Source organism: Sceloporus occidentalis, unplaced genomic scaffold, assembly GCF_023333645.1.
Source record: "Sceloporus occidentalis isolate IW3139 unplaced genomic scaffold, rSceOcc1.0.p SCAF_8, whole genome shotgun sequence".
NCBI classification, from domain to species: domain Eukaryota; kingdom Metazoa; phylum Chordata; class Lepidosauria; order Squamata; family Phrynosomatidae; genus Sceloporus; species Sceloporus occidentalis.
In genome coordinates this window covers 23,564,802-23,669,658 of record NW_028316988.1, presented here as the reverse complement: position 1 = coordinate 23,669,658, position 104,857 = coordinate 23,564,802, and the positions used below count along the sequence as shown (strand labels likewise).

Sequence of the window (104,857 nt, the reverse complement as noted above, 5' to 3'; positions counted from 1 at the left end):
ACGTATTGTAATATAAACATTGCATAGATCTCTTAATATGTGTATTTTATGCAGCTTAATATGTGTATTTTACATAACAATTGTGTTTTAACTATGTTGTAACATGCCTCGAGTTGTGAGGAGAGGCAGGTAAGAAATAAAATTATTATTATTATTATTATTATTGAGATGTTTTATAAAAAGCTTCCTGTGGAACTCTTTGCCACTGGATGGGGGAAATAGCGCAACAAAATGGATGCCTGTGTTGCGTCCTGCGTCTTTGGGCCCACTTTTGTTGATCTCTTTCTGGGGCTGAGAGAGTGTGGGTTTCCATGGTCCAGCCGGAAGTCGAACCCTCTTCTCCGAGACTCAAAGCACGGCACCAGGATGGCTCCCCTATTGACTAGTACTGCTCCACAATATTGTGTTTATGATAAGCAGAATATGAATGTTGGCAAATTTAAAAAACCCGCCGTGTCCCTGACAGGCTCTTGGCTCGAACTCAAAACCTGTCTCCGAGAGAGAAGGGCGGACACCCGCTTTGCAGCGGACGATGACAAGGCATGACGATGAGGCACACCTTCATTCGGAAGCAGGTCCTCCTCAGTTCATGGAGGCCTCTGATGCCGGAGTTGAGCAACCCAAGGAACACATTAAGTGCTATGCCTTTACACTGAAGGAGATCCAAGACACACAGATGGGCTCAGCAAGGATTCGAACCTGGGTCTCCTCCATTCCCAACGTCATCCATTTTGCTGAACAGCCAAATTGAGCCTCCAGTGGCCGCAGCAGTCTATCTACAAACAGAGCAAGACCTGTTTCGAGGGGCCTTTGAGGACAGATCCTTCAGGCAGGACGGGCCTAGCATGGTGCAATGGGTTTCCTATGTATTTTTGTTGGGCTGCTGTAGATTTTATCAATTATAATTTAACTTTTGTATTTTGTCAATTTTAACAGTGTAATTTTTAAAAATCTGTTGCCAGCTGCCTTGAATTGCCCCAAAACATATATAGTGGTCCCTCCACATTTGCTGGGGTTCGGGATGAAAGACCCTCATGAATGTGGATAACCACAAATACAAAACCACTATTCTTTTTACCTGAGAGAACACCTCTCTAGGGATCTCCAGGTGCTCCAGTGCAACTCTGTGGTCAGCATCTGTCAGAGGTTGCTCACTGAACCACACTGGAGGACCTACAAATGCGTAGAGAAGTGTTTTCTCTAGGAATCTCTAAGTTCTCCAGCACAACTCTATGGTCAATGTCCAGCAGAATTACGTTGGAGGACTGAGAGATTCCTAGAGAGGACACATTAATCAAATCTGTAAAAGACAAAGCCGCAAATGCGGAGGGCCAACTACGTTCAGTGATTCCCAAACTCTGGTTCTCCAAATGTTTTTGGACTTCAGCTCCCAGAGTCCTCAATCATCTTGGCTAATGCTCTGGGATTCTGGGAGCTGAAGTCCAAAACACCTGGAAGGCCAGAGTTTGGGAATCCTATACGCAAAATAGTGACTGTTTTGTGGGGTGGGAATTAGGGCAAGAGTGGCAGGGCTGACTCCATGGGTCCAAAGCTCAGGGACTCCTCCTTTGCCTCCAGCAAGGCTTGTGGGTCGGATTGGGAGGCCTTCCAGCCCCAGGCCCCTGCGGCCTCCAACCTCCCAAGAGAAAACAGCCACCAAACAAACCATCCTCTTGTGACTCTCGCACCTTTATTTCAATTTTTTTCTGTTTTTTCTTTTCCCTATAAAACTCCTCCATAAATCTCACAAGTTTTTAACAAAAAGAAGAAGTAGAAGAAGAGGTTTTAAGTCAGGACAAAAAAAGGCAAAAACAATCCCATAACTTATTACAAACACTTCCCCCACCGCCACCCTCCACAACACCGTCCCCAACACCCCCCTTTTTCTCCTTTTCAGGTTTGGTTTCGGGATCCCAGGCTGGGCCAGCTCCTTGCAAAAAACCCAATGGTCCCATCCCGAAAAGAGAAAGAAAGAAACCCCCTCCCCATGTACAACGTATACTGTATATTTTTTTCATATCCTCTCATCCATGGTATTTAATACCTTTGTTTCTGGCAGGAAAAAAGTACAAGCAGGCAAGAGGATTCTAAGTACTTGTTCGCTTCCTTCCAAGAGTGCAAACTCTTTTTGTTCTCAAGGCCCGACATGCGCAGGAACGCACACGCACCCTCGCACTCGCGCCCTCAAGGGCTGCCAATTAAGTGTCATGACCATTTTCAGGAGTATGATGGTGTCATGAACACTCAGCATTTTCAAACAAGGACAAGAAAAAGAGGGCCTGAACACTGTAACTTATATAGATCTGCATTTCCAACCAGGGCGACCCTCCCCAAAAGCGTCCCCAAATTTCCAATATTGCAGAGAGTGAGATACCACAGACGGTTCGCACCCACAACGCTCCTGTGTTTGCCATTTTCTTCGTCACTTTGCTGTCCCCTTTTCTTTGGATGCCTGAGCTGTACAACTAACAGAGCTCCTGGCAAAGAAGCCCCTTCCTATAAAGTCTTGTTATGCCCACCCAGCCCTGTTTCTTCCTCGTCCTCCATTTAGCTGCAGGCTTTTATGTTTCAGCAGCATCAGCACTGGGAGGAGGGCAAAGGAGGAGAGCTGGAGAAACACAGAGTTTGGGCGTCAGGTTGCAGCAAACCCTGCAAGTTCCAGATACTTCTCTTAAATCATGAGCAGCAAACGGTTGGCTCTGGGGAAAGACCCACCAGACCTTGCAAAACTTCCCTGTCTGAAAGCCTTTTGGACGAGGCAAGCCCCCTGTTTTGGCACCTGGCTCAGGACCTTGCAAAGCTGCTCCTAACACTGAGAATGTCTGACCAGATCCTTGGAATACAAAATGGAAAGACTGCACAATTATACCAAGCTGTACTATGCTGGGCGCCAAAGGGTGCACCAAGCTTCGCTTTCTTCAAGGGGCATTATTGCATTTGCATAAATATATATATATCCCCCCACAACAGCTCACCTCAGATTTTACCCTAAGAACACATTTCAAAAATACCAAACCCAACCCCCCCTCAACATAAAAACACTGCTTTTGCCTCCTCCCTTCAAAGAAGCTTTAAAGCTTCAAAGCTTTTGCTTACTACAAGATGAGGAGGGCGTGCCGATATCTTTTCTCAGTTTTGCATGAAGACTGGCCCAAACAGAACACTGTCCATCTCAGCATGGCCCAAATGGGCCTTTTTAAATACCGAACGGAAAGAGAAGAGAGTCAAGATCCAAACGGGTCCCAGGAAGAAAAGAGGAAGGAGGGAGGTTGCAGAAAAGGCATCTGCTGGGAAGAACAACTCCGTTCCCTGAAACCTGCAGCAGGATCCTTAAAGACGGATCCTTTCCATGGAAAGAGGCCTAGCGCTATCCATTGTCTCATCTGTTTTACAGAGGTGCTCTGGTTCAAGGAAAGACACAAAGATCAACACAATGGACTCACAAAGCATACTGTCTGGCATTAAGGAAGAAACCACGGAAAGGAGGCGAAAGGAGGGCTGGAGTGGGGAAGTGGAGAGGGTGGCCCCCAGCCAGGATTCCTCCCAACTTGACAGCCTTAAAGGCATTCTTTGCAAAACGGAAAGGCGAAAGAGGACAGAAAAGGACCAGAGCCCCAATGAGGCAACCCAAACACAGCGATGGGGAAAAGCGGCAGCCAAAGCAACAACTGTGCTCAGAATAGGATTGAGAGACAGGATGACAGCGGAAGGCTGCTGGGAGTTTTGAAAAGGACATGGTCTAGATAATGCCTTTTCCAAATTAAAGCTGAAGCTGAACCGCTTTCACAGTTCGTTCTTCCCACCACCTTCCTTGCAGTACCAGAAATACAAATCTAAAATTACACTGGTGCAAGAAGGGACGATCCAGCTGTGCCTCTTGTCTCTCCTCCCAATACTGGGGGAACAACACTCCTCAAAACGGGGCAGTGACAAAACCGTTTCTTCCGCTCCAGGGCTTCCTTTGCAAAGGTGTTTGTGGGGCCAGGAGCCCACTGAGCAGATATAAGAGCTGGGCATCATTACAGTATACAGACACAAGCCAGAGACAAAAAGTGGGGAAGGGGAGATTCAGACAGGGCTGATGACCCCAGCGCAAACGTCCGCCACTCAGTGAGAACAGACGGAGGCAATCTAGAGAATAAGAAGGGCAAAGGTTTCTTTCCGGAAATCAGAGTTGGAAGAGGCCACAAGGGCCACTCAGTCCAATCCCATTCTGCCACACAGGAATAGACCCCCTCCCCAAGGATGACCCAATAGGAGATAGGAATCCCTCTCCTCTTGCCCAAGCACCCATTGCAGGACTCTTAAGGAAGTTCATGGATTTCCTGCCACATCAAGCCACAGCCCACCCACCACCTGGATCAGCAGCCCTGAGACATTTGGCAAAAAGGGGGAGGCTGCATATCCCTATCCAACTCACTTCCCATGGGACTTACTTTCCTCCAAATAGATATGTAGAAGGATTGCACTGTAAGGAAACCTCCCCAGAAAATGCTCAGGGGCAGGTGTTTCTGCATATTTTCAAAAGCAGCCCACACCCGCTTTGATATGCCCATGATACTGAGACTGGCCAAGGTTGGAATACTGGCAAATATTCCAATTAGTGTTGTCTGGAAGAGTTTTAAAACTCTTGAGAATTTACATGGGTTATTTATTTTATTTTCTTAAAGGAGAAAGTTAGGAGCCCCGAGAGAAATGCTCTCTGGATGCAGCTCACCTTTCTCTCATGCCTAAGGAAGGAAAGGTCTTTCTCGCTTCAAACAACACAAGACAGCAAAAGGGAAGAGGCCGTTTTGGCAAAAACGTTGAGTTATCTGAACACTGACAGCAAAGTGGAAATTTTTTACAACAACAAAAAAAAAAATGCCCGAGACAGAGCTGTCCGTTTCAGAGCATAGTACGAAAGGCGTGGTTGGACTTCCAAACACTAGTGCCTTCCAAACACTTCAGAAAATGAAATCCTGAACAACTGAACCACCAACCAACTGGTCAGCCTTGTCCTTCCAACTTGTTACGCTTTTTTAAAAAAGATGGTTATCAAGGCCCCTCCCGCCCCCAGCCATCCCTCTGAGACCTCAAGACCCAATTAGGCCTTTTTTACACCATATATATATATATATATATATATATATATATATATATATATATAATAGACAGCATACAATAATGTAGTCCTTACAATTAAAGCAGATCAAAATGAAAAAAAGAGGGGGGAGGACAAGGAGGGCGGCTTTCAGGACCTGAATCCAGAGCCGTCTTGAAAGCCTCAAGTGCGAGATGGCTGCAGGTGCGCCTGTGGGAGTGCGAGGCGCCTGCAGAAATTGAGCCCATGTGCCTGCCATCCTGTGCTCCAAGCATGGACCATCCTTGCCCTGGGAAGATTTTTGGACAAGAAAGCAGCTGCTGAATAATGTCGGCCCCATGGATATGTCCCCCTGCTCCTAGCATTCAGGACGAACGTCTCTGCCCAATCACGTGGTTCAGTCTCACCAACGGTAGGTAGCGGAATACCCCTCTGCGAAGCTTTGGGGGGGTGAAAGAAGCACAGACAGTGGAGGAGGCCCACACCTTACAGACAGGCTGATCACATCCATCAGAACGTCTGCGTGGATCCTCTGCTGAAGGGAAGGCCTCGGCATCATGTGCTTAGAAAGACAGACATGTACACACACTTGTGGAGAGTCCTCTTCTAAAACCAGAAAGCTGAGACTTGTCGTTTGTTTAAAAGCATGAGCAGACTGAACTGAGAAGAACCTGGGAGTGCAACCAGGACCAGACTCGACCAGTCTCCAAGAAAGGGAAGAGTGGATCTCCCAGTCAAGCGACTGGCTGGAGCCCAAAAGGAGAAGCTGGCAGCATCAGTGTGTGGCGAGAGCGTGGCTGGCCCCTACGGCAGTGCTTTGGGTGGATCAGGAGAGTAAGGTGGTGCCCAAGGCCCATGGGTCTATTTTCTGGTGCCAAAGGGATGGGAATCCTGGCGGGTGTGTGGTGTGGCTGTTGCGTTTTTGTCTCATTTTTTAAAAAAAAGAAGGTCCCACATCCAAGACTGACGGTCACGTGGCCACCGCTTCCAGGTAACTCTGCAGCTTGCGGACGGTGGTCTCATCCAAGGAGAACAAGTCAAAGTCGAAGGTAGTGTTGGTGACGTTGAAATGCCCTGTCTCCTCAATGAGGTTGACAATCTGGAGCAAGGAAAAGAGTCAATGTTAAGATATGGAGACTAGGCTGCCGAATCAGCAGCAGGCACCTTCAGGGGTGTAGTTTGGGTGGGCTGGGAGGGAAGGAGAGCTTTGGACATTCAGGATGACACCATCATCCTGGCAATATCAGGGTTCTCTGTGTTGCCGTTCACCTTATAACTGCCGCTGCCTGGTATTTTCTGTGTGCTGTGTTATTTCCAACCAGACAGACTGTCCAGCTGGTCCCAAATCTCTAAGATTATATTCCCTAACTTTACAGTAGTGGATTGTGCTCTAAGAAAACCTTACACTTTTAATACGTCTTTTCGGGGGTGTAGCTATGGCAAAATGAAGGCCCTGCTCTCCAAACAATCCTGATTTCCCCCAAATGAAAAGTTCCTTTCAGTTCCCACCATTTTGAGCATTGCAGTAATCTTCAAATAACTTGAAGGCAAACGCAATGACAACAATCACCCACTCTTAATTAGTTTGTAATGATGTTGATTGTTTTTAGTGGAAAAACAGGATACAGATTTAAGAAACGACCCAAACAGGATTAACAAGAAGATGCCCTGTAGCAGCACAGAACTGTTTGACTGAGAAAACCAAACTGTCACTCTGCCCCGCCTTCTGCCCCCCAGTGAAGCCCAACTGGTGCCCACTCTCCAGCTGAAGCTTTTACCTGCTGAAGAACGTTCCGCTCCCGTAAGGCCATCAGTCTTCGGTGGAGCTCCACCAGCTCATCTGTGTAGGCCTGGGTGGGGAAGGAAGGCAGTTGGTGAGGAGAACTCTAGAGCCATCTAAAAGGCTGGGTGGGGTAGGACCAACATTATGGGGTCCCTCTGAAAAAAGACCCAGTCATGTTGGCTGTGCTGGGAGAGGGCCAACGGGTGCTTCAGAAGCCGAGACATCCCGAGGACCACTGCAGGAGCCAAAAACACCAGAAGGGCAGGATGGGTGGCATGACAATTCAGGTGGGCAAGCAAGAGAACTGGGACTTCTTAGATGTTTTGTTCTGATTGCTGGGACAGCAGAGGAGACAAGACTTGGCTAGAGAGTCTCCTGGTCTGTATCTTCAGAAGGCAGCTTCTCCTAAGCAGCCAAGGGCTCCTCCTGGAGACAGCCTCCCTCCTCCAATGGGTCACAAATTCCCCACTGACAGCAGCTTGTGTGTTTTACCTTGTCATAGGTTCCTTTCTTCAACATCTTCTCCGGCTTGCTGCAAGACTCTGGACTCTTTCTTCCAGATACCTGGAAGTGGTTAGAATGGGGAGACACAGACAAATCAGTTCAGAAGATGAAGAAAACAAATAAAATACAGACAGAGAAAAAGAAAGCCAGACAACTTTTGGGCGTATGTCACTCAACAGAGAGAGAGAGTTCTGTTCTGAATATAGAACAATGAGGTAGGAACAATAAATGGGTGAGCTGGAACCGTACTCCCAGTACTTATATTTTTTGTGTCCATTAAGGGGGGGGGGGGGATATTCTTAGAAACCGCCAAGAAATGCTATGCACATTTGAAAATAATATGTCTTCCAACCTTGTTTCCTTGAAAAAACTATGTTGTTTTTTTTTAAAAGGAAGCAGGATTCCTAGGGATGGGAGGAAAATATGAGGCTGATGTCAACCACATCTTTTACCAAGCTTTGCTGTGGTCCATCATGCAAAAAAGGATTTAAAATTATAGTGGTCTTTCTGGAATTACTGAGTTATGTTGTTGTTTCCAACTTATGGAGATCCTTAGGAAGGATTTTTTTAGCAAGATTTGTTCAGAGGGGGGGCCTTTGCCTCCGAGGCTGAGACAATGTGTCTTGAGCCTTGTTACCTTGTTATTGGAAGGGGGCAGTTTCTGGCTGGGAGGTGTCTCTCGACTCGGAAGGCATGAGTCTGCACTGTTGTCACTGTCGCTGTCACTGTGGCTGAGTCTGGAGAGCAAAGAGAAGACATTAGGGAGGCCAAAGAAGGCTCAGATTCTCATTTTCAGGGAACGTCCGTCTTGAAGAACCATCTCTCCCCCCCAGAGAAAATGCAAAGGAGCCCCCCCCCCCTCAGCAGAGGAGACCCCTCACCGAGCATCCCGGCTGACGGGGGTGGCTTTGACAGCCATCTCCTCCCCAGAAGAGCTGTCGTCATCATCGGACTCCTCTGACTGTAGGTCCTCAACCATGGAGCGGAGTGGCCCTGGAGAAGAGGGTTTAAACCGGCACATGAGAAAAAAGCCACCGCCAGCTGTGGCAGAGTTGTGTTTTTGGGGTGTTTGCCTCTGGGGCTGGGTTCAGCCCCAGTCCCCTTGCCAAAAATACCTGTATCAATAACAAGAGGTCTACAACCAGAAGCTCGCCAGGCTGGACATGGCCCAATGGACAGGCTGCAGGCAGGCAGGGCGACTTTCCCATCCCCACTCCCTTCCCATCCTCCCAGGACACCCTCTCCAGTCCGTTTCAAGACAACACCTTTATGGTAACTCATTTCAAAGAAAGAAAACATTCTAAGCATTTCAGAAGAAGAAAAAGCGCATTCCAAGAGGATTCTTTCTTACCCCAACTGGCCCTTTTGCCCCATCAAACTGGACTGACTAAAATGTTTCACCCCTGTGTTTCCCATTCTCTTGTGGGAGAATCCCCTAGTAACGTCACAGACTCAGAAGGGGGATTTCAGTGCCTGTTCTATTATAGTACTGCAGCCAAGACAGAGCTGTGAACACAGTCTGTCTAGTCTCTGCCATTAACTTGTAAGATGGCCGCTTTGTAATAGTAATATTTGTAATAATAGTCCCACTCTTCTAGCCATTCCACAAATCTCTCCATTTCCCAGAAATGGGAGCTTTTGGCCTACACTGCAAGGCCAGGCAAGGGCTAGCCAAGAGGTAACCTGCCAAAGGCTTTAAGAAGGGCCTTGTTGTTTTGTGCCATCAAGTCACTTCCAACTTATGGCAACCCTATCACAGGGTTTCCTTGACAAGATTTCTTCACAGGAGGTCTGCCATCACGGCCGTCCTCGGCAACAGAGAGTGTGTGACTTGTGGCCAAGATCCCTGAGTAGATTTACATAGCTGAGCAGGGATTTGAATCCTGGCCTCCCACTCCTAGGCCATCACTCCAGCCACAACACTGGCTCCATAAAGGGCTACAGAGAAATATGCATGTTAGCCTCCTCCGAATATTCAGAACCTTCTCACTCTCACTAGCAACTGGCAAGGAGATAAATTCTGCCAAGTGGAAATGTGGCCTGTGCAGATCTGCAGCTCCTAAGGAGCAAGCTTAAAAGTCACATCCTGCTGGACCAACTACAGGCAAACCTTTCCCCCTGGCACTTGGTTGGCTCATCTGCGACACAGGGACAGCAATGCTGGGCAGCCTACCTCCCAGGATTGTGGAGAGGGCTGTCGACAACACAGGAGCACTTCTGAGCGCCCACAAGAGCAACGCAAAGAGTTCAACTTAGCAGTCATTATTACGACTATCAATGAGGTCATACTCAGACACAGTTATGCTTAATGGACATCAAGACTCACGTGGGATTTCCAAACAGCAACGCACCTTGGCTGTGGTTCTGAGAGGGCTCGAAATCAGAGTCTGAGCTGGAGTCCGAGCTGGAACTGGAGTTGGAAGGACTAGATGGGGCAGACTTCAGATTCCACAGGGAAAAGGGAACAAGTAGAGGGGGAGAAAGAGAGAAAGAAAGGTAGAGAAAAATCTTAGCCTCATTGGTTCATGTGTCAGAGAGAAAGATAGGGTGCTGCCCACTTCCCTCCTATCCTCCTCTCTATATTCCTCAGTGTGAAACTTTGTTATTTTTGCATGTCTTCAAGTCATTTCTGACTTATGATCAACCCTATCAAGAGGTTTTCCTGGTAAGATTTGTGCAAAGGAGATTTGCCATAGCCTTCCTCTGAGGCTGAGAGAGTGGGACTTGACCATGGTTCACCCAGTGGGTTTTCATGGCGGAGAACAAGGATTTGCATCCTGGTTTCCCAAAGCCCTAGTCCAACACTCAGATGATATAGAGACCCCAAACAGTCTCCATTAACAAATAAAATTAGAACCGACAACTTCACCCCTGAGTAGAGAAGCTCAGGTTCTCTCAGATTATCCCTCTCCCCAAGGGAAGCAGGGTCTGATGCTGGCTGCTGGGTGGGGTAAGTGAGGAGACCCTCACCTCTGATTTCAGAGAGGCATCCTCTTCTGAATTGGACTCCTCCACCACCTCAGGAGGCTTCTTGAGGGCTTTAGACTCAGTCTCTGGCTTGGCCTTCTCCACTTTAGCTCCGGGCTTCTCCTTGCCTGGCTTCTTCTCAGCGTACGAGGCTCGAGGAGAGGTGGCAGGGACAGTCTTGGCGGCTTTGGAGCTGCTCTTCTTGGGCTTTTTGGCACTGGGCTTGGGAGACTCCACTGTGGGGGGCCTCTTGCTAGGGGGCTTGACATCTGGCTGCTGGGGCCCCCCTACTCCACCGCCACCACTGCCTTTGGGGGAGGCATTCTCCAGCTTGGGTTCCTTCAGGGCCAGCTTGGGTTCCTTGAAGGCCGCTTTCGGGAGAGGCTTCTCCTCCTTGGGGGCTTTGTTCTCGGAGGGCTTCCTGGAGGCATCCTTGGGTGGCTTGCCCGGTTCCCTCTCCAAGTCCCGAGAAGAGTTCTTACCCTCCATCTCTTTCCTGGGCCTCTCACGATGTTCCCGGGTGACCTTGTGGGGCTTGGAAGCCTTGCCGCCATCTCGGTTCGCTTTCTGAATGTCAGTAAAAGGGAGAGATGGAAGCGGTCAAGTCCAAAACTCAGAGCCAAGAAAGAAAAAGGTTGCAGCACAAATATGGGAGTGATTACTGATAAAAAATATCCCCAGCTTGTTTTAGTTAAAGAAAATGCACCCTTGAAGCCCCTTTCCCCCCTTCTCTCTTCTGCTACAGATTCCCCTAATCCAACCTGCCTGGGGAGGACTGCAATTGTTATTCAACACACCAGGAGAACAATAATTTGGGGAAGGCTACATTAATCCAAACTGTGTGTATCTGCATTCAGTGCTTTATTTATGCTTAAACCATTTCTCTTTCCATGTTATTTCTGCTACTGGATTGAAATTTTCTGCTGCAGAAATAACATCTACTCTGTTACGTTTTAAAATACATCTCCCCAAATAACTCACCTTTGACCCATGGGATGGTTTGGTCTTCTTAGGATCAGAAAAGGCAGAGAGAGGGATTGTGGGTAACATGGGGTAGTCAGGACTGGGCCGGGACACCGTTTCTGCACCTTCTGGCATCACCATCACCTGAGAGAGAGAAGGAAGGTCAGTTGTGAAGACCAGGAGCTCTGAATCTGGAAGGGACAGTTCTTATCAAAAGCTGTAAAAAGAACTTGTTCAAAACTCTCTCACTGCAGTTGGAGCAGATGGACTAAGGATTTGAATGAAATGGCCTTCAACAGGAATTCAAGAGGAATTTTAAGTGTCTGAAATGCTAGAAATGGGGACTGAAGTAACATTTCATGGAGGGGGGAGAACTCTTATTTGGGAGGGGGCAATGGGGCCAATTTGAGGGGACCCCCCATAATTAACCCCCTTGTACCGACATCTGGAGGACCACAGCTTTCCCCTGCATGGCTCCACAGTCTTGGGCACTTTAATCAACTCCCCAGTCTTAGACTCAAAACAAATAAAAGCCAAGCTGAATTCATCAGAAACATCACTAAAAAGTGTTAACAGCACTTTGCAAAGCCCCACGTCAGCCCAAATCTCAGAATGCTGTTGCCTGTCTTCCCATGGATGGCCCCCTCAGACCCAAAATGTCTGGGGCACTCACCCCTCCAGCCTTGATGAGTTTGCGTTGGAAATCCTTGGTGGGATTGTTGAAGGTGAGCTTTTCACAGCGCAAGTGGTTGACGGGTGGGTTTCCCTCCAGGTTCAGGAAAAGGTCGTAGGTGAAACAGACCTTCTTCGGCTCCTCCTGAAAAGCCAAAAGGGCAAAAGGCTTCACAAAGAGGTTTGTGCAACACTAAACCACCACCATTACCATTCTTACCTTTAACCACAACCTATGTTGGCTTTCAATCAATCCTATTTTTCAAAATCTTAGCATCAGTGCCAGAGAACAGAAGACAGCGGAGAAAGAAATGAAGCAGTGAAGACTCCAAAACTTTAAGGACTGCTAGGAGTCAGCCAGAAAACCAGCAGACAACAAACAGGGAGGCAGCCTGGGTGCCACCTCCAAGCAGACCCTGTCCTTGTTATGTATTTATCTCCAAATATTTCCCCTCTGTCCTCCATTCCATGGTGCCAGGCCAGCTTAGAAAACATACTAAACAACTAGCAGCCGACCCAGTAATAGTAACAACAACAAACCACAAACCATAACTACATCAGATGACAGCAAATTTGACAGGAAACCTACAATTAGACAGCTGAAAACATTAGGTTACGCAAAGCAACATGAAATGACTAAGCCAACAAATCCTTTTTGACCTGGCCCTCAGAAGATAAAAGCAGTCTGCCTCACCTGAGACTAACCTTCAAGCAGGTTCATACAGACGCAACTGAGTCTTTTGACCAACCTGGATTCGGACAATTATGGGTTTCAGAGGCTACAAGAGGCACCTGGAAGTGCTTCCACAAACCAAGAGGGAAGATCGGGAAAGACTGGCAAGGACGTTACACGCTCCACTGATTCCTGTTGGCAGTTTGGCTGCTGCGGCACCAACCAACTGAATTTTGGTAGGGTTTTTAAGAGGCAGACACATGTTCAATGCCAGGAATGAGCGTACATGTGTGTTTGTGCCTCCAGGTTCACCAAAGCGACCCCATGGGGTTTTCCCCTTAGGCAAGGAATCTTAAGAAGTGGCTTGCCATGGTGTGCCTCTTAGGTTTAGCCTACAGCCCCTGCTAATCTCACCCATCCAAGTGTTAACCAGGGCTGACCCTGCTTAAGTTCCAAGATCAGATGAGATCTGGTGCCTTCAGGGTATTTAAGCCTTTCTAAAGCAGCAAAGAGTGCAAATAAAATGGAACAAGAGGTTATAATGTTAAAAGGCAGCTCCACAGCTAGCCGAGTTATGTCTGCAAGTTGGTTCTGTTCAAATGGGAGGGCTGGGGACAGAGCTTTTTAAATACGGTTACACACTGCTATTCTCTTACTTTTAAAACAAGGTTAAGGACTGCTGCTGTCACACTGCATGCCCTTCCGGCCTCTAGGCATTGGCCCAAGGATCAGCCCCACCCAGCTACCCTTTCGCTCCAATTGTGGATGATGAACACAGAGTGGGATGAGAATGGAAAATGCATTTGGAAAAATACTACAGCTAACATTTGGCTTTCCACAATGTCCACATTAACATTTTGCACAATGCCTACACAAGGCATTCACATTCTACACTACGTGTGGTCAGAGCCGGTGGTTTTAGAAGCACGTTTTTTCAAAACCTGAGCAAATTAGAGATCCAAGGATCGGCTGAGGTTGCTTCTAAGGCAACCGCTGAAAGTGCCTTGAGAACGGAAAGGGGTTGGGGGCAAGAAGGAAACAGTACCTTGTTTATGAAGTAGACCTCAATGGGCATAATGAAGCCAGCGTAGCCGGACTCCTCCACCTTGTAAGGCGGTTCTTTGCAGACTTGGAGGGGAAAAGAGAGACAGAAACACATGAAAGCCATAAATGAATAATAGATTTCTCTCTCTCCTCTGTACTGTTTACCCCACTGTGCTCAAGCCCTGCTTCTGGCCGTGGGAAACAGCATCCCGGGCTGCACACACACCCAGGCTGCCAGCGACAAGACCTTTGTGCACTCACCTCGCTTTGGCTTTGGGAAGCTCTGGTGCAGCCGGAAGACTACCTTCTCCACAAAGTGCTGGATCTCAAACTGCTCCGGCCCGCGCACAAAGACCATCCAGTCGTGGGTGAACCCTTCGGTGGTTGGCTTCTTGCGCAGCTGGGCACGGTGCCCCAGCTCCAGCTTCACTTGGACAGTGCACTGGAGGGAAAGCAGGGGCAGCGGGGTTAGAGGCCCAAGGGCCAACGGACGGACTCAACCAACGCAGCCAGGACCACTCTCCTCATCAACGATACACAACATTTCAAGTATGCAAAGCACTTTGTCTATGTCCTAAACCTTTTACACCAGGTCGATACTGGTTTACAGCTGCATGTAGCTATTTCATATCTTGTTACACAGACATCACTGCCTGTCATTACTAGACACACTGCTTCCACGAATAAGTACAGACACGACACATGAATAAAAAGGCATGAAGTGGAACCCAGCACAACCTCTGAAACTAACAGGGGAAGAGACATCTCTGTGCTCCTTCAGGAGAGTTATGCCATTGTCTTCCTCTGGAGCAAAGCATGACTTGTCGAGGTTCATGCAGTGGCTTTCCAGGGCTGGTCAGGATTTGAACCCCGGCCTCCCTGGGTCCAAACCACGACACGACGCTGGCTTTCAGCCATATTGCTATTATGGATATCGGGACACAGACGCTTCTGCAACATTCAAAGCAGAGAGGCAGGCGAGCCCACCAGTGCCTTCCTTGCCCTCTCTGGGACTACAACTCCCATACTCCCCAAAGGTCACAAAGGGTCCGAAACCCCCAGAGGACCCCAAGCTGCCTGTTCTCAAGCCATAGGTAGATGGCAGAAGCAGCCCTGACTCCCCAACATTGACAGAAGCCCCTCCCACTCCACTTAAGCCCCTCCCCTCCCAGTTTCTCCTGAGGCTGAAAGTGGCTCCTGCAAACCTCCCCACCCCTTGGCCCCGCCCCAAACCCAACCCAGGCCCCGCCCACTCCCCACATGCCAAATCTGGGAGATGGGAAGGGGGTGGGTCCATTGGAGGAGGGAAAGAACCAGGCCCCGCCCCTAGTAGGACTGGGGGCGTGGCCTGGCAGCATTCCCACATAGCAGAGCCACGCCCCCTTTGCGCGTGAGAGGGGTTAAAGGGGCGTGGCCTGTCTATCCGTCCAATCGGTTTAGGGCCAGCAGGAAGGCCACGCCCACTCGCCGTGCGCGGGAAGGGGCGTGGCCCCAGGAACCCTCCTGTTTGGTAAAAGCCCCGCCCCGACCTGGTAGTGGGCGTGGCGTGGGCAGAGGTCCAATAGGCGGCCCTGTCCTCGGAGGGCAGCGAGGCCTCACCTGGTTGTCCATGGCTGGGCCAGGCCCGCCCCGCCGCCGCTCCTGCCCGTCCCGCTCCGGGGCTCCTGGGGCCTAGCGAGGCCGCTGCAGCCGCGCCTGCCCTGGCCCTGGCTCCCGCTCAGGGCCGCGGCTCCTCCGGCTGCCCCTCGCCCTCGCGCCGCCACCGCCTCCCCATGGCTCAGGCCCGACTGGATGGCGCCCCTCACGGATAGGCAGACTGGCAGGCTCCCTTCTCCTCCTCCTCCTCCTCCTCTTCCACACCGGAACCGGAAGTGACTCCTGCGCCTCCCCCTCCTCCTCGTCCCGACTGCTGCGACGAAAGGAGGGAGAGAAGACAAGCGGCCGCCGCAAGCCAATAGGAGCCCGCTAGTGCCGCCAATGGAGGCGCGCGCTGAAGGGAATGGGGCGGGACCAACTGCCGCCGGTCGGGCCAGCCAATGGGTGGGGCGGGAGGAGGAGAGGGGCGGGGCTTCGGGAGCGTTGCCAGGGAGACGGGGAGGGAGCGGATGGGAGGCGGGGAGCGCGTAGTGCGCACGCGCAGAGACGGCTGCCTTCTGAGTTCTAACGGCTGCTGCTTCTGGCGGAAGAAGAGTTCGAGAATCGAAGGCGCCAGTCCTCAGTGAGGCAGCGCTCAGAGAGAGAGAGAGAGAGAGATCTGTGTGATTTGTGGGTGTATTTATGCACACTGCTCCCTCCCTATTGGCTGGGGTTAGGGCACAGAAGCCCCCTCGATGTGGAAAAACATCCCACAATAACAAAAACGCCACGTTTTCACCAGAGAGAGAGAGAGAACGCCTCTCTAGGAATCTCTAGGTCCTCCAGCGCAACTCTGTGGCCAGCACTGCCAGACATTGACCATAGAGTTGCACTGGAGGAGCTATAGATGCCCAGAGGAAAGTTCTGTCTGGGAATCTCTGGGTCCTTCAGTGACGCTTTGGGTTAAAGTTGGCCACAGAGTTGCACTGGAGGACCTAGAGATTCCTAGAGAGGACATATTAGTCAAATCCATGAATAATCAAAGCCGCAAATATGAGGGATGAGTGTATATATTTACCTCATATGTATGCCTCATACACACACACACACACACACACACACATCTTTATACACCATTGTGTGTGCGTGTCTCTGTGTCATGTATGCCTCATATATATATATATATATATATAACATACATGTATACATCTCATTTTTATACACTTCATGTGTGTCTTTGTGTGTGTGTGTATATATATATATATATATATATATAAATACACTTCACATGGGTGTGTGCATATATATATATATATATACACACACACACACACACACACACACACAGAGACACGTATATATATATATACCTACAGATGCCTATGTTCTCTCTGTCTCTTAGGTCTGGGTGATTTCAGAAGGGAAAGGCAAAAGGGAAGCATGTCCTTGGGTTCCCTCCATGAGGAAAGAACCCCTCTTCCGTTGTTGGGGCGAAGAGATGTACTCTTTACATGCCACCCAGTAAATGGACTTTGGGGAAAAGAAAGGGGGTCTCTCGGATGATAAAAGGTCACTCTGACGTGTGTCTGTCCAGCCCTTCCTCCTCTTTATCCCTCACAACCACAACAACAGCCCTGTGAGGGAGGGCACTTGGACGGAGAGGCCCTGGACTCTGCTGCAGTCAGAAAATGGGTCTCCTGAGGCGTTTCCAGCCTGGTCTCCCCAGCCATGGGCACCCTGGATTTCTAGATGCGGGGAGCTGCTTTTGCCTCTTGGAAGAAGCTGCTGGAGAAGGAGCTCACGGACCCTTTTTTCTGATGATTTCTCTTTTGCTCTTGAGGAATTCTCCTGGACTGGAGAGAAGAAACAACCTGACAGCAGACCTTCTCTTGCATCCAACAAGACAAAGACACAAGCGCACAAACACACATTCCCTGCACCTTTTATCCAGACATCACATGTTTTGATATTTGCCACCGTCTGGCTCTTGCACATTTTAACCTGCATGTTCACTAGTGCCTCTTGGTTGCACTTCTGCCTCAGTTTGGATGTCACACATTGCATCCACATATCCACCGGTTTTTGGGACCTTTCCGTTTCCAACCGCAAGTTTCCCGGTGTCTGGACGTTGTACCTCTTGAGTGTGTGTCCACCAATGTCCATATTGTGACCAGAAGCTTACCAGTCTCTCTAGACCTTGCTGGTTTTAACCACACGTTTCCCTGTGTCTGGACGTTGCATGTTGTAACAAGACATGCGCCAGTGCCTGGACATTGCCCATTTTGAGTGCATGTTAACCAGTGCATGGATGCTGAATACTTTGACTATTCACCATTGCCTGGGCTTTGCATGCTTTTCAACTCCAAGTACAAATCAAGGCCGATTCTGCTCAGCTTTCAAGATCAAATGGGACCTGGTGCCTCTGGGCTATTTAGGCAGAGGAGATTTGGAGTGCCATGTACCACACTTCAAGATATTCGCAAGCTGGAAGTGTGTCCAGAGGAGGACAACCGAAATGGCGGAAGGTCTGGAAACCCCCAAGTCCTATGAAAGGTGGGTTAGGTTTAGCCTGGAGAAGAGAAGGTTAAGAGATGATATGATGCCCTGTTTAAATATTTGAAGGGATGTCATATTGAGGAGGGAGAAAGCTTGTTTCCTGCTGCCCCAGAGAATAAGGACATAGAGCAATGGATTCAAACTACAGCAAAAGGGATCCTCCTAAACATTAGGAAGACCTTCCTGAGGGTAAGAGCTGCTCTACAGAGGAAGACACTTCCTTGGAGCATGGTTGAGATTCCTTCTTTGGAGGCTTTCAAACAGAGGCTGGATGGCTTGCTCTGGCAATGCCGCATGGCAGAAGTGTGTCTTCCTGCATGGCAGAAGTGGGTTGGGCTGGATTGCCCTTTGGGGTCCCTTCCAACTCCAGGATCCTGTGACTGAAACCGGGAACCGCTTCACCTCCACCACCCCATATAGACAAAAGCAATCGCTGTCTGTGGGGTCAGAGTTTGCTTCAGATTTACACCTGGAAGAATTAATCCAGATGTTCCTCCCAAGGAAAGAGAGGAGGATGTGGGCAGAACTATCCACAAAGACAAAGAAGGAGGACAGAGAGGAGAAGAGGGGTGACTGTCCCGCCTTGCAGGGCCGTCTGGCCTGAATGGAGGGATTGTCTTCCCCAAACTGTGACCCTCTTTCAGCGTGTGAGAAACAGCCTCTGCTGATGGGCCTCTGATGGTCTGAGAAGTCCCTGTGCATGAAAATGTGCATTTTTTTCCAAAACATATGACGAAGCTCTGCAAAAAGAGGAAAGAAGGGCCTTTCTTTTTGCGGCCAACCCGCTGGACGCTTCTCTCTCGGCCCAAAATGTCAAAGGGTGACATCCATGGTGGAGAGGATAAGAGAACCATGGCTTTTCTCTTCCCCTGAAGGCAAGTCTCCCTCCAATCTAATCTGCTATTGGGAGTAAAGGGAAGAGCGTGGGAAGCTGCAAAAAGCAGGATGGGCTTCCTTCCCTCAGTCAAACTTCAGCTGGGTCTTCAGGTTTCTTCACAAGAGGTTTGCCCTTGCCATCCTCTGAGGCTGAGAGGATTCGAACCCTGGTCTCTCCAGGTCCTAGTCCGACACTCAGACCATGATACCCCACTTATCTCCATGGGTTGGCTGTGCCTTAGGGTTTTCTTGGCCAGACTTCTTGGCACCCTTCTTCCTCTGAGGCTGAGAGAGTGGGACTTGCCCAAGGCCTCCCAGTGAATTTCCATGGCTGATCAGCGACTTGAACCCAGGCCTCCTGGATCGCCCTGCAGCACTCCCAGCACTTCTGGCCTTCCAAAGCAACAGACAGGCGCAGGCACACACCTTTCCAGCAGGGAAATGCAAGTTCCAGCTGGATTTGCACTGGAATTGGGGAAGGGGGGCGTCTAGTACTCCCAGAGCCCCTCCCCTTCCCAAATTCCTCCCATTAAGCTCCTCCCCTCCCTTGTCAATCGCCCAGATGTTCTCCAAGGCTGTCTCTTGAATCCGGAGTCACTCCGGATACTGCAGGAAAGAAAGAAAAGGAAAAGAGAAAGAAAGGAAAGGGAGGAAGGAGAGGGTCTCCATTTGCAGCCCTAAAATTTGAGGTCTGTATTGGGGTTTTTTGGGGGGTGGATGGGTTGGTTACTCTCCTCCAGAATAGACCCATTGCCCCTGCTGTCAGTCCCCCCTGGATCAAATGGGTCTCCTCTACTGGCAAAGATGGGGGGCTTCCCAGCCCCTTCCTCTCCTAGCAAGACCGGGTGCATCTACACTGTGGGAATATTGCGTTTTGGCTTCATTAGAAGATTCCTGGCCCCCTCCTGCAGAAATCCTGGGATGTGTAGTTTTGGGGGGCTTCTCTTGTAGTCCCCTTCCTCTAAAAGAATCCTTTCAGGATGTGTTGCTCTAAAGCTTTTGCAATGTTTTGTATTTTAAAGTGCATTTGGTTCTAGGTCATCTTGTGAGCTGCCCTGGATGGGAATAAGGCAGGTGGCTGAGCAGGGATTCGAACCCTGGCCTTCTAGAATCCTAGCCCAGCACTGTAACCACTACAACACTCTGGCTCTTGGGTGCTGGACTGCAGCTGCCATCATCCCCAGCTGAGGGATTCTGGAACTGTAGAGCCCCAAGGTCTGGAGTCAGTTGCCTTTTCCCCCAGGATCCTTCTCCACCCTTTTCTCTTCTTTCTGACTCATGGGGAAAGGGAAACAGGGGCTTCCTTTCAGACCCCATCCCTCAAAGCTGATAGGAATCAGAGTTTATTGCTCAGGGAAAGGAATGAAGTCATGGAATCAGAAGATAAATCTGCCTTTGTCAAGAGAGAGCCCCCCTCCTTCTTTGAACTTGGGTTTCCCACACTCCCAGATTGGCACCAAAAGGACTCCGCTTCCCATCAGCAATCCATTTTTGAAAAATAAAATAAAAAGAACATTTCATCCCTCTAGCATTTCTCATTCCAGAATAGTTTCCAGCACAAAGGCTAATCTGTACCAACTCTGAATGTACAATGAATCCTCAATGAGCTCGAAGGAACACCAGAGGTCACCTAGACCAACCCAGCTACTACACTACTCTTCAGAGTCCATCATCCCCGACAGGCAGCAGTCTAATAGCCAGTACAGCAATCCTCAGAGTGCATTATCCCTGACAGGCAGCTGTCTAGTGGTCAGTATAGCACTCTTCAGGGTCCATTATCCCCGACAGGCACCTGCTGTAGTCATCGATTGCTCAGTTCAGGTCTTGCAAAGTCAAGACAGCAGCCAAGGCTTCTTGGACAGTGTCTATCCCCCTGTTCTGGGGTCTCCCTCTTTTCCTGCTGCTTTCCACTTCGTTGTTGTTGTGTGCCTCCATTTGCACTTTGCAGCAACTGAGGCCAAAGGGGGAACTGGGACCTTTTAAAAGCAGCTGAGACAGTGGGAAGGCAGAGGATGGATGGGGACGGTCCTTGCCCAACCTGGACAGTGGGAGGTATGTGTTCTATATGGCAGCCTTCCAAGCAGGTCTCCATGCCTTATGGCCAATCTGTCCCACTGATGATAAAGGCGTGTGTCCCTTCGGCCAGCCGTTTCCTTCCCTTTCCAGGAAGCCAGGCGGCTGCTTTTGGCCCTTGGCCCGCTGAGTCTGAACAATGGCTTTTTCTCTCCAGCCGGATGGGCCTCCGTGGTCATTTCCTTCCCCTCCGAGGGGGAAGTGTGGCCCACTCCTCATCACCTTGGTGCATGGCTTCCTAATCCAGCCATGTCAGAATGACATTCAAGGGGAAATCTTCCCATTCCACCTATTCTGGGGGTTGCAATTCAACTCAGCAGGAACAGGAGGTGGCACATGGATGTTGCAATCCTCACTCATAAAAAAAGATATGGGGCTACAGCCCTGCTAGGCTTTACTACACCACCAAGAGTGGAACTGATGGTCTGGCTGCTTTGGACTGTAGCTCCCATCAGCCAGTGGTGCAGGCCGACGGGCCTTGCAGTTGCAAGCCTTGGGTGCATGCCCATTGGCTCCTCTTATTTGAAGAGCCAATGCTGGAAGGAATGCTTCATCTTTTGGATGTTTGTTTTGGCTTCTTTGCAGGAAGCACAGAAGAGGAGGGGAAATGATAAGACAATGGGAGTTTGCTTTGGTGCATTTCCACTTGTAAATTCCCATTTTTCCTTGGCTTCTAGCCCAAGGGAGAGTCTTTCCCCTTTCCCACCCTCAGTGCTTTGCCTTAGGAAGGGCTAAGTCAGGGATGGGACTCCAATGCCCAGCAGCCCCAGCCAGTGGAGGAGGAAAGGAATGGATTACTTTCCTTATTATTCACACCCAGGTCAACCAAAAAAGGGATTCAACTAGCAAGAAGTTGGCGCAATTTTGTCTTGATATTCAAGAGACAGAGCCTTCTCGGTGCCAGTCTGACAATGGTTCCCAAGCTTTGGTCTTCCAGATGTTATGGACTTCAGCTCCCAGAATTCCTCACTGTTAGTCAAACAGACTGAGGCTTCTGGGAGTTGAAATCCAAAGCACCTGGAGGATCAAAGTTTGGGAATCATTGATGGATCTCCGTGGGTCTGTCAGATATAATAAGGGCAGCTGCCTTATATCCCTATGCTGAGGATCCCAGGTTCAACTAGGGAAAATTGGGAAGGAATCGCACCTGAAACTCTGGAGAGGGGATGCTGCTGCCAGTCAGAGTGGACAATGCCAGGCTAATAGTCCGGCCCAGTATATAAGGAGCTTCCTTTGCCTCTGTTTCTTGGATGGGATCCCAGCTTGGACTGGGAAGCCTGAAGCCCAAGAGAGGCACAGCTGCCAGTCAGAGTGGACAGTATTGATCTAGATGGAGGCCTCCCTACTCCATGTCAACACTGGAGGAGAATATCTACTCCTTGCCTGTTCTTCCTTGGGGCCAGGCTGGTCAAGAGGGAGGATGGAGACAAACAGCTCTGTTTCTGGACCTCCTGTTTTGCTTGGCTGCCCAGACGACTGTCACGAGGCACCCGATAAGGTGGGAATGTTTCTCACATCTGGTTTCTCTCCATTTCTTGTCATTGGGTGCCTTCTAGTCGCTCCTGACTTATGGCGAACCTAAGGAAAACTTATCACGGGGTTTTCTTGGCAAGGTTTGTTTAGAGGGGATTCCTCTGAGGCTGAGAGAGTGTGACTTGCCCCAATCCATTCCATGGGTTTATATGGCTGAACAATAGTAATTATTGGTGTGTGCCTTCGAGTCTTGTCTGACTTACGGCAGCCTTCTGGCAAACCTATCACAGGGTTTTCTTGGCAAAGTTTGTCCAGAATTGGGTTTGCCCTTGCCTTCTTAGGAGGCTGAGTGGGTTTCTGGGACTGAGGAGGGATTTGAATCCGACACTCAAAATACTGCACCATTTTGGCTGCCTAAAAGATGGACTCCAATAGAGTTGCCACCAGTGCCCTCTGAGCGGGTGCAACTTGCCCAACGCCAACCAGTGGGTTTTCATGGCCAAGTGGGGATTCAAACCTTGGTCTCAGTGCAATTTTTCTCCATAGGAATCTGCATTCCACCCCCCAATGACTTTTCCTTCTCCACTCGTGAGGCTGGAGAGGGTGGCTCCTTTTTCTCACACTCGCCTCTGTGGGAAAACGTGCCCCGGGTCAGAGGTCCGGCAGATGCGCCACCTGTTTGGCCAGCCCCAGACAATGGCCTCTTGAGCGAAGCCTCCCTTGGGGCCCATGGAGTCATTGCCTGGCCCCCTTCCAAGCCTGGGGTCCAGATCCCGACCATTTCCTCTGCTTCCTGAACCCTGGAGCCCCACTGAGTCTTTCCAGTCTGGAAAGGAGAACGTGGGATGAAATAGTTTAAAACACAATTCTGGATTTTGTACCTAAGAGAGAGCTCTGTCTGCAACGTTTCAGTCTAAAAACCAAATCCGGTCCTCTTTGGACATAGGACTCTAGGGCTAGGTATTTAATATATTTTTGTGTTGTGTTGTGTGACTTGCTGCTTCTGACTTATGGCAACTCTAAAGCAAACCGATAATGGGAGAGAGAGCCAGTGCGGCCCAGAGGTTTGAGCTTTGGACTCTTCGGTTCCCATCTTGGCCATGAGTTACACTCTCTCAGCCTCAGGGGAGGATGATGGCAAACCTCCTCTGAACAAATCTTGGTATGACAGGTTCGCCTTCGGGTTGCTATAAGTCAGAAACGACTTGACATGCAGTAAGAACAACAAAAGCAGACCTATAATGGGTTTTTATTGGGAAACAGGAAAAAGAGGACAATGAGGAAGAATTCTTCCTGGAAGTGTGTCAGAGGAGTCTCCTCCTTTGGAGGTTTTTAAGTGGAGGCTGGATGGCCATCCATCAGAAGGCTTTGATGGTGAGTTCCTGCATGGCAGAAGGGGGTTGGGCTGAATGGCTGCTTGGCATCCCTCCCAACTCTAGGGTTCTATGAGATCCTCTGGATCTGGATCTCAGTCTAGACATGCTCCATGGGAAGCCAGGAAGGTCATAGCCAACACTTTGAGCTGTGCCTTGGGACAAACCTGATGATTTTGTCCAGGGGAGCCAGGGGTTAACCAGCTCCTCTCCTTCCCTTCCTTTGCTGCGTTTGGGCCTCATTTCAAAACATTTCATTCCCATTCAAGGGGAAAGAAGAGCTGGCCAGGAGGAGGAGAAGGCGGGCAGGTCGGCCCTTTCCTCTTAGCTAATTTTGGAAGGTGCCATTGACAGGTCTCACCTCCTCCTTGGCCAAAACAGCCTCTCCGACGTATCCGGAAAACGGTCCTAGAAGTTGCCTAGGAAGACATAGAGCGCCGTCTCCTTTTTTGCGCCAGTGTCCCAGGCATGTCTGTCCGCCTGATTCATGTTTTTTTTCTGTGTCATGAAAATAAAAATCCTCATCCATTGCCTCTGCACCAAAAAGGCCTCCACCCTTCGGCCACATTCACATTCTTAAGCTCTGATTTGTCCTCAGGCGCATGGAGTGCGCTTTTTTCTTCCCCCCACAAAAGGAAAACCACTGAAATGGCATATTTATAGCTTCCAAGACAAAGGCAGAGTTTGGTAAAGCTGAGGCATAAAGATTTGGAGGAGCTGGGGAGAACCCCCAAACTGCTTGGCAGAGGAGCGAAAGAACCAATTCTTTAATAATTGGAGCCAATTCAGAGACGCTTCCCAGAGGAATTAAATGAAAAGTGAGTTACTCTTGCGCGGACAAGTCAAGACCGGTGGGATTTTGCCATGTCTTAAAGGTGGGATGTTCCTGAGAATTGCCCATGTGAAGAAGGTAAAGCTTTTAGTCAGAAGAGAGAAGGCACTCTGTACATGCGCAAAAGCACCGCTGTTGTTGCTCACTGTCTTTAACATTTCTCTTTTCTCTGCCCAATAGGTGTGCGCTGTCCCTGTCAGCCGTTCTGGAAAGAGACAGCTGAAGAAAATGGCCCAACCGGCCTCCCTTGATCGAAATCTCCCAGGTGAGCACCATTCTGCAGGTGGCCTCCTGCAAGATCCATCCTGAAAGAAGGGAAGGTTGTTCATGGTTTTTCTCCTCCTCCTCCTCCCACTTTCCCCCTTTTGCCCCCAGTTGTCCAAGATTAAAAGTGCAAAAGTGGTTTGCACTCAGCTAACTACGCAGCGGGAGAAGCAGCAGTTAGAGGCTTTCCTTTCCTAAATTTAGGACGACATAAATGCCAGGCTTTCTCTGCGTAAAACAGTTTCGTTGCTCTTCCTTATTAATAATTTTGGCCCCTTCTTGCCACTTGTTGGTGCAGCTCAGCCACACATGTCCTGTGAAACACTGAAGGGTGTGCAAGACACTCTTGAACATTTCCAGTTATATATTGTGAAATAAATCTTCATTCATCTATATTTAATTATTCCATTTTTTGTGCTGCTTGCTTTTCAGACTTGGGGGGTCCCTTCTTGTACCGCAACCAGGATCGGGACAGAGAGAAGGCCCCCTACTCTTTAGAGACTCCCTACGGCTTCCTCTTGGATCTGGATTTCCTCAAGTACGTGGACGACATCGAGAGGGGCCAAACCCTCCGGAAGCTTCCGCTGCAGCGCAAGACCAAAGGATCCAAGCCGGGACTGAGCTCATCCCACGGCCGAACCGGTGGCTGGACCTCCACAGAGTCTCTTTCATCGATGACCAGCGAGGACGGAAAACCCGCCTTCTCTCCCCGGACCAAACTGTGGGCCAGTTCCTCTGAAATCAGGGAGCCCACAAGCAAACAAGCCTCCCTCCCACTGTCCCCCGTCCTTCAGCTACTTCCTCCTCCGTCACCCAAATCACGGGTAGAGAAGACTTTGTTGGAGACAAGCAAAAGACTGGAAGAAGAGCAGCGAAGTGTCACAGCGAGAGGGACCCCGTCTGCCTTTGAGACCCCCTCCAGCCCTTCCAAAGTCAATGCAAGCTGGACTTATGCTTCAGGGGAGAGTCACATTGACCCCAGCGTCCCCATAAAAATGAGTCCCTCCAATTCAGGTAGAAGCACGCCAGCTGCGGCTGTCAGTCCCGCGCACCTCCACCACGTCCGCGAGCAAATGGCGGCCGCCCTCAAACAACTGAAGGAGTTGGAAGAGCAAGTGAAGGTCATCCCTGTCTTGGAGCTACAGATTTGCAAACTGAAGAAGGAGAAGGAAGAGCTGGTGTCTGGCACATGGGGTAAACGGGAGTCCGATGTGGGTGAAGGTCAGATCTTCTGCTTCCCTCCAAGATCGCCCAAAGGAGGCACCATTGGCATGGATGGAGGAGGATGCCAGGACATCCATGAGGAGCACGCTGAGGCAGAAAACATGGATGGACCTCCAAAGCCAAGGACGAGCAAAATTGCGGGGTTAAAGAAACTGACTGAGAAATTGTCCGGTTCGGAGAGAGCCGGGAAAATGGGCAGAGGATCAACCCGTCCTTCAAAAGCCGAAGAGTCTTTGCACAAATCTGTTGCCGTTGGAGAAGAGGTGGACATGAACGAGGCCGTCTTCTATTACCGGTGCCAAAGGTCACGGCGAGAGGTGGCTGTTGGCCGAGAGCTGGAGACCCAAGACGCAGAGGTGTGGGTGATGGAGTCCTTGCTTGGGGTCTCGTCTGAGGCAGAGAAGGAGCTCCAACTCCTTCAGCAGACTGTCCAGCACCAAAAGGAGGTCATTGCCATGCTGGAGGGACACTTGAAGGAAGCCACAGATGAACTGGAAGAGCTGAGGATAGAGGTTTGTGCCAGGATGCCAAGGAACCAGCTCAACAAGGAGACCATGGCGCGGCCGGAGACGGTGGAGGCATGCGTGGATGCCGTTCCGGTCATGCAATGCCAAGCTGTGGGCAGACACACGGAAATGGTGGACAAAGGTGTCCACTGTTCCCCACACGTTGCTTGTGTTGGCGTGGGCTGTGACTTGCAACAGGAATGTCTCACATCTCTCGGTTGCTGCGATAAAGCAACGCAGATGGAAACAGAGAGGGAACATGGAGCTTCAGGAGGTCACATTAGTTGTCAAGAACCAGGTATGCACATGGAAGCTCCAGAAGATGGAAAACTCAGAAAGCCATCCCAGTCTCTTGAGAGGGAATCTGCCAAACAGACTCTGCAGATGGAGATTTCAGGACTGGATCAGGAACTGTGTTTGGTCTCAGGGCCCTCAGGAAAGGATGAAGAGACTATGCTTGTCATACAAAGAAAGACAGAAAAGAGTTCGGAACACATTACAGGAGTGGGTGAGCTACCGATTGCAAGTATAGTTTCTGAGGCCACGTTGCTATCCACTAAAAGCAGAATGGTCCCATTATAATATAAAACATATTATTATTATTATAGCGAAGGCTTAAAGTTGAGTTTGGGCACCCATGGCTTAGTTCCTGGATCTGTTTTCGGTGCCCTCTGTGCATGGGCAGTGAGCGCTTCCTTCCCCACTGGGAAAGAATATACCATTGAGTTTCGGAACTGTTTGTTAAGTATGTGAGGGGAAGGTCTCAAGCAAAGAAACTGACGCTAACTTTTGAGAGAGAAACCAGGACATTTGAAAAACAGCTGCGATAGTGGAGTGGCAGGGGATTAATGGGGACTGTCCCTGTCAAAAGCATAGTTGAGGGGTATGGAAGGGATTTCCTCACATCTTGTGCCACTCATTGTTCCTGTTTCCTTTCCAGGAGGCCTCAGATCGATCATGAAGAAGCAGGACAGCCTGGCCAAGATGGAAGCGGGAACCGGGCGGAAGACCCTGCAGTTTGTGGGAGTACTGAATGGCGAGTACGAAGCCTTCCATTTTCTCCTCTTCGGTGTCTGGGAGGTGGGGAAGGTTGATGGAGTGCCTCCAACGCCAGTGGGAGTGCTGAATCCACTCTGTGTTATTAGTACGAACTTTACAAGGGTTTTTATTTGAGGGGCTGAACTTCCCCCTCCAAAAAGAAAAAGAAAAAAAGATAGGTTTAGTAGATTTCAAAAATTTTCCCAACAAAAACCTTAATTTATTGAATTACTGCAGAAATGCTGTTGCAAAACCCTTCTGGTCCTAAGCATTTTGGATAAGGGACACTCCACCTGCAGCTGTATTTAAATAACAATTATTACTATTAATTATTGAACCATACTGAATAATATCAGGGACTGATCTGGTTGCAGTCGAACTGTAGGGCAGAGTTGTAAGACATAAATATTAGCTCTGAAAAAGGGGAGAAAAACGAAGGAGTATGGCAAGCCTAGATAAGTCCTTAATTGTGATTTCTTTTATTTCACTGGCTTGTTCAATGTGTTTTTAGACTGGGGTGGGATTCACATATGTCTCTAGATCAGGAATGGTCTGGGGGGGGGCACATGTGGCCCCTGGACCACAATTTTGAAGGCCCTAAAGCCCCCCACCAGTCCTCCCCCAACCCGTTCCTGCAACCTAAATTAAATTGCAGTGGGACCAAATGTGCAGCTGCCCTGTAGAAATAATGCAGTTTGATACTGCTTTAACTGCCATGGTTCCATCCTACAGAACTGTGGGATTGGTAGTTTGAAGAGGCACTAGAGCTCTTGGGCAGAGAAGGCTAAAGACCTTGTAAAACTGCAAATCCCAGGGTTATGTAGGATGTAGCCAATGCACTTAACAGTGGTGTCAAACTGTCTTATTGCTACAGTGTGGATGCACCCTAGACCTGAGTTCAAGGCTGTGGCAATAATGATGATGATGATGATGATGATGTTTTATTTATAGCCCACCCAATCACAAGGAATCGGGGCGGGTTACAGCAATCAAAATACAGAGAATACAACAAAATAAAATACAATAAAACAAGATAAAAGAGAGCAACGTTAGTCACAGAATTCACAGCTAGATCTGATGGATTTGGGCCTGTCTTTTTCACTTCTTCCTAGGTCTGATGATGACAGTTGGCATGGAGGGAGGGCTCTTCTTCTTGAGGCAGGAATTTAATTTTAATTAATTTTAATTTAATTCTTCTCATTAAATTTAAGAGACTTGGTGGACAGAGTGACGTGAGTCACAGTAAACGGGGAGGGGAACTAGGTAGGGAAGGCCTGCCGGAAGAGATCCATCTTAAGAGCCTTCTTAAAGGCTGTAAGAGTAGAATCGTGGCGGATCTCCTTTGGCAGGTCATTCCATAGCTTCGGAGCAGCAGTGGAGAAGGCCCTCTGGGTAACTGAGGTGAGTCTAGATTTTTTTGGCTGAAGTAGATTCTTCTCCGAGGACCTTAGAGTGCAGAATGCAGACAGTACAGAAGAAGGCATTCCCTTAAGTATTCTGGCAAGGGATAAGAGCGCCGCTGAGTCTGCTCCGGGGTCTGCCTGACCTCCCCCAATCTCTCATGGCAGGTATGAAAGCACCTCAAGTGAGGAAGAGGAGGAGGAGGAGGAAGAGGAGGATGTGGAAACGAAGAAGCGGTCCCCTCTCAGCTCTGAGACAGACACGGATGGAAGCACTGACTCCTCTGATGGAGATTTTGCCACCTGCACAGATGGCCCCAGCAATTGTGACCCAGGCAGCACCTTTCTGGATCAGGGAAAGCCGGGCTGCGATCCGGAGGAAGCAGCAGAAGGTGGAAAGAACCCTGTTGGAGTGGCCGACCCCACCGTGAAAGAGAAGTAAGTCTGGCAGTTTGTGTTCTTTGCCATTGGGGCCATTCCAGTCAAAACACCTGAACTGAATTGCTGTTAAGGAGGTAGGATCACAACACACAGTTACACAAAGCGATGCTCCTTGGAGCATGCCGCCTTGTCTGATGGGACTTCGCTGGGGCCTAGATGCTTGCAAAGAATCAAAATCAACAAGGGAGGAAAACTCCAGTCCATCAGATTCACAGTAGAATGTAAAATGGAGGAGGAAGGGAATAATTATATTATTATCATATTAACATATGATATGATATGATAGTCTTCTCTTCAACAAACTAAACTTTCCCAGCTCTCCAAATTGTTCTTCGCAGGTCTCAGTTTCCTATTGTGTATGCATTTGTACAATATATCCCTACTGCTGCACACAAAATTCATTCGTATGTCTGACTCTGGGCTGCTCTCCTCTGACAGATTTGAACTCAGTCCCCGGATGAGAGAAGCCTGTCTCCTATTGAGGAGCCATCTTAGTCGTGGCGGAGCTGCCCCCAAGAGCAAAGAGATGGTGAGTAAATGGGGCAGAGAGGGGAAGGAGACTGAGGTACCCCAGGCATGGGGCATAGAAATTGCAGAGTGGGACCAGCTCTGTCCAGCAGTCTATGGGGCATTCCAAACTTGAGCTTGACAAAGCTCCTTTTTTAGACTACAACTTCTGGAATCCAAATAGTGGTTTGAGTGGCAGATTAGGACTCCGGGAGACCAGGGTTAAAATCCCTGCTCATCTCCCACCCTGAGTGATCTTGGGCAAGCCACACTCTCTCAGCCTCAGAGGAAAGCAATGGCAAACCCCTCTAAAGAAATCTGGCCACGACAGCTCTAGGAGGGGAATGCCATAAGTCAGAGCCAACTGGAAGGAACATCACAATGGAGACAGTGTGGTGTCATGCTTTGAGTGTTGGTCTAGGACTCCAGGGGACCAAGGTTTGAATCCCTGCTCAGTCATGGGTATCCCCTGGGTGATATTGGGCAAGTTCCCTCATGCAATTTGCGGGAAAGCTTTCAGGAGGGGATTATAAAATCTTGAGTGTTGCATGGTTTCTCCAGTTGAATCTATGGAGGCTCATGGTTTTTGGGTTCCGTTTTCGGTCTCCAGCTCTCTGCCACAGGCCTTGTACTTCAGGAGTGGTTCCGGGTCTCCAGCCAGAAGGCCTCACTGGTGGATGAGGTTGCCGACCACCTCCTGGCTTTTGCCGAAATCTCGCCGGTCCTGCTGTCCCACGTGATCAACCTCTCCGACGGGAACGGGAACACAGCCCTCCATTACAGCGTCTCCCACTCCAACTTTGACATTGTTCAGCTTCTACTGGACACTGGTAAGCGGCTGGTCTTGGAAAGAACGGGTTAAATATGATGCCATTACAAGCTTGGATGTAATGCCAGACAAAAATACTGCATTGCCTCTTCTCAGGGATGAGTCCATAACAAGGCCACATTCCCAAAATGACATAATTAGCCGTTATAACGCTACCTTCTTTGCGTTAAATAATTGTATTTATTAACTTTTCTTTATTGAAATAGTTATATGTGTCTGTGCTTTCAAGTCACTTCTTGACTCATGGCAACCCCATGAAATTCAGAGGGTTTTCTTAGTCAAGGAATTCTCACAGGTGGGTTTTGCCAGTTCCTTCCTCTGAAAGGCTCCAGCATCTAGTGTCTCTCGTCCAAGTACTAGCCAGGGCAGAACCTGTTTAGCTTCCAAGATCAGAAAGGATCTGATGCCTTGAGGATATTTGAAAAAGTACCTAGCACTGCAGTATTTACCCCACATTGGAAATAAAGGAAGCCCCTCCCCATTACGTGGCTGGTTTGGGAAATCAGAGGAACGCACTTGACTGAATTTCTGCCTTTGTCCCAACCTTTCAGGAGTGTGTAATGTCAACCATCAGAACAAAGCTGGCTATACTGCCCTGATGTTGGCCGCCTTGGCATCAGTGGAGCAAGAAGCCGACATGGCCATCGTCCAGAGACTTTTCAGCATGGGCAACGTCAATGCCAAAGCCAGTCAAGTGAGATATGTCTGGGGCTGGAGCGAGGGAATAAACTTGCCCTTATAACAACCAGTAGCTCTGCTTTGCTGGGAGAGCATCCTGCCATATGGAGGGGGGAGAAAAACAGTACTGAAGCTGGGAAACTGACCCATGAGGAGGGCCAGATTTGGCACCACTTCTAGAAATCTTAAATTTGGACCCCAGTTTTTCTTTCACTTTGTGGTGCATGTTTTCCAGGCCGGCCAAACAGCCCTGATGCTCGCTGTGAGCCATGGGCGGCAGGAGATGGTGGAGGTCCTCTTGGCGTGTGGGGCGGACACCAACCTCCAGGACGAGGAGGGCTCCACTGCGCTCATGTGCGCCTGCGAACACGGGAGGGCAGGAACGGTTCGGCTGCTTTTGTCCCAGCCGGCTTGTGACGTCTCCATCGTGGATCATGTAAGCCAGGGGTGGGCAAAGTATGACCATGGGGAATGTTTTTGCAGGCCTTGGAACCCCACAAGCCTTAATTTTCAACTCATCTTTGCCCCAAAACATTCTTGCTCCCTTTCACTCCAGGACGGCAACGATGCGGTTTCCATTGCTCTGGAGGCTGGTCACCGGGACATAGCCGCTCTGATCTCCACCCGCCTCACGCACTCTCTTGCACCGACCCTGGTGAGTCAATCCCATTCCCCCAGGAATTCTGGTTTTACTGGGAATTGCTTGGCTGAATTTTATCAGCAGCAAAACCTTGGCTGCGGAGACTTCAATAAGTGTCTAGATCTGATTTAATTTATATACTAGACCCAAGTTATCTCACTACACAATTAGAACAAGGTGCAGCTTTAAAAAAACTAGTTATATTTTAAACCTTTATAAGGTATTTGCTAAAAACAAGGTCTGTTTAAGTGTAAGGCTTGACACATTTCAAAAAAGGCCATACATATTTACACATTTTAGTTGAATACAGTCAGTGTACTGATTCAAGCACTGGAGTAGGACTCTAGGAGATCAGGGTTCGAATCCCCTCGGCCATGGAAATCGACTGGATCACCCACAAGTCCATCTGGGCAACACACCTTGCCCAGAAAACCCCATGGCAGGTTCTCCTTAGGGTTGCCAGCTGTCCAAGTGTGTTCTTTCCACATTGCAAATTTTGAACACATTTCTATGTTGGTTGGCCAATGGCCATACATATGTCAGTTTTCATCTACAGAATGCCAGAGGGTATGCAGTGTTCTAAAATAAGTACTTATTTCCCTCCCTCTGCTTGCAGGATGACAGCGGGAAGAGTCCTTGCAGTGACAACAGACCGCTTTAAAGCCTGGGCCAGAAAGTGATTTGAACGACGGATACTCACGTCAGAATTTTATATTTCACTATACTTCCTTGGACTCTCAGCATTAATGGATCTCTTTACTAGTCCTTCTCTATGGAGGACAAGGGAGGCAGCTATATTTCTCCTTACTCCTCTACAACCCCAGAAGCTACACTTTCCACTAAGTCCTCATTGAGGTCCATCAACATTACCGATTCAGACTGGACAGGAAGGCCTCTCCTCCTGCTGTTTTGCCACCAAAAACACCTTGTGTTGCAAACTAGAGTTGGTGGGAGATCAGAGACGTTGGTAGGAACAGCGAAAAGAGTAAGGATGCAACCCTACAGAACCCAAAAGAACAGCGATACAACATGTTTTAGCAAACTTTTATTCAAAACTAAGATGATGACCATGTGAAATGAAGCAACCAGGTCAAGTAAGCCTTGCAGAAGTAAACAAAGGCATGTCGAACCCTCCTTTAGACCTCCTGAAGGCTTCTTCCAAAATGGATCCAGGGATGCTTTTTCCTTCCCCCATTCTCTACTTTTCTTTCTATTTCAATTATAGTTAATAGAACTATGCTTTTTTTAAAGGGGGGGGGGCTGGTGAGGCAGACTAATTTGCTTCTCTCTTTTCTCTGTTTAGATGTTCACAAATGTCAAGGAGAACTCTGGTTAAAAAGAGGTTACACAAAGAAACCAAGCACAAGGGATCAGGCACGATGCCGGTTTTTGTATTTATATATAAATTGACTCAATTCATTATTTCACAGAATAAAAAGCTCTAACACTTGAAATGTTTCTTGTGAAATTCCAACTTTAAGGGGACAGGGAGACAACTTTGTCCCTTAGTCCCTCCACTTAGTTGGGGGAGAGGCCAAGGAGGGTATATGAATCTTAATTATTTGGTTTATCCCCTCCTGCCTTTCTCCCAAGGTGTGATCCAAGGCAAGCTGCTGCAGCCTCTCCTGGCTTGTGTGTCCTTTCTCATTCCCACCTTTTGCCATTCAGAGGCTGGCCACAAATCTTAGGTCCAAAACACACTGCAGAAATAATCCAGTTTGATATTATTGTAGTTTATTGTGACACCAGAGCTCTCTGACAGGTGGCCAGATGTCTCAGGAAACTACAGTTCCCATAATCCCCTAGCATTGAGCCAGGGCAATTAAAGCGAACGATGGGAATTGCAGTTTTCTGAGATATTTAGCCTTCTCTATCAGACTGTTCTGGTACCACAATAAACTACAATTTCCAGGATTCCCTAGCACTGATCCAGGGCAATTGAAGCGGTCTCAAACTGGATTGTTTCTGCTGTGTGTTTTGGACCTAAATTGGCCTGATAGCAATTTAGGCAGAATTATAGGATGAGAAACACTGATGACATTCATGCAGAACAGATCCAGGGGTCCCAGTAGATCACAAACCCAACACAAATCAACAGTCAAATAGGAAAAATTCTTCCATCACAAGAGCTGGACAGTGGTAGAATACACTGCCTTGGAGGGCAGTAAACTCTCCTCCTTTGGGGGTTGTTAAACAGTGGTTGGGTGGCCTGCATTACCTGTATACTCCTCCCTGGCAGGGGTTAGACTATATAGCCTTTGCGGTCCCTTCAAACTGTAGGATCCTACAACTAAAGCCTGACACATCACTCCACTGACACAAAATCCACCAGCTCTTTCCAAGTACGACTCTGGAATACTCCAACCAGCACCACCACCGAAACCATCGTAAAACATGGGTGACTGGGACTATGTAAATCATCCCCAAATGGCTCTGTCTTGGCAAATCACGCACCACACACCAGAATTGTGTTAAGAGAGCCAAACCAACTTTATTTCAGTCACATCCAGCTTTCAACATCGCAACCCAGACTTCACAAGCAGGTCACCCAGGACAGTTCTGAATCCATCTAAGGAAAGGGAGGAAAAACAAAGGAAGAAAAAGAATTAAACCAGTTTTAGTTCCATGGTCCATTCACCGCCTGTGTGCTTTCAAGCCGCTTGCCAACTTAATAATAATAATAATAATAATAATAATGTTTTATTTGTATTTCCCGCTTCTCCTGGTGGATCGAAGCGCGATTACAACAGAGTATAAAACAACAAGACAATATACAATTACAGTTAAAAATACAATTTGCCATAATATCAACAATAATTAATCAAAACAATTTATAAAATAATATCTATCTGCAAAACATGCAATGTGCCAGTCCTAATTAGGATATTGATTTAATTTCTATAGAGGGGTAGACTTTAAAAAGGGTTGGGAGGATATGCTAATTGGAAGTTTTTAATGCCTTCTTGAAGGTTTCCAATGTAGGGATGCAGCGTATCTCTTCTGAGAGATTATTCCAATGTCTGGGAGCCATGGCCAAGAATGTTCTATGATGGGTAAATGTTAATCTTACCCTGGGATGTTCAAGTAGATACTTCCCAGTTGTTCAGCCAGAGTGTGAGGCGGATTATGTATGGAGAGGCGTTCCCTCAAGTAACTCGGGCCCAAGCCATGTAGGGCTTTAAAGGTAATAACCAACACTTTGTATTGGGACCGGAAGCTAATTGGCAGCCAGTGTAAGGATTTTAGTACCAGTGTTATATGGCCTTGCCTTGAGGATCCAGTGACCAATCTGGCTGCAGCATTTTGAACTAGCTGAAGCTTCCAAACTTGGTACAAAGGTAGCCCCATGTAGAGCGCATTACTGAAATCCAAGCAAGTGGTTACCAGTGCATGTACTACAGTTTCAAGGTCCTTTCGGTCCAGACAGGGGCGCAGTTGGCGTATCAGCCGAAGCTGGTACCAAGCACTCCTGGCCATCGCATCTACTTGAGATGATAACTGTAGGGATGAGCCCAGGAGTACTCCCAAACTGCGAACTTTATCCTTTAGGGGAAGTGTGACCCCCATCCAGGACTGGGTGGCAAATTTCCCTGTCTGGACTTGGGGTGCCTATCACAAGTACCTCCGTTTTCTCTGGATTCAGCTTGAGTTTGTTTTCCCTCATCCAGCCCATTACTGACTCCAGACAGGCATCCAGAGGAGAGGTGCCTTCCCTAGTCACTGTATCAATCGGAAGCATAGAGAGATAGATCTGGGTGTCATCAGCATACTGATAACACAGTGCTCCTTGTTTCCGGATGATCTGTCCCAGGGGCGTCATGTAAATGTTAAACAGCATGGGGGACAGAATGGCGCCCTGAGGGACGCCAGATGTCAGCTCTCTTCTACGAGAGCGACTGTCCCCCAGCCTCACCATCTGGAACCTTCCCGAGAGATAGGATCGGAACCACTGGAGCACAGTGCTGCCGATACCCAACTCTCTCAGGCGTTCCAGATGGATACCATGGTCGATGGTATTGAAGGCCGCTGAGATGTCCAAGAGCATCAACAGGGCCACACTACCCCTGTCAATGCCCAGATGAAGATCATCTACTTAGGGTGAAACCATGACAGGCAGAAATCAGATGTGTCTGACTTCAACTGCCATGAGCCCAAGCCAAGCAAGACGACCAGGGATGATGGGACACACAGTGCCAGAGACCCCCTGGAAAGCGCTATGAGGCTAAAGGAGGAAGCCGTGGGCTATACTCACTGGGGCGGCTTTGCAAGCGTCGCTCAGCGCAACCTCCGGGCTTCGCGCTCCGACTCCAGAAGCGTCAAGACGTCTCCTTCCCGGACGGGGCCCTTGACGTTGCGGATGATGGAGCGGCTGGTGTCGTCCATGAACTCCACGCGGACCTGAGCCGATGAGGGGGAAAAAGGTCAGGGGGCGAAAAGGTTTAATTTGGCACCGCTTTAACTCTTTGTCTGCCTCTCTGCTATGGAATTCTGGGAGTTGGAGTTTGTTGTGGGGCCCAGAGCGGAGCAGAGCTCCGCTCTGAGCCCCACAACAAACTCCAGCTCCTAGAATTCCATAGCCTTGAGCTAGATAGTTAAAGCTCTGCTCTGGGCCCCACAAGAAACTCCAACTCCCAGAATTCCATAGCAGAGAGGCAGACAGAGTTAAAGCGGTGCCAAACTGGGTTATTTCTCCAGTGTGGATGCAGCCTCCTACTGCCCCTGAGCATGTGCAGAGTGCAACCCCAGTGAACCCTTCCCTGCGTACCTGGGTGCACTGTCCCTGGGAGCCCGTCCGCCCCAGCACTTTGGTGACTCGGGCCAGTTTAATGGGCTGCACGCGGCTCGTGTCCATGGCGCACGCAGAGAGACAGGCAGCGAGAGAAAGGGTCACGTGGCCAGGCCCTGGCTCTTATATCACCTCGGGAGGCCACGCCCACTCCCGCTGACATGTCGCGAGGCTTTGGCCCTGCCCGCCTCGTACCTCCCGTTCGTTCGCACGCTATGCACTTCAGCTCCCAGAGTTCCTGTCTGTTGGATAAGATGGATGAGGCTTCTGGGAATCGAAGTCCAAAAGGAGGACCAAAGTTTCCGCCTATCGCGAGATTTCATTGGTGTTCTCCTCATGACATCTCCCAGAATGCACCGCGCGCAGCAGGTTTCCCCCTTCTAGTCCCCGAAAGGTCTTTTTCCCGGCATGCCGCGCGGCGGCAACGCTTATCCAAGAGCCCGACCTCCCTCCCAGGAGTCCTTTCGCCGTGACGCGGCTGCCCGCTTCCCTCCTTCCCGGCAGGCCCCGCGGCCCCCTCGCCCTTGACAACAACAGAGGCCAAGATGGCGTCGGCCACCAGCCTCATCCGGAGGATTCGCAACTGGGCGTCCGGGGTGAGGAGGGAGCCGGGGGCGCCGCGCGGACGAAAAGACTCCGCTGTCATTAAGGCAGCCGCTGCGAAAGGCCGGGTTAAGGAGACGCTGCAGCCCCCTCTTGGCGCGTCGGCAAATAGAAAGCGAGGCCACGCCCCTTGTGGGCGGGGCTTCTCAATACCTTAGTTCCTTACCTGGACGACCGCAAAGGGTTCTGGGAATCGTAGTTCCCTCACAGATCTGGCTGATTTTGCCCTTAAAGTAACCTTTCCAAACCTAAAAAAGCAGAACTCCCAACATTAGATGATTCCTTCGAGAAAAGGCGGGCTATAAATAAACTATATTATTATTATTATTATTATAACAATATTATTTTTCTTTGTTTCAACAGCGAGATCTCCAGGCTAAGCTGCAGCTGCGCTATACGGAGATCGCCAAGAGGTAATTAATCATTAGGGAAATGGAGTATCTGTTAGTGGTTAGACTGGGGATGCATCCACAATGGAGAGAGAACCCAGTTTGGCACTGCTTCTACTTTTTGTGGCTCAAGGCTATGGAATTCTGGGAATTGGAGTTTGTTGTGGGCCCAGAGCGGAGCGGGAGCTCCGCTCTGGGCCCCACAACATACTCCAATTCCCAGAATTCCATAGCCTTGAGCCACAAAAAGTAAAAGTGGGGTTATTTCTCTGTTAGTGCATTGGCCTGGCACTTGAAAGAACCGAGTCAATGGGGATGCTTTGACTGAGAGTTCCTGCATGGCAGAATGGGGTTGGACTGGGTGGCCATTCTTGGGGTCTCTTCCAAGTCCAGGACTCTATGATTCTAGAGCACCGCGGAATTGGAGGATCTGACCATCTTTAAACCCCTTCTTTCCTTCCTTCCTTCCTTCCTTCAGGACTCAGCCCCCTCCGCGCCTCCCTCTCGGCCCAAGCCACAAGTTTGCCGGCAATTACTACTGCACCCGGGACGGCCGAAGAGAGACTTTCCCTCCTATCGTCCTTGTCTCCTCGCAGAAGACTCTGGCCCCGGGAATGCCAGCTTCCAGGTCTGTGCCCCGTTTTGCCTCTCTCCTGTTAGGTCTCTAGTCCTTCTGGGAGCTAAAATGAGCCCAGTTTGGTGGTTGCTTAGAATCATAGAGTTGGAAGAGACCACAATCCGGTCCAAGGAACCACATTGAGGAACCAGCCAGAAAAGTCTACATGTAGGAAGAAATGTTGGGGTTGGGAGAAGGCATATGTGATCCTCCACATCTTCTTGGAATTGTACTTTCCGTCGGCTGGGACTGCTGGGAGTTGCAGTCCCAGCAATAGCTGAAGGGCCATCAGATGCTGCCTTTGATCAGGGCAGGCTAAACTGTGAAAGGCGTCTGTCATGGCTTATGTAAGAGAGTGGAAAGTGTACTGGATTTGCTCTTAATTTCGGGGGAGAAAAGGGGGTATCGAAAAAGAGAATTTAGATTTTAGCATGAGGTTTGGCGTACACTCATCTCTCCATATTTTCAGCTTTGATTATGCACGGATTTGATTAATATGTTCTCTAGGAATCTATAGGTCCTCCAGTGCAACTGTATGGTTAATGTTAACTTTAACTAAACGTTGCACTGAAGGACCTAGAGATTCCTAGAGAGAATACTCTACTAGGCCTTTGTAGCTCCTCCAATGCAGTTCTATGGTCAGGGTCTGTCGGATGTTGATGACAGAGTTGCACTGAAATGCCTAGAGATTTCTAGATAGAATACTCTACTAGGCCTTTGTAGCTCCTCCAGTGCAGTCCAGTATGGTTGGTGTCTGTCAGATTTTGACCACAGAGTTGCACTGGAGGACCTAGAGATTCCTAGAGAGGTCTCCTCTCAGGTTAAAAACATAGCGTTTTTGTTATTTACATTTTTTCCATATTCACAGGGGTCTTGTACCCCTAACCCTAGTGAATATGGAGGGACAAATGTATATCACTCCACTTCCTCAGACGCAACGAGAGAGCGATATTAAAGCCTCAGGTTTTTAACCTGCGCAGCCTGTAGCAGAGCGATGGGAGTTCTAGTCCAGCATTGGGCCCCTTGTACTCGGACCGTGTGAGATTTATCCCTTTCTCAAACCTTCCATTTCTCTCTCTCATTCTCTGCCGCAGCCCAGAGTCTTCCATAGCGACAGCGGAGAAGAAACCGGTCACACCGGGCCTTCAGCCTCAGAAGTGGGAACTGTCGAAAGATGAGCCGTATTTGTGAGCCGGCCGTGAGGCAGACGTTTCCGCAGGCAGCGTGGCTGGAGCAACGCTCTCAGCGGAAGAGATGGCGGCGCAGTCTGACAGGACGCTCTTCCCGGCCCCTAAAGACTCTGGTTCTGATTCGATAAATTCAGGCTGCATCCACACAGGAGAGATAACCCGGTTTGGCACCGCTTTAACTCTTTCTTGGCTCAAGGCTATAGAATTCCATAGCCTTGAGCCAGAAAGCGGTGCCAAACCAGGTTATCTCTCCTGTGTGGATGCAGCCTGAGTCCCTAAATTAATCCAGTTGTTAATCTCTTCCTAGGGATCAGCAGAAAACGTCAGGAGAAGCTGCTGTCATGCTGCTCAATTAAACTGTATTTAAATTCTGAGAGACAGTGTGGTGTCATGATTTGAACGTCGCATTATGACTCTGGAGGCCAGGGTTCGAATCCTGGCTCTGCCATGGAGCCTAGCTCTGGGCAAAGGCAAACCCCTTTCTGAGGAAACTTGCCAAGAAAACCCTGCCTTGCGGCCCTCAAAAACCACTTGGAAGGCACACACACAACCAATGAATAAATATAAATGTGCTGCAGTGAAATGTGTTACTATATAAAACATAGTATCAGCACGAGGAGAAAGGAGTCCCTGGCTTCCATTTTGGGGCAAAAGGGGCAGCAAGGTGTATTTGTTTCTATTACAACAAATTCAGTCAATATAGGACACTTGAGTGAGGGAGAAAGGTCTGCGCATGCGTCTTTGCCAGCTTCTCTAGATGTGCGCGGGATAACAACTGCGCATGCGTCTCACCAGGCCAATGAGGGCGTGGCCTGCCCTCCGCACCTGCGCACAGAAGCCCTTCTCGCGGCGCACGCGCAGTCTTCCTCCGGCTTAATTCCATGCCCGCTGAGGGGTCACTCCGAGAGGCGCTGCCGACGGAGCCGACATGGAGCGGCTGCTTTCCTTCTTGGTGCTCCTGACCGCGGTAGTAGAGCTCCGGGCCAGGAAGAGCGGTGAGCTCCGGGGATGGAAGCGGGGAGCCGGGCTGAGGCAATAAGCACACCATGTGCCTTCGTTCAAACTCCACGTTCCTTGTGGGGCGCTGATTGGTCGGTTGCTTTGTAAGCACCGCCCCCAGAGAGCGGTTATTGGTCGCCCACTCTGCGCGGCCGTACCAGTCCCCGCCCCTCCTGTCCTAGCGCTGCCTCCTATTGGCCGCCGCGGCACCCCTCTTTTTTGACCCCGCCCATTCGGCTAATAGGAGCGAGGGGTCTCCCTTCTTGGTTGCCATGGCGACGAGGCCTAGTGCTACTGTAGGAGCCTTTTTCTCAGTGAGGATTTCAGCTCCCAGAAGCCCCCAGCCAACATGGCCACAGTGAGGGATTCTGGGAATTTTAGTCCAAAAACCTCTGGAGGACCTAAAAGTCTTGGAAATGAATGGAGAAAAGGGGGGCGAAAGAGGAATAATTTGTTAAGTTTCTATTTATCAAATATACTATTTAAGAATTAAGCACATTTGTTTCATCATGTAAGTTAATAACTAATCATCTTAAATTTGCATGAAGGATGTTTTGAGACCTAACATCTAAAAGCAAAATGTACAACTTGTTTTCCAGGTTGACGAAAGAGAGCTGAGTTCGAATTCCGACTCAGCCGTGGAAAGCCACTGGGTGAAAGTCAGAACAAGACTTGAAGGCATACAACGATGAGCAACAAAAGAGAATTCGCTTTGGCTGCATCCACACTGGAGAAATAAACTGGTTTGGCGCTGCTTTAACTCCGCTCTGGGCCCACAACAAACTCCAACTCCCAGAATTCCATAGCCTTGAGCCAGGGCAGTTAAAGCAGTGCCAAACTGGGTTATTTCTCCAGTGTGGATGCAGCCTTAGACGTTATATAGAGCAGTGTTTTCCAAACTTTGGTTTTCCTTGGACTTCAGCTCCCAGAATTCCTAGTTTGCTGAGGCTTCTGGGAGCTGAAGTCCAAAACAACTGTAGGACCAACATTTTGGAACCACTGAACAGAGGGACCCTTCCTCAGTCTCCAGTTAATGGGGGGCAATACGAAATGGCAGGATTTGAAGCGGTCTTCTTGGTTGTGGTGCCCTGGCTGAAGAATTCCTTCCCTTTATAGGTCTGACTGGCCCCAACCTTCATTTCTTTCCAGTGATGAGCCAAAATGCACTTATTTCAAAGCATTGTGTTTTTTAACATGTAAAAGCAATAGGCTTTGTTGGTTTTTTTTTTAATCTTGTTTAACGTGGAAGTGTTTAAAGTTGTTTATCTTGTGCGTCCCGTGATGAAGGGCGAGGAAGGCTTTTATCCGACCTCCCGGCTCTCCCTTGGATTATTTATATAGGAACAAGACTGTCCAAACATTCCTACATTCTTCAGAACAGCCTCCTGAAGTTCCTTTTCCTGCAGAGAAGTATTTTGCCTTTGCCCATAATCCGGGATTAACAGTTTTCCTCTGACATTTCAAAGCTTATTTTGGTCTTTGTACAGCCGTTTGTTAGACTCAGAATCCAAGACAAAAACAACAACGAACACTCACACCCCAAACTCACCCCTTTAAATCTCATTATAGTTATTGGAAAATGCCACAGAAAGATACTTCCCTCTGCAGAAAAAGGAGGAAAAATTGGAAAATCCTCATGAGAATTAGCCTAAAAAATCACAGCGGAATTGTGATTATGGATCACTCCCAGTAAAACAATGGTTATCAATGTCCATAAAAGTGAGTTAACTGCTAGTTAACCATTAATACACTTGTAAGCTTTACTAGAGCAAGGGGTGACCGCTTTCTTTACAGTCTCCCTTCAGACTGTGATAATAATTTCTTTGTCCACTTATATCCCATCTCCTTTGGGGGGAAAAAAGCCTGGAAATCAAGATGGCTTGTAATAATTAAAACAAATGCAGAGAGAAAGGCACAAAATGAAGAGCGAATCAATTCAACACTGTGTTTATTATTGATTTATCTATTTATTTTTGTCCAGCTTTTCTTTCATCTGAGGCCCAGAACAGCTTATACTGTTAAAAATTGTTAAAATACCTAAAACGGTTTGAATACAACAACTTTTAAAAAATATTGAACAACAATCCACTTTCAGATGTTACTTTGGAACTGTTTTTAAGCTCGAGAGCAATCTGTCAAACTGCATCTCCCATCTCTCACCCTTGACAAGGCAGATGGGCGTTGTGATCCAAACCTATTGGGAGAGCCACAGGTTCCTCTCCTGGCAGTTCATCCTTCTAAATCCCCCAAAAGCCCATTCATTCTGAGCGTGGCATAGGATCCTTCCTATCTCCCTGACCCCCTCAGCAGCCATAGCTCCCAAGCATCTTTTCATGATCCTGCCTTTCTCTTGCTCCCTCGATGCAGAATCGTTCCAGTGTACCCTTGGGGACTTCTGGTGTGAGGACGGTGGGCATGTGCCTCTGTGCAAGAGATGCGACAGGGTCTCTGATTGTGGTGATAACAGCGATGAAGAGGGCTGTGAGGCCGGAAACATTCAGTGTGGACCTCGCGGAAGACTGTGTGGCCCCGAAGGCCCTTGCCTGCCCTTGGAGCGGTTCTGTGATGGCCACAAGGATTGTCTGGACGGTTCTGACGAAGCCGGGAAGGCCTGTGGGGACAGCCACACCAAACCTTTGGTAAAATGCCGGAAGAATGAATTCCGGTGTACACCAGATGCAGACTGTTATCCCCTGGCTTTTATATGTGACAGACACAGCGACTGTCCAGACAAACGGGACGAAGTGGGCTGTGTTTTTGAGGTGCCAAGTTCTCCAGAGACCCCAGAAACAACCCAACCAGGTGGAGTTTGCCTTTATTTTGGTCTTGGGGAATCTCTTGATCTCAATTGTTGCAATGCTTCCTGTCTTATCACAGCACCGTTCTTTAATCAACCCCGTGTACCTTTTCGTCATTCTTTTTCTGTCTTCAAATGGAGATAGGAACGAATAGAGTACCTCCGTGGAGGGCATGGCTACCTAGTCTGCTGAACTCCTCACATCCATGTTTTCTTGGAGGTGCCACTTGGCCTTGTTTTAAAGTGGGCGAGCCATAGTTGTAAAACGCTTATCAAGGGTGCAGTTCTGGAACTGTGTGAATTTGGTATTGATCTGGCTGCCAATATTGCCAAGCTTTGATGACCTGTGTTGTTATTGTCAGTGGTATGATTGCCTTTCCTGGGCAGTTTCCATTCTCTAACTGCTAAAAGAGGCTCTTGTGTTTAGGGCATCTCTCTTTGGACGTAATTTGTCTCACAATGTTCTGCAGGAAGGAAGTGGGCAGAAGGTTCCAAAATGGAGGAACTGGCTTTGCTTTTTTGCCCTTCTCAACTCCTGGGCATTCCAAAATATAGCAGGTGAAACTGATTTAATTTATATCCAACCTTTCTCTCTATATGGAACACAATCAGCTTACAATGTGAGATAAAATGTAGCAAAAATAATGTTTGGATGTGCATGTGTAAAACATACATTTTCTTCTTTTTCTTTTCACTAGGTAGCACAGCTGCCCCTGAAATTAAGACGGCTGAACATTGGGTGGTCCTTGCCATTGTCGGTGAGTAGTGGTGGCAAAACTGACCAGTCCTGATCTGAAAAGAAAGTAGGGAATATGCCAGTCTAATTTTTTCTGAGAAGGGAGTTCTGGACCCTGGGGACAACTGTCAAGAAGGCTTTGTCCCCAGTTCCCACTAGATGTACCTGAGAAGGTATTTGGACAGAGAGAAGAGCCACCTCAGAAGGTAGATTCTGGGTAGATTTGTAAGGGAGAATATGATCTGTCAAATAATAAGGGCCTGAGCTTTATAGGTCAAAACCATGACTTTGAATTGGGTCCAGAAACTCTAACAATGGCATCAGAGCCAGAAATAGTTACCGATTTCCTTTCTTTCAATCTCTCTTTCTACTCTCTAGCACTTCTGGTCATCGTGACAGCAGTCGTTTGGGTTGCTGTGTGGGTCAGCCGGAAAGCGAAACCTCTCCTTATGAGCTTCAGTCTCGATAAGGCATCAGAGCAGCTGATGAGGAAAGAGCAGCCTTGAAGTTCTCTTTCCTGCGAGGTATGCCTGGGTTTGATTCAACGTGATTCGAATTCTTCCCCTTCTCATTTTTGGATGTGTAGAACATGTGCCTTGCTACCTCTCTCTCATCCTCTGCTCCTTCCTCTGCCAGTATTGACACTCAGCCTGTAAACTCTTTGGAACAAGGAACTGGTATTACTATTATTTAAATAATAGAGATATTATAATAAATTATTATTATTATTATTATTATTATTATTATCTAAACTGCACTGAGCTGTGTACAGGCGTGCATATCTATATCTTAATTAAATGTGTGCCTTAATAAAATGCCACCCAGAATCCCCAGTTGATGCAGATTTCCAGTATGGATGCAGACAGATTGACTGATGGGATGGGGCTGAATCTGGAAGTATGGACACAGTCAAACAAAGAGTCAGCCTGTTATAGTGGTTTGACTGTAGGACTATGACTAGGGTTGCCATAATTGTCCACTATTACCAGGGACAAAATGTGGAACAAATTCTAGACCAAACCGTAGGACAACTGCAGGGCAAAACTCAGCCCAAAATGTAGGACATTTAAGAAAAATGGAGGACCTTAAATAAATAGTGGGCAATTATGGCAACCCTAACTATGACTGGAGACCAGAGTTTGCATCCCTGCTCAGTCATGGAAACCCATGGGGTGACTTTGGACAACTCACACTTTCTCAGCCTCTGAGGAAGGCAAAAGCAAACCCTGAGCAAATCTTGCCAAGAAAACCTGTGATAGGGTTGCCTTAGGGTCACCATAAATTAGAAATAAGAAATCAAAATAGCAAAAGCTATTCCTTTCCTGTCTGTACTTCATCACATTCCTCTTCTGCCTTTGCAGAGCTCTGGCTTCTATCTCATTCTGTTGCAGCAGGCAAAGGATTCTAGGATGGAAGGGTTACAGATATCATAATTGCTTTGTCAATATCCCAGTTTTTCTACTGTTTGCTTCCCTGAAGTTCTTCCCTGAGATGCCAATTCTGGCATTCTTACAAGGATAAACCTCCAAACCCCATATGCAAACATACCCAGTGGCACTGCTGCAACCTGGCTCACTGCTGTGTAGGGCAAAAAGAGGCAGATAGCTGTGGCTCATCTTCTTCCTTTTATTTCAGGAAGCTGCTACTTGCAACCCGATCACGCCCCGGACTGCCTCACACTCCCAGGGATGTTTGCACAGGGCTGATGGGCCTCTGTTGGGTGCCAGGAATCATGGACTGATCTGAAAATGGGGAAAAGGCTTTCCCTTCCCTCTGAATTGTGGATATAACTATGCAAATGGACTTGGAATCAGCCAATTCTTTAGAAGAAAAGTCTTTCAAGTTGGCCTGGCTCCTGAAGATTATCCTTCCTGTAAGTCAGGAACTGGGAAGGTGTAGCGTTGTTGAACTGCAGCTCCCCAAATCCCTCATTATAGACAAGGATGGGTAGGGATGATGGGAGTTGTAGCCTGAAAACAACAATAGCAGGGCCACATATTCCTTCACACATCTGCACAAAGGTGAAGAAACCATTTTTTTCCTGCCAGCATCAACCAGTTCTCTCATCAATATATCTCCCCACCATCTCCCACCTCTTCCATTTTGGAATCCTTCCTCCATTGACACCTTCAGCCAAGAAGCGAAGATTTGCTTCAGGGTTAAAGACGCCATCTTTCTCAGTTAAGAGAGGTCTGTTCAGAAGCTGTACTAAAATCTTATGGGGCAGCTGGAAGGAGGGCAGGTTGGTGCTTCTGGCCTCTCTTTTGCAGTTGGGCCCTCAGTTTGCAGCTCATCTCTCATCTTAATGTCCCATTTTCATTTCAACTCTGGGGTCTCAACATTTCAAATAAGGCTTTCCCTTGTGGTGATCAGCACCTGCAGTCTTCTCTTTTGTATTCCCTCCCCCTCCATTTTATCATTTTCTTAATTGAAACATCAGCTCTGCTGTTTTTCAGTACCAGATAAAACTCATTCTCCATCTTCTTAATCTCCTGTGTATTTATTTTCTCTCCATTTCTTAGTTTCTTAGTTCACAGAAACTTTTAGCAGTTGGCTGATAACACCCCCCCCCCCCCAAAATAACATATAACAAATCAGGATTCAAAGGAAGCGTGCAGTTTAAAAACTCAATATAATAGAGAGAAATATGGCAAGGTTATCATTAAGATGTGCTTAAACTCTCAATAACAGTAAAAATGGTTTAAAGAGAGGTTAAAAAATACAAAAAAGTTTAAAACTATAAAAATTGTATAAGGATCTGGCTAATTTAGAAAGTAAGAAACCAAACTTAAAATGGTATGAATGTATTTAAAAATAGTATTTTACTCCTTTCTGACTATCTTGGTCTGTTCTAGCAAGACATGAGGAAGGAACATGATTCAAACCAGCCCAAAGTTTTAGCTTCTTTTCCAAAGAAACATCATGCTGTGTTACCTGAAAGGCTAATTATGCATTTAACAAAAATGAGGAGCTGTCATGAACTAGAAATGTTCTAAAGAAATACTTGCTACTTCTAAGCTTTCGTCCTGAGGTTGGGAAAGGGGTGGATCAACTGAGCGGGTTTCAGGAAGATAAACCAAATGGAGTCCCAACCACCCAGAATAGCTTTCTTAACTTGAAAGGTTAACCTCGTAATCTTATTAGTGTGTTAAGAAGCTTGAGCATAACGGCTTGCAGAGATGTCCAGTGCCACAGTCTGAGACACGGTCAGCTTGGACAAGGCTCAAGAGACTGACCGCACACGAGATTGTGTGAGCTTGGTTGCTCTTTGCAAGCGACCAGTTTGTTCCTTCTGCAGAGGCTGCTCACTTCGCAGGAACAAAATCCCAAATTCATTCCCCAACCACACAAACCACCAGCTGTAGCAACCAGGTGTGGGGGCCTTTGTGGTGTATGAGCACTCCACGAAACAAGACAATGAGACGGTCCATGAGGAGACGGTCCAGCCTCTCGGCTAACTTGAAAATCGGGGACTATCAGAAGTGCTGTTTGACTCCACAAGAGGAGGAGGTCTACATTCCCTTTGCTCAGGAAAACCTGGTCAAGCAATGGAATTCCATGCACAACGTCTCTGACTGGAGCCAGGAGCACTGCAGTGGTCCATCCCGGAGGAACCGGTACTTCTTGAACCTCAATGTCGGAGGCAAGTGTTTCCAGATCGCGTGCAAAGTGGCCGCTAAGTATCCTGTCACCCGGATCGGGCAGCTGGCCCTCTCCACTGACCCCATGAAGAAGCTGACACTCTGTGACGATTACTCAGTGCCAAAGAATGAGTATTTCTTTGACCGGGATCCACTCATCTTCCACTATGTCTACCACTTCTACCGCAGTGGCGTGATGTGGGTCATGGAAGAGATGTGTCCCTCCAACTTTGTGGAGGAGATTGAGTATTGGGGCATCCACATGAAGTATGCCCAGCGGTGCTGCCGGATCCTCTTTGAGGAGAAGCAGGACGAACTGGCTGAGTACCTGAAGGTCCAGAGAGAGCTGGAGGCAGAACTGGAGCCAGTTGAAAGAGAGGAGCACTTTGAGGGTAAATTTCTCGGTGGGTTCCGGAAGGCCGTCTGGAACTTGATCGAGAACCCATATTCCTCCATCCCTGCAAAGGTGATTGCCATCATGTCCAGCATCTTTGTCCTGATCTCCATCGTGGGGATGACCCTCAGCACAGTGGAGGAGATGCAGCACAAAGCCAGCAAGAAGTGCATGCAGCGCCTGGAGACCATTTGTGCCATCTTCTTCACCCTGGAGTACCTCATGCGCCTCATCTCCACCTCCACCTTCCGGCAGTTCCTGCGGGCAGCCTTCAGCGCCATTGACCTGGTGGCCATCATGCCCTTCTATATCCAGCTCCTCTTCGAGAACCTGGGTGAAGTGGAGAGTGACTACCATGAAGAACTACACAGGATGCGCAGCGTCGGGAAGCTGGGTAAAGTGCTCAAGCTGATCAAACTGATGCGCATCTTCCGCATTCTCAAGCTGGCCCGCCACTCCACAGGCCTGCGGGCCTTTGGGTTCACCATCCGGCAGTGTTACCAGCAGGTCTGCTGCCTCCTCCTCTTCATCGCCATGGGCGTTTTCACCTTCTCCGCCCTGATGCACTCTGTGGAGCACGACATCCCTGGCACTAACTTCACCAGCATCCCGGACGCTTGGTGGTGGGCAGCTGTAAGTCATCTCCCCTTCCCACCCCCTCCTTTTACCCACACTTTAACATGTAGGACCCTTTCATATCATGCCAGCATTGTACTGTGATTCTACTTTACCTGCCATGGCTGCACTCTCTGAAATGCTTGGGTTTGTAGTGTGGGAAGGAACTAGAGCCTCCTGGCTGATAATTCTAAATGCCTCTCCCCAAATCCCAAGTTTCCACAGGAGGGAACCCTTACAATTCAAGTGGAATCATAGTGTTATGATTATACAGTGTGACAAGTCCTGTAACTTCTAAATCTCAATGGTTCATCTGCTCTAGATTCAAGCCAAAAGGGTCTAGTCAAAAGCTAAGTCCACCCTGTGATATGGTGGCCAAAAAAGCCAATGCAATTCTAGCCTGTACTACCAATAGTGCCCAGATTGAGGGAAGTAGTGGTGCACCCCACATGAAATATTATGTCCAGTTTGCACAGCAGTACATGTGACAAGAACTGAGAGTGTTAGTAGACTATACACTAAACATCAGTCAAGAGTGTGTTGACTATCCGAAGCAGGCCATCGCACTGTGGAACAGCAGAAATTCTTCCTAATATTTAGGAAGAAACTTCTTTCTTGTTTTTTGAATCTACCAGAGCAGCTGAGAATAGCCACTGATTTCATGAGGATATATTTACTGTGCTGTTTCATATGTAAACACAGAATAATAGTGTTGGAAGGGGACCCCAGGGCCATCCACTCCAACCCCCTGCCCAACTAAAGCACTCCTAAGAGATGGCCACTCATCTTCAGTCTAGAGTAGTCGTAGGTAGTATTAGGTTCATCTCATGCCCCCATCTCTCTCTCTCTCTCTTTTTTTTTTTCCCCTGCCCCATTCCTCTTGCTCCTCCTCTCAGGTCAGCCTCTCTACTGTGGGCTATGGGGACACTGTCCCAGACACCTTTCTAGGCCGGGTGGTGGCCTTCGGCTGTATCTCCTTTGGCATCATCCTCAATGGGATGCCCATCTCCATCCTCTACAACAAGTTCTCCGACTACTACGCCAAGCTCAAATCCCATGAGGTCCAGGCCACCAGCTCCCTCAAGCTCTCCCGCAAGCTCAACCTCAAGGAGAGGGCCTGGAGGAAATTCACCGACACCTGCTGCGCCGAGTATGCCATGCCTGGAAGGGCCGACCCACACCTAGGGGGCTCCACTCGCCATCCGGCCCCTAGCCAGCTCTTCTCCCACCAGGGCTACCAGCCCATCCACCAAGGAGGCCACCCTGTCACCCACCAACCGAGCCACTCCATCCCCCATTCGCCCCGGGTTTCTCTGGGCCACAGATTGGACCACCACGACCATCATGACCATCACGACCACCCCCACATTCATCTCACAACCCTCTCGGGCTACTCTCCGTCATCTCCATATGTTTTTCCTACTCACTCCCTCCAGTCTTTTAAAAAGACAGAGAGTGTTTCCCACTCATCCTAAAGCAAGACCCAGTAATGCAGAGGGTTGGCACTGGTTTAGGATCGGCCCAGGCCTTGAGGTTTATGGACCCAAGCCTGAGACCTTGGGGTGGCCCCCTGGGAATGTCATTAAGTGATAAGTGTGAAGTACCAAAGAGGCAGTAAAGTGTAGTGGTTTTATTGTTGGCCTACAACTCTGGAGATCAGGGTTCAAATCTCCACTTGGCCATGGAAGCCCACAGGATGAGCATGGGCAAGTCATATTCTCTGCCTCAGAGGAAGGCAAACCCCCTCTGAAGAAATCTTGCCAAGGTTGCCATAAGTCAGAAATTACTTGAAGGCATACAAGTACCAACTACAGTTGCTCACAGCTTGTCATTCAGACACCCACATGCACAGGAAATACATATTCCTATTTGGAAATTAAGAGAGAAACCTTAGCTATGGGGGTTATTCCCAGATCAAGGTGAAATGAGGGGACTTTTCCTTGTCACCTATTTAGGGAGATGGAGTAAGGTCCATTTAATCTAGCCCAAAACCTTCTAGCCAGAAGGTGGATGCAGAGTAGAGCGAAGGGTGAGACCTGGCACCACAGTGACTGGGAGGGAAGGAGGAAACTTAGCTAAGGAACTATATAGTCTTCCGGGCAAGTCTTTGGACCTGCAGCAAAAAAGCCGTCCTTGGAAATTGTAGCCAGTTGCATCTCTCCCAGTTGAACTGAGATTCGCATCCAGCCCTTTCCTCTTGCCTGGAGCTGAGCCTCTCCCCTGAAAACTGGAAAATCTGCACCTATGGGTAGGTGTCTCCTACCTATAGATCACCCCTCTCCAATATGTGTGTGTCTGAATGTGAGTAAATGTGTTTGGTACTTAATACATAATGCTTAATGGCATTGCAAGGGCCATTTCAGGGTCTCAGGTTTTGACCCAAAAACCTCTGGGCCTAGGATGACCCTGAACTGGGAACCCTACTCCCCATCATGAAAGGATGTCATATTGAGGAGGGAGCAAGCTTGCTTTCTGCTGCTCCAGAGAACAGGACCCAGAAGAGTGGACGCAAGCTCCAGGAAAAGAGATTCCACCTTAACATTAGGAAGAACTTCCTGACAGTAAGGGCTGTTCGACAGTGGAACACACTCCCTCGGATTGTAGTGGAGTCTCCTTCCTTAGAGATCTTTAAGCAGAGGTTGGATGGCCAACTGTCAGGCATGGTTTGATTGAGAGTTCCTGCATGGCAGGATGGGGTTGGACTGGGTGGCCCTTCTTGGGGTCTCTTCCAACTCTATGATTCTATGATTCATCAGCTCTGCTGGTTAGGGCTGCTAGACATTGCAGTCCCATAGCGCCAGTCCTTGAGAGACCCAGGTCCTTGAGAAACGCCGTCCGCTTTAGATGTGGAAGAGCTTCAGCTGCCTTTCCGTCTGGGTTGAATCACTGCCGCCCAGCCGTCCTGTTCAGAAATGGCTTCTCTTGGAAATGAAATCCCTGAACTCTCGCAACGTTGACCATGTTAGGATCGGAGGAGAAAGATGCCAGACTCTGGGACGGGGGGGGGGGGGGGGAATGTATCCTTTCTCTTCTAGTCCTCTCTGGCTTTGTTGGCCCAGGACAGCAAAGGGCAAGACTGTAACTCCCATCAGCCCTGACAACTTGGATGTATTGGGATTTGGAAGCTCAGTAATACACAGCAGGACATTATCATTCCTACCGCCCTCAATGGTTGGGGCTCCTTGAATTTATATCTATGGAGGTAAATTCATTATGTCTGCTAATGAAAGCCAGTAGGATTTTGGAGACTTTGGAAATGGGTGTGTTGGGGATGATGGGAAGGGAGGTAGTAGGTTTAGTCCATGCTCATTGTCCGTTTCCCTCTATGACACCAGACAATCTGGCGTCAGTGCTTTTAAGTCTATTGGTTTTACTGGTGAGAAAACACTTTTTTTCTTTGTGTGAATTATTCCTTTTTTTGCTGAAGAGCAAACTCATTCTCTGAGTCTTAAGCAGCCAAACCCATACCTGCTCTGTAAAAGCAGAGTCCTTAACGTTTGGAAGGGACCTTAGGGGTCATCCAGTTCAACCCCCGGCCACATGGAAGGGAGCAGGTTGTGAGAAGTTGTCTCTGGCTGGAGGGCTACCTGATGACAACAGTCACAACAAAAGCCTCCAGGTTAGACTCTTGTGTTTTGCACATGTGCCACATATTTTTAAAAGGACCTCTCCAAGTAATGGCAAACGTTGACACAATGGAAGTGTGGAGGGAGGCACATCATGGATGCAAAAGCACGCACACACACACAAAACAAATGAATAAATTCTAAATTCTCTCATAGGAGGCTATGAGTTTATTTTACTTATTAGTATGTTTGGACACCCTTAGGGACTAGGAACATGAGGCTTGGCTCACAGAGAGGAAGAGTGGTATGCAACACAGAGGAAGAGATGCATATGGGCATTGCAGTGGGAGAAAAGGAAGAGGGGTGTGTGTGTGTGTGTGTGTATAGGGAGGAGGGAATTGGATTAACTTGGCAAGACTGAAATGCTTTGCCCTGAAGATGTCAGGAGCATAGTAAGCAATAGTTGCAAGGGACTGCAAGGGCTAACTATTTCAATCCCAGATATGAAGGGATGCAAATAAACTTCTTGTGACTTGAGAGACCTCCAAAAGTCCTGGTTAACTGGAACTAGGTTCAGGTCTTGCAAAGCTGCAACCTCCTTGCATCTGTGGTCTCCCTCTTTTCCTATTGCCCTTCACATTGCCCAAGCATTGTCATCTTCTCTGGTGAATCTTCCTATTATACGTCCCAAGTATGATAGCCTCAGTTGAGCAATTGTAGCTTCTAGGGAGAGTTTGTTGATTTTCTCCAGCAACTTATTGTTAGGTGGCTATAAGTTATTACTGATTTATGGCAACCCTAAGGCAATCTTATAATGGGTTCAGTTTACAAGATTTATTTGGATGGGGGTTGCCACCATGGCCTTCCTCTAAGGTTGAGAGAGTATGACTTGCCCAAGGTCACCCAGTGAGTTTCCATGGCCGAGCAGGGATTCGAACCCTGGCTCTATCAATGTTTGTGTATATATGCCTTCAAGTTGCCTATAGACCTGTGGCAATGTCATGAATTTCATGCAACTTTCTTAGGTGATTTTGCCAGTTCCTTCCTCTGAAATACAGCTTGGTATTAGCTGGTAGTCTCCCTTCCAAGTACTAACCAGGGCTGACTCTGCTTAGCTTCCAAGACAAGAGTCTGATGCCTTTAGGCCCTTAGGTGCAGTATTGCTCTCGTACTTCAAAATCCCCTGAGGCCCAAAAGTAATTTAAATCAAAAATAATTCTGGGTTTAGATAGGACCAAGATTGTCCTTTCCAATTTTCTCTTTTAAGAACAGAAATGCCTTTTGACAATAAAGAGAAACCCAGTAAGGGTGCTTTTAATATAAATGCAGCATTCATGTTCAAGATGGTACACAGCAACCATGATTACAGCAACACAATATTGCAAAAATGCCCAGTAACCAATATTTGCTGAATGGTGCACAACTCCTTAAATACATTAAAATGCCCAAATATAATAAAACTAGAAGGAGCAGACTACAGGACCAAGGTTTAAAACAGCAGGAACCCATTTACAAATACTGTATTTACAGGTGAGACTGTACAATGAGTGACCAATACATGAGAGTATATACACATATAAATATTAATGCTTTGGATATGTACATTATGGTACAGAGAAAGGGCCCTGATTTGTGAATGTTTCGTGCAGCTCACTTTGCGGAGAGAGTGGGATTGCCAAACAGTTAAAGGGGATGGAATTAGTCCAAAAACGATTTTCTTTTGGTGGATTTGGGATGTGGAGAAGGGGACCCAAACCACCATGTTTGAGTGTGTTTAGCCTGATTTTCAGCCCCAAAGGAAGGAGCTCTTTTGGTCCTAAAAGCTGGTCCACTGTTGGGTTTGCTGATCTCAAATTCCTTTCCATTGACCCCAAGCCCCTCCCCAAAATTCTGTCTGGTTTTAGCCAACTCACACTAGGGATTTTTTAAAAATGTAGATGTTTCTCTTGATCAAAAGTTTTGGGAACAAACAGCTTTGCTATCCTTCTTCTGTGGACCAGACCCTCAGAGGGACTCAGTGGCACCCGCAGCTGCCGGCCACCATGTTGTCGTACTGCTTGAGGACCACGTTTGCATCTTCATCGAAATAGAGCAGGCTGATGGAGTAGAGTTGGTCCGGGACGCAGCAGGGCCCTTGGACGTCCTGCCTGAGCTTCAAAGCGTGGACGATGGACTGGACAGTGGCATGGGTGGTGGGGCGCATGTTTGCCCCCAGCGGGAAGGAGCAGGCACCCTGGCAGTGGAAAGCGTTGTAGCCCCGGGGGGAGATGATCCAGCTGGACCAGCCGATTTCCTCAAAGTCCACCAGAAGAGGGAGGCGCTGGCAGGGCATCGGGGCCTCAGCCGAACGTGCCATCCGTGACCCATTGCCTCTGGGCACCAGGAGGGCCTCCGCCATGTTCGGATGGGACTCCTCTGAGAGGCGGGGGGAGGGGGAGAAAAGAAACACGCGTTAAAAAACCACTACTCCCTGCTCTGATGGAGAAGACCTCAGAATAGGTGGGAGCACTCTGGACATGCTCAGAGGCATTGCACTGGAGCCCAGAGGTGGAACAGAATAGCTGTAAACCTGGGCATTGTACCTGGTCCTTAAGATGGAGTCACCCAAGACTTGAAAACCCTCTGCACATGCTTAGAGACCTAACTTGGAATCCCAGAGTAATTTGAAAGCCCTCTACACGAAGAAGCCAGTGGAGCTTCAAAGGCTTGCATCATGTATTTTATGCATTTTGGTATGTGGATTTTGGATGTTATTCTAGAGTATTTTGAAAGTACTCTGTGTATGCTCAGAGGTATTGCCCCACGAAGCTCCCCGGCCAACAAGAGGAGGGATATCTTACCTACAAAGGGGACGGAGGGCAGAAGTGCCCCTTGCCGCCCATCATCTGTGAACACAACCAACATGGGCTTCTTGCTCTCGTGGTGGTCCCTGCCAGAAGCAAAGCGTACAGGGCAGAAGGTGCGCTTCTTCAGGGGATCCTCATTCATCTCGCCCACCGTCACCAGCAGGCCCTGGTTACTGCTCTCATCCTCTGTCCACTCACGAACCTGCAAAAGGCACCACAAAGGTTGGGTTTAATGATAGGGTTCTTGTCCCAAAATGGGGGGATTGAGCCATCAAGCCACGATGCAGTCGTCAGGAAAAACAAGGCCATAAAACAAACATGTGAGACATAGAAAATATAACAATGCTTGGTAAGGTGGCAGGCAATAGGAAAAGAGGGAGACCCCCTTCCAGGTGGAGAGATTCAGTCGAGGAAGCCACCTGCGTTTGCAAGAGCTGAGCAGGCCAGAGGGTTGCCATGAGCCAAAGGTGACTTGATAGCAATGAACAGCAGCACCAACAAGCCCCCAAACTGCATCTCTGGACAAGAACCAACTCACCGCTTGCGTGATGTGAATAATCTCCCAGCCGGATCCTTGGACGGCCAACTTTCTGGAGCAGAGGTGCCTTTTTCCAACGGGGGAATCCATATTCTCTTTGTCCAGGACTTGAAAGATGTCCACCTTGGAGAGGGGGATACAAAAGTTGAGATGGCATCAATTAAGAGCCCAAATTCAATGCTACCTGGATTGGAAGGAGACTCCAAGGGCCCCCGAAGAAGGAGAGTCAGCCCTTCCACCCTCCTTTATATATGTATAAAGTACATATAACATACATGCACTTTAAGTTTCAATTCCATGGCTGCATCTGCGCTGCAGAAATAACAGTCTTGATATCACTTTAACTGCCATGGCTCAATAATGCTGTGGAATCCTGGGATTTGTAGTTTGTGGTACCACCAGAGCACTCTGGCAGAGAAGGCTAAATATCTCACAAAACTAGAATCCCATAGCCATGGCAATTGATGCCAAACTGTATTAATTCTTTGGTGTAGATGCAGCCCAAGAGATTGCATTAAGTTGATGCAAATACTCCCAATTCTGGGGGAAAAAATCCCAAAGTCTTCTGGCCCCAAGCATTTTGGAAAAAGGAAACTCAACCTCTACTACATTTAAAAGTTAAAACTTTGCCCCCCGAGTTACTACAGTTCTTGCAGACTGTATTTGGAGGAAAGGGGGGTTGCTTCCCACCTCTGTCCTAGGAATCCTTAAGGAAGGACAAGAGTGCTTCTGAGCATAAATGAGTGCCCAGGGAAATGCTTTGGCACTGGGCTGACTTACCTGGCAGAAGTGTGGCGCGCTGGGATTAATCTGGTCAGACAGCTTTGGCCGGAGTTTAAACAGATGAAATTCAGTGGACAAAATCTTCTCGTTTTTGGCCACGTTGGACAGGTCAAAGTGGAGATGCATCTGGACGCTGTGGGCTGCAATGCAAAAGGACAGGGGAGTTAGTGGCATCCATTCACATTTGTTTCCTCCATAATAAACAGATTTATTTTGCCTCCCAACAGCCCTGTGAGGTAGGACAAGGAGGGCAAGAGGAGGGCTTGGTGGCCCATGTTTGAAGCCATAAAAGTCCTCTTTCTCAGCCTACCTCGCAGGGCTGCTGTTAAATGAGAATGAGAAGATTGTGGACTTTTTAAAAAGGGGGTTTATGGAATTAATTCTTCCCCCAAAGGGTGGGTTAATAACAACTTTAGCTGCACAGATTGATTATGTCTGAATTTTTAATCCTCTTCAGAGAAGCAAGAGTCTAATCCATAAAATCTTCAACTGCAATAAACCTTAGTTTTCATGTCCCCCATTAGAGAGGAAGAAAACCCCAATGACAAGTCATACCATTGTAGTCCAAAAAAAATTATTTTTTGGACTACAATGCCCCAAATCCCCCAGCCTATAGTCTAAAAAAGTAATGTTCCATGTTCCTGTCTTGAGCAGGATAGAAATTGAATGGTTCCCTATTGCTTTTTATTCACAAGTTGGGGTGGAAGTGCATTAAATCCAGCAGCCTCTTGGAAAGGACACCTGAATTACCAGCTGATAAATGGCAAATTGAAAATCAGATGTAATCCTATTCTAACCCTGCACTGAAAAGGTAAAATTTGGGGTGGGGGGATTTCCTGACTCCCATTTCAATCCAGCTAAAAGGGATCCACAACCCTGCAGGGCATCCTCTAACCAGTGAAGCAGTTGAGGAGAGGCATTTGCATCAGGCCAAAGTGCTGAAAAACCAGACAAAATAAATTAAAGAAATACATATTTGGTCTCAGCCTCAGAAGAAGATAATGGCAAACATCTCATAACCCTTTTTATTTCAGTTAATCTGGTGCAGGGGTCCAAATGTCATACTAGGACTATGAGAGACCAAGGTTCGAATCCCTACTTGGCCATGGAAACCCAGTGGGTGAGCCACACTCTCTCAGCCTCAGAGGGAGGCAAAGGCAATGCCCCCTCTGAACAAATCTTACCAAGAAAACCCTTTGAATAGGGTCGCCTTAGGCTTGCCATAAATTGGAAAGGACCTGAAGTTACATAACAACCCTGAGAGAAATGCAAAATGAATAGAGAGGACAATCCAACTGCAGATGATAGATCAATAATGACAAAATGAGAGGGGGAGGGAAAATGCAGCCGAGAAGGAAAGAAAGAGGGGAGAAAGAAGGATGCCAAATGCAGGTAGGAGAGAGAAAGAGGATGTGGGTGAAGATTTGGGGTTGTTTTGGTGTGCCCAAGTCGTTTCTGGTTTATGGAGATCATAAGGCAAAACTTAGTCTGGCCTAAATACCCCTAAAAGGCCGGGGGGGTGGGGTTAAAGTAGGTTCAGCCATGATTAGTCCTTGGATGGGAGAGCACCAGGGAATCCCAAGCGCTGTAGGCACTCATGTCAGAGGAAGGGTCTGGCAAACGTCCTCTGAGGATCCCTTGCCTAAGAAAACCCTCTGCAGCCTTTTAGGAGCAACACTCCTGCTCTCTGGCCCAGGCAGGGATGCCCACCTCCCACCTGCCCTGCTTACTTTTGTCCAAGAAGCTGCGCACTGTGTTGCCCATCAAGATGTCCGGGTTCTTGATGATCCCATCATCCCCAGCCACGGCGTTGTACAAGTCCACCATGTACTGGGGCGGCTCTTTTGGGTGCTGGAGCAGCTGCGGTGGGTCTTCCATGCCAAAGACCTCCAGGAGTTTCTTCAGGGCTTGGGCCTGGGTCTGGTCTGGGTGTCCTTCTCCTTCTGCTCCACTTACCTGGGAGGGTTTGCCAAGGCAGGTTGGTACCCAGGTGAAGAGGATCAAGAGCCAAAATTGGGAGCAAGGCATGGCTGTCATCTCAAAAAGTCTCCCTCCAGAGAACTAGTAGCCCCCTTCTCCAGCCCATGGGGCTTATAAACCCACCTGATCCCCAAATCCCTTGGCTGCTGCTAATGAGCCGCCAGGAAGGGCCAAGGGGGGGTTAATTGCCACTGTGAAAAGGTGCAAAGCCTGCCTTGGCATCGGGGCCAATACACACCATTGGGGAGCCCACCTGGGCCAGAGGTTTGCTCTCCTTGGGGGGCTAAGAGGTGCTTAATGGGGAAAATCGGAGGCCATTAGCAGGTAGGTTTTAAACATGGAGGAGGGGAGAATAGACAGAAAGAGAATAGACAATTACAGGGAGAGAATAATCCAAGTGCCCAATCCACAAGGGAGAGGAAGGGATGGGCTCAGGTGAGAAGAAGGGAACGTGACAAGCCCCCTTCCCACCCACAACACTCCAGGCTTAGACATGAGTTGTAGTCCTTTTTTGCTGGGGGGGGGTCTACAATTTCCAGCCCACTGGGTGACCTTCTGCAAGTCACACTCTCTCAGCCTCAGAGGATGGAGAAATCTTGCCAAGAAAACCCCATGATAGGTTCACCTTAGGGTTGCCATAAGTCAGAAACAACTTGAAGGCATACAGTAACAGAACCATAGAGAAAGACGGTCTGGTGCAGTGGTTTGCATGTTGGACTACAACTCTGGAAACCAGGGTTCGAATGTCTGCTCAGCCATGGAAGCCCATTGGGTTGCAAACCCTTCCCTGAAGGAAGAAAGTTTTTGGAGTCCTCATGATTCTGAAGAGAGGTCTGGTTTTAGTAGCATCTTAAGTCACTTCTTTCTGTGAAGTCTAGTCCTCACGATTTTGAACGGAGGGCTGGCTCACATAGGGAGCTCCTTTCTATGGGTTCGGACCATCTATTAAATGCTTAACCTTCCTGGTTCTAAACAGAGGGATTGTTTAAAACAGAAAGTTGCTTTCTGTGGGTTTGGGCTGTAAGTAAAATTTCTAGTCCTCATGATTCTGAATAGATGGCTGTCCAAATCAGGTGCTTTGTTCTATGAATTTGGGGCATCCCTGATATTTCTAGTCCTCATGGTTCTGAACAGAGAGCTGGCTTAAATAGGGAGAGTCTTCCTACAGCTATGGCCATCCATTGCTCAGTGTTTTCTGTGGACAACCCTCCCTGGACACACACTGTTTGCAAACAGGGATGCTCCCGGGAATGAGATTGTGGGCTCAAATGCATTTACTGTATACTCAGGTTTCCCACCTCTTGATGAATGGCCCTCTGGCTTCTAAGGTTTGTGCAGCCTTGCCCATAAAATGCTTTGCCCAAAGAGTTTCCTGCATGGCGTCCCTGATCCTTCCCTGTCACAGAACTCTCTTGTTTTTTGGAAGCAGCAGAGGATGGCACCCAAGGGGAGGCCAAGGGGCTCAGCAGGGAAGGCCAAGGCCAACCGCCTGCTTCCTCCAGATTTCAGGATGTTTAATTTCACAGCAGCTCAGCATGGGCTGGATTAAGGAATAATTTGTCATGTAAACAGGCTAGGTTTAAGTGTTTGTTTGCCTGTTTGGAGCTTCTTGCGGGAGGAAATGAATCTTTCCCAAGAAAATCACCTGGAACATTTTCAGAGCTTGGAAACATTACTTCTCTTGTGACAGTTTCTAGGACCCCCTTGCCGGTTTAGCCAGCATCTCCCAGAATCCCCAACCAAAGTTTGGCCAGCAGAATGCATTTCCCAGGAAACTCCAGCTAGCTTGGCCAGTGGGCTGCATCTCCCAGAATCCCTTTACTGAGCTTTGTGTAGCAGATTGCATCTCCCAGAGTCCCCTGGCCAGCAGACTGAAAAATCTGAAACGAGGTGCTGTCCTTTCTTTCAAAATAATTTTTATTTACACATCTGCCCATTTCTCACAAATGGATCACATTCTTTGTTCAGAGATGGTGAACGCAGACTCTTCTTTCACCCTTGCTCCGCAGCGTCATTCCTCTTAATCTTAGGAGCACCAGTTTGGGCTGCCATCCTTCAGACCTCGCATCTGCACCTCTGGACGGCCAAAACGGTGCGGAGGGTCCCCATCCGGCTCTGGAAAGTGTGGGTCTCATATTGTTGGGGGACGCAGCGGCCGGGGACGCCTTCTGCCCTAAGGAGACACTGCGCTTCGCTCTGGGGGCCTCTGCTGGGAAGAAAGCTGAGGTAAGAGCTGGTACCGGATTCAAAACACTGGCAAGAGGCAGTCTGGTATAGTGGCTACAGCACCAGACCAGACCCAGAAGATTCTAGTCCCTGTCATAAGCCTTGGAGCTCACTCAGTGAACTTAAAATGAGGACGTTGTCCCCCTCCCAAAATACTCTCCCCCTATGAATTTCTAACTTTGTTTAAAGTTAAAACTTCAGTTGATCATTTAAGAGACAAAGAGTTCAGGCGTCCAAAGAAAAAGAGGACAGGCCAAGAGACCCAGGGAAAGCCAACACAGGATATTTACTGTCTCATTCTTTGCAATGCTAGAAGTTTGAGGACTGAAGGAAAATTTAATGAGGGGGGACAGCCTCATTTTGTCTCCTGCCCATAAATACACCCCTGCCACTCTCAAAAGGAAAGAAATCATAGGATCTCAAGAATTTGAAGTCCAACCCTCAGCCATAAAGAAAGACACATGTAACACACTCTCAAAAGATAGCCAGCCTCAGTTTAAATATGTCTGAAGAAAGAGAGTCCACCACCCTTCAAGGCAGCCCTACTCTCTTACAGGGTTGTTTTTGGGTATAGGGAACCCATGAAAAATGCCATATAAATGTGGCTGGTGGTGAGAGCCAGCAAGGGGTAATGGTTTGAGTGTCAAGGACACAGGGACACCAGGGTTCAAATCCCTGCTCTGCCATGAACTTTGGGGAAGCCACACAGACTCAGAAGAAGACAGTGGCAATCTCTTCTCCAACAAATCTGGCCATGAAAACCTTGCAGTAGGGTCGCCTTAAGTCAGATTTGACTTGAAGGCACACAACAATAACAACAGCAGCAGCCTCTTTCCTGTTCTACTCAATGATCCTCAGGAGCAATTGTGGATTGGGAGTGGATTTCCCCATCCTCTGGCTGGCTAGAGAAGGGATATTCCTCCCATGCTCCCAAATTGCCCTTTTGTGTATGGGGAGGGTTCGTCTGGCAGTCAGGGGGGAAAGCACATCCCCCCATTTCACTTGGCCTTGTCTTGGAGGGCCTTTGTGTGTGTATATGTGACTTAAAGCCACCTCACAGTGACCCCATGGATTTCATAAGCAAGGAATACCCAAAGGTGGTTTTGCCAGTTCCTTCCTATAAAATGCAACCTTGCTATAAAATGCAGTCTGGTCTTCATTGGCTGTCTCCCATCCAAGCACTAACCAGAGCTGACTCTTCTTAGTGTCTAGGATCAGAGGGTGCCTTTAGGGTGTTTAGGCCTCTGAAAGGGCTCTAGGGAAAACTAAGACATATTCTTTTAAAAGTAACCCTCATTAGTTTTATTCTCCTTTCTGTCTTGCTTGGCGTAGTGAGCCAGGCCTCTATCTCTGGGCTGAGAGTGTGTGACTCACCCAGTGATGTCTCCCAGTGAGTATCCATAGCCTTGCAGGGATTCAAACCCTGGTCTCCAGAGCATTATTCCTCTAATAAAACATATAATTAAGCCTTGCCATGAACCATTTTATTTTAATATAAAAAGATGGGAGGAATTGAGGGCAGGGGGTTGGATGCAAACTGATTTATTTGTGCGATTCCACAGCAGGGCATTTTTCTTTGAATGTGTATGATGCCATGTACTTCAGTGTCACTAGAATAATATGACAGTACTGATGATGAAGATGACTAATAATAATAATAATAATAATAATAATAATAATAATAAGCAATAGGATATCATTCCAAAATGGAATGACAGAAGTTCTGAATTAAATTGCCAGAGGTAGGATCACAAGAGCACTGTCCGTTACAAAAACTGACACTAATTGGAACAGGACACATTATCTGATAAGACCTCACTGAGGCCTAGCTTCTTGGATAGAATCCAGAAGTACATTTGGTAATGCCTGGGAGACTGTGAATCCAATTGCTAGTATAAGAAGAGGCAGCATTATATCCCTATATGTTATTGTAGGAAAAGGCAATAGTCTTGGACAGTCCAGAACTCCATTTGGTAATGCCTGGAGATTGAGAATAATCATTGTAGTTATAGGAAGAGACAATATTATCTGATGAGACCTCATTAATTACTAGATTCTTGGATGGAACATGAATCGGTGGTGGTGGTGGTGGTGGTGGTGTGTGTGTGTGTGTGTGTGTGTGTGTATTTAATAGGGACAGTTTTGGATGGTCCAAAACACCAATTGGTAACACTTGGGAGGCTGTGAAACCAATAATGAGGATGATGATGATGATGATGATGATGATGAGGAGGAGGAGGAGGAGGAGGAGGAGGAAGAGATGACAACTAAGGTTTTACTATTTGATTAGTGGTATATAGATTCATGGCAAAGTGCTGTTTTTATGTTGTTGTGTGATAGAAACCTGACACACTGGGTGGGTGCATATTTGCATCTCCCCCCTGCTCACACACACACACCTTTCCTTCCCAAGAAGGGCTACCTGGCCCAACCCCAAGGTCTCCCCAAAGAGCTGTGCTCACCTTAGCAAGCACCGACTTCCAGCTGCACAATGCCCCAAGCACCTTCCCACGTCGATTTCCTGGAAAGATTTGCAACACAAAGAACAGGAGGCAATCACTCAGGGCCTGTTTCCTACCTGGCTTGGCAGGTGGGCAAAGGGTTCACAGGGTCAGAGAAGCCAGCTCTGGCCTTCCCCTTCCCCTTGAAACCTCCCAAGGGCCATCTAGTCCAACCGCTAGCAGTGAGGATCTGTGTGCAACCTCCGAAAGAATAGTGGCCCAGTGGCATGCAAAAGGGTGACTGGGACACAAACATACCTTGATTCGCTCTTGCTTTTCCCCGGCAGCATTGATGACAATTTCAAAGTAGTACTCCAGGTGGGAGACCCGGTAGCAAGCCTCCCTCAGCTCACAACGCTCCAGGATCCGGACCGCCTGGTTCCCATTGGGACTTTTCAGGAGAACCGAGTCAGAGATCGTGGGGACGCAGAAGAGCCCCTCTGAAAAGAGAAACGGGGCCTGTTTCAACATAAAGGGCTTTGTTTGCCAGCAAAAAGAGAGCAAAGAGGGGCACACAACGTCCTCTGGGGGGAAAGTCCAAAGCCTGTGAGCAGCCACCAAGAAGGCCTTGTCTCCCAGCTGAGTCTGGGAAGGTGTTGGGACAGAGAGAAAGCTCTCTTCGTAAGACTTGGGCAGGCTCTTATAGGGAGATGTGAGCTCCCACAACAATGTGGATGTGGCTGTGCTACACCTCCCATTATTCCTCACCCAGCAGCTATGCTGATGGGAGCTGCAATCCAAAAACATTTGGAGGGCTGCACCATTCCCCCCTAGATGGACCAGGAATCTGACCTAGTTAAAATTTCTACTCCCTATCGTACAAATCGCCTCTTTCTTCCCTGTTGAACAGTGAGGACTAGAAATGTTCTTTATTTTGGAGAACCACAGGTCAAATGCTGGAGCCCAAGCATTTAGGAGGTCCCAGTATCTGCATATATTCCAGTTGGGGAAGGTGAGAAACTGGTGGGAGAGCGGCTGCCTGTCAGTGTGCGGAGGGACACTTGGTATAAAAACCAAGGGAACTATAGCCTTTCCCCTTTCCTTGTGTGGTTTTGGAGAATGATCGTAGATCTGTGCAAGGGCACTATGAATCTGGTGTGCAAAGACATGAAGGTCTATTCTCTCTGAAGGAATCACAGGCCTAGGAAGACCTCCCTGCTAGAAAACCTGTAGAGTTTCTGCCAGTCAGTGGGGGCATTACTGGGTTGGACAGTGAAACCTATTGAGCCAGTGCCTCTCTTCCTCAGAAACAGGACACAGTAGGCCTTCCTTTGGATTAGCACCCTCCCCATGTCTACATCTGGGAAATGTTGCCTTTTTAAAAATTATGACACCCCCCCTCCAGAATCTCCTTTTAATCTGAGTACATCTGAGGCTCCTGAGACCATGCCCTTGCCTCTCCTACCTTCAAGACGAGGTGGACTGGAGCACTTTCCAACATCCACGGTCCGTTCCAGGGGGGAGTCCGGGAAGAAGGTTTTCAGGGCTGGCGACCGGAGACACTCATAAGGGTGGGTGGCGCATTGGCAGTTCTCAATCACCTCCACCTCATGGGGGCCATCGAGGAGGAGCAGCTCTTCCACCCGGACACGGCTGGACTCGCACTGGTAGCCCAGTGGGCAGGAACGTTCCGATCCTACGCCACTGGGTTCGGATCCAGCTGGGGACCAGGAGAGCCTATTCTGTGGATGCACAAGAGAAGGAAAAAGAAATCATTCGCTTCCCAAGCATGCTCCCATCTGGTCTTTAAACCATTCTGCCTCCAAAAATGCCCCATTTGCAAATCAGGTCTGTTTTCCCATTCTGTCTGCAACTGGATGTGTTTCCTTCTAGGTCCTCTAGCACAACTCTATGGTCCACCTCTGCCAGAAGTGGAGCATAGAATCACATTAGAGGACCTACAAATGCTTAAAGAAGTGTTTTCTTGAGCAATTTCTAAGTCCTTTAGCACAACTCTGTGGTCAACTTCCAGCAGAGTTGTGCTGGAGGAGTTAGACTTGAGACTCCCAGACAGAACATATTCATCAAATCTGAAAATGTGAAGGGCTGACTATAGATCTATTCTGTTTAGTTGCAATATTTCTTACTAGCCAATTCGTAACCCTACGAGGTAGGCCAGGTTGCAAGTCCATTCAGAACAAACCAGTGGTTCCTTACCCTCTTGCTTCGAATGAAGTCCAGCATGGAGGACTGTCTGGGGAGTTCTGGGAGCCCAGAAGTGTGGGGCTTTGTGTGCTGGCTCCCCATGCAGTGTGTCCTGCAGACCCCCACGTCAACGCTGACCGGGCTGCCAGAGAGATCTGAGCGAGAGAAAAACGGAAAAGGCTTGGTCTGGGATCCCCAAACTACAACTAGAAAATATCATGGTTCCTTTTAAGGCTTTTGCAGAGAGAACGTGGGGTGATTGCCTCTGCCCATAATTTGCCCTTCCAGATGAATGCCAGGCACACAACGCAGCATTCCCAACACCATTTCTTATACCATTAAGCTTACTAGTAGAAATTGAAATATACAAAATAAAGCCACGGGGCAGTAAGACTGCAGACTTTTGGGAATGCCTCAAAATAGGCTTTAGCTAATGCCATTAAGAAAGTTGCAGCTCTTCTAGCAATTGTTGTTGGGTGCCTTCAAGTCTTTTCCGACTCATGGCAACCCTAATGTCATATCATGGGATCTTCTTGGCCAGATTTGTTGCAATAGCCTTCCCCTGAGGCTGAGAGAGTGTGACTTGCCCAGTGGGTTTCATGGCAAAGTCAGGAATTGAACCCTGGTCTCCAGAATCCCAGTCCAAGACTCTGCCAGAGGCTTTATTAGAAAGCAAAAAATCTGATTTTGGGGAGTGGGACCAATTGTTTTTAATATTAAGCAAACCCACAAGGTATTTTGTGCAGGTAAAGAAATAAAGACTTTCCTCCAAGCCACAGCAAAGGTGGCATCTGGAAAAAGATTTGCCTTTCAGTGGAGAAACATGTGAAAGGAAGTAATTAATTCAGGAGGTATCTTACAAGGGCCATTTTATTTTTTAAAGCAAGGCGTGAGACCACCTTATTGGGAAGGATCCCTGGCTCTTAGCTCAGCAAACCATCAGGAGAGGAAAGACAGGATTGTCTGCAAAAAGTCCAATACACAAACTGTCTGGCTGGTTTCAGCCTCCAAACCAATAGTAGCTGTGGATTTTAGCCCGAACTTTTAAGGAACTTTCCAAAGTGGTAAACCTATTTGGGGTAATCTGTTGCCGTGACTTGTTTGCGTTTTAAAAGTGGTTTGTGGAAGTGATTTGCAACCATTTCCCCCCAAAAAGTTTAATTCCTTGATGTCATTTGCTACAGTCTGAAAACAAACGTCATATTGCATTGCTTCTTGGGCGAATTGGTTACTTTCCTTCTGTTTTTATGTGTTATTGGCAGGGAGGGTTGAGTTTAAGAAATAATTTTACTTTTAAAATGGCATGAAATATACCCAATGCCATGGAAAATGTTTGAAAGCTTGGCCTACCTCACAGGGCTGCTCTTGAGGATAAAGAGGAAGGGAGAGGATCTTTTTTAAAAAATGGAATTAACTTTAAAAATTAACTTTAAAAAGGAGTAGGAAACGGTACTTATTACAAGGAGAAGAAAAGGAACATTGTTCCCACTTGTGTGCCTTGGTTTTTCAAATAATAATGTCACTTCTGTGACGCTTTACCCTAAACTTCAACGCACTGGACCAAAACATGCTCTTGAACGTCTTTCTCTTACCATTATTATTATATTGGTTTCACAATCTGACAGGTGGATAGTTAAAAAACCTTATACTATAAATTGCATTGGGAAAAAGTGCTGGAGATATATCAAATAATTGAATGAACAATCAATATATAATAACCAATATATTGTTTTATGGGAATTTACGACCATCATTGATTAAGAATATTAATTTCTTTAATCATCCTCATCATCTGTTATTAGAAAGGCTGAGACTCTGGAGACCGGGGTTCAAATCCCCACTGGGCCATGGAAATGCGCTGGGTGATATTGGTTGAGTCACATTCTCTCAGCCCCAGAAAACCCCATGAAAGGGCCACTATATGTCAGAATAAGGGAGTTGTATTTGTATTCCCCAGAGGCTGAGAGAATGTGATTTGCCCAAGGTCCCCAGTGGGTTTCTATGGCTGAGCATGGATTCAAACCCTGGTCTCCAGAGTCATAGTCCAACACTCAAACTACTACCCCACACTCTGGCTTAACACTGTAAATGCTCTGGGGTTTGTAGTAGTTGGCTGAGAGGAGCCTTCCGTGAATGATCCACATGGATGCAGACCTTTATGAACACCCTAACCGCCCATCCCATTTTAATTTAAATGTTTTAATAGCTTTAATTGTTGATTGTTTTAATAATATTTTAGTGTGGTACGGTTGGGCAGAGGGAAGGAGGGAATTAACGAGATGTATTTTAACCATATGTTGTGTTTTATCTGATGTTGTGAGCCGCCTTGATCCTATGGGAAAGACGACATATAAATAAAACATTATTATTATATTATAATATTATACTCTGCTGATTCCCTGGATGATAGCCCTACTGTCTGGGAGGCATGGGAGTTGTAGTCCAACCCAGGGCAAAGTCTTTTCTGACATCCCAAATGGTCACTGAGCCCCTGCTGGCCCCCATACCCATTCCTGATTCCTAGCCTTGTAGTGAATGCCATCCTTTGGGAAAGTTCATCTTGTTTATGGACTACAGCTCCCAGTATCCTCCAACCAGCATGGCAACTAACATGGCAAGCCTAGTCCAAAAAACCCACAGCAAAGGAGGAATTTTCCCAAAGGCTGAGTTGGTTGAGGGATGCTGAGAGTTACAGGAAAAGGAACATTTCCAAGGTCTGGAGAAATGACTGGCCATAGCACCTCTGAAATTGAGATAACAGCTTTTTAAATCACCCTCTAAGTCTTAAGAGCTGCCAATTGGCACCTGATTCTTAATAGGCCCTTTTGCATTTCCTGTGTCTGCAATGCAAATGTGGAGGCAAAAACTTTGGAATGGTCCCCAGACAATGCATTGGAAAATGGCACAGATTTCATCTTAATCTTTCATAGGTTTTAACTGTATTGTATTTATTGTAGTTTGGAAGGTACCTTGGGTCCCAAGTTTTGGGGAAAACAGGGTAAAAATTAGGGTGATGTTGATAGTTGAGAATAAGAATAGTAATAATAACCACCTACTAGGAAAATAAACATTCAACTGACAATATGCGGGGTTGGTCCTTGTCTGTGTTATTTTTATCTATTTATACATTTTCTACTTTTGAGTGTAGGTGAAAAATGAAATGGGAGGAAATCTTCATTTCTCTCCTTTATTAGTTTCTTCATTTCTGCTTCATTTTCTTTTAATGCAGAGACCTGGGATGCAAATTTTTAAAATCAAGTTGGAAGGTGTCCCTGAAGGTCATTTAGTCCAACCCACAGTGAATGTTTTTCCCCCCTGATAGGCAGCCATTTAACCTGAGAAGGAGCAACAAGGGAAAAGGGACAGAGGCCTGGCTTTGCGCTCCACTCACCGTGTCCGACGTAAATGTAGCGCGTCTGGCGCTTACAACATCCCAGCTTGGCAAAAGGGTTGCCTCCTTCGGGCGGCAGGCTGGCGGATCCCGAACCTGGAGTCATGGATCAGAGGGTCAGACAAACCTAAGATTGGCTCAATGAAGTTATCAAGGCAAGAAAAGTGAAAGAGCTAGAGATGAAAAATACAGTCCCCTGGCTTTTTTATCTGCACAACAGCCTCACAAGGTAGGTCATTCGGAAAGGGAAGGGCTCAAAATGAACCAGTCATTTTCACATCTGAGTAGAAGATTTTGAACCCAATGCCTTAATGCTCTAACCAGGGATGGGAAGCAGTTGTGGGTCTTTTTAATGTTGGAGAGTGGAGGGAGGGATGCAATTTGTTTAAAAGGTCCTGGGCTGTATCTGTACTGTACAATTAGAGCAGTTTGATGCCACTTCAGTAGCCTTGCCTCTGTCCTAGAGAATCCTGGGATTTTTCACTTGGAGAGTCACTTACAATCCTTTGGTCCACTCCCCTAAACAATAGCAATATGCTTTCCTGGCAAAGAAGTCTAAGTACTTCTAACTACAAAGCCCAGGATTCCACAGGATGGAGAGATGCCTGTCAAAGTGGTATTGAACTGCTATATTTGTGCAGTGTGGACACATGGGGCAATTCACACTTGCTTTGGCCAGGAAATAAAAGGGCAGCCCAGGGTCAAGGTCCATGGAATTGGAAACAGTCCTGGGAGGGTCACACTTTCTGGCCACTAGACCAAGCTGCCTCTCAAAGATGGAAGGCAAATTGCAAACACCTTTGAGAAGCTGCAAGAACATGTGTGGGCATCCTCTGGTCCTCTAGGTGTTGCTGGACAGCACTTCCCATCACTCCTGACCACTGGCTGTGCTGGCCAAGGCTGATGGGAGTTGCGCTCCAGATGCAGCCGATGGGAGTTGTGATCCCCGCCTCTGCACCAAAGAGAAACTCTTTCCCTAGATGAGTTTTTGAGCTGACTGGGTTGCCACCTTTTCTTTCCCTGGGAGGCTGCTGCGCCTCCAAGGCTCAATGGGTCATGGGTTCAACAGGTCAGGCCCTCAATGCTCAAAGCTGTTCTGCAGCTCTTCCCTTTTAAGCTGTTTAAAAGGCATGGGAGCCTCATTGAGGGGCAAAGCATGGCAACTTTGTCACGCCAAATTATAAGCATGTTTATATTTTCTAAAGGTATCACTGTTTGGTGGATTTTAATTGAATTTGCTAAATGGCCAACACAGCTACCCCTGCATATTTTCTAAGGTAAGGGCTCTTTTAATTCCCTTCTAGTGGCTGGGAAGGGACTTCCTGGAATCACTGAACTAGAAGAAGGTATCCCCAAGGGTCATCTAATCCAACCCCTGCACAGCTAATTTGAGATTGAGCACTAGCCTTGTTGGCCACAGTTCCAACGGGAACAAATAAAATCACCACCTGGGTTTGTCTTTTTCTTAGCCCCTTCCTTGGCAAAAATAGCTTTTTGACATTTAGGAGAAAGTGGGAGACAGGGCTGATGGGAACCGGAGTTTCACGAACTCTCTGCAGACTGTGCTCCTCCCACTGGTTAAACTGGCCACCAGATCCCATGCGCTGGCATGCATACATGTGGTAGGATTGCCAAACTGGTTGCTAGAAGAACACAACTGGAAAGGACCACAAGGGGCATCTAATCTAGTCCAGGAAGATACAAATAAAACACTCCTTCCAGCTGCTGTTTAAAGACCTCCAAAGAAAGAGAGCCCATCACCCTCTGAGGCAGTTTATTCCACTGTCAAATGGCTCTTACAGTCACAAAATTCCTCTTTAATGTTTAGACAGAATCTCTATTCTTGCAATTCGAATCCACTGGTTCATACCTAAGTCTCTGGAGAAGAAGTTTGGTGCCTCTTCTCCCTTCGGAGATTTAAAGGCAGTTGTCATGGTCTTCTCTTCTTCAGGCTAAACATCCCCAGCTCCCCATTTTCCCAGAACAGAGAAAGGGAGAAAAACTGAAACCAGACTTACCCAAGGTGCCAGAGAGACAGAGGAGCCAAGGAAGGAGCAGCATCCTTTGGAAAGCCATGGAAGTTCTCAGCAACCAGAGATCTCTCAGCCAGGGATATTTATATGGCCTCAAGTAGATTCCATAGATGGTCTTTTGATGGTTTTCCCCCTGAAGACTGATAACCGGAGACGCCACCCTGTTTGGAGACACCTGAGCTGGGATGGAGGGGCGTCTGGAGGTAAGGAGCCATCCCAAACTTCAAAGCCTTTTCGCCCCAGGAGGCTTTGGCTGTGGGGCCAGGGAGCCTCCTTTAAGTCCCCAAATCCCTCCAGGGCACTGCTTTGAAGTGGCTCATTTCAAAGGGGATTAAAGGGCTTTTGATCACAAAAGGCTACTCCAGTTTGAAGGTTCAGGAGGTTGACTTCGCCTTTCATTCCCTTTCTGTCACTTCCCAATTTTAAACGGAATTTCAGTGATGTCTTCCCAGAAGAACTCAAGGCAGTGAATAAGCTCCCAAGCAAGCCCAATAACATCCAAACACTGTAAAAATCTTAATTCTTAGATCTCAGGGAAAGTAATAATCTCATATGGATCATAGCAGTCTTTTTTTAATGGTTAAAAATGACTCCTTTGGTCACCATCAGAGAGAGAGAGAGAGAAAGGAAAGGAGGGAGGGAGGAAGGAAAAAAGGAAGAAAGATAATAAAGGAAAACTGAAAAGCAGAGGAAAAGAGGCTGAACTTCTAAACACAGCAACTCTATACAATCCTAATGCCAAGTAACCCCTCTTGAATTCAGCCGTGTTTGGTCCTAGTCCATTCCTGGATGTAATTCAAACAGTTGGAGTTAAACGGTTGAAGTAAGGACAAGGGAACAGTGGACCTTTGGATATTGCAGGACTCTAAATCCCATCATCCTGACAGGAGAGACAGTGGTTAGAGACAGTGGGAGCTGGAATGCGAAACAACTCCAGACTTGTTACCTGAATCAGAAGGCGGCACCTTTCCCCAGGGAATCTACCTAAACTGGGGGGAACTGTGCATCTCTCCAGATGTTGCTGGACTGCAGCTCCCATCAGCCTGAACCAACACAGTTGTGTGTGTAGGAGTGACATTGTAGTCCAACAGCATTTGAAGGCCCACACATTCCCTATCGCCCTCTTACACGTCCTGGTTAGTCCTTGGATGGGAGATGGCCAACAAAGACCAGGGGCTGGAGGCTCTATTTCAGAGAAAGGAACTGGCAAAACCACCTCTGAGGATTCCTTGGAAATTCATGGCATCCCCATAAGTCCATAGGCAGCATAGAAAAAAGACCAACCAGAGCTTTGGTAGAGACAAAAATATATGTATTTAGGGTAAAGAATGAGCAACGTACAGGTGTAAACAAACCACTATGGTCATCATATGTACAAAACAATCTGGTATCGTATATACAAAGCAAACCCCACATTTCAGGTCCATTTGAAGGCCATGGGTCAGAGCTTCATCTTGGGAGAGTCTTGCCCTGTGTGCCTCAGGCCTGAAGATCCAGCTCTGGCGCCTCCTTCCCAGGTGCCTCTTCTTCTCTCCGTTCAGTCCAGGGTCCCTAAAACCATTTTGGCACTTTGTTTATTTCAGGCCCATGCAGAAAGTGGGTTAGGAGTTCCTAGAAGACTGTAACCTCCCTGCCCAAGTTGGACTACAAGGCAAGGGGCGACATAGCTGAGAGCCTCCCCTTTTAACTGTCCTTGGTTTTTTTGCATGGCCCTGTGCCCCCTTTCTGCTCTCCGACTTCCAAGTTCACTTTGGTCTGGAGCTAGATTTGCTGGCTTAACTTTGCTGCCTACCAAGGGAGCCTCCCTTTTGACTAATCCGGAGCTCAAACATTCATGGAGAATGGCTCATTGTTTTCTGCAAGGCAGTGAGGACAACCCAAATGGGCAGCTTACCTTCCAGAAATGCAAACTCATCTATCGCTTCGATGGCGTTGTCTGGAATGGAAGCAAGACAACATACAAGAAATTTTAAAAGGTTGCCAGAACTGTTACAACAACCCACAATGATGTAGGCTGCATCTACACTGGAGAAACAACCCGGTTTGGCACCGCTTTTCAGCATTCTGGCTCAAGGCTATGGAATTCTGGGAGTTGGAGTTTGTTGTGGGCCCAGAGCGGAACTCCCAGGATTCCATAGCCTTGAGTCAAGATACTGAAAAGTGGTGCCAAACCAGGTTATTCTTCCAGTGTGGATGCAGCCTAAGATTTTAAAGCCAGCTCTCCGCTGGGGTTTGGTTCCTACCCAAGTCCCATGAAATACAATGAGGTAGTAAAATGGTGTCCCCCATATAAAATGGCAAAAGCCAAGGTTTGCTTATGGGAATGTATATATACTTTTGAATACTGCATTTTCAAGCTGTGAATGGTTGGATCTATGAATAAAGACTCCATGGATACGGAGGTACGGCTGCATACTTTTGGTGTGGAAGCGCCCCAGAGAATGATGCGTCCGTTCCTGCCTCCCTTACCCAAGTCCTTCCTCTGCAGAGTCTTCCTCTTCCCTTGCTGGGCATAGACGAAGGCATCCCTGGCGATGGTTTCCACAAACAGCTCCTGCGGAGAGAAAGGAAGGGGCAGCGCTGAGTGAAAGGGGCTGCTGCGGTCGGGGCTCCTGGGTCAGTAGTGGGGCAGCGGGATCCGTCCCACATTTTCGCCAGCTCCAAAGGATAAAAACCTGGGAACGGATTCAGAGCCCGACTGACACGGAGAAGCAGAAACCGTACCAAAGGTCCAAACAGAAACGATCCAGTTTGAGAACGCTTTAACTGCCCTGGATCAATGCGAGGGAATTCTGGGAACTGTAGTTTTGTGGGACATTGAGCCTTCTCTGCCACAGAGCTCTGGTGCCATGATAAACTACAGTTAACAGGATTCCCTCGCACTGAGCCAGGGCAGTTAAAGCGGTCTCAAACCGGATCATTTCTGCAGTGTGTTCTGGTCCAAAGACAGCCCCTCCCTCCCTCTCGCCAACAACAACCCTGTGAGGCAGGCTAGGAGGAAGGAGACAAGAGTGAGAAGCAAGACTTTGGCATTTAAACCCCCGGCCCAGTGCTCTGACCACTGCCCTCCATGGCTAATAGTTAAAACTCCCAATTGCTATGCGCTGTTAACGCTTTCAGAGGCCTATCTGACGGAAATCTTTATGCCCAGCCCCATTTTGTGGGCTCTGAGCTCAGCAAAGGGGTGACATCCATTTAAGCAAGATCAGGATTCAGAACCAACAAGCAAAAACTCGGGTTGCATCCACACTGGAGAAATAAGCCAGTTTGGCACTCTTTTAAGGCTCATGGCTATGGAATTCTAGGAGCTCTGGGCCCACAAAAAAGTCCAGCTCCCAGAATTCCATAGCAGTTAAAGAGGTGCCAAACCAGGTCATTTCTCCAGTGTGGATGCAGCCTGGGATTAGCATTAAACAGCACGCGCACGCCCCCTGCCGGCCGAAGGCGTCACTCGCACTCCCAACCCCTCAACTTCTGGCCACGCCTACAGTTGCTTCTGATTGGCTGAAATCCGATATATTTACATACTGAAGGGAGCCCGTCACCTGATTGGTCACGGCAGAGAGCGCGCAGCCCCGCCCGCTTCCACTGATTCTTTTATTTCAACTCAGTCACTGCCCGCGAGTCAATTCAGCGACCTGATTGGTTAAGTCGAAAAAGCGCGCGCGGTGTCCCTAGGAGAAACCGAGGGTTCTGATTGGGTCGCCCCAGACCACGTGCTCCTCCCGAGGCTCACCGCGGCGCGCGCCAGGATGAAGACGGCCTCTTGGCTGGCCAGAGTGACGTCCGGGTCGGCCTTGACCAGCGCCTTCACCCGAGACAGAGGCAGCCGCGACGGACGGGCAGGAGCCGTTGCTGTCGCTGTCGTTGTTATGGGCGCCACGACCGGCGCTTCGGATTCTTCCCCGGTTGGCGCCGCGGTCGCCTCAGCGGCGCTCGCCTCAGCCGCCGCCATCTTGGCCGCCAGTGCGCCTGCGCGGCGCCGTGTGTCAATCAAAACCCCGCGCCCCGCCCCCTCAGCTGGAATCCCTTCCCTTCAAGTCCATCTAAGGACATTCTATGGACGAGGGCCTAATAAATAGCCCCAAAATCACACAGATGTCAATGTAAATCTTCAGAAGTAGACCAACTCAGCCGAAAAAGTCCTGTGCAGGGGCTGTGGGCGCATCTGCACTGTAGAAATAATGTGGCTTGGCTCACTTTTAAGTAGTATGGCATCATCCCTGTGGGATCCTGGGATTTGTAGTTTCACAAGGGCTTCCAGCCTTCTCTGGAGCCAAATGGTGCCACAAAACCACAGATCCCTGGCCCTGTGCTGGTCTTTGACTAACAAAGATGAACTGAAGCACATATCCCAGGATTCCATAGGGATGGGGCCAAACTGCATTGTTTCTGCAGCATCGATGCATCCTCCTCTGACCGCAGTCCCATTTGTGCCAATGCAGCAGCAGAAAGTGGTGTTTTGTTGAAGAGGATTGACCCTTGACCTGAAAGAAATGCTCCTCAAGGCGCCTCTGCCTTCCTCCCAAAGGGTGCTGGCGCTCCTGCTTTGCTTCCTGGCTGTCTTCATAGTGATTCTGTTTAAGCAAAGTTTTGGGATAGTAAACTGAAAACAAGCTTTTCATTGAGATTTGAAAACAATGGCGGAAGGAGCGGTCCAGAACTGTGGCTTGCATCCTTTCCAGGAGCCACTTACAAATGGGAATCCATTCTGGAGGATGCTTCTGAACATGTGCAGAGTGCTTCTCTCTTTCCCTCTCCTTCTGCCTTTATTTGACATCTTGCCCAGTCAGTTCCTTAAGACTAAGCCCTTTGTTTTTCCTGCGGTGACAGACTTATGGCAGCAGCCTCTCCTTGCTCTTTCTCCAAAGTTAAGTCTCAGATTAGCGCGTCCCTCGAAGACGTCACTTTCCATTAAGCCGAAAGGGGCTCAAGGTGGCAAAGGCGACCTGCCGTGATCTTCCACTGAGATTATCAAGTGGCGACACCTCCTTGTTCCTTCGGCCTCCATCCAGTCTTGCAAGGAAGTATGACTCCTCTGGGACAGAAGGCACCCCAATGATGCCCCGCGGAATTGGGGATCCCGGCCTCGCCACCGCGTCACGCTCTGGTCCTGTTTGGCCGAGGGGATTCGGGACGGCGCCATGTGGGAACGGCTGAAGAAAGCCTTGCTGAGCCCCTTTACCATCACCACCACAGGGATCCGGAAGGGGCTCCAGGTGTTTTGGACCAAAAACGGCCTCTTGATCCTCTCCTTGCTCTCTGTGGTGACCGGCTGCATCCTGGGCTTTTTGCTGAGGAGGTTGCAGTTGTCTAATCTGGTAAGTAGCATCCAGGGCTGCCCTACGGATCTCTCCAAAGTGCTGTAGCCCCGTCCTATGGACTCCTGGGATTTGTAGTTTTTGCAGGACCATGGCGCTCAGTTTCTAAGGTAGAGGGATCTTGTAGCACCTTTGAAACTAGCTGAAAGAAAGAAATTGGCAGCGTGAGTTTTTGTAGACTTCAGTCTATTTTCTAAGATGCATTTGCTGGAACGGACGCCAGGTCCAGACATATATATGCTACTGATATGTGAGGATGTCAATACAAATTGCAAGTCCTTTGTGAATGGAAATGAAATGGCAGGTCCAATTTTAGTTAGTGCACAAAGGCATAGGAAACTGGGCTTTGTGCATGGAGATGAACTGGCAGATCCAGTTTTGCAATGGGGAGAGGAAATATTAACATCTACACTGTAGAAATAATGCAACTCAATGCCACTTTAAGTGCTGTCGCTGCATCCTGTGGACTCCTGGAATTTGTAGTTTTGTAGTCTTTAGCTTTCTTTGCCCAAGTGTGTTGGTGCCTCACCAAGCTACAAATCCCAGGATTCTGTAGGATGGAGGCATGGCCGTTTAAGAGGTTTCGAATTGCATTATTTCTACCACGAAACATGGTTTGGAAGCAGTGCATCCTTGACCCCTCCGCATCCTTTCTCCCCAACATGGTGGGAGGCAGCTGCGTGATCCAGGGAAGGAATTCTGCGTATGCTCAGGAGCTACATTTCATGTGTCATTCAGAGGCTGACTTTTTGCTCACTCCCATTTTCTGGGAAGAAAGATAATTACATTCGTAAAGTGCTAAGTGGGGTCACGCGCATCATATTAGCCCTGACTCCAAATGTTGAGACATCGTCCTTAGCCAGCACAGCCAAGGGAGAGCGTAATGGGAAATGTGTCTCAGTTCTGGAGAAATATTCTTGGGGTTAGGTTTGGAGTCTTCCATTTTCCTCCTCCTCCTCAGTGCCAGTGCATAAGACCCAAGGTGGCCTTTGGGCATCCAATGGAGCCAGAGGGGATTGGGCCCCAAGCCAAGTGCGTTTTCCTTGACTGCAGCAGCCGCGGCCTCGTGTCATCCCTGCTGCGGTTTAGAAAGAGATGTTGCTTCAGCATCAGGCCTCGGCATCACATAGGACACAAGAGCTCAAAAGCTTAAGCCAGTTACTTAACGGCAGCAAGATGGCGAATGATGTTTTTATGCACGTGTGAGAAGCTGTGAAGGTTTCCTTCTCTCCTGGTCATTTCACACATAAAGACACAGGGATGAGAGATTTTACCACCACAATCTTGGCCTCAGCCTGGATCCACAGCTTCGCTTGTAGGGCCAGGGCAAGGCCTCTCTGGAATTCATGGAGCTATATCAGTTGAAAGGGACCCCAAGGGCCATTCAGCCCAGGGCCCTTCAGCCAGGGCAGGAATCAAAGAGTGACAAAAAACAAAAACCAGTGTCATGGGGAACCAACACATTTCCTTCAACCAGCTGGGTTTCTAGGTCTTAGATGGCTTCCTCAGATAAGTGAAATGCAACCTGCCTTGGCAGATTTATCTATATACATGGGGTGGGAAGGAAGAGTAGAGAAAGAAGCAGTGAATCTGCTCTTGGTTTTAGTCAGAATTTCAAAAGGAGTTCTCCAAGGTGCTGGGCTTCATCTCCCTGAAATCGGTTCAGCACTTTAGGTATCTCCCTTGAGGTTTGGACTTTAAATCCTTAATATTATATGTGATGCCTTTTGGAGGCATCATGCCCATTCCCCGTTCATTCCTCTTTTGAACCAAGAGATATAAAGAAATTTCAGGACAGTCAGAGACAAATGCCATCTCCAAGTATGTAGAATCTTATAGGAAAACATACTTTTTTTCCTTGTTCATTTTCTTGGCAAGGTCTGTTCAGAGAGGCTTTGCTTTTAACTCCCTCTGAGGCTGAGAGAGTGTGACTTGCTCAAGGACACCCGATGGCTTTCCGTGGCTGAGTAGGGATTTGAACCCTGGTCTGTTTATTAAAATATTTACACTGCAGACCATATCATGAGATCACAAGGCATCATCCATGTTTGTAGCGATATGAATAATCGTGAAATATACTTACTTTTGCTTTTCTACTTTTTCCTCCCTTCTCTGCAGGAGAAACAGTACTTCTCTTTCCCAGGAGAGCTGTTGATGAGGATGCTGAAGATGCTAATTTTGCCATTGATCACCTCCAGGTAAGAACAGCAGGGAACCTGCGAGAAAGAGGTTTACCTGTCTGGATTTGCTCTCCTGGGACTGCAGGTCAGCTCTCCTACTCCATCTCCCTGCATTGTCCTGCATTGGGAGTGTGATATTTGTTACCTTCAATACAACCATTAACAGTTTTTTAAAAAAAGAAGCCCTTCTCTCTGTCCCTCCAGTGTCACATCTCGGCCCCGATGCAACCCCATCCACATTTTGATAATCCCAGAATATTTTCTGTCAGCTCCCGGTACAATCAGAGACTTTTCACACTTGCTCCCCAGGTTGGCTTATTTTAACCCAGCATAAAATGAGAAAAAACGAACAAAATCTGGGACTTTTCAGTCAGTCTGGATAAGCCCTATGTTTATTTTAACGGTTGTAAGCTTCCCTGAGCCCTAAATGGTGGGGAGAGGTGGGATTTATTATTATTATTATTATTATTATTATTATTATTATTATTAACTTTTATTTATAAAGCGCTGTAAATTTACACAGCGCTGTACATACAATCTTGGACGGTTCCCTGCCCTCAGGCTTACAATCGAAAAAGACACGACACAAAAGGAGAAGGGAAAGGTGGTGGGGAAGGGGCCTTAAAGATCATTTAAAGATGATGATGATGATGATGATGCCAATAAACTATGTGATTACAGTAAAGTGCATGCCAGTTGTAGGGAGGAGAACTTTGGACTCTCCCTTGCCTTATTGATTCTTCCCCTTATTTGTTCCTTTTTCTCTAAAATAGATAGACAGACAGACAGACAGATGCAGGAAGGGTTGTTTTTATGTAAACAAGAAAAAAGAAATTGGAATGAGATTTCTGAAAAGGCTTTTCCCAGCTCAGTGGAGTTTTCTTGATGTGCTGAGAATCATACTGCATAAATCCACTAGCACTATGGCCCTAAAGGTCTTGTTGGACTATGGCTTCCCCAGCCATGGTCTAAACAAATTAGTCATCTGTTTTTTGAGTCAGAACCTTGATCTGTGTAGCTCAGTATTTTCTAATGCATAGAGTATAGGACCTTTCATAGGATCACATGGTTGGAAGGCTCTCCCAAGGGTCATTTATTCCACCCTTGGCAGGAAATCCACACCTACAGCATCCTTGAGTAGCAGGTCACCCAACCTCTGCTTAGAAACCTCCCATCACCTTCCAACAGAGTTTTGTCCAGGGTCAAGCAGCTGTTACCACCTGGGAGTTCTTTGTCTGCACTCATCTCCTCCCGCCCCGGCTAAGGAGATCCATCACATGGCGCTGAATGTGCTGCTGCAGCTTAGATCTTGCAAAGGGCTAGGGATTAAAAGGTGTGGCAGCCAAAGTCATGCGTCACCAGTCTCATCTCTCAAAGCCTCCTTTCGATCGAGGTGCTGGACACAGAGGATAATGGTGGAAAGATGAGTTGGGTGTGAAACTGGCCTTGAGGGGAGAATCATTCTTATCATCATCACAATCATTTTTAGAAGTATACTTCAGTTAACAAAGTTCATGTTTCCCTGACATGACTCCTCAAACAGAAAATTTGGTACCTGAGGCAAGAATAATGGGAGTAGGCCAGGGTGAGATTCCTCCCATCACAAAAAGGAAGAGCAATTCAGTACATTTCAGCAGACTTTGTGACATAACAACACGAGCACCCCCAGATTCATCATCATTTTGTTGTGTGTGTATGTGTGTGTGTGTGTATATATGTAAATTTCTCTTTCTCTCTCTTCCCCCTCCTGATCCTCCTTGTTAGCCTCATGTCCGGCTTGGCCACTATGGACTCCAAAGTGTGTGGAAAGATGGGTGTCATCACCATTACCTACTACCTCTGGACGACCTTCCTGGCCGTGACAACAGGGATCATCCTGGTGGTCACTATCCACCCTGGAGCCGCAGCCCAGAAGGAGGATTACTCGGTCGGCAAAGTGGTGCTCAGTTCCGCAGACGCTTTACTAGACCTCATCAGGTACTGGCTGTATGCATCCACATGCAGGCACCAGATTTCTCTGGTTTGCCCATAGAATTGGAATTGCTCCCAAGGGCCATTTAGTCCTTACCAGTGCAGGAATCCACCACTAAAGCATCCCTGAAACCTTTAGAAACCTCCAAGGAAGAAGAGCCCCCAACACTCTGAAACAGGATTGTAGAATCATAGGATGGTAAAGTTGGAAGGGACCCCAAGGATCATCCTGTCTAACCCACTGCTGATCAAGGAATTGCGCGGCTCTCGCACTTGTCAGAAGTGGCCATCCAAGCTCTGTTTAGAAACTTCTGAAGAAAGAGTCTCCTACCCTCCAAGGTAGAATTGTAGTCATAGGCCCACAACATCTGGAGTTGCAATCCACCATCCCCTGCTCCTCAGGTAAGGGATCCAAGGAAGCTGAGATGCCCTACAGTTGCTTCTCAACCTGGAGTAACTGGATGTTGCTAGACTACAACTCCCATCATCTCTTTGACCACTCTTGTTGGGGTTTCTGGGAGCCATCTGGAGGGCCAGCACTCCCTGCCACTGGGTTGTTATTTTTCATGATCTAATTATTTATATGGTGATGATGTGGATTCCTGAAGGAAGTTTTCAAAAACTTCTTTGCAGATTTCTCAATTCTGTTTCATCTTCTCTCCTGCAGAAACATGTTCCCTTCCAATCTCATTGAGGCCTCATTCCAACAGGTGAGTCCCCTACTCAGACTTCTACCAGGCAGCTGAACCCAGGGTATGGCCCTGTCCAACTGCTTCCTCCCATGTCAGTGAAGGTGGTGCATATGCTCTGGATTTTAGTCTCAACATTTAATGCTCTCTCTCTCTCTCTCTCTCTCTTTCACACACACACACACACACACACACACACACACAGGAGCTATGTCAAGCCCCCATCTTAGTAGAAACTCGGGTTAAGACTGTGAGAACCCTTGTTTTAGCTGAGACTTAGCTCTCATCTTCCTGTCTGTCACAAGTTTCTACTTTGCTTCCAGTACCGAACGGTCCTTGTACCTGTGGTGAAGTCCTCGGGAGACCCAAAGACAGCTAAGAAGTCTCTGAGTTTCATTTACTTCATGCCAGATGCTGAAAATCCAAGAATTCAGCGGCCGGTGCTCCTTGAGATCACACCATCTCCAGAAATGACTTACCGGACTCTCCCTGGAAACAATAATGAAATGAATGTCCTGGGAATCGTCATCTTCTCAGCCACAATTGGTATGTGGCACCCCTGTCTACCCAGCGTTGGAAAGCAACATAGAATCGGGATTAAATGTATCTGGGATATGGGAATCACTAGCATTAATAACACAAGTCATTTTAGCATGTGCACTTTTTCAAAAGGATGGGTTCATGTTTGGTGGAATATGTGATTTGGAATTGTTTAATTACCTCCCAGCAAATGGCTCGTTTTGCCCAAAAGGCCAGAAATGTGAAGAATCAGTGGGATAGCTCTGCTTCAAGAAATCCTTTTTATCTGGGGTTTGAGAAAAATAATGCATATTCTTCTTATCCCCCTACCTGTGAAACCTTGATCCTCCTGGGCCTATAACCAACCACTGTTTCACATGGCAGGTTTCCTTCTGGGAAAGATGGGTGAGCGCGGGGCACCGCTGGTCAATGTGTGCCAGTGCCTCAATGAAGCCGTAATGAAGATCGTCTCCATGGCTGTCTGGTAAGTCTAAGTGCAAAGAAATGTTTTCCTTTCCAAAAAGTGGGAGGAGATGTGGAGGATGAAAGCCTCAAAACAAAAATAACCTCAGGGCTCACATGCAGCTGCATTTTCTCCTCCTCTCCATCCTCCGAGCTCAAACAACTTATGTTTCACCAGGTACTTCCCTTTCGGCATTGTCTTCTTGATTGCTGGGAAGATCTTGGAGATGGAAGATCCTTATGTGATTGGGAAGAAACTGGGCCTGTATGCCATGACTGTTGTGATTGGGTTGGCCATCCACAGCCTTTGCTTCTTGCCTCTCCTCTTTGTGCTCCTGACTAAGAAGAACCCTTTCTCCTTCATCCGGGGCATCCTCCAAGCTTTGCTGATTGCTCTGGCAACATCATCCAGGTAGGCGAGAGGCTGATGGAGAATCCAAACCACGGTTGGGGAACTGGAACCAAACAAAATACAGTTGAGGTGTATTGCTTCTCAGATACTCCACAACTCTTTATCAGTTCATCATATCATCACCATCATCATCTTCTAGTGCCATCAGGGTACATGGTGCTTCACACAGAATTAAACAAGAAAAAAGACAGACAGCCCTTCTGAAGGCATACAGTCTAAATAAACACATGGACACGTACGAGAGAATGAATAATACAAATAAAGGAATAATACAAATATAAAACTGCATTATCAATATAATACAATTGTAAACTAAGAGCCCAAACAGACAGGCCAAAATAAAGCTGCTTCGGGTCATTTTGGAGGTATGTTGTTTAAATGACACACATCTTAAGAGTCCAGAAGCTGCACTAAAGCTGCACTCCAGTCCTTAGGATCATTTAAACAGCATACCTCCAAAGTGACCTGAAGCAGATTTATTTTGGCCTGTCTGTTCAGGTCCTAAATTATCTAAGTACAAATTCACAAACCAGGGCAATATAAAAAAGCTAATAAACACATATGATCATAACTGAAAATTTTATGAAACTAAATTGGAAGTCCTAAAGCTTTAAAGAACAAGAAATCTTTAAAATAGAGACTGAGATTTAAAAAATGATATTCTTCTCATCTGGAATATCTTATACCTTGTGGGCAACCTCCAACACAGGCACACAAGAGCATCCTTCCCCTGTTATGTTTAGTAGATGCCCAATTATCCTGCCCCGTTGTTTTCTGGTCCTGTGTTTTATCAGCTTCCAACTGTCACAAGAGCCTGTTTTCTTTCCTCTCCCTTGTAGCTCAGCCACTCTGCCCATCACCCTGAAGTGTCTTCTAGAGAACAACGGGATCGACCGACGGATAGCCCGCTTTGTTCTTCCGGTTGGCGCAACCATCAACATGGATGGAACCGCCCTTTATGAAGCGGTAGCAGCCATATTCATTGCACAAGTCAATGAGTATGACCTGGACTTGGGACAGATCATAACCATCAGGTAAGTCTCTTCCCCTTCCTCCCTTGGTCTTAAACCCAGCTGTGGCCAGTGGTTGTGTTACAGTGGAGTGGTAATTCCACCCTCTGATTTCTCCACAGCCCCAGCAGATTTTGTTGTTGACGTTACTATATTTATTTCAATCCTACCCTTTTCTCAGTTAGGAGACACACGGCAGCTTACAACAAGTTGAGAAAACATAGTTAAAAATCCTTAGCCTGGCACTGAATGCACGCAATCCAGGTGATTTGTATGTCCAGCACTAGGAATTTGGATACTGGCTGGAATGACACCCAGTTCTAGATCAAGACAGTAGGGACTAATTCCCCTTTCCCATGGCAACATGCTCTTCCTTCCCCCCACAGCATCACAGCCACAGCAGCAAGCATTGGGGCAGCTGGAATACCCCAGTCAGGCCTTGTCACCATGGTCATCGTGTTGACATCGGTCGGCCTCCCCACAGAAGACATCACCCTGATTATTGCCATCGATTGGGCCTTGTGAGTCACTACCCTTCCCTCATTCCTTGTGTTCAGGTGTTCAGGAGGAGTCTTTATGGATATAACACAGAATCAGAGAATCAGAGAGTCTTGCAGCTGAGAAGAGCCACCTTCTAGTCCAACCCCATGCCAGGCAGTTAGACACAACTAAAACACTCCTGCAAGACCCCTAACCTAAACCTAACCTAAACACTTTTCTCTGATGGGGTGGGGGAAGTGGGAAAAGGAGAAAAGAACCAGGACATTTTAAAAGCAGCTGAAAAAGTGTGATGAGAGAGGATTAACTGGGACTCCTTCTACCAAAACAGGACAGCTGTGAGGTATGCCCTGCACACATTAAAATACATAATCTCTTGAAGCAGTTTCTAACCATTTCTCTTTTCCCCTCTCCCATAGGGACCGGCTGCGGACAATGACCAATGTCCTTGGTGATGCGCTCGCTGCTGGAATCATTGCACACATCTGCCGAGAAGATTTTGCCCCGAAACCACCCAAAGTACGTACCTGGCAAGAAAGGATTAAGCCCTAAAAAGCCAGTGGGAGCACTGAGGTGGGGTGATTTGAGGATTCACAGTGGGCTTATTTCCAATCCATGTTTTCTTTCCACCTTCCCTCCCCCTCGCCACAGGAGCCCAAGAACCATAAAGTGAAGCCATCCTTGGACCATACCAAGAACCATGTGGTGGAAATCATCAGAGAGGTTGTATCTGAGCCCAACCACTACAACATCTGTCACGTCTAACAACCAGGTCTCTCTTTCTCTTCTGCTTAATGTTGGTGCTGCTGCTAAGACAGGGCTGAGGTGCCTGGCTTACAGCAGGCTCTGCTGCACAAGCGTTTTGGGACGCACAAACACAGTGGCAAGGTCTGCTCCATTCAAGGCCGCCAGGGATGAAACAAAGAGTCTTGAGACAGAGATATTCTCTGAGAAGGATGGAAAGAATGCCAGTCATTGTGGGTGGCTCATGTGACTTTTGTCCTGATGGAAACCCAGCACCCTGGTTCTCAGAAGAATCTTCCCAACTCTCCTCCAATGGGTTTCTTTCTGCAGCTTTTGGAAGTAGCTTACATATATAAAGTCTCTTTGGATGAAAAAAAGGACTGAGACCTACTAGATAAGAATGCTTGAGGAGTCACATCAACTTTGGAGCATAAACAGAAGAGGCAACTTTGGTCTATTTCTCTTTCTTTATTCTTTGAAAGGTCTCCTTTTAAAAAAAAAAAAAACAAGAGCAACATCTTTTTATAGCAAGATTATTATTTTTTATATGCCAAGTTTTCTTCTGGAAAGGTCAACAGCAATTCTGTGGTGATGAAATCTAAATGCATCTTCAGCTGAGTAGATGAGAAAGATGGAGTCTGCTAAAAGCTAAGTTGCACCATCTTGGGTTTCATTGGCTTGTTCCTCGTTTTGCTGGAAAGCAGAAAATAGCAGTACAGGGCATGTGCTGCCTGGTATTGCCCGAATGCAAGCCTCCGGAGGGTGTACAGATGTTCCCTCCGCACACCTGTCCATGCTCATGTACTGACCAGCCAATGTGGGAGCTGTCACAAAGACGCTTTGGAGGTGATGGGGACAGTCTTGAAGCAGAAGAGACAGGCAGAGGAAGTCCAAACAAAGCAGGATGGTCAAAGGACAGGAGCACAAAGGGCCAGGGACAAGTGTTGAAGCCACCAAGGAGGGATTAGGAAGTGGATCCACTGCAGAGCGAAGGGGGCAGCCCTTTTGGCTGAGATGCTGAGCACTTTAGTGAGGAGCCATTGTCTGTGAAAAGACAGAGGGAAGCCTTATAACATTTCACAGATTGAAACTGGGATGCATGTGGCCCAGCAACCTCAGAGTGGGCTGAAAGGCTGTGACCAGGCAATGAGAGGAGAAAAGTTATTAATGAGGATGGACACACTAAACTCTTTCAAGCAAGCAAGACTGGAGTTTATTTACAAAGTTCTGAAAAAAGTTAAAAAAAAACAACCCTAACGAAGCGACTGGAAAGGACAAAGCTCTGTTCCTACCTTTGCACACTGAACTCTCTTTGCAACAACTGAACTAAGCCAGAGAGGAAAGAGGAAAGCGGGAGGAAGAAAGAGAAACTGGGACATTATACAAGTAGTAGTGGGTTGGTAGAAGACTATCCAGAACCAGCCTTTCTTCTGCTTTGTGAAGCTATGATGAATGTGCTGTTTGTGGGGGTCCCATTCAGAGAAGAAACTGTGAAGCAGGTGGTGAAAGAATGATTGGAAGTGGAACTGACTGCCCATCTCAGACTTTACATCTTTATCATAATTTGGGACATTAAATCTGCATGCTGGCCATGGGGAGAGAGATGGAAATGGCAGCAGTAAAGTGATCTAGATGGTGCTTTTTTTGTTCTTTTTTTAAAAAAATACTAATAAAAAATTACTGAAAACTCAGTGGTTTGTGTTTGTGGATCTGTTTCTCTTTCAGAAGACAATAAACATTTCTTCTCCCTTGTTCACTGAGGTATCACTCGGTTCCCCCTCATTCCTCCATCATGGAAAGCCGAGGGCCTAAATTGAGTAAGAATCATGCAAACTTCCCAATGCTGTTGGATTGCAAGTCCTATCAACCCTAGCTCTGTGTCCCCAATGGTGAGGCATGCTGGGAGCTGCAGTCTAGCAATCTCTGGCAATTCCTAAACTTGGAAATTTAGTTTTCAGGAATGGAAGTAAGTTGAGGACAAAGGTAGAAAGTGGGAGGAGGAAAGACAAACTAGGGTGTTTTAAAAGCAAGTGAGAAAGTGGGATTGCATAGGCTTATTGGGGACTGTCCCTGCCAAATTGGGGCAGTTGGAGGGAATGCACTGGTGGCATGAAGACCTGCATGTGCAATTGATGCATCCTTGAGATGAACTGGCTCTCCTTGGAGCATTTCTCCTGGCCGTCTGGGGCATCCCTTCCTTAGTATGTACCACAAGGAGCCTATGGCCATCCTGATATTGCTGGGCTCCGACCCTCCTGAACCCCAGCCAACATACTCAGGGGTCAAGAACAAGGGGAGTTGTGCAATATTTTGTGACCGGTTGTGGTCTGAGGCCTCCGTTATGAAGCCTCTTTAGCCATGAACATTGTTGCAAAACAGATTCCGCAATCATGGAGGGTAACAGAAGCGATCTCTCTGACTACCCAGAAATCTTATCACTCCTTTTCTTCTAAAAGCCACCGATAAAGCTTGTGATGAGTCTGCATCCTGCCTTGATATCTCAGGCATCATCCTATCCTCACCATCAGCGCCCAAACCGGGGCTGATAACTGCCATAATTGGCACGAAGCATCGTCTCTCTCTTCCTCTTTCCCTGGGAACTATTGAAATGTTTGCCCCATGCTTGCCCACACTCTAGAGATGGGCAATGTGGTGCCATATCTCAGTAATGTTTTCTTAACACCCCAGTCTGAAAAAATCCTAATATAAACAAAGAGTGGGGAAACCTCTTGAGTACTGAGCAGCCGAAGAACACAAAAAGGCATTAGGGGCATCTCTTGGTCCATCCTTCCTCCTCCCTGAAGATGAAGCTCTTGCTGGGCACCTTTGCCTTCCTCCTGTTTGTGGCTTCCTTTGCTCTGGCCATTTATGACTTCTGTGAGTGATTTCTTTTTGCTCCTCTAATTATTTCTCAGGCTTATCCTTGTGGAAGGGATCTGTTGCAATGGCATCCGAATGGGGAGGCAAGAGGGTAATTATCATCTCCATCATTTTTTAAAAATCAGTAGCATTTGTAAGCAATCGGGAAGCCTGGATAATGTACAGTCAGCCCTTGGTATCCACGGAATCAAGCAAATGGCCAAACCAAGGTTTGCTTTTGGGAATTTATATATTTTTGGAGTATTTTCAAAATATATAAATTCCCAAAAGCAAACCTTGGTTTTGCCATTTTATATAAGGGACACCGTTTTACTCTGACATTCTGTTTAATGGAACTTGAGCATCCACAGATTTTGTTATCCCTTGGGGGGGGTGTCCTGGAACCAGCAGATACCAAGGGCCCACTGCATGTGTCTCTGCACCCCCAGTTGGCTACTCTAACACCTCAAAACTGGTGTGCAAAAGACCAGTTCTAGAAGAGTCAAAACTCACTCAGTGATAGTGTTATCCGTTTCTTTTTCAGGCTCAGATGTCGAGCGGAGCAAGTATCTGCCTGGTAAGTCCTCAGCATCGTCCTTTTTGTTGCAACAGGTGGGCAACACCAGTGAATAAGGGGCTTCATTACATCCCCAGCAGACCTTGACAGGCTGCACTCTTACCCTTGTGAGGGGGAAAAATCATATTTTTTAATGTATTGCCAAATGACCTGTTATCATACCTGGTTCAAATTACTAACATTGTTTGCACTCAGTTAATGGGAAGGAGATGCGGGGAAAGTCTTGCTCTTCCCTCTCAGCTCAGGCAAAAGTAAGCTGCTGTAGCCTCTCCTAGCTTATGTGTTCTTCCTTTTTAATAACTCTTTTTTCTGCTGCAAAAAGGGGGCTTCTTCTAGGTGTAAAGTAGCCCAGAATGGGCCAAAAACATGACAAAATGGCCCCATTCCTTCCAAGAGGCATTGAGAGGCTAAAGCAATTCAATTTGTTTTGCAGGGCTGTGGCCCTGAGCCGTCAGTCTAGCATAGATTTTGGAAATCTCAATATGGAGCCTGGGTGGGATGGGCCGCTGTCAGTGTTATGATTCCAAGATCTATCTATGTGAGAGGAGTGTTTCAGAGGGGAGACCCACAATTTAATGAGCCCTTGGTTTTGGTTTTGGTTTTGGTTTTCCATTAGGACATAGGTGCTGCATAGCATATACATCAAAGCCAGTTTGACTGATTTCCTTGGTGGGCTTCAGGCCTACACATCCCATGTGCCATTTGCCAGCTGTCATGTACGTTTGTTGTTGTTCAAGTCATTTCCAAACTAATAGCAACCCGGCAAGATTTGCTCAGAGGACATCTGCCTTCCCTTGAGGTTGAATGCATGTGACTTGTCCAAGGCTGTCCAGTGAGTTTTCATGGCCAAGCTGGGAATCAAACTCTGGTCTCCACTGAGTCATAGTCCAAGGCTCAAGCCACTGCAGCATGCTGGTTCTCAGGTCATATTCAGCTGAGGTTAAAACGAAAAGGTCTTATGTCCCTCCCTGGGGGGAAATCTCCACCCCAAGTGGTCATCTCATTGGTCAGTTGTCTCTTGTGACTTCCCTATGACACTGACCCCAATAAATGTAACTTAACCCAGCACTCATTAACCCTTTCAGAGGCATTGTTAAGGAAGTGCAGGCCATACTGGGTGACACTGGCATGGTGGCTGGTGGGACTGGCATGGTGGCTGCTTCCATTTCTCACTTGTTCTTTTGTTGCCTGTTTTATTGAACTATTTCCTGTACTGCTATGTATTTTATATGTATTATCCTACTAGAGTGGCAGGCTAGCTCCAACTGGCCTCCCTGGTAGAAGATTAACCATCCATTAAGAAGCCAAGCCCTCCCTCCACTCACTCTCCCTTGGTCCAGACCTCGGAGGTAGAGAAGAACTGCTGGACCTCATCCCCTTCCCCGCCACCACTCCCTTTGTGTCATGTCTTTTTAGATTGTAAGCCTGAGGGCAGGGAACTGTCTAATTAAAAAGATTGTATGTACAGCGCTGTATAAATTTATAGCGCTTTATAATTATAGGTTAAAAGTAATAATAATAATAACAACAACAACAACAACAACAACAACAACTTGTCCAGCAGCCATGGCAGCCCCCAAATGTTTTTAGCAGAGATGCAGGAAAGAGGCTTAGATGGAATGACACTCTCAGCCTCTCCAGACCATATTCCAAGATCGATGGAGATGGGAGATTTTTTGGGGAGGGGGAGTCCAAATTCTGTGTTCCCCTTGCTTTAATTTTACTTAATTGATATATCCCTCCTTTCTCCTGCTTCTTTCATTAGTACAAGGCCCAGTCTTCTGTTGCACAAAATACACATCAACTAAACTGCCGCTGGCTCACCTGATGGGTTACGAATATGCCAACAGCAGATGCGCCAGGCCAGCTGTAATGTGTCACACCCTTGTTTGAAAACCGAGGTCAAATGCAAAAATTCACAGATAAGCATGCATATATATATATATCTCCAGATACTGTTTCTTCATAGTGTGTGTTGTGTGTGTTTTTAGGGATTCAGGGATTGTTTTTGCGTCAAAAAAACCTTTACCTCTTTTCTGGTCCTTTCATCCCCTGGGTTTGCATTCCAGTTTTGGGAGCAGCAGAAAACAAGCGCCTCCATCTTCTCCCTGGCGTCCCTTCAAATATTTAAAGACAGCTCTGTCACATCCCTTCTCAGGTACTAAAACAGCTCAATGCCTCTTTTGCAGATTCAAGACGAAGAAAAACAAGATGGTCTGTGCCAATCCTTCTGAAAAATGGGTCCAGGATCGCATAAACCATCTCCCTCCACCAAAGTGACCCTATCCCCCCATTTCCAGCTCCTTCTGAGGGAGAGAAGAGAAAGCAGAGCTTGAACGATCTCAAAATATTTAAAGAAAAGAATCAGCCCTGCAAAATGATAAAAGTATTAAAAGGAATACCTCTGAGCATGTGTAGAGTGCCTTTCGCCACAAAGATGCATTTCCTTGTCAGGTCAGCTGGCCCTTCTCCTTATCTCTTCACCAAAGCTTTGAAGGTTGGACACACAAAGAGATAGAAACGTAACTGAATTAACTTAAACATTTTCAAACAAAATGGGGAATTCATTGTTAACTAAATTAATTGACTTAGGTCGGCATTTCAGCATCTGTTTCATTCAGAAGGAATCAAAAGGAGTGCCTCTGAGCATGTGTAGAGTGCCTTTCATCAGGAAGGTGAATTTCACTGCCAGGTCAGGCAGCCCTTCTCTAATCCCTGCATAAATGGCTTTGACAGTTAAAAACTGAACAATTAATTAAGTTTTCAATGGGGTTAGAATGTGTCTAGCAAAAAGAGTAATGGGATTTTTAAAACGCACTAATTAAGTCTTAATTGATCAATTTATGTAGGCTCACATTTATTTTCAGTAATATAATAGCACAATAATCTCTTACACTGTTTGCTCAACCTTTAGGTTTATCTTTATACAGTTTGACCTGCATCCACACTGCAGACGTAAGCCAGTTTGACACTGCTTGAACTGCCATGGCTCCATTCTTTGGAATCCTGGGAACTGTAGTATGTTATGGTACTGAGTTCTCTGACCAAGAAGGCTATATATCTCTCACAGAACTACAGTTCCCAGTATTTCATAGCATAGAGCCACAACAGTTAAAGCAGTGTCAAACTACATTCAGTCTGCAGTGTGGAAGCAACCCCTTGAAGACCAAACCTGGAGTCAGCGACCCATAAATCTAAGGATTTCTTTGCATTAAAATGAAAAAAGCCGGAGGTTTCAGACAGGGACGTTACCATTCTGGGAGAAGATGTAGAGATACTGGGGGATTTGTTAGCTAGGTATGGGTCTAAAACTGAAGCATTTTCAGGCCCAAAGTTGATTTGACTTGGGAAGAAAGCTCCCATTATTGCCCCTGGGAAGGGAACTGGTCCGGAAGGTGGCTGATGGGATCCATCCCATCTTTTATTACTGATCTGAAAAGAAATCTGGCCTCCAAGGTGCTAAACCTACTTTGGGTGATAGGGATAATGATGATGATGGTGATTTTGAGGGTGCCTTCCCTATAAATCTTCCCCTCCAGAGAGGAAATGGGGTTCCTAATCCTTTTCTGCAAATAAAGTTCCCCCAGCAAGGTAAAAACGGAGAGGTTTTCGCCATGAAGACTTGTGAGCCAGCTGCTTGTACGCAATTGCACTTCTGTGTGTGTGTGTGTGTGTGTGTGTGTGTGTGTGTGTCTCTTCAGGTTGCCTATTTCTCTATGGAAACCCCAAGAATTTCCCAGGGTTCCTCCCCCCCCCCCCCCTTTTAGGCAAGAAATACTCAGAGGACATTTGCATGTCCTTCCTTTGACATACAGCCTTGGTATTCCTTGTCAAGAGCAGCCAATGTGTTGTAGTGCTCTGAGTGTCAGATTCGGACTCTGGGAGACCAGGATTCGAATCCCTGTCCAGCCGTGTAAACCCACTCTGTCGCCTTGGGCAGGTTGCCCTCTCTCAGCTCCCCAGAAGGAAGCACACACTTCAATTCCCAGAATGCCACAGCATTGAGCCAGGGGAGTTAAACCGCTGTCAAATCAGATTATTCCTACAGTGTGGATAGTTCCACAGTTTGGAAGCAGTCACCAAAAAGGCCTTGCCTCCCTTGTCTTTGCCAAATGTTCCCCTGAAAGTGGTAGGACCAAGAGAAAGTCCTTCTATGAGGATCTCATAGAGTCCTTGGGGTGATGCCAAGCCTTTTTCAAAATGATATTTCACCTCTGCCTTCCATTAAGTGGACCCTCTCTTTATCTAGAGGGAAGACTGTACCCCTCGGCTGTGTTCCCTGGGTAACATTATCACATTTAGGATGTGGGCCGGTCCAGTGGTTCCCTCTTTTGGGATGGAAGCATTTTGAATTAGAAAAAAACATTGGAATTTGTATAGGCCCATGCTGGGGATGATGGGAGGTGGAGCAGATTGATATCCAAAGGGCTGTTCAGTCCTCCCCACCCTTGTTTTTGGGTATTTTAGCAGTACATTTACCCTCCGGATACAGACTTGGGATAAATGCAAAGTTTAAAAATGGCCTCAGGCACTAAAAGACCCCCATGTTTCTTTTGCAGATTTGTCACAAAGAACAGCAGACTGATCTGCATGAATCCCACTGAACAATGGGTCCGGATTCACATCAGCTGACTCCCAGAACTGGACTGACTGACTGTATTCCTCTAACATATATTCTATATCATTCCAGACTGTTCTGCCTATACTCTTCCTTCTGCTGAAACAGAGAAAGTAGTGCTCAAGCTATTTCAAATATGCTCTGGTAAATGCTCACACATGCAAAAAGCATCAAAGGAAGTACCTCTGAGCATATGAAGAGTGCTTTTCATCCTGAATATGACTTTTGATGCCCAAATCCCTTTTGCATGTACTGCCATCAACCCAGATGATCCCCATCCTGTATCTCTGTTTCATTTTTATTGCCCAAGTGTAGTCCTTGCATTTCTCCCTGTTGAGATTCATTACTTTTATTGTACTCCGCCTCAATCCTGACGGAGAGGCGGGATATAAATAAAATATTATTATTATTATTAATGTCTACAGCAATTGAAACAAGCCAAAAATGATTGGGAAGGTGGGAGGAGGAGAGAGAAACCAGGACATTTTAAAAGCTGCTGAGAAAGTGGGATGGCGGGATTAGTTGGGATTCCTGCTGCCAAACTGGACCATCCTTGTGCATTTCAATGGGTTGCTTCTCTGCCTTGAAGGCCATTTGCAAGCACAGCAAGAGGTTTCTCAACATTGAGGGGCTCTTGCAGGGGAAGCAAATGCATGCGTGGCCACAAAACAGCTCTTATCATTCCTCTTCTTCAGAAAAACCACCAGAAGATGCCACTGATAAACCTCACAATGTGCCCATATCTTGCCCAGCCCTTTTGGGCACCATGGCTTCCTTGGCATCTGTTTCTCTGTCCGGAACTGGAGCTAGCTGGGCTTTGCACAAAATGTCCCAGGGTTTTATTTTCTTTTATCTAAGTGTGCAGTTGGACACAAAATGGTTGGGAAACAGCAGTTGGGAATATGGAGCTATTGGATTCAGTATGGTTGGGAAACAGCTCATCTGCAGCTGGAGAAATGGGAGAGAGACTGGAGACTCTATGAAGGTGTTTACTAACCACTTACATGTATTTATAGGTATACCTTAGAAACGGACCAGTTTTGGCAGCACAGATTTGAGAAGGTAGCAGGAATCATGGCCCTTGCCCTGGAGTAATGTCACTGAGGCTGCATAAACACTGCAGAAATAACCCAGTTTTACAAGACTTTAACTGCTGTGGAATTTCTGGGAATGGTATTTGTTGTGGCATCAAAGCTCTCTGACTCAGAAGGCTAGATGTTTCACAAATGTCCTTCGCTTTGCCTTCCCAATCATGAATATGATGGAACAGATCTAAGATTGTGGATAAAAGGTTTCTTTTTTTAAATCATTTCTCCAAGTGTGCCCCCAAAGTGCTCAGCCCCATGATGACGTTGCCACATCCTTCCCCAGAATCTCAGGCATCGCCTCCTCCCAATCAGCCCCCACATTGGTGGAAATGTTTGCCGGAAATGTGATCCTTCTTGCTCAATCTTGAGATTAACCAAAGTCATCTTGTTCCAGGCTGTAATTGGCACATGCTGGGGGTGGACCAGACCCTCCCAAAGGGCAGCAAAACCTTCTATAAAAGGACCCTGGGAGCCAGGAATCCAAAGCAACAGGGAACCGAGACTGGCGCCTGTTGTTTCTCCTCCAGCCGACATGAAGGTCCCTCTCGTTGGCTTCACCTTCCTCCTGATCATGGCCTCCTTTGCTTTGGCTATCGAGGACCCTCGTGAGTAAATACCCTTCTCTTTCTTCTAAGGGGGCTGAAACAGACCCATGAACTCTTTGTAAGGTGGGTTGGGGAGGCTCAACGCTGGCAGGTACGTTGTTATCAACGTTGCCTCTTTCTAGGTGCTTCCATACCCTCTAAGTGTCCCAGTTTGGACCAGACAGACTTGGTGACTCCTCTGCCATCCCACTTTTTCACCTGCCTTTAAAATGTTTCTTCTTCCTCCTTTCTTTAACTTTTCCTCCTCAGCTTACTTCAGTTGCTGCAAGGTGCAAAAGTAGTTTGCGTTCCGTTAACACAATTAAGGATGGAGAGGAGAGGGCAGAATCTTGCCCTTTCCAGTTGGTTCATGCAAAAGCAAACTGCCGCAGCCTTTCCTCGCTTGTCATGGGACAAGATGGCAAAAGGGATTAATGTGCAAGTGCATTAATACCTTTTGCCATCTTGTCCACACTCTGTTGTTGTTTGGCCACATGTTGGCCATTGCACTGCCAAACAGCTCTTACATGGAAAAAGGTTCTTCCTAAGGTTTAGGTGGGATCTCCTTTTTGGTCATTTGAATCCATTGGTTCATGTTCTGGACTCAGGAGCAGCAGAAAATAAGTTTGCTCGGTTTTTTACATGACAACCTTTCAGGGATGGTTTTTGTGTTGGAGATCAGGGTTCAAATCCCAAACCCGCTGGGTGACCTTTGACAGATCATGCTCTCTCAGCCTCAGAGGAAGACAATGGCAAATCCCTTCTGCATAAATCTTGCCAAGAAAACCTCTGTTAAGTCAGAACGCAATGACAACAACAACTTGTTAGTTAAGCAATCATTTAGCTAATTTACTAAACCATCAACGGACTCATTTATTAAGTGAAGATCTGATTGGCTAATTAATGGGACAGTTAATGGGGTGGTGAATTAATCAAAGCCCCATGCCACAGAATATGCCATGTCTGGAGTGTAACCGGATGTATGTCTCCCCTTTTCTCTCTCAGCTGCTGAATTGCCTGAAGGTGACGACCAGCCATGTAAGTCTCTATTTTCTGTCTTTTCTTTGTGTTCTGCAGTCGCCAGTGTCCATCTCATCTCTCTGGTGACTGATGCTTTGTCACTTCCAAAAGCCCCAAAGGGTTTTCTAAAATGCATCTTCTGTGAACCACCTTGGGTCCAGTTTTGGAGAAAGGCAGCCCATAAAGCAATAAATGCCTCTGAACTATGTAGCTTTTTGAGTCTGATTTCCTCTCATGTCCAACTCACATGGATATTCAGATGTAGGATATTTAGGTGGCCTTTTCCCACTTCCAACATGAGCAGCATATAGTCAGTGGGTTCCACTTCTGGACTTACCAGCTTTCATCACCCCAAAAACAGGTACAAAATTGGCTGTGGGATGTTTGGTGCCAGGAGGAAGTCCTCTTCTTCCATCCATCCCTACCTGGAAATGCCGGGGATGGAATCTGGGACCCTTCAGATACAAAAGAGGGGCTCAACCCAGAGAGATTTGGTGGCCCGTCTTTTAAAAACCAAAGAAGTTCCTTGTCCTCATGGTTCTGGGCTAAGGGCGGTTTTTAGATGCAGGAAAGAAGATGGAATGACGCTCTCAGCCTTTCCAGACCATATTCCAAGATCGATGGAGACAGAAGATTTTTTGGGGAGGGGGAGTCCAAATTCCATGTTCCCCTTGCTTTAATTTTACTTAATTGATATATCCCTCCTTTCTCCTGCTTCTTTCATTAGTACCAGGCCCAGTCGTCTGTTGCACAATATACACATCAAAGCAAGTGCCACTGAATCTCCTGGTGGGTTATGAATATGCCAACAGCAAATGTGCCATGCCTGCTGTCATGTAAGTGTTGCACCCTTGCTTGAAAACTGAGGTCGAATGCAAAAATTCAGAGATATGCATGCATATCTATATATATATATATATGCATGCATATCTCTGAATTTTTGCATTCGATATATATCCAGATCCTTTTTCTTCATAGTGTGTGATGTATGCGTTTTCAGGGTTCTGGGATTGTTTTGCATCAAAAAAACCTTTACCTCTTTTCTGGTCCTTTCATCCCCTGGGTTTACGTTCCAGTTTTGGGAGCAGCAGAACACAAGCTGCCTCCATCTTCTCCATGGCATCCCTTCTATTATTTAAAGATAGCTCTGCCACATCCCTTCTCAAGTACTAAAACACCTCAATGCCTCTTTTGCAGATTCAAGACGAAGAAAAACAGGGAGATCTGTGCCAATCCTGCTGAAGATTGGGTCCAGGATCGCATAAACCATCTCCCTCCACCAAAGTGACCTTTTCCCCCCATTTCCAGCTCCTTCTGAGGGAGAGAAGAGAAAGCAGAGCTTGAACTAGCTGAAAATGTTTAAAGAAAAGCATCAGCCTTGCAAAATGAAAAAAGTATTAAAAGGAATACCTCTGAGCATGTGTAGAGTGCCTTTCGCCACAAAGATGTGTTTCCTTGTCAGGTCAGCTGGCCCTTCTCCTTATCTCTTCACCAAAGCTTTGAAGGTTGGACACACAAAGAGATAGAAACGTAACTCAATTAACTTAAACATTTTCAAACAAAATGGGGAATTTATTGTTAACTAAATTAGTTGACTTAGTTCAGCATTTCAACATCTATTTCAAAAGGAGTGCCTCTGAGCATGTGTAGAGTGCCTTTCATCACGAAGCCCTTCTCTAATTCCTGCACAAATGGCTTTGACAGTTAAACACTGACCAATTAATTAAGTTCTCAATGGGGTTAGGATGTGTCTAGCAAAAAGAGTAATGAAATTTTTAAAACGTAGTAATTAAGTCTTAATTGATCAACTTATGTGGGAATTCAGCATTCATTTAATTCTGGGATGATGAAAAGGATTGCCTCTGAGCATGCACAGATTGACTTTGAGAATATCCCCTGCATTGGTTTATAGGGCTTAATCGCCTTCTACCTCTCTCTAGGCTCACATTTACTTTCCATAGTATAATGGCACAATCATATCTAACACTGTTTGCTCAACATTTAGATTCATCTTTATACAATTAGACCTGGATGCATCCACACTGCAGATATAAGCCAGTTTGACACTGCTTGAACTGCCATGGCTCCATTCTGTGGAATCCTGGGAACTGTAGTTTGTTATGGTACTGAGTTCTCTGACCAAGAAGGCGATATCTCTCTCACAGAACTACAGTTCCCAGTATTTCATAGCATAGAACCACAACAGTTAAAGCAGTGTCAAACTGCATTAAGTCTGTGGTGCGGAAGCAACTCCTGCAGACCAAACCTGGAGTCAGAGACCCCAAAATCTAAGGATTTCTTTGCATTAAAATGAAAAAAGCCGGAGGTTTCAGACAGGGAGGTTACCATTCTGGGAGAAGAGGTGGAGACATTGGGGGATTGGTTGGCCAGGTATGGGTCTAAAACTGAGGCATTTTCAGGCCCAAAGTTAACTGACTTGGGAAGAAAGCTCCCCTTATTGCCCCTGGGAAGGGAACTGGTCCGGAAGGTGGCTGATGGGATCCATCCCATCTTTTATTACTGATCTGAAAAGAAATCTGGCCTCCAAGGTGCTAAACCTATTTTGGGTAATGGGGATGATGATGATGATGATGATGATGGGGATTTTGAGGGTGCCCTTCCCATAAATCTCCCGCTGTAGAGAGGAAATGGGGTTCCTTTTCCGCAAATAAAGTTCCCCCAGCAAGGTAAAAACTGAGAGGTTTTCACTACGAAGACTTGTGACTTGTGAACAAGCATTTGTTGTATGGCTCTGAGTGTCGGATTAGGACCCTGGGAAACCAGGATTCGAATCCCTGTCCAGCCATGTAAACCCACTCTGTCGCCTTGGGCAGGTTGCCCTCTCTCAGCTCCCCAGAAGGAAGCACATCTTGCCCTCTTGACAGATCTTGCCAAGGAAACCCTATGAGAGGTTGTATGGCATCATGGTTGCACTAGGGCTCTGGATTTGAACCCTTTGGCCTTGAGTAAGTGCACTCTCTCAGCCTCAGAGGAAGGCAATGGCAAACCCCTTCTATAAAGTCTAGACAAGAACCCCCCATGAGAAGTCTGCCTTAGGGTCACCATAAGTCGAAAACAACTTGAAAGCACACAACATCAAACCAGAAGAAACTTCTTGGCAGTCTCCCTTCCAAGTATTAACCAGGCCTGGTCCTATTTAACATCCAAGAACAGATGGGTTTGGGTGTGTTTCAGGTATTTAGAGAATTATACCTTTGGCCACTCCTTGGTCAATTGATTTCAATAGTGTCCACACTGACTGGCATCTGCTCTGCAAGACCTTCAGAGAGAAGGTCTTTCCTGGTAATTTCTGAGGATTTGAACCTGGGATCAGAATCACAGAATCAGAGTTGGAAGAGGCCTCAAGGGCCATCCAGTCCAACTCCATTCTGCCATGCAGCAATGCACCATCAAAGCACTTCTGTGTGCAAAACCAAGGCCTCTCCATTAGAGTGGCAGCCCTTCCTTAAAGACACCACACAGTTATCCCAGTTTTATGCCTTCCTGTGGATGCACCTTTCATAGATGTCCTACAAGGATGGGCATGCATCCTATAGAGGTCTGTGGGATGACGTCACGGCCGTTAAAGTCCTATTGTGACCCAGAGGGCCAGCACACACTTCAGTTCCCAGAATGCCATAGCATTGAGCCTGGGGAGTTAAACCGCTGTCAAACCAGATTATTCCTCCAGTGTGGATAGTTCCAGAGTTTGGAAGCAGTCACCAAAAAGGCCTTGCTTCCCTTGTCCTTGCCAAATATTCCCCTGAAAGTGGTAGGACCAAGAGAAAGTCCTATGAGGATCTCATAGAGTCCTTGGAGTGATGTCAAGTCATTTTTCAAAATGATATTTCACCTCTGCCTTCCATTAAGTGGACCCTCTCTTTATCTGGAGGGAAGACTGTACCCCTCGGCTGTGTTCCCTGGGTAACATTATCACATTTAGGATGTGGGCCGGTCCAGTGGTTCCCTCTTTTGGAATGGAAGCATTTTGTATTAGAAAAAAACATTGGCATTTGTATATGCCCATGCCGGGGATGATGGGAGGTGGAGTAGATTGATATCCAAAGGGCTGCTCAGTCCTCCCCACCCTTGTCTTTGGGTATTTTAGCAGTACATTTAACCTCCTGATTCAGATTTGGGATAAATGCAAAGGTTAAAAATGGCTACAGGCACTAAAAGACCTCCATGTCTCTTTTGCAGATTTGTCACAAAGAGCAGCGGACTGATCTGCATGAATCCCACTGAACAATGGGTCCGGATTCACATCAGCCGACTCCCAGAACTGGACTGACTGACTGTATTCCTCTAACATATATTCTATATCATTCCAGACTGTTCTGCCTATACTCTTCCTTCTCCTGAAACAAAGAAAGCAGGGCTCAAGCTATTTCAAATATGCTCTGGTAAATGCACACATATGCAAAAAGCATCAAAGGAAGTACCTCTGAGCATGTGAAGAGTGCTTTTCATCCTGAATATGGCTTTTGCTGCCCAAATCCCTTTTGCATGTACTGCCATCAACCCAGATGATCCCCATCCTTTATCTCTGCATTTCATTTTTATTGCCCAAGTGTAGTCTTTGCATTTCTCCCTGTTGAGATTCATTACTTTTATTTTACTCCGCCTCAATACTGACGGAGAGTGGGATATAAATAAAATGTTATTCTTATTAATGTCTGCAGCAATGGAAACAAGCCAGAAATGATTGGGAAGGTGGGAGGAGGAGAGAAGAACCAGGACATTTTAAAAGCTGCTGAGAAAGTGGGATGGCGGGATTAGTTGGGATTTCTGCTGCCAAACTGGACCATCCTTGTGCATTTCAATGGTTTGCTTCTCTGCCTTGAAGGCCATTTGCAAGCGCAGCAAGAAGTTTCTCAACATTTGAGGGGCTCTTGCAGGGGAAGCAAATGGATGTGTGCCCACAAAACAGCTCTTATCATTCCTCTTCTTCAGAAAAACCACCAGAAGATGCCACCGATAAACCTCACGATGTGCCCATATCTTGCCCAGCCCTTTTGGGCACCATGGCTTCCTTGGCATCTGTTTCTCTGTCCAGAACTGGAGCTAGCTGGGCTTTGCACAAAATGTCCCAGGGTTTTTTCTTTTTCTTTTATCTAAGTGTGCAGTTGGACACAAAATGGTCAGTTGGGAATATGGAGCTATTGGATTCAATATAGTTTGGAAACAGCTCATGTGCAGCTGGAGAAACGGGACAGAAACTGGAGACTCTATGAAGGTGTTTACTAAGCACTTACATGTATTTATAGATCTACCTTAGAAAAGGACCAGTTTTGGCAGCACAGATTTGAGAAGGTAGCAGGAATCATGGCCTTGCCCTAGAGTAAATGTCACTGAGGCTGCATCCACACTGCAAAAATAACACTTTAACTGCTATGGGGTTCTGGGAATGGTAGTTTGTTGTGGCATCAGAGCTCTCTGGCACAGAAGGCTAGATGTTTCACAAAAGTCCTTTGCTGTGCCTTCCCCTTCAATAATATGATGGAACAGATCTAAGACTGTGGATAAAAGTAGTTTAGTCACCAGAAGGGTTTCTTTTTAAAATCATTTATCTTCTCCAAGTTTGCCCCCAAAGTCCTAAGCCCCATGATGACGTTGCCACATCCTTCCCCAGAATCTCAGGCATCGCCTCCTCCCAATCGGCCCCCACATTGGTGGAAATGTTTGCCGGAAATGTGCTCCTTCTTGCTCAATCTTGAGATTAACCAAAGTCATCTTGTTCCAGGCTGTTATCGGCACATGCTGGGGGTGGACCAGACCCTCCCAAAGGGCAGCAAAACCTTCTATAAAAGGACCCTGGGAGCCAGGAATCCAAAGCAACAGGGAACCGAGACTGGCGCCTGTTGTTGCTCCTCCAGCCGACATGAAGGTCCCTCTCGTTGGCTTCACCTTCCTCCTGATCATGGCTTCCTTTGCTTTGGCCATTGAGGACCCCCGTAAGTAAATGCCCTTCTCTTTCTTCTAAAGGGGCTGGCAGAGACCCCTGAACTCTTTTTAAGGTGGGTTGGGGAGGCTCAATGCTGGCAGGCAGGTTGTTATCAACATTGCCTCCTTCCAGGTACTTGCATACCTTCTAAGTGTCCCAGTTTGGACCAGACAGACTTGGTGACTCCTCTGCCATCCCACTTTTTCACCTCCTTTTAAAATGTTTCTTCCTCCTTCGTTCTTTCCCCTTTCCTCCTCAGCTTACTTCAGTTGCTGCAAGGTGCAAAAGTAGTTTGCGTTCCGTTAACACAATTAAGGATGGAGAGGAGAGGGCAGAATCTTGCCCTTTCCAGTCGGTTCATGCAAAAGCAAACTGCCGCAGCCTTTCCTCGCTTGTCATGGGACAAGATGGCAAAAGGGATTAATGTGCAAGTGCATTAATACCTTTTGCCATCTTGTCCACACTCTGTTGTTGTTTGGCCACAGGTTGGCCATTGCACTGCCAAACAGCTCTTACATGGGAAAAGATTCTTCCTAAGGTTTAGGTGGCATCTCCTTTTTGGTCATTTGAATCCATTGGTTCATGTTCTGCTCTCAGGAGCAGCAGAAAATAAGTTTGCTCGGTTTTTTACATGACAACCTTTCAGGGATGGTTTTTGTGTTGGAGATCAGGGTTCAAATCCCAAACCCGCTGGGTGACCTTTGACAGATCATGCTCTCTCAGCCTCAGAGGAAGACAATGGCAAATCCCTTCTGCATAAATCTTGCCAAGAAAACCTCTGTTAAGTCAGAACGCAATGACAACAACAACTTGTTAGTTAAGCAATCATTTAGCTAATTTACTAAACCATCAACGGACTCATTTATTAAGTGAAGATCTGATTGGCTAATTAATGGGACAGTTAATGGGGTGGTGAATTAATCAAAGCCCCATGCCACAGAATATGCCATGTCTGGAGTGTAACCGGATGTATGTCTCCCCTTTTCTCTCTCAGCTGCTGAATTGCCTGAAGGTGACGACCAGCCATGTAAGTCTCTATTTTCTGTCTTTTCTTTGTGTTCTGCAGTCGCCAGTGTCCATCTCATCTCTCTGGTGACTGATGCTTTGTCACTTCCAAAAGCCCCAAAGGGTTTTCTAAAATGCATCTTCTGTGAACCACCTTGGGTCCAGTTTTGGAGAAAGGCAGCCCATAAAGCAATAAATGCCTCTGAACTTCTTAGCTTTTGGAGTCTGATTTCCTCTCATGTCCAACTCACATGGATATTCAGATGTAGGATATTTAGGTGGCCTTTTCCCACTTCCAACATGAGCAGCATATAGTCAGTGGGTTCCACTTCTGGACTTACCAGCTTTCATCACCCCAAAAACAGGTACAAAATTGGCTGTGGGATGTTTGGTGCCAGGAGGAGGTCCTCTTCTTCCATCCATCCCTACCTGGAAATGCCAGGGATGGAATCTGGGACCCTTCAGATACAAAAGAGGGGCTCAACCCAGAGAGATTTGGTGGCCCGTCTTTTAAAAACCAAAGAAGTTCCTAGTCCTCATGGTTCTGGGCCAAGGGCAATTTTTAGCAGAGATGCAGGAAAGAGGCTTAGATGGAATGACACTCTCAGCCTTTCCAGACCATATTCCAAGATCGATGGAGATGGGAGATTTTTTGGGGAGGGGGAGTCCAAATTCCATGTTCCCCTTGCTTTAATTTTACTTAATTGATATATCCCTCCTTTCTCCTGCTTCTTTCATTAGTACAAGGCCCAGGCTTCTGTTGCACAAAATACACATCAACTAAACTGCCGCTGGATCGTGTGGTGGGTTACGAATATGCCAACAGCAGATGCGCCATGCCGGCTGTCATGTAAGTGTTGCACCCTTGCTTGAAAACTGAGGTCGAATGCAAAAATTCAGAGATATGCATGCATATATATATATATATATATATATATATCTCCAGATCCTTTTTCTTCATAGTGTGTGATGTATGCGTTTTCAGGGTTCTGGGATTGTTTTGCGTCAAAAAAACCTTTGCCTCTTTTCTGGTCCTTTCATCCCCTGGGTTTGCGTTCCAGTTTTGGGAGCAGCAGAAAACAAGCTGCCTCCATCTTCTCCCTGGCATCCCTTCAGATATTTAAAGACAGCTCTGTCACATCCCTTCTCAGGTACTAAAACGCCTTAATGCCTCTTTTGCAGATTCAGGACGAAGAAAAACAAGATGGTCTGTGCCAATCCTGCTGAAAAATGGGTCCAGGATCGCATAAACCATCTCCCTCCACCAAAGTGATCCTTTCCCCCCCATTTCCAGCTCCTTGTGAGGGAGAGAAGAGAAAGCAGAGCTTGAACGATCTCAAAGTGTTTAAAGAAAAGAATCAGCCCTGCAAAATGAAAAAAGTATTAAAAGGAATACCTCTGAGCATGTGTTGAGTGCCTTTCGCCACAAAGATGTGTTTCCTTGTCAGGTCAGCTGGCCCTTCTCCTTATCTCTTCACCAAAGCTTTGAAGGTTGGACACACAAAGAGATAGAAACGTAACTGAATTAACTTAAACATTTTCAAACAAAATGGGGAATTTATTGTTAACTAAATTAATTGACTTAGGTCTGCATTTCAGCATCTGTTTTATTCAGAAAGAAACAAAAGGAGTGTCTCTGAGCATGTGTAGAGTGCCTTTCATCACGAAGTCCTTCTCTAATCCCTGCACAAATGGCTTTGACAATTAAACACTGACCAATTAATTAAGTTATCAATGGGGTTAGAATGTGTCTAGCAAAAAGAGTAATGGGATTTTAAAAAGGTAGTAACTAAGTCTTAATTGATCACCTTATGTGGGAATTCAGCATTCATTTAATTCTGGGATGATGAAAAGGATTGCCTCTGAACATGCACAGAGTGACTTTGGTGCAAGCCAATGGGAATATCCCCTGGATTGGGTTATTGGTCTTAATCTCCTTCTAATGCTCTCTAGGCTCACATTTACTTTCCATCGTATAATGGCACAATCATCTCTTGCACTGTTTGCTCAACCTTTAGGTTTATCTTTATTTGCATCCACACTGCAGATATAAGCCAGTTTGACACTGCTTGAATTGCCATGGCTCCATTCTGTGGAATCCTGGGAACTGTAGTTTGTTATGGTACTGAGTTCTCTGACCAAGAAGGCTAGCTCGCTCTCTCTCTCTCTCTCTCTCTCTCTATATATATATATATATATATATATATATCACAGAACTACAGTTCCCAGTATTTCATAGCATAGAGCCACAACAGTTAAAGCAATGTCAAACTGCATTCCGTCTGTGGTGCGGAAACAACCCCTGAAGACCAAACCTGGAGTCAGAGACCCATAAATCTAAGGATTTCTTTGCATTAAAATGAAGAAGAGCCGGTGGTTTCAGACAGGGAGGTTACCATTCTGGGAGAAGATGTGGAGACATTGGGGGATTGGTTGGCCAGGTATGGGTGTAAAAGTGAAGCATTTTCAGGCCCAAAGTTGATGACTTGGGAAGAAAGCTCCCCTTATTGCCCCTGGGAAGGGAACTGGTCCGGAAGGTGGCTGATGGGATCCATCCCATCTTTTATTACTGATCTGAAAAGAAATCTGGCCTCCAAGGTGCTAAAC

The 104,857-nt window shown here is 47.2% G+C and overlaps 12 protein-coding genes across 19 annotated transcripts; 7 read left to right on the top strand and 5 right to left on the bottom strand.

Annotated features, from left to right (window-relative positions):
- Nucleotides 1–1,605: 1,605 nt before the first annotated feature.
- MLLT1 (MLLT1 super elongation complex subunit) lies at nucleotides 1,606–15,552 on the bottom strand. The gene is made up of 12 exons (XM_089535417.1): nucleotides 15,289–15,552; nucleotides 13,951–14,131; nucleotides 13,691–13,773; nucleotides 11,974–12,117; nucleotides 11,319–11,444; nucleotides 10,341–10,904; nucleotides 9,722–9,809; nucleotides 8,252–8,363; nucleotides 8,008–8,107; nucleotides 7,359–7,430; nucleotides 6,862–6,933; nucleotides 1,606–6,182 (listed from the first exon to the last, which is right to left on the bottom strand). The coding sequence occupies exons 1-12, from the start codon at nucleotides 15,298–15,300 to the stop codon at nucleotides 6,054–6,056; spliced, it is 1,683 nt and encodes a 560-aa protein (XP_089391543.1). The 5' UTR covers nucleotides 15,301–15,552; the 3' UTR covers nucleotides 1,606–6,053.
- A 3,408-nt stretch (nucleotides 15,553–18,960) lies between these two features.
- Nucleotides 18,961–33,422, top strand: KANK3 (KN motif and ankyrin repeat domains 3). Its single transcript, XM_089535413.1, has 11 exons — nucleotides 18,961–19,385; nucleotides 24,628–24,712; nucleotides 25,144–26,949; nucleotides 27,382–27,481; nucleotides 29,048–29,317; nucleotides 29,759–29,849; nucleotides 30,438–30,657; nucleotides 31,208–31,350; nucleotides 31,570–31,770; nucleotides 31,891–31,989; nucleotides 32,591–33,422. The coding sequence occupies exons 2-11, from the start codon at nucleotides 24,676–24,678 to the stop codon at nucleotides 32,633–32,635; spliced, it is 3,012 nt and encodes a 1,003-aa protein (XP_089391539.1). The 5' UTR covers nucleotides 18,961–19,385; nucleotides 24,628–24,675; the 3' UTR covers nucleotides 32,636–33,422.
- A 1,018-nt stretch (nucleotides 33,423–34,440) lies between these two features.
- RPS28 (ribosomal protein S28) lies at nucleotides 34,441–36,874 on the bottom strand. The gene is made up of 3 exons (XM_089535416.1): nucleotides 36,740–36,874; nucleotides 36,227–36,372; nucleotides 34,441–34,543 (listed from the first exon to the last, which is right to left on the bottom strand). Exons 1-2 carry the CDS (start codon nucleotides 36,824–36,826, stop codon nucleotides 36,250–36,252), a joined length of 210 nt encoding a protein of 69 aa, XP_089391542.1. The 5' UTR covers nucleotides 36,827–36,874; the 3' UTR covers nucleotides 34,441–34,543; nucleotides 36,227–36,249.
- A 250-nt stretch (nucleotides 36,875–37,124) lies between these two features.
- NDUFA7 (NADH:ubiquinone oxidoreductase subunit A7) lies at nucleotides 37,125–39,932 on the top strand. Its single transcript, XM_089535414.1, has 4 exons — nucleotides 37,125–37,356; nucleotides 37,727–37,776; nucleotides 38,231–38,380; nucleotides 39,463–39,932. The coding sequence occupies exons 1-4, from the start codon at nucleotides 37,306–37,308 to the stop codon at nucleotides 39,557–39,559; spliced, it is 348 nt and encodes a 115-aa protein (XP_089391540.1). The 5' UTR covers nucleotides 37,125–37,305; the 3' UTR covers nucleotides 39,560–39,932.
- Nucleotides 39,933–40,430: 498 nt separating this feature from the next.
- CD320 (CD320 molecule) lies at nucleotides 40,431–72,070 on the top strand. Of its 4 annotated transcripts, XR_016282138.1 has the most exons (7): nucleotides 40,431–40,553; nucleotides 42,925–43,359; nucleotides 44,053–44,112; nucleotides 44,469–44,614; nucleotides 60,463–60,679; nucleotides 68,648–68,945; nucleotides 70,668–72,070. XR_016282138.1 is itself a non-coding variant. In XM_089535410.1 (5 exons), exons 1-4 carry the CDS (start codon nucleotides 40,487–40,489, stop codon nucleotides 44,594–44,596), a joined length of 690 nt encoding a protein of 229 aa, XP_089391536.1. In that variant the 5' UTR covers nucleotides 40,431–40,486; the 3' UTR covers nucleotides 44,597–44,614; nucleotides 60,463–60,692. The 4 variants fall into 4 exon arrangements, 3 of the variants coding, with proteins under 3 accessions (XP_089391536.1, XP_089391535.1, XP_089391537.1); XM_089535410.1 differs by lacking the exons at nucleotides 68,648–68,945; nucleotides 70,668–72,070 and having other exon boundaries at nucleotides 60,463–60,692; XM_089535409.1 differs by lacking the exons at nucleotides 60,463–60,679; nucleotides 68,648–68,945; nucleotides 70,668–72,070 and adding an exon at nucleotides 45,726–46,563.
- On the top strand, nucleotides 47,198–51,730 carry LOC149308261 (potassium voltage-gated channel subfamily V member 2-like). The gene is made up of 2 exons (XM_089537041.1): nucleotides 47,198–48,758; nucleotides 49,637–51,730. Exons 1-2 carry the CDS (start codon nucleotides 47,484–47,486, stop codon nucleotides 50,213–50,215), a joined length of 1,854 nt encoding a protein of 617 aa, XP_089393167.1. The 5' UTR covers nucleotides 47,198–47,483; the 3' UTR covers nucleotides 50,216–51,730.
- LOC149308260 (bone morphogenetic protein 2-like) lies at nucleotides 54,321–58,501 on the bottom strand. Its single transcript, XM_089536856.1, has 5 exons — nucleotides 58,204–58,501; nucleotides 56,471–56,613; nucleotides 55,691–55,813; nucleotides 55,151–55,354; nucleotides 54,321–54,716 (listed from the first exon to the last, which is right to left on the bottom strand). The coding sequence occupies exons 1-5, from the start codon at nucleotides 58,499–58,501 to the stop codon at nucleotides 54,321–54,323; spliced, it is 1,164 nt and encodes a 387-aa protein (XP_089392982.1).
- Nucleotides 60,360–70,886, bottom strand: LOC149308259 (uncharacterized). The gene is made up of 7 exons (XM_089535408.1): nucleotides 70,735–70,886; nucleotides 68,717–68,812; nucleotides 65,338–65,480; nucleotides 64,586–64,862; nucleotides 63,439–63,620; nucleotides 63,142–63,200; nucleotides 60,360–60,659 (listed from the first exon to the last, which is right to left on the bottom strand). The coding sequence occupies exons 1-7, from the start codon at nucleotides 70,790–70,792 to the stop codon at nucleotides 60,509–60,511; spliced, it is 966 nt and encodes a 321-aa protein (XP_089391534.1). The 5' UTR covers nucleotides 70,793–70,886; the 3' UTR covers nucleotides 60,360–60,508.
- POLE4 (DNA polymerase epsilon 4, accessory subunit) lies at nucleotides 72,040–74,742 on the bottom strand. The gene is made up of 4 exons (XM_089535412.1): nucleotides 74,486–74,742; nucleotides 73,219–73,303; nucleotides 72,644–72,685; nucleotides 72,040–72,300 (listed from the first exon to the last, which is right to left on the bottom strand). Exons 1-4 carry the CDS (start codon nucleotides 74,702–74,704, stop codon nucleotides 72,287–72,289), a joined length of 360 nt encoding a protein of 119 aa, XP_089391538.1. The 5' UTR covers nucleotides 74,705–74,742; the 3' UTR covers nucleotides 72,040–72,286.
- Nucleotides 74,604–92,989, top strand: LOC149308256 (excitatory amino acid transporter 5-like). Of its 5 annotated transcripts, XR_016282136.1 has the most exons (15): nucleotides 74,604–76,070; nucleotides 78,189–78,268; nucleotides 80,015–80,227; nucleotides 80,889–80,931; nucleotides 81,234–81,456; nucleotides 81,814–81,913; nucleotides 82,070–82,303; nucleotides 83,143–83,337; nucleotides 83,700–83,834; nucleotides 84,231–84,330; nucleotides 84,463–84,534; nucleotides 87,959–87,991; nucleotides 89,757–89,865; nucleotides 90,181–90,445; nucleotides 92,551–92,989. XR_016282136.1 is itself a non-coding variant. In XM_089535405.1 (14 exons), the coding sequence occupies exons 1-13, from the start codon at nucleotides 75,894–75,896 to the stop codon at nucleotides 89,817–89,819; spliced, it is 1,668 nt and encodes a 555-aa protein (XP_089391531.1). In that variant the 5' UTR covers nucleotides 74,604–75,893; the 3' UTR covers nucleotides 89,820–89,865; nucleotides 92,551–92,989. The 5 variants fall into 5 exon arrangements, 3 of the variants coding, with proteins under 3 accessions (XP_089391531.1, XP_089391530.1, XP_089391532.1); XR_016282137.1 differs by lacking the exon at nucleotides 89,757–89,865; XM_089535405.1 differs by lacking the exon at nucleotides 90,181–90,445.
- Nucleotides 92,990–94,060: 1,071 nt separating this feature from the next.
- On the top strand, nucleotides 94,061–96,717 carry LOC149308255 (C-C motif chemokine 4-like). The gene is made up of 4 exons (XM_089535402.1): nucleotides 94,061–94,302; nucleotides 95,287–95,319; nucleotides 96,029–96,137; nucleotides 96,499–96,717. Exons 1-4 carry the CDS (start codon nucleotides 94,230–94,232, stop codon nucleotides 96,587–96,589), a joined length of 306 nt encoding a protein of 101 aa, XP_089391528.1. The 5' UTR covers nucleotides 94,061–94,229; the 3' UTR covers nucleotides 96,590–96,717.
- Nucleotides 96,718–100,946: 4,229 nt separating this feature from the next.
- On the top strand, nucleotides 100,947–103,652 carry LOC149308254 (C-C motif chemokine 4-like). The gene is made up of 4 exons (XM_089535403.1): nucleotides 100,947–101,255; nucleotides 102,240–102,272; nucleotides 102,992–103,100; nucleotides 103,433–103,652. Exons 1-4 carry the CDS (start codon nucleotides 101,183–101,185, stop codon nucleotides 103,521–103,523), a joined length of 306 nt encoding a protein of 101 aa, XP_089391529.1. The 5' UTR covers nucleotides 100,947–101,182; the 3' UTR covers nucleotides 103,524–103,652.
- The last annotated feature ends 1,205 nt before the right edge of the window (nucleotides 103,653–104,857 follow it).

Bases quoted from the DNA above. Each gene is read 5' to 3' on its own strand.
- LOC149308260 (XM_089536856.1), bottom strand. From the start codon at position 58,501: ATGCCTTGCTCCCAATTTTGGCTCTTGATCCTCTTCACCTGGGTACCA. The intron at 55,814-56,470 runs GTAAGTCAGCCC...CCCCTCTCCAAG, and splicing joins GCGCGCCACACTTCTGCCAG to GTGGACATCTTTCAAGTCCT. The intron at 55,355-55,690 runs GTGAGTTGGTTC...TGCCTTTTGCAG, and splicing joins TTATTCACATCACGCAAGCG to GTTCGTGAGTGGACAGAGGA.
- LOC149308261 (XM_089537041.1), top strand. From the start codon at position 47,484: ATGAGCACTCCACGAAACAAGACAATGAGACGGTCCATGAGGAGACGG. The intron at 48,759-49,636 runs GTAAGTCATCTC...TCCTCCTCTCAG, and splicing joins ACGCTTGGTGGTGGGCAGCT to GTCAGCCTCTCTACTGTGGG.
- KANK3 (XM_089535413.1), top strand. From the start codon at position 24,676: ATGGCCCAACCGGCCTCCCTTGATCGAAATCTCCCAG. The intron at 29,850-30,437 runs GTGAGTAAATGG...TTCGGTCTCCAG, and splicing joins CCCCCAAGAGCAAAGAGATG to CTCTCTGCCACAGGCCTTGT. The intron at 30,658-31,207 runs GTAAGCGGCTGG...CCAACCTTTCAG, and splicing joins TCAGCTTCTACTGGACACTG to GAGTGTGTAATGTCAACCAT.
- LOC149308259 (XM_089535408.1), bottom strand. From the start codon at position 70,792: ATGGCTTTCCAAAGGATGCTGCTCCTTCCTTGGCTCCTCTGTCTCTCT. The intron at 68,813-70,734 runs GTAAGTCTGGTT...CCATGACTCCAG, and splicing joins CTGTCTCTCTGGCACCTTGG to GTTCGGGATCCGCCAGCCTG. The intron at 64,863-65,337 runs GTAAGGAACCAC...GTGCATCCACAG, and splicing joins ACTTCATTCGAAGCAAGAGG to AATAGGCTCTCCTGGTCCCC.
- POLE4 (XM_089535412.1), bottom strand. From the start codon at position 74,704: ATGGCGGCGGCTGAGGCGAGCGCCGCTGAGGCGACCGCGGCGCCAACC. The intron at 73,304-74,485 runs GTGAGCCTCGGG...TTCTCTCCGCAG, and splicing joins TCATCCTGGCGCGCGCCGCG to GAGCTGTTTGTGGAAACCAT. The intron at 72,686-73,218 runs GTAAGGGAGGCA...CTTCCATTCCAG, and splicing joins TCTGCAGAGGAAGGACTTGG to ACAACGCCATCGAAGCGATA.
- MLLT1 (XM_089535417.1), bottom strand. The intron at 13,774-13,950 runs GTGAGTGCACAA...TTCCCCTCCAAG, and splicing joins CTTCCCAAAGCCAAAGCGAG to TCTGCAAAGAACCGCCTTAC. The intron at 6,934-7,358 runs GTAAAACACACA...TTCCCCACCCAG, and splicing joins AGAAAGGAACCTATGACAAG to GCCTACACAGATGAGCTGGT.
- RPS28 (XM_089535416.1), bottom strand. From the start codon at position 36,826: ATGGACACGAGCCGCGTGCAGCCCATTAAACTGGCCCGAGTCACCAAA. The intron at 36,373-36,739 runs GTACGCAGGGAA...TCATCGGCTCAG, and splicing joins CCCAGGGACAGTGCACCCAG to GTCCGCGTGGAGTTCATGGA.
- LOC149308256 (XM_089535405.1), top strand. From the start codon at position 75,894: ATGTGGGAACGGCTGAAGAAAGCCTTGCTGAGCCCCTTTACCATCACC. The intron at 80,932-81,233 runs GTGAGTCCCCTA...CTTTGCTTCCAG, and splicing joins TTGAGGCCTCATTCCAACAG to TACCGAACGGTCCTTGTACC. The intron at 81,457-81,813 runs GTATGTGGCACC...TTCACATGGCAG, and splicing joins CATCTTCTCAGCCACAATTG to GTTTCCTTCTGGGAAAGATG.
- CD320 (XM_089535410.1), top strand. From the start codon at position 40,487: ATGGAGCGGCTGCTTTCCTTCTTGGTGCTCCTGACCGCGGTAGTAGAG. The intron at 40,554-42,924 runs GTGAGCTCCGGG...CCCTCGATGCAG, and splicing joins GCTCCGGGCCAGGAAGAGCG to AATCGTTCCAGTGTACCCTT. The intron at 43,360-44,052 runs GTGGAGTTTGCC...TCTTTTCACTAG, and splicing joins CCCAGAAACAACCCAACCAG to GTAGCACAGCTGCCCCTGAA.
- LOC149308255 (XM_089535402.1), top strand. From the start codon at position 94,230: ATGAAGGTCCCTCTCGTTGGCTTCACCTTCCTCCTGATCATGGCCTCC. The intron at 95,320-96,028 runs GTAAGTCTCTAT...TTCTTTCATTAG, and splicing joins TGAAGGTGACGACCAGCCAT to TACCAGGCCCAGTCGTCTGT. The intron at 96,138-96,498 runs GTAAGTGTTGCA...CCTCTTTTGCAG, and splicing joins TGTGCCATGCCTGCTGTCAT to ATTCAAGACGAAGAAAAACA.
- LOC149308254 (XM_089535403.1), top strand. From the start codon at position 101,183: ATGAAGGTCCCTCTCGTTGGCTTCACCTTCCTCCTGATCATGGCTTCC. The intron at 102,273-102,991 runs GTAAGTCTCTAT...TTCTTTCATTAG, and splicing joins TGAAGGTGACGACCAGCCAT to TACAAGGCCCAGGCTTCTGT. The intron at 103,101-103,432 runs GTAAGTGTTGCA...CCTCTTTTGCAG, and splicing joins TGCGCCATGCCGGCTGTCAT to ATTCAGGACGAAGAAAAACA.
- NDUFA7 (XM_089535414.1), top strand. From the start codon at position 37,306: ATGGCGTCGGCCACCAGCCTCATCCGGAGGATTCGCAACTGGGCGTCC. The intron at 37,357-37,726 runs GTGAGGAGGGAG...TTGTTTCAACAG, and splicing joins TTCGCAACTGGGCGTCCGGG to CGAGATCTCCAGGCTAAGCT. The intron at 37,777-38,230 runs GTAATTAATCAT...TCCTTCCTTCAG, and splicing joins TATACGGAGATCGCCAAGAG to GACTCAGCCCCCTCCGCGCC.